Source organism: Pseudorasbora parva, chromosome 21 (assembly GCF_024679245.1).
Source record: "Pseudorasbora parva isolate DD20220531a chromosome 21, ASM2467924v1, whole genome shotgun sequence".
Lineage (NCBI taxonomy): Eukaryota > Metazoa > Chordata > Actinopteri > Cypriniformes > Gobionidae > Pseudorasbora > Pseudorasbora parva.
In genome coordinates this window covers 20,699,281-20,843,073 of record NC_090192.1, presented here as the reverse complement: position 1 = coordinate 20,843,073, position 143,793 = coordinate 20,699,281, and the positions used below count along the sequence as shown (strand labels likewise).

The 143,793-nt window shown below is 37.9% G+C and overlaps 10 protein-coding genes and 2 non-coding genes across 17 annotated transcripts in view; 5 read left to right on the top strand and 7 right to left on the bottom strand.

Annotated features, from left to right (window-relative positions):
• Positions 1-801: 801 nt before the first annotated feature.
• trnaq-cug (transfer RNA glutamine (anticodon CUG)) lies at positions 802-873 on the bottom strand. The gene has a single exon. It is a non-coding gene; the product is annotated as a tRNA-Gln (tRNA).
• A 128-nt stretch (positions 874-1,001) lies between these two features.
• On the top strand, positions 1,002-15,872 carry l3mbtl2 (L3MBTL histone methyl-lysine binding protein 2). The gene is given in 16 exon segments (XM_067430562.1): positions 1,002-1,135; positions 1,357-1,789; positions 9,050-9,164; positions 9,265-9,344; positions 9,456-9,573; positions 10,842-10,976; positions 11,050-11,138; positions 11,243-11,492; positions 13,253-13,329; positions 13,444-13,548; positions 13,638-13,785; positions 13,906-13,988; positions 14,097-14,331; positions 14,420-14,485; positions 14,604-14,759; positions 14,860-15,872. Coding segments are annotated over 15 exon segments (2,148 nt in total). The 5' UTR covers positions 1,002-1,135; positions 1,357-1,420; the 3' UTR covers positions 14,982-15,872.
• An 8-nt stretch (positions 15,873-15,880) lies between these two features.
• chadlb (chondroadherin-like b) lies at positions 15,881-29,678 on the bottom strand. Its single transcript, XM_067430603.1, has 7 exons — positions 29,270-29,678; positions 28,986-29,178; positions 28,599-28,902; positions 23,112-23,613; positions 22,086-22,772; positions 21,846-22,012; positions 15,881-16,258 (listed from the first exon to the last, which is right to left on the bottom strand). The coding sequence occupies exons 1-7, from the start codon at positions 29,426-29,428 to the stop codon at positions 15,979-15,981; spliced, it is 2,292 nt and encodes a 763-aa protein (XP_067286704.1). The 5' UTR covers positions 29,429-29,678; the 3' UTR covers positions 15,881-15,978.
• A 2,658-nt stretch (positions 29,679-32,336) lies between these two features.
• rangap1b (Ran GTPase activating protein 1b) lies at positions 32,337-43,799 on the bottom strand. Its single transcript, XM_067430571.1, has 16 exons — positions 43,686-43,799; positions 43,098-43,231; positions 42,870-42,997; positions 42,715-42,774; positions 42,442-42,621; positions 42,144-42,278; positions 41,504-41,662; positions 41,293-41,406; positions 41,040-41,139; positions 35,208-35,292; positions 34,922-35,081; positions 34,710-34,811; positions 34,518-34,620; positions 34,181-34,269; positions 33,958-34,082; positions 32,337-33,119 (listed from the first exon to the last, which is right to left on the bottom strand). The coding sequence occupies exons 2-16, from the start codon at positions 43,207-43,209 to the stop codon at positions 33,041-33,043; spliced, it is 1,731 nt and encodes a 576-aa protein (XP_067286672.1). The 5' UTR covers positions 43,210-43,231; positions 43,686-43,799; the 3' UTR covers positions 32,337-33,040.
• A 393-nt stretch (positions 43,800-44,192) lies between these two features.
• trnar-ccu (transfer RNA arginine (anticodon CCU)) lies at positions 44,193-44,265 on the top strand. Its single transcript has one exon. It is a non-coding gene; the product is annotated as a tRNA-Arg (tRNA).
• plbd1b (phospholipase B domain containing 1b) lies at positions 44,209-52,874 on the top strand. Its single transcript, XM_067430565.1, has 11 exons — positions 44,209-44,563; positions 44,794-45,016; positions 45,410-45,493; positions 46,777-46,918; positions 47,087-47,227; positions 47,454-47,598; positions 47,693-47,893; positions 51,703-51,843; positions 51,967-52,152; positions 52,261-52,367; positions 52,452-52,874. The coding sequence occupies exons 1-11, from the start codon at positions 44,500-44,502 to the stop codon at positions 52,761-52,763; spliced, it is 1,746 nt and encodes a 581-aa protein (XP_067286666.1). The 5' UTR covers positions 44,209-44,499; the 3' UTR covers positions 52,764-52,874.
• Positions 52,875-53,228: 354 nt separating this feature from the next.
• On the top strand, positions 53,229-71,939 carry kctd17 (potassium channel tetramerization domain containing 17). 4 transcript variants are annotated; one of them, XM_067430588.1, is made up of 7 exons: positions 53,229-53,762; positions 62,344-62,452; positions 63,090-63,181; positions 63,463-63,609; positions 65,644-65,769; positions 66,061-66,192; positions 70,683-71,939. In XM_067430588.1, exons 1-6 carry the CDS (start codon positions 53,403-53,405, stop codon positions 66,166-66,168), a joined length of 942 nt encoding a protein of 313 aa, XP_067286689.1. In that variant the 5' UTR covers positions 53,229-53,402; the 3' UTR covers positions 66,169-66,192; positions 70,683-71,939. The 4 variants fall into 4 exon arrangements, with proteins under 4 accessions (XP_067286689.1, XP_067286690.1, XP_067286692.1 ...); XM_067430589.1 differs by having other exon boundaries at positions 53,233-53,762; positions 63,463-63,561; XM_067430591.1 differs by lacking the exon at positions 66,061-66,192 and having other exon boundaries at positions 53,233-53,762.
• Positions 71,940-75,667: 3,728 nt separating this feature from the next.
• On the bottom strand, positions 75,668-107,109 carry gucy2cb (guanylate cyclase 2Cb). Its single transcript, XM_067429434.1, has 27 exons — positions 106,917-107,109; positions 106,569-106,675; positions 106,412-106,479; positions 101,987-102,202; positions 101,767-101,888; positions 101,539-101,638; positions 101,249-101,354; positions 98,812-98,953; positions 98,623-98,708; positions 98,403-98,514; positions 96,553-96,634; positions 96,329-96,431; positions 96,145-96,207; positions 95,994-96,065; positions 95,765-95,869; positions 95,590-95,676; positions 95,305-95,437; positions 95,031-95,168; positions 88,930-89,018; positions 88,616-88,707; positions 88,323-88,478; positions 86,087-86,279; positions 85,824-85,998; positions 84,702-84,800; positions 76,840-76,934; positions 76,312-76,388; positions 75,668-76,189 (listed from the first exon to the last, which is right to left on the bottom strand). The coding sequence occupies exons 1-27, from the start codon at positions 107,107-107,109 to the stop codon at positions 75,991-75,993; spliced, it is 3,210 nt and encodes a 1,069-aa protein (XP_067285535.1). The 3' UTR covers positions 75,668-75,990.
• A 5,584-nt stretch (positions 107,110-112,693) lies between these two features.
• csdc2a (cold shock domain containing C2, RNA binding a) lies at positions 112,694-116,634 on the bottom strand. 2 transcript variants are annotated; one of them, XM_067429340.1, is made up of 4 exons: positions 116,420-116,634; positions 115,620-115,827; positions 113,394-113,516; positions 112,694-113,280 (listed from the first exon to the last, which is right to left on the bottom strand). In XM_067429340.1, exons 2-4 carry the CDS (start codon positions 115,790-115,792, stop codon positions 113,118-113,120), a joined length of 459 nt encoding a protein of 152 aa, XP_067285441.1. In that variant the 5' UTR covers positions 115,793-115,827; positions 116,420-116,634; the 3' UTR covers positions 112,694-113,117. The 2 variants fall into 2 exon arrangements, with proteins under 2 accessions (XP_067285441.1, XP_067285440.1); XM_067429339.1 differs by having other exon boundaries at positions 116,410-116,628.
• A 699-nt stretch (positions 116,635-117,333) lies between these two features.
• On the bottom strand, positions 117,334-129,438 carry aco2 (aconitase 2, mitochondrial). Its single transcript, XM_067429082.1, has 17 exons — positions 129,366-129,438; positions 128,107-128,249; positions 127,658-127,916; positions 125,786-125,878; positions 125,400-125,558; positions 125,152-125,302; positions 124,340-124,444; positions 124,175-124,266; positions 123,965-124,070; positions 123,718-123,875; positions 123,561-123,634; positions 121,221-121,332; positions 120,818-121,096; positions 120,553-120,744; positions 120,322-120,454; positions 120,111-120,232; positions 117,334-118,550 (listed from the first exon to the last, which is right to left on the bottom strand). Exons 1-17 carry the CDS (start codon positions 129,399-129,401, stop codon positions 118,419-118,421), a joined length of 2,346 nt encoding a protein of 781 aa, XP_067285183.1. The 5' UTR covers positions 129,402-129,438; the 3' UTR covers positions 117,334-118,418.
• Positions 129,439-130,661: 1,223 nt separating this feature from the next.
• Positions 130,662-135,938, top strand: phf5a (PHD finger protein 5A). The gene is made up of 4 exons (XM_067429474.1): positions 130,662-130,811; positions 131,268-131,291; positions 134,837-135,003; positions 135,782-135,938. Exons 1-4 carry the CDS (start codon positions 130,760-130,762, stop codon positions 135,869-135,871), a joined length of 333 nt encoding a protein of 110 aa, XP_067285575.1. The 5' UTR covers positions 130,662-130,759; the 3' UTR covers positions 135,872-135,938.
• Positions 135,939-140,437: 4,499 nt separating this feature from the next.
• tefa (TEF transcription factor, PAR bZIP family member a) overlaps positions 140,438-143,793 on the bottom strand; it is a 6,202-nt gene continuing 2,846 nt past the window's right edge. For both annotated transcript variants that reach the window (XM_067429390.1, XM_067429389.1), the window contains exons 2-5: positions 143,511-143,793; positions 143,119-143,327; positions 142,599-142,810; positions 140,438-142,492 (exon numbers count right to left, since the gene is read on the bottom strand). The exon at positions 143,511-143,793 is cut by the window's right edge and continues 80 nt beyond it. In XM_067429390.1, coding sequence (XP_067285491.1) covers positions 142,471-142,492; positions 142,599-142,810; positions 143,119-143,327; positions 143,511-143,793 — 726 coding nt within the window. In that variant the 3' untranslated portion in view covers positions 140,438-142,470. The remainder of the gene's footprint in view (positions 142,493-142,598; positions 142,811-143,118; positions 143,328-143,510) is intronic.

Here is a 143,793-nt window from a genome sequence, read left to right as displayed (position 1 = left end):
TGTTTTTATTCACAATTTGTACAGTATCCCAACTTTTGTGGTTTTGTGTGGGTTTGTAGTAATGTACTGTACAGATTTAATGTGATGTTGATGCAGCCTAAAATAAAATTAATGACCAAACTATGAACTAAGTTGAATAAAAAAATCAAAGAGAAAACCAAGATCTCTTAACATTTAAAGCTGCTGTCCGTAACTTTTTTGTGTTCAAGATTTACAAAAATTATATAATGAGAATGCACAACATGAATCCATTTTCCAAACTGCATTTTTGTCTTACCCTGAATCATTATGGTACACTTACAGTATAATAAGTGTTTATATTGGGACTAATTCCGATCGGTCTGGTAGGAACCCTTGAGGAGGAGCACAGTACCTGGGTGACTCGCTATAGACACAAACAGAGAAAATGGCTGCAATGTTCTTTGGCACAAGAGGCATGCAGTTCTGCTTGTATCACCTCAGTAACAGTATTATTTAATATGTGCACTACTGAACTGGACTATTAGTCAGGGACACTTACTTAAGATGGACAAGGACACAATGACACTATTTTCTTCTAGAACTGCTGTACAGGCAATTTAAATCTGCATTGAAACAATCTGTAGACTTTTGTAAAAAGTACTAGGCCTATAAATAAAGGTTGCTTGACTGGAGTTTATAGCAAGTTTTGCTGGTTAAGTTATTTGACTATGTATCTTAAAACAGAAAACAAAAGAAAAACTTACTTGATTCCTGAATGGAATCATCAGTGGAACCTGATGAATAAAATTCAGGTTCCACTTTCAAAAAAAAATTAAATTCAGGTTCCACCGAGATTTGAACTCGGATCGCTGGATTCAGAGTCCAGAGTGCTAACCATTACACCATGGAACCGCGTAATATCATCGTGTGCAGAAGAGTATTTCAAGATTATAAATATAGGTACAATATATAATTACAGTATAGATTGTTTGCTATATAGTTAAGGGTTTTATTAATTGCATCGCATAACAAACAACCAGTTTATAAAATCAGACGTATAATAAAGCCATTTTGGACAAAAATATGTGGTTCTCCAGTCCGGATGACGGCGCTACTGCGCTATTCACGTTGAGCAAACCATTGCATACTGGATTTTCTAAGAGGGTTAAAGCAGGTAAGAAATGTTTACTTATACACATAATAATAATGTGTATATCGGTTCTTTAAATCTTCGTCTGTGTTTCTCATAGTTTGCCATTAATACAGAACTCTCTAATGTTCTTCGAAGCTTGGTATATGCTTGCAACATTCAATGAGTGCATGTAACAACCAATGTGGTATAATTATATCTGGTGTAAATGTTTAAGGTTTTTATTGTTTCTTAAATGTAATTAGCACATTTGGAGCCAGCTGCAGACTACATTCTCCGAAGACCTCTCTATAATCACCTAAAATCCAAATGCCTAATAAATGCGTTGCTTATGGCTGTGGGAAGATCAGCGGGCAGAATGTCTCAATGTTCAGATTTCCCAAAGACCCCCTGGAGTTCCGCAAATGGGAAAAACAGGTCCAGAAGACCCGCAAAACCTGGGTCGCCAAGACGTACTCCCATTTATGCTCTGAGCACTTCAGCAGGGACTGCTTTGATCCGAAGTCTTATGCCATTGCAAAGACAATGGGATTCAAAGGGCTGAAACTGAAGGAGGGAGCTGTCCCGACTGTTTTTATCCGACCAACGTGCAGTAAATGCGGAGGTAAAGATGTCTCCTGTGCCTTATGTACGAGACGGAAATCCGGAGCGACCAGTGAACCTCAACAGTTTGCATCAGTGAGTATGTTTCTGATAACTTTCATTGTAAAGCTGAATATGGGAGACATAAATACTACAGGTCAAATAGTTTACACACACACACACACACACACACACACACACACACACACACACACACTATATATATATATATATATATATATATATATATATATATATATATATATATATATATATATATATATATATATATATATATATATATAAAACACACAATTAATGTAACTAGTTTAAAGAAAATGGGGATTTTGTTATAGCTTCTGGAGCAAGGGCGCCGCCATCTTGCAATACTGACGGGGTGCGTCTCAATTAGATCCCTAGTTCAGTAGTCAGGGCACAGATCAGGGAGTCAGTCCATTGACCAATGGCCCTAAATGGCACACTTCATATCATGTGCACTTTTGGTCTTGTGGTCTTAAAATTGGCATTGCGTGAACTGTCCATTAAGTCCACAAGACCGTAGAGTGTCCCATTCGTCATTTAAGCTTAAAGAAGGGTGCTCGTGAGCACCCCCTTTGCTGCGGCATTACGTTGTGAGTGCAGACGGTCTATGGTGCAGACTCAGAGGAAGACTTTGAGGGTGCCATTTGGGACAGGGCCTATGTCCTGATCAGTGCCCTGACCACTAAACCAGGGAGCTGATTGAGATCCACCCAGAGTGTGACATTACAGGGTTTGTTTCGTTGCCTGAGGTAAATAATAGGTAGAGCAGGGGTCCTCAAACTGCCCTGGAGGGCAGCTATCTTGCAGAGTTTAGCTCAATTAAACACACCTTAACTCGCTAACCTAGCCTGTACCATGATGGTAGTTTAACAAACTCAGGGTTACAGGATTAGTTTTGAGTTGACAAAACCAAACCATTGTATTAAGGCTTTGTTGGTCCAATGATGCTGATCATCAGCTTTCTCTGTCAACTCAGGCTTTGATCCTGAGTTCAGGAGTTTAGCTGTGACAACAGCAGTGAACAGCCAATCACACGCTGTGGAACTGAGATTCACTTCTCGCGAGACAAGCAGTGAGATTAATTTCTCTGTTCTGCAGAATATTTCCTGATTGAAGTTATGAAGTTAGTTTAGTTGATTAGAGAAAATTGAACATTTAAGCCCAGTAAGCTTTTTTTTTAATAGTTTTATTTATTGATTTTAAAGCTTGTTTATATGACTTTATGTAGGCTATTTATATTAATTTTAACAAAGTGCCTATTAATGATTGATTTAACTAAAATAATAAATGTGTAATTGATTAAGGGTATAATAATTATATAAATTATATCTAAATCATTAAAAATGATTATTTTTTATAAATAAGCATTGTTAAAAGCCAGACACTTTAGTCTTTTAAAACTATTATAGTGAACTTTAATTTGGAGCAGAAACAGGGGGAGTGATTTTATTGAATCAGAGATGTGTCACTTTACTCACAGCTGATTGGCCCGATTTCATTTTGAGATCTCTTATCCAGAACATAACCTGCTCCAGAGCAGGTTAGCTGTGGAGCGTAAGTTACTATGGCAATGAAGCTAAAAGCCAAACCACTTTAATGGTACCTAATACCCAGGAATTGGCACAAACTAAGCTTAAACAAATCTGGCTAGCCAGCTAAACCAGCTTCATGGTATAGGCTCCTAGTAAGATACGGATTAGCTAGTTCAGGTTTGTTTAACTAAGATTGGAGCTAAACTCGGTAGGACACTAGCCCTCCAGCACCAAGTTTGGGGGCCCCTGTAGTAGAGGATTGAAAGGGACAGTTAAAGATGGAAACTGGAAATTCACATACCATAAGCTAGCCTGACAAGCCAGAACCACATCAAGATATTTGGTCTGAAAACTCACCATTGACAGGGCGTAATCCGATGGGCGGGATAAACGGATGTGTTTCAAACTCCCTCTGCACGCGATAGGATAGCGCTACAACCAACCAGAGCAACGAAGGTGAAACAGAGCTTGTTGACAGATTAAACTTTCGCCGTATCTGGTCGGCAAAATTCCGAACACATCTTCCCTTTTTAAGAATTACTTCAGTGCTGTTCTTTTCTCAGAGAAAAGCTTAACTCCAAGTCTTCCAGAGTCACGGTCAAAACTGATTCAAAAGACCGCCGTTCGCCAGTTTCTGTGTTTACAAGTAGCACGCAAACGCAACTCTGCTGTCATCATGTTAATCCCGGCTCACTGACTCTATACACGATGTGATTGGCCTGACCAGAGTTTGGTTTTTACAGCTTTACAACACAGAAGGTATTGAGAGTTGCTCATACCAGAGTTTTCAGTGAATATTTTTTTGGAGGAAGATTACATTGAGGAGAAGGCCTTTGAGTCTGGCAATTTAATCACTCGCCGCACCAACAAATTTAAGCCTGGCGTTGCTCCGTCTGTTTTTTTTTTTTAATTTTTATTTAATGCATGCTCTATTGACCGCACAACATTCTGTGACAACAGTAACACATAAGCATCAGCCCACCGTAGGGAAACGGCTCGAAAACGTACATTAGTGCAAGTTAGGTAGATATTGCTAATGTTGTAAAAGTGTATGATTATTTATGGATTTTATATTGTAGATAACTGTACACTGGATAAATATAGTGGCAAGCAGCAATTATCGGGGCCAAGGAAAACAGAAGCAAATGAGGAAGCTAGCAGCAGACCAACTGCAAAAATGAGTAAAGACATTTGGAGACAATTTTAAGCAAAAAGGTTGAAACCCCATAAATACATTGAGTTGTATAGAGCTGTTTTCAAGTACAGTCCCACCACTATTTGTGTCATCAGAGTGTACATAAGCGCAACCATACATAAGCGCATCAAATTTGGTGAAAATATAAACTTTTGTTTGAGTTATTGACATTTGTGTATACAAGCATACCAAAAATAACCCACACCTGAGTTTGCCACTTACTATTAAAATTTTAGCTTGATGCATGTTGTCAATCTGCCAAGATTCTGATTTTCCTACAGTGGTTTGATCTTGATCGGACTAACAGTTTCAAAGATATTTGTGAAAGTCACAACATTGAACAAACCATAAGGCGAAAGGTAGCACGTTTGGTAGCGTTGGATTCGGGAAGAATTCAGAAATGTAAGGCTGTGGCTCCCATAAAAATAAGTCAACCAAATCCAAAGTTATTATAAGCATGTGAATATTTTATTCTACAACAAGGGTGTGCTGGCTCGAAACTTCTCAGGCTCATTCAGGTCATCGTAACAATGACCTGTAACGATACACTAATGCATTGATGAAATCCAGCATTTATGGCTGATATGGAAAATAGACTATGGAAAAATTGGATATCATTTGACTCGGCATGCTGTCTCGAATCTTAACAAGAAAAAATTGGTGAGAAAATTGGCAATACAGAAAATGACATCATAGAGTGCAATGAGCCAAGGGATCAGAGGATAAAAAAATATAATTTTTAGCCCTTGCAGTTTAAAAGTTATTAGCACAAATGTAAGTCAAACTTTGGACAGCTGGAGGGATTGAGTTAAATATTTCAAATTTGCTATGGTGATAGTTCAGACTGTCATCTATGAGTGTGCCAAAACTTTTTTACCATACGGTTCTTTGGGCTGCCATAGACATGCAGAGCGGAAGAAAAAGAAGAACAACATCAACGATTACGCACCTTCTGTGCTTGGCCCCTAATAATTGACTTCTTCCACCTGTAATAGTAGTACTGCTCGGTCCCCTTACTGTATCGGCTCAAATGCATTAGCAATTGGACTTATTATGGGCTCAACAATCTTTTCAATTTAGTCTTTCTCCATTTCAAGTCAAGCGTGTGTATAAGTATAGAAATGCTTATATTACTTCACTGACCCATGGAGCAAACAAACCCCATTTGTGACGTTGCAGGTTGTGGTATTGCAAGATCGCAGTGGCCTTGCTCCAAAAGCTATAACAAAACATCCTTCCTTCTTTAAAATGGTTACAATAATCCTGTTTTTAATTATTATTATTAAAGTTTATTTAAACAAAATTACTAAATAATGTAAACGTATTCAAGGCTGAATTTATTTGACCAGCAATACAGTAAAAACAGCAATACTGTGAAATATTCTTACAATATTAAATAGCTGTTTTATATTTAATATATTTCAAAATGTACACTCATTTGTAACTCAATGTAACATTTGAACATTTTAACCAAAAATCACTGGTCAGGAAATTGGCAAGAATTGCACATACTGTAGATAAAGTAATTTAGTATGGGATAGCCTTTCCCTTTGTTTTCTTTAAATGTTTAGGCTGTGTGGATAAACTTGTAGAGAGCCTTTACTGGAAGAAGAGTCAATGGCTGCATCCTTCGAAGGATGGGTATCTAAAGGCTGCGAACGTCGGACTGAGAGTTGTTAAATGGGATAGTCAAGCCTACGGAGGACTGTTCTTTTCGCCTAGCAATGGTGACAGCTGCAGTTGACGTGACCGTAACGTTTATACTGGAATGTTTTGAATTATATCAAACTGTCTTAAAACAAAATGAGGTTCACAAACTGTCTAAATTTACCATGGTCCATTTCTGTATATAATAAAGTGTATAAGCTACACTATATTGTCAAAAGTAGTGGGACACCCCTCCAAATCATTGAATTTAAGTTTTCCAATCACTTCCATGGCCACAGGTGTATAAAATCAAGCACCTAGCCATGCATATGCTTCTACAAACATTTGTGAAAGAATGGGTCACTCTCAGGAGCTTAGTGAAATCAAGTGTGGTACTGTGATTGGTTGCCACCTGTGCATTAAGTCTATTCGTGAAATCTCCTCACTACTAAATAATCAATGGTCAACTGTTAGTGGTATTATAACAAAGAGGAAGCATTTGAGAACAACTGCTACTCAGCCATGAAGTGCAAGGGGTCAGTGCATGCTGAGGCGCACAATGCGCAGAAGTCGCCAACTATAGCCACAGCTATAGTTGTGAGTCAATAGCTACAGACCTTCAAACTTTGTGTGGCCTTCAGATTAGCTCAAGAACAGTGTGTAGAGAGCTTCATGGAATGGGTTTCCATGGCCGAGCAGCTGCATCCAAGCCTTACATCAACAATACTATGCAATGCAAAGAGCAGTGGAGATGTGTTCTCTGTCTGGAGTAATGAATCACGCTTCTCTGTCTTGCAATCTGATGGATTAATCTTGGTTTTGCGATGTCCAGGAGAATGGAACTTGCCTGACTACATTGTGCCAAGTGTAAAGTTTGTTGGAGGGGGATAATGGTGTGGGTTTGTGTTTAAGGGGGTGAACTTAGCCCCTTAGTTCCAATGAAAGAAACTGTTAATGCTTCAGCATACCAAGACATTTTGGATAATTAATGCTCCCAAATTTGTGGGAACAGTTTGGGGGATGTCCCATTCCATTCCTGTTCCAACATGATTGTGACCAGTGCACAAAGCAAGGTCCATAAAAACATTGATGAGCGAGTTTGGTGTGGAGGAACTTGACTAACCTGTACAGAGTCCTGAACTCGACCCGATAGAACACCTTTGGGATGAATTAGAGTGGAGACTGTGAGCCAGACCTTCTCGTCCAACGTTGTCAAAAATTCCCATAAACACACTCCTAAACCTTGTAGAATGCCTTGTGGAAAAGTTGAAGCTGTTATAGCTGCAAAGGCTGGGCCAACTCCATATTAAACCCGGATTAAGAATGGGAGGTCATTAAAGTTCATGTACATGTAAACGTAAAGGTGCATGTCCCAAAACATTTGGCAATATAGTTACATAATCACATAGAAGTATGTTACAGTGGTCCAGGATATGTATGAGAGCAGTAGGACAGTGGTAAGGTGTGCCGTAGGTGAGACAGAGGACTTCACGGTGAAGGTGAGACTGCATCAAGGATCGGCTCTGAGCCCCTTCTTGTTTGCGGTGGTGATGGACAGACCGAAAAATGAGGTCAGACAGGAATCTGAATGGACTATGATGTTTGCGGATGACATTGTGATTCGTAGTGAGAGCAGGGAGCAGGTAATTCTAGAGAGGTGGAGGTTTGCTCTGGAGAGAAGAGGAATGAAGGTTAGTCGCAGCAAGACAGAATACATGTGTGTGAATGAGAGAGAACCAAGTAAAAGAGGTGAAGAGGAGAAGAGATAAAGAAGGTGCAGGATTTTAAGTACTTAGGGTCAACAGTCCAGAGCAATGGGGAATGTGGATAAGAGGTGAAGAAGCATGTCAAGGCAGGTTGGAATGGGTGGAGAAAAGTGTCAGGTCTGTTGTGTGATAAAAGAGTACCAGCAAGAATGAAAGGAAAGGTATACAGGACAGTAGTGAGATCAGCGATGTTGTATGGTTTGGAGACAGTTGCACTGAGAAAAAGACAGGAGGAAGAGCTATAGGTAGCAGAGCTGAAGATGTTGAGGTTTTAAAACGTAGGGCACATTTGGAGACCGGATTTAAAAAAGCCTTCGGATTGGGACCGCCTTTTAATGGTTAATACATTATTGCCCATTTCACAGGTACTAGTCTGTGCTCAGTGGGAAGATGTCTATGTGGGGTTAAAAGTGCGTCACTTTGCAACCTCCAATCTACCTTCGAATGCTGCCAACTTAATTCTGCCTGTCTTTCAAAGACAGCAATGGCTTTTTAAGGAGTGCATTTGCTCAAGTAATTTGCATCTTCAGCAATTTGTGGTTAAGACCAATAGTGTTTAGCCATTTTGGACTTAGCCCATTTTTATGCCCAAGAGTGTTAAATGTTTTTTAAATCTTACTTACCTCAAACTTTTAATAAAACATTATGCAGCAAAAACTGTTTTCAATATACTTATTAACTCAAACTTATTTGATTGAGAAATAAATAACTTTGCTCTTTCAAAAGGATGAACAGGAAGACACATTTATGAATGACTATCAGAACGATGGAGAAGAACAAATATTTGATGGAGCAGACCACAATCAGCAGAATTCCAATGATGATGGTGCAAATAATCCAGAGACACGTAATTCCTGGGCAGAAAATGATGGAAGGGGTGAATTCAGGAACTCTTATATCAATGAACTTACAGAAGAACATGGAGAAGTATATGTGTAAACCACTCAATTTCATGTCTCTGCAGTTACATGTGAAATGTGTGGAGCCAGTGGCACAACAGACACCTTCTTCTCCAGGTCTAAGCGCTTCTGCAGTGTGTCTTGCTCACGTTCATACTCATCCAACTCCAAAAAATCCTCAATTCTTGCACGGCTCCAGGTGGGATTGTCTGGCATAGAATTATATACATGTTTATTCTAACAGTGATTTAATTTTTGTGTGTCTTTGTATTCAGGGAAGGCCGCCCATAAGGAAATCATCACAAAAATTGTACCCAAAATCACAGACTGAGGCTCCAAGGTCAAAGGCCAATGAGCAGCATCAGGAGAGCAGAGCATTTGGACAAGATGGTAAGAAAACACACACATCTCTCCCTTTTCACTACGGTGAGCTTTACAAATGTAATTGTGGCTGGTTTTGAAAGATCAAATTGCCCTGTCTTCTCCCAAGCTACTTTGGCTGGATTTGACTGGGGTAGTTACCTTGAGAAAAGTGGCTTCCTCGCTGCCCCTGTGTCCTGCTTCCGACATGTGAGTGATTTCTACCCATAGAGCTTCTCTTTGCGGAAATGTACCTGTACATTTGTACATTTTCTTCACGTTACTCTTGCTATTGCATTTTAATGGTTGCTCATTTCACAGGCACCACTTTGCGCTCAGTAGGAAGATGTCTATGAGGGGTTAAAAGTGGAGGTTCTGAACACCCATACAGCCTTGCCTAGTAAGGTATACTGGATCGCCACAGTTGTAAAGCTTACAGGTACTCTTGTGTTTTCTCTATCACTGCTGAATGTTGTTACATAAAAACATGTATTTTTTGTATTTTTTTTATATTAAAATATTAAAATATTCATATTATATATTGTTTAATTACACTAACACTACCGTTCAAAAGTTTGGGGTTAAGATTTGTTGGAAATACACTCCCGAACAAAATCTTAAGACCAGGGGAGGCATTGCAAGTTTTACACATTTCGCACTTGTGGATCATAACCGGGTTGTAAGCGCTGCTTCAAAATGCCAAAAGAAGAAACAGGAGCAAGAGACAAAAAATAGAGAGTAGGCAATTTATTGAAAGCTGCATTTAAACTCAAACAGGTCATTCATCAGCTGATCAAAAGTTTAAGAAGGGCTTCACGAAGGGCATCCACGGTCTGGAACTGACGTCCATTTTTGTAAACTTCCCTTGCCATCCATCCCCAAATGTTCTCAATGAGATTTAGATCAGGGGAACACGCAGGATGGTCCAAAAGAGCAACGTTATTCTCCTGGAAGAAGTCCTTCGTCAGGCAGGCTTTATGAATTGCAGTGTTGTCCTGTTGAAAGACCCAGTCATTACCGCACAGACGGGGGCCCTCGGTCAAGAGGGATGCCCGCTGCAACAGATCCACATAGCCAGTGCCGCTTGACGCCCCTGCACAACCTGAAGCTCCATTTTCCCATTGAAGGAAAAAGCACCCCAGATCATGATGGAGCCTCCTCCACTGTGCCACGTAGAAAACATCTCAGGTGGGATCTCCTTGTCATGCCAGTAATGTTGGAAGCCATCAGGACCATCCAGGTTAAATTTTTTCTTGTCAGAGAATAAAACTTTCTTCCACTTTTCAATGTCCCATGTTTGGTGCTCCCTTGCAAATTCTAAACGGGCAAGTTTGTGTCGTGGGAGGAGACGTGGCCTTTGAAGACGTTTTTTGTTCTTGAAGCCCTTCTCTAGCAGATGACGACTTATGGTTATTGGGTCACAGTCAGCATCAGTAAGGGCCTTAATTTGGGTTGAGGATCGACCTGTGTCTTCACGGAAAACCCGTCGGATCCTGCGGCTCAGTGCAGGTGGAATCTTTTTGGGTCTACCACTTGACTTTTTTGTCCCATAACTCTCAGGATTTTTTAAGAACCAATCTTAAAAAATCCTGAGAGTCGATCAATGATTCGGATTGCCAATGTCACGTGATTTCAGCAGTTTGACACGCGATCCAAACTGCTGAAATCAATGTTTGTCATATGTATTGTGTGATGTGTTTCTTTCAGGCTATAAGGCTCTTCTGCGCTATGATGGTTTTGAGGATGATGACAGCCATGACCTGTGGTGTAACTTGGGCACGGCTGATGTTCATCCTATTGGCTGGTGTGCAGTGAATAGCAAGCTCCTGGTCCCTCCCCAAGGTGAATGTTTACACCGTAGGTCTTCAGGTATAAATTACATAAAAATGCTAAATCTTGAGCTTTTTTTCTACAGAGGTCCACCAGCATATTAAAGACTGGAAATCCTACCTGATGGAGAGACTAGTTGGAACACACACAATTCCTGTTGACTTTCATGTTAAGGTGACAGCAATGGCAAATTAGTAATCCATTGATGCCCTCTGATTTTTTTTATTTTTATTTCTGCATAACTGTCGTCCCGTGTTTCCTGTCTGTATGTGTTTCAGATGGCAGACAGTTTGAGGTGTTCATTCAGACAAGGGGTTCGTGTGGAGGTGGTTGATCGCTCACAGGTGAGCCGTACCCGTTTGGCAGTAGTGGATACTGTCATAGGAGGGCGGCTCAGACTTCTGTATGAAGATGGTGGACTGGGACCCTCAGGCGAGGTGCTCTCAGATTTCTGGTGTCACATGCAGAGTCCTCTAGTACACCATGTAGGCTGGTCTGAAATAGTGGGGCACTCAATCAAAGAAACAGGTGAGAAGAAACTGTGCTATCTTGTGTAAATAGAAGACATCTCATGTAAAAAATATGGAGCTTCGCAAGTGACGTAGGAAAAAAAATTGTGTTTTCACTGTATTCAATTTGTGGAGGCTGGGAGAGGGTTGTGAGGGGAGGATGAGAAGGAAGTCAATATCTAAGTGCACATAAAATTAAATGACATCCCATTCTTAATTCATAGGGTTTAATATGGAGTTGATCCAATCTTTGCAGTTTTAAAGGCTTTCCAGAAGGTTTACTAGTGTGTTTTATTGGAATTTTTGACCATTCTTCTAGAAGCGCATTTGTGAGGTCAGGCACTGATGTTGGACGAGAAGGCCTGGCTCGGACTCTCCGCTCTAATTCATCCCAAAGGTGTTCTATCGGGTTGAGGTCAGGACTCTGTGCAGGACAGTCATGTTCCTTCACACCAAAATCGCTCATCCATGTCTTTATGGGCCTTGCTTTGTGCACTGGTGTGCAGTCATGTGGTAACAGAAATTGTCCAAAATGAGTTCCTTTTACTGGAACTAAGGGGCCAAGGCCAACCCCTGAAAAACAACCCCACTTCATAATCCCCCCTCCATCAAACTTTACACTTGGCAGAATGCAGTCAGGCAAGCACCGATCTCCTGGAAACCGCCAAACCCAGACTTGTCCATCGGCTTGCCAGACAGAAGCGCGATTCGTCACTCCAGAGAACACGTCTCCACTGCTCTAGAGTCCAGTGGCGGCATGCTTTTACTGCATTCAACGCTTTGCATTGCACTTGGTGATGTAAGGCAAACTTTGTGATTAGCTCAAGAACAGTGCGTAGAGAGCTTGGGTTTCCATGGCCGAGTAGCTACTCGGCCATGGAAATGGTAAGAACAGTGAACAGTAGAACAGTAGCTACTGAACAGTAGCTACTCGGCCATGGAAACCCAAGCTCTCTACGCACTGTTCTTGAGCTAATCACAAAGTTTGTAGCTATTGACTCTGCAGAAAGTTGGCGACATCTGCGCACTGTGCGCCTCAGCATGCACTGACCACCCTCTGTGATTTAACGTGGCCTACCATTTCGTGGTTGGGTTGCTGTTGTTCCCAATTGCTTTCACCATGTTATAATACTACTAACAGTTGACCATGAAATATTAGTTGTGAGGAAACTTCGCAAATGGACTTCTTACAACCTAACCACGCTTTAATTCACTGAGCTCCTGAGAGCGACCCATTCTTTCACAAATGTTTGTAGAAGTGTCTGCATGCCTTGGTGCTTGTGGCCATGGAAGTGATTGGAACACCTGAATTCAATTATTTGGAGGGGTGTCCAAATAGTTTTATCAATATAGTGTTTGTAAATTAATTTTCATATATTTCTGATAAAGATATGTTTAAAAGAAAATAATTTGTTTCCATGACCTTCTTTTGCCCCCTTGTTTTAGTTAAATGGTTGTTAGTAGCGGGAACAGTGAAGTGAAGAAAGTGGTCACAAATTAATTCCTAGGAACAAATTCTTGATTTGTGGTCACAATATTTCTTCCATGTTACATGCGGGGCTCCATTAAAAAATATAGATATATACATTTTTGTATGGAGGTTAATTTCTGCTTCAGATACTGCTTAAAAAAGAAAAAAATGTGGAACAAAAATAAATAACTGTGAGATAAAAGCAATTAAGAGAAATAAATGAACTCTTTTCCTATTATTTTCTTTACTCTCCATTTTTGTCATTAGTTTATTTGTAATGAATATCATGCATGATTTTTCTGACACAGATGTGAATGTTGACATGGGTAGCCACCCAACATTTCGCAAAGTCCTTCAAAACAGTATGCCAGATCAGTTTAAGAAGGTTAGTGCAAATATATATTAACATGACTTTGTTTAACTTTTTGTGTTAATGTTAGTTTAAAAACCTTGTCATGTAATCATTTAGTATGTATAATTTCTTACAATATGTAAACAGTTAAGGACCGTTTACATGGGAAATACGTTTTTTGAGGAAGGCATGAAACTTGAAGCAGTTGATCCTCTGAACCTTGGGAACATCTGTGTTGCATCAGTCCGTAAGGTACAATACAGCCACTATTTATGACTTTAAATTGTGCATATTTTGCACTTGTTGAACGTAATTGCACTGACCAGGCTTTTAACACTCAGGTGTTGCTGGATGGATACATCATGGTAGGCATTGATGGTGTCGAGATCGGTGATGGTTCTGACTGGTTTTGCTACCATGCCAGCTCACATGCCATTTTACCTGTTGGATATTGCGAGACTAATGACATACCTCTTACTCTACCTCCTGGTAATTTGCTCAACTGATAATTCCAGTTGTCGTCTTGCTACAAAAATCAATATTTAAGCTAAAGAGCCTTTATTTGCAATTTAATAAGGTGTTTGTTGACATTGTCTCATTTCTCACCAGGTTACGATCATGCCACTTTCACATGGACAAAATATTTAGCAGAAACAGGAACTTTAGCTGCTCCACGAAGACTTTTCAACACGGTAAACTTTTTATTTTGACAATTGAGCCACATACATGTGTTACTGCACCTGTGGGTTTAATGTGTTTTAAGCTGGTCCCGTGGTCCCTCCCTCATACATCTTTTTCAGGATGATGTAGGCCATGGCTTTAAACCAGGAATGAAGCTAGAGGCAGTGGACCTCATGGAGCCCCGGCTGGTGTGTGTGGCCACTGTTAGGCGCTGTGTAGGCCGGCTTCTCCTTCTCCACTTTGATGGCTGGGAGCCTGAGTTTGATCAGTGGGTAGACTGTCAGTCCCCTGAAATTTATCCCGTGGGCTGGTGTGAAATCACTGGCTACCAGCTGCAGCCACCTATAGGCCCGGGTAGATTTTCATATTATTTTCATTTTCATAGTATTTGTACATTTACTGCAAAATTTGGTTCTCATGTTATATTATGCCCTTTGTGTAGAACCACCCCAGGGTCAGGAACGCTCAAACACAAGCAAAAAGGCAAAACCTTTTATGGGGAAAAGGAGTATGTTTTATTTCATTTTATTATTAGTTTCTTCTTTAATTGCTTGTCCAAATATCTGATAGATCGTTGTCATTCTCTTTCCTTCATTCTACTTATTATTCTGTATTTTTCACTTAAGGAAAAAGATTTGTAAAGAAAAACACAAGTAAATGCACATCTAAAACCCAGCCCACTCAGCATAATGAGACTCCAAAGACGAATCAACCACAAGAGGCACCAAACACTTCCGTCACAGCCCCCATCTTAAAAATAAAGACTGAACCTGAGGATGAAAGTATGTAGCATGTCTTTCAAATATAATACAATTTATTTAAAAAAAAATAAGTCCTGATATGGCTTCCCTGTCTGTCTCTCTCTCTCTCTCACTAACACAGTTATTGCAGTACAAGTGAAGGTGGAGGAAATGGAAACTCCCATATTGTCCAGTGTACAAAGCAAAGAAATCACCAACCCAGAGGCCTTAACAATCTTCAAACAGGAAGACATCTCTATTTAACCCCCACCGCCTGTACTGATAAAACTGTACTGTTATTACTACATTTTATTAAATAACACTGGTAGTTAACTCTTAGTGTAAAACTTCAGGTATAGTCGAGATAGTTTATTTTTATACAGTGCACATTTAAATTCAGTTTTTTTTTCCACATAACTTACAATCTTGTGTTAAACTTTTGTTGAGTATTTTTGTGATTTTAATTTTTTCACAACAGAAATTAAGCTTAGAGTAATGTGCTTTCAATATAGAATCATTGCATATGGTAGATACTGATACATTTTATTTTCATACCTGCTCATAAAACATTAAACAGATCTGGCAGATGTTTCATAAAAGTTAGTAAATGTACATTTATTAACAAAACACGCACACACATTAGATCTGTTTGTTTTTTTTAAATCGTTTTTATTAACTACTGAAGTAGCATTGTACATCCCTTGTTAACTAAAACTGCAATAAAGGAAGTTTATGTAAGATTGTGGCCAAACTTGTACTGCAATCACTATCCCCTCGCCGCCTCCCGCCTTGACTCGAGTTTGCCAGATAGGCTGCAGGTTCAGCAGGAACGTTTGTAGCTGAAGCTGTGGTAACTAGAGCAGAGCTGCCAACCTGGATGCCTAAACACTACTGACTTTGTTATTGGTAGATAGGTGGAGGGCGGAGCTTCAGGCCAAAAGACAACATGTCAACATTAACATCAGTTGAGGGCTGCAACAACAACTTTTAAATGACAATATCCTGGCCGGACTATTGTTGTCAGTGATATAAGTATTTGAAATTAACATGATTTCTTAATGTCTAATGACATATCAGGGCCATTTTATGATTAACTGAAATATATTTCTTCCATACAGTTCCTTTAAAGCAAGTTAATTCTACACTCTAAACAGCCGCTAAACAGCCGCCAAGAAAGCTAGCACCTTTACTGATGTTAACTTTGTTTTAAATTGTGTTTGGTTTTATCTAAATCAGTAACCACAAAGTAAATACAGCAGGATCACACAGACTTCTTTTTCTTCATGGTCCTTTTCTGCACTGTTTTAAGTTTTGCACTTTTGTGTGGTTTGCCTTTAGCTCTAACTATTTTACGAACTTTTAGAGGACTGATTAGAGCAGATTCAGTCTTTGTGGCCTTAGTTGGTTTGGGGTGCTGAGTAGAAGGCGGCTTTTCCCCTGGGCAACTCTTAAAAACGTGGACGTCTTTGACCCTTTGACCTCTCAGTTCTGGAGGGTGGCCACAGGTGGCTCTGACTTTCAGATTCACCTGCTCAATCCACCTAGAATCAGAAGGAACAATAGAAGGGCAATATGTATCACATTGAAGTAAAATAATGAAGTGGTGTGACATTTCATACTAAATCAGGCTAAAACGAAATTTGTTTGGAGTTTGTTTCAAGTTTGAAGTTACAACTTGCCAAAGCAAACCGCTCAGCCTGGTAAAAACCTTTAAAGTCCTTGTAAAGGCAATTCTATAAAAAAATTCTTAACACATTATAAATGTTAGAAATGTATTGCTAAAACATTGCAAAGACTGAACTGTGAAGTACTAAATTGTGGAGTTAGACCGTTAAACAGTTTTTCACCATTGCTGTGCTCTGGATTTTCTAGGCGGGGCTAAAACGGTGGCTTGATGATGCACTGGAGTTTCTTATCCTGGCCCCGCCCCTACTGTTGATAACGCACTGGAGCCACTGAGGCTCATAACTAGAGCACATTTGCATCAGTTTGCCGCTCAATCGCGAGTACTATTAGTTACTATAGCCTACAGTTTGATAGCTAGCTATGCCTTTGTCGCAGAAATGCATTACCTGGATGTAGTCACTTACAAAACAGATTTTTAAACTTATTTAAATATCTGAAAAAAACGATCATATCAAGAAGAGGTGGATTCATTTTATGAAGAGCCACTTTGATGGAGAGCTGAGGATCACCACCAACAACTGCCTCTATAGGGATCATTTTACACAGGATAGTTTTATAAACTTTCGTCGGAGACAAATGGGATTCACTGATAATCCGCTTACTGGTGAATGGGGCTGAACCGACTATCTCCCGCCTTCATCCTCCCGTCCCGCCGACAGCCGGTGCCGACATCATCCGCATTAACGTTACGTGCCAACCAATGAGTGTAAGTTTCCTTGTGTGCTTATGTTATAATTACAGCAGGTAACGTTATATTAGTCGACAGTAACTAAATCCTGCAACCCTTAAACGTGATTTTGTTTTGTTTATATAAGTTACATCAATATGATTCCTTAGACAAGTGATTTCAACTATTATATCTGTATTATATCTTTTAGTTTGATATGTGACTATAAAGTGGCAAAATACACTTTATTCTATGTTATTTATTGCTAGCCTAACTTTATTTGGGTACGTTTATGCTAGTTACATAACTAGCTAAATTGCATAAAACGGAGAGGAAAAAAGCACGGACCATTCTGTTGCAGATCGAGGGGGATGATGTTGGTTATCGAATATGTCAATGTCCTCTAACGCTGGTTTTACACTGCACCATTGGTTCATGGCAATCACATTATAGGTAGGTGTGCTCTGGGTCTCTGCCTTCAGTCTGTTGACGTCATATGTAAGTAAATACATGAACATAGTGGAGAGCTTCTTTATAGCAGAAATGTTAGTTTTAATTTAAAGCAACTCTGACAGGTTTTTTTCATGATTAATACTGTAAAGCTGGCTTTAACGCAATATTGTATAAAGTGAAAGCAAGTGGGAACAACAACTTTCTGCAGTCAATAGCTACAGACCTCCAAACTTTGTGTGTCCTTCAGATTAGCTCAAGAACGGTGTGTAGAGAGCTTAATGGAATGGGTTTCCATGGCTGAGCAGCTGCATCCAAGCCTTCCATCACCAAGTGCAATGCAAAGCGTCTGATGCAGTGGAGTAAAGCATGCCGCCGGATTCTAGAGCAGTGGAGACGTGTTCTCTGGAGTGACAAATCGGGCTTCTCTATCTGGCAATCCGATGGATAAGTCTGGGTTTGGCGGTTGCCAGGAGAACGGTATTTCTGTCAGGACCACTATCGTCAAAGATGATTGCTATTAGCATATAGTTTGGATGGGCGGTATGGATCTGTGGCGGTAAGCCTAGCATGGATAAAAGCTAGGCTTACCGCCACAGAGGTAAGCCTAGCTTTTTCTAGAGAGAGCAGCAATAACGTGCAATAACCTTATGGTAAACAGAACTGAACCAACATAATGTATTGCAGATATCATTAATGTGAAAATTAAATGTACAAAATAATTTGGGAATTTAGTCTGATTTAAGGGGAATCAGAACACCAAATACTAACTGGACGAGAGGAGGAGCTACGGGTGGAGGAGGGTAAATGAGCTCTGGAGAAACCCAATAGCTGCTGATAAGGAGCTTATACACTCACCAAAAGGATTATAGGAACACCTGTTCAATTTCTCATTAATGCAATTATCTAATCAACCAATCACATGGCAGTTGCTTCAATGAATTTAGGGGTGTGGTCCTGGGATGGAAATTAACTTTTTTGTCCACCGGCCACTGTGGCTGGTGGATTTCAAAATCTACCAGCCACTCAATGTTTTTACCAGCCACTTTCTTGTTTTTAACTGACAATGTGTAACTGCATGTGAAAATTAATATTACAAGCTCTTCAATACTTAAGCATTTTATTTAATCTCAAGTCTCAATTAAATACTGACATTTTCTCTTTCTCTCTTATACACACACAAACCATGAAGTAAAAGACCTCGACTCATCCAAATGCCACATCCAGATTTAAAAAAAAGAGCGCACAGAGCCCTACTCATTTAATGAAATGTACTCATGTGGTCTTTTATGGCTTCCAGTTTTAGGTTTTTAGTCCCAACAATGAAACTATTTGTTTTGGCATCTTCTGAAGCGTGATGACGACATACCGAGCAGAACATTGTCAGTAGGGATGCACCGAAATCAAAATTCTTGGCCGAAACCCAAAACATTTAAAAGAAATTATGCTAATTATTAGTACCATTGCATTTATGGCTAATGCTATGACTATGTAAATGTACTAAAAATAATAAATCAATTACATTTTTTTGCAAATATTTATTAAGCACATTGCAACAATGCACAGTATAAAATAAAATAATTCAAACTAAAATGTTTAACTTGACCTCACTCGTGTACATTAAATAATAATGTACTGGCCTGCAGAAAGGTACAGAAATTGAATAAAGTAATACAATGTAAAATAACGGCATATTTAACTGTTTAAATGAAAGATTGATCCTTATTAAACCTACGAAAGCTATTCAATCAAGAGCAGTGAGTGATGTCCTTATCTTTTGTTTGAAATTAAAAAGACAGCAGTAAAGGCTACTGCCCCTTTAAGAGCTAATGGAAGGATATGCGTCGTCTTTCTCGACTGTATACAGTTCACTCATCAAGATGGACATGCTGACATACTTTTTGTGTGAGTTTGTCCGTTTAAGCACAAGACTTGAAAGATAACTCGATATTTGCGTTCAGATGTGTGCGCGCTTTCGGATGACAAAGACAGATCTTCTCACAGTGCACGCGAGTTCTCATTCACGTCTTCTGGCTCTATATCCGGATGATGACGGCGAAAATGACTGGTCATATTCGGACATAGGGCCGCACTCGCATGCATTGAACAAAGTTTACAAAGAGGTGAAACAGTATGCTATTTTTATTTACCCGCCTCAGTGGCCGGTAGGTGAAGCAAGTTTACCCGCCACAACTCAAAATCACCCGCATTTGGCTGGTGGCGGGTGCTAATTTCCATTCCTGGTGTGGTTCTGGTCAAGACAATCTCTTGAACCCCAAACTGAATGTCAGAATGGGAAAGAAAGGTGATTTAAGCAATTTTGAGCTTGGCAAAGTTGTTGGTGCCAGAAGGGCCAGTCTGAGTATTTCACAATCTGCTCAGTTACTGGGATTTTCATGCACAACCATTTCTAGGGTTTACAAAGAATGGTGTGAAAAGGGAAAAACATCCAGTATGTGGCAGTCCTGTGGGCGAAAATGCCTTGTTGATGCTAGAGGTCAGAGGAGAATGGGCCGACTGATTCAAGCTAACAGAAGACCAACTTTGACTGAAATAACCACTCGTTACAACCGAGGTATGCAGCAAAGCATTTGTGAAGCCACAACACGCACAACCTTGAGGCAGATGGGCTACAACAGCAGAAGACCCAAACGGGTACCACTCATCTCCACTACAAATAGGAAAAAGAGGCTACAATTTGCACAAGTTCACCAAAATTGGACAGTTGAAGACTGGAAAAATTTTGCCTGGTCTGATGAGTCTTGATTTCTGTTGAGACATTCAGATGGTAGAGTCAGAATTTGGCATAAACAGAATAAGAACATGGATCCATCATGCCTTGTTACCACTGTGCAGGCTGGTGGTGGTGGTGTAATGGTGTGGGGGATATTTTCTTGGCACATTTTAGGCCTCTCAGTGCCAATTGGGCATCATTTAAATGCCACGGGCTATCTGAGCATTGTTTCTGACCATGTCCATCCCTTTATGACCACCACTTTCAGTAGGATAATGCACCATGTTACAAAGCTCAAATAATTTCAAATTGGTATCTTGAACATGACAATGAGTTCATTGTACTAAAATGCCCCCCACAATCACCAGATCTCAACCCAATAAAGCATCTTTGGGATGTGGTGGAACGGGAGCTTCGTGCCCTGGATGTGCATCTCACAAATCTCCATCAACTGCAAGATGCTATCCTATCAATATGGGCCAACATTTCTAAAGAATGCTTTCAGCACCTTGTTGAATCAATGCCACGTAGAATTAAGGCAGTTCTTAAGGCGAAAGGGATTCAAACACAGTATTAGTATGTTCCTAATAATCCTTTAGGTGAGTGTAAATGCATGCTGTGATAGAAGTCGTATTCCTGTAGACATGATCAGTTGAGACCAGCTTGATTAACGTGACCTGCCAGAACTGACACTATGCTGAATTTTCCTGATTGCATTGAAACAAGTGTAAAGTTTGGTTTGGGATTATGGTGTGTTGTTGTTTTTCAGGGGTTGGGCTCGGTCCCTTTATTGTAGTAAAAGGAACTCTGAATGCGTCAGCATACCAACACATTTTGGACAATTTCATGCTCTCTTAACTTTGTGGGAAGAGTTTGGGGATGGCCCCTTCGTGTTCAAAAATGACCAGTATACAAAACAAGGTCCATAAATACTTGTGAGAGCGAGTTTGGTGTGGAGGAACTTGACTGGCCTGCACAGAGTCCTGAACTCAATAGAACATCTTTGGGATGAATTAGAGCGGAGACTGTGAGCCAGGCTTTCTCGTCCAACATGACCTCACAAATGCTTTTTTAGAAAAATGGTCAAAAATTTCCATAAACACACTCCTAAATCTTGTGGAAAGCCTTCCCAGAAGAGTTGAAGCTGTTATAGCTTCAAATGGTGGGCCAAATCCATATTAAACCCTATGAATTAAGAATGGGATTCCCAAAACGTTTGTCAATATAGTGTATTTACATATTCCTTAAGATGCTGTTCTCAGCAGCGTGGACGGGATGTTTACCAACAGTATACTGCCAAAAAGTCATTGCAAACTTGTGAAGAATGAAAAAAGTACTTTTCTCTTGAGTATTCCTGGGCCTTAAATCACATGACTGGCAAGGTGACAGGAACTTTTAGAAACCATGATACATTTTTTAAGGATGAAAGAAGTTTTTTTAGTTCAAAAGTATTATATAAATGTATTTAATGCCACTTTTAATCGCTAAAATGCATCTTCGATAATTAAAGGTCTTAATATCTTTTATGTTTATTTGTGATTGTGACCCCTCAATTTTGAATGGTAGTGTTAATTTTCCAAGCAAAACTCACTTGCGAAGAGGCAGCAGTGGACAATCACAGAGCAATGGATTCTCTGCCAAGTTTATGACCTCAAGTCCTGTGAGTGGACTCAAATCCGGCAAGTTCTCAAGCTGGTTCCCTTCAAGAAACAGACTCCGCAGACCAGACCCCAGTCCTGCTAGAGAATCTTTAGATGCCTTTAAAATGAAAGGGAGATTTAAACTGAGTTTGGCACTCTTGTTTTAGCATTAGACATGACTTTGTCCTTACCTTTTCTAAACCCATATGATTAAGGTAGAGATGTTTAAGTGTGGCAGCGATTGATTGAAAAGCCCCTGCTCCAATCCAGCGAATAGGGTTATGGGAGAGATTAAGCTCTGCTAGGCTGCTGGCTTTAGAAAAGGCCTCACTTGGAACCTCCTTCAGTTTGTTGCTTCCTAGATGAAGAGTATCCAAGTCAGGTGCAGGATCAAAGGCCCTAGGAGCAACTGCTGTGATGGCGTTGGAAGTGAGATAGAGGCCCCTCAGTTTCTCAGCTCCTGTCAGGAGTCCTGCTTCCAGTTTAGCAATAGCATTGTCCTCCATGTGCAGAGCCAGCAGACCAGGCAACAGCTTGAATGCTCCTTTTGGGAACTGTGTGAAACGATTATTTTCCAGGTGGAGGTAAGTGAGACGGGGCAACCCCTTAAACGCCTCGGGACTCAATGACGCAAGCTCATTTTCTGAGAGGTAGAGGTAGACCAGACTCTTCATACCATTGAAAGCCCCATCTTCTACCTCATGGATCTTGCAGCGCTGCAAATGAAGGGAAACCGCTTCTGCAATGCCTGGGAAACTGTTCGCAGGGATGTAGTGGAAATGGTTGCCCCGCAAGTCCAGCAAGCTTGTGTCCGGTGAAAAACCACGAGGGATCTTGGTGTGGCCTTTGTTTTCACATGACGAATGGTGGTTCACAGCCTGCAAAATGTATGTGGGGCAATGGCAGTGTTATTTTTAGTATTATTGATATACTATTATAGTTGCTTTTAATATTTTGAATTATAATTTTTTGTATATTTAGATTTTAGTTTGCCTTTTTTATGTCTATATAGGTTTAGCTCATTTATTTAGTTTTGGTCATTTTAGTACTTTAACCTAAACTAAACAGAAATGAGAACTGTTGCCTTGCCAACTAGCTGAAGGTTGTTGTATTTTTTTTTTTTTTTTTTTTCAGTTCATGTTTAATTTATTACAAGTAATTACAAGTATTTCCAGACTTTTTTTTTTTTGCATCAAGCCGAGTAAGTTTCCACTCACCTCACATTCACAGTTGGCTGGGCATTTGACTTTATCTGGGGGTGGGGTTGTGGGCAGCGTAGGCAGTCTGCTCTGCTCCTCCAGCTCAGCCTTTAACATAGCCTCCTGGCTCTGACAGCGCAAATCAACAGGCTTTACAGCATCCAACTTTTCATCAGACAGATGTGCAGGACCTCCACATGTACCACCCAGGCGAACATGCTCCCGTATCGCCCATTCGCGCAGAGGCTGCATATAGCAGCTACAGTAGATGGGGTTGCCTGCCAGATTGATGCTTGTCAGTTTGGGAGAGCCAGGGGCCATTGGCTGCAGGACGCGCAGCTGGTTATGGCTTAGGTCCAGATGAGCGAGATGGGGAGAGAGCAGGATAGCTGCATGTGAAAAATCCTGCAGGGAGTTGTGATCCAGGAGGAGGCGAGTGAGCTTGGGCATAGATACAGACTCCTCTCCAAAGTAGGTCATGGGGTTGTAGCTTAGCTTTAAGTGAGTTACTTCTGGAAGTCTGGAGAGAAATAAATAAAAACATGAGAAATGAGAGCAAGAAATATAAATGTGTGTGTGTGTGCGAACTGCAAAGTATTAAGGCAGTTCTGAAGGCAAAAGAGGCTCCAACCCAGTACTTAATGGCATAGATTCAATGGCTGGAAACATTCCTCTGAGATATTGGTCCATAATGACATATCATACAGTTGCTGCAGATTTAGCGGCTGCACATCCATGATGCAAATCTCCCGTCCCACCACTTCCCAAAGGCTTTCTAGAGGATTGAGATCTGGTGAAGGCCAGTATAGTGAACTCATTGTCATGTTCAAGAAACCAGCTTCATGTTTTGAGCTTTGTGACCTGTCACATTATCCTGCTGAAAGTAGCCATCAGGGGATGGGATTGGTCATAAAGGTATGGACATGGTCAGCAACAATACTCAGGTAGGCTGTAGCATTTAAACAAACGTCAATTGGTACTAAAAGGCCCAAAGTGTGCCAAGAAAACATCCCTCACACAATTACACCACCAGCCTGAACCGCTGATACAAGGCAGGATGCATCCATGCTTTCATTTTGTTTACATCAGATTCTGACCCTACCATCTTAATTCTAAAGCAGAAATTGAGACTCCTCAGACCAAGCAGTGTTTTTCCAATCTTCTATTGTCTAATTTTGTTTAGCCAGTGCGAATAATAGCCTCAGTTCGGTCTTCTGCTGCTGTAGCCAATCTGCTCCAAGGTTTGATGTGATGCTCTACTGCAGACCTCAGTTGTAACAAGTGGTTATTTCAGTTACTGTTGTCTTTCTATCAGCCTTCTATGACATCAACAATTTTCACTCATTGGATATTTTCTCTTTTTCAGTTCTTTGTACATTCTCTGTAAACTCTAGAGATGGCCGTGCATGAAAATTCCAGTAGGTCAACAGTTTCTGTAATACTCAGATGAGCCAGTCTGGCACCAACAACCATGTCACAAGTCACATATAATTTGAATCTGGAATCAAATGTATCCTATTTATTTTTCTTAATATACACTCAAGAGCGTATTGTGCCCTATTTTTGGGAAAAGAAATATAAATAAAAAACTATTACATTTAAATATGACAAAAACAATAGACATCCAGACAACTGCCAACAAATCTGTACAATTTGTAACACTTAAAGGGATAGTTCACTTTAAAATGAAAATTGTCATCCTTTACTCACCCTCAAGTTGTTTCAAACCTGTATGAATTTCTTTCTTCAGCTGAACACAAGGGAAGATATTTTGAAGAATGTCAGTAACCAAACAGGTAACTGGAGCCATTGACTTATAGTAGGAAGTAGGAAGTGCCATAGTAGGAAAAAAAAAATACTATGGAAGTCAATGGCTCCAGTTAACTGCTTGGTTACTGACATTCTTCAAAATATCTTCCCATTTGTTCAGCTGAAGAAAGAAATTCATACAGGTTTGAAACAACTTGAGGGTGAGTAAAGGATGACAGAATTTACATTTTAAAGTGAATTATCCCTTTAAGTGGTTAACACTTTATAATAAGGTACAATTTGTGTTGTAACGTATACCCGAAATAATAATGAACAGTGAAAGTTTTTACATAATTTATTAATCTAGGTCAGTGGTTCTCAACATTTTGACTCCAGGGTCCCCCATTGTCCACAACACCACAACACAAGGCCTCAGAGCACTAACTCATGCACTAACCAGTGCTGGGACAAACTCAGACACACACTCACTCCTATGGCCCATTTACTGTATGCAATCAACTTGAAATGCATAGAGTCATGTGAAAAAGAAATTACACCCTTTTGAATTCTGGTTTTACATATTAGGGCGACTTTATAAAAAAATCATCTGCTCCTTGGCAGATTTTAAAATGGTAAAGGTAAATACAACCTCAGATGAACAACCACACATGACATATTATACAGTGTCATGGTTTATTCAACATAAATTAGGCCAAAATGGAGAAAGTGTGACAAACTGCACACCCTTACTGCTTGCATAGGAATTAAGAGGGTAAGTAGCAGCCAGGCAATGCTAATCAAATGTATTTCATTAATTGATCATCAGCAAGTGTGATCACCTTTATAAAAGCAGATGTTTAGTTTGCTGGTCTGGAGCATTCAGGTGTGTGTTAACACAATTCCAAAGAGGGAAAGACATCAGCAAGGATTTTTGAGAAGCAATTGTTGCTGCCCATCAATCTGAGAAGTAAGAAATTACAAAGTAATTTCCAAACAATCTCAAGTCCATCATCCTTCTACAGTGAAGAACATTTACAAGTGGAAAACATTCAAGACAATCTTCCCAAGAGTGGACATCCCAGCAAATTCACCTATAAGGTCAGACCGTGCAATGCTCAGAGAAACCCAAGAGTTACACCTCCGACTCTACAGGCCTCAGTTAGCATGTTAGATGTTTAAGTTCATGACCATACAATTAGAAAAATACTGAACAAGTGTGGCTTGTTTGATAGGGTTGCCAGGAGAAAACTTCTTCTCTATAAAAATAACATGACAGCAGCCTTAGGTTTGCAAAGTTGAATCTGAATAAACTGAATAAAGTATTCTGGAACAATGTCCTTTGGACAGACAAGACCAAAGTGGAGCTGTTTGGCCATAATGCACAACGCCACCTTTGGCAAAAACCAAATACTGCATATCAGCACAAACACCTCATACCAACTGTCCTTAATGCTAATAGAGGGGTGATGCTTTTTGCCTTGTTTTGCAGCCATAGGACCTGGGGGGTATCCCAGAAAGCAAGGTTAACTTACAATCACATATACCCTGAACTCCCGGTTGATTAACACAAACCTTGCTTACTCAAGGTATGCTGGTTTCAAAAACGCATCTAGGAGTAAGTTTAGACAACCCAGAGTATGTTCCCGGTTAACACACAAGACATTCTCAACAGAACAAAGAATTGATGATTCAACATGGAAACAGACGCTAAGAAAAATAGTGCTGTTCTACATAACCTACTTAATGCAAATCACCATATTTGGTGGTTATGCAATCATTTTTTTCAATTTCTAAATTTAATAAGTAATATTTATTCACTGAGAATGAGGATTATATTGTTTGTTTGATGCTTATTAAATGCAGATCCATGTGCAAGATGACAAAATAAATTATATCTGAATTGAATTTAGATTTAAACATTACCTTGTTATAATATTTTTATTCTCATTTTTTTGAGTTAATCTATATTGTATAATAAACAAATTAGTTATATTAATTATATAAAACACATCTGAATATCTCTTAAGCAAACTTACCCTGAAACATAACCTGCTCTGAAGCAGAGTGAGTTGCTATGGCTAATTACATACCCTGAAAGTTACCTCCGTTTTTTAGAAACGAACCGAAAGTTGAGGTTATCCGCTTACTTAATCTTAAACATACAAACATGTCACTCACAAAACCTGCTTTCTAGAATACCCCTCTGGGCACCTTGCAGTCATTGAGTCGACAATGAACTCCTCTGTATAAAAGTATTCTAGAGTCAAATGTAAGTCCATCTGTCTGAAAGCTAGAGCTTGGCTGATATTGGACCATGAAGGACAATAATCCCAAGCACACCAGCAAATTTACAACAGAATGGCTAAAAAGAAAAGAGTCAAGGTGTTGCAGTGGTCCACTCAAAGTCCAGACCTCAACCCGACTGAAATACTGTGGTGGGACCTTAAGAGAGTGGTGCATAAACAGGTGCCCATAAACCTTGATGAACTAATGCAACATTATAAAAAAAGAGCAGGCCACAATATTCCTCCACAATGATATGAGAGACTGATAAAGTCATTTTGAAAATGATTTCTTTCAGTTATTTCTGCTAAAGCTGGTTTTACAAGCAATTAAATCATAGTGTGTACTTAGTTTGTCACAAGACTAACAACTTCTCTGTTTTATCTTTATGTGTATTAAATAATTAATTACACTGTGTAATATATCATGTGTTGTTCATCTGAGGTTTTATTTACCTAAATTTAAGACCTGCTAAAGACCAGGGCCCGTATTTATCAAGCTTAAGTGCTGAGAATTCATGACATTTACTCCTACTTTCAAACTTAAGTATAAAAGCAAGTTATCAATTTTCTTAAAGCTAAGAATCACTCTTACTCTCCCAGTTATTTAAGACAGTTAGAGAGGTCTCTCAAGTGGTTAGGAGTTGCCAGTAGGGGCTTGTGATGGCGCTGAGGAGACAGAGACGTGCGCAAATCTTGCAATAGAGGGAGAATGTTTTCGAAATGTTTGACGACAAATAGTTCATCAAACAGTATTGTTTGGACAGAGCAGACTTCATCTATTTCAGCGCTGGTTAATGTTGGGTTTTATTTTAAAAAAAATTTAAAAACACTGTTCGGGAAATTCAGCAAGCAGTAGCGATCGCTTCTTCCTCCTGCCATGTCGGTTTTCTTTTGGAATCCATGGTGGCTGATTATATATTTTAAAAAATCTAGGCTATATATAGGCAGGTCATTTAACAGCACACCGGTTAAAAAAAATTTATTAAATGGATGAAAACATGTTTATCTTTCATTTAAAATGTGTATATTATAATGTATTCTCTTGAAAACTCTTTATTGTCAAATCTGATGTGATATTGATGTAAACTCCTCTTAGGAATTTCACTATTCAATGTGAATTTATCTGGGGATATTCGTAAATAAGGACATCTATTCAGTGATTGGTTCATGCCTATGACATCATCCAAAATTCCATTTGTGGCACAGCAAAGTGTCGTAAATCCACTCTAAGACTAGCACTTAAGATTTAGTCCTACACTTTACTTAAAGTATGATTGGGACGCTTGATAACTCACTTTTAAGCGCAGCTTTGAGCCAAGAATGTTTTTACTCTTAAGTCAATTCTTAGCAGTGTTCTTGTGAGTAATTCTAAGATGTTTGATAAATACGGGCCCAGATGATTGCATTTCATTGTTAGTGTATGACACCTAATTCGATAACTATTAAACCCAGAATGTTTCTTGAAGCTCACCGTGTCATTGTCTCAGTGGGAAAGAACTGCAGTTCATTGTTATCCAGGTACAAATGAGTAAGAGTGAAGAGGCCAGCAAACGCCTCTGTGTCCAGATAATTGAGGGAATTGTGACTGAGATGTAGCCATTTGATGTTCTGCAAACCCTGGAACGCCATGTTAGGAATGTACACCAATTGGTTGTTTGTAAGGGAGAGGCTGTTGAGAAGGCCAAGCTGTGAAAAAGCTCCAGGCTGGATCTCCTCCACTCTATTTCGGTCAATAATCAGCTGCTTCAGTGAAGAAAGCCCATCAAATGACTCCTAGATTGTAAGGAGAGAAAATGAGGAGATGAATGCAAAGACTCTACAGGTTACAGCTACAAAAAACAATCCATAAGTCTTTCCTGGTACAGGATCTCAATCTTGTTGTTGGCCAGGTTGAGTGAGACCAGCTGGCCGAGTCTGCGGAAGGCTCCTTCCCGAACTCTTTGGATGTTGCTGTTCTGCAGGGACAGGTGGGTGAGGTAAGGTGTGTGTGTGAACGCCCCTGTAGGAAGCTCCTGCAGGTCATTTCCTCTCAGGTCCAGTTTCACTGTTATCTTGGAGATATACAGAGCAGAGGATAAAAACAATACAAATCGTTTTAAAGGAATACAGCAAAAATAAGGCACTAGAGACTGCACAGATTACCTCATCAATGGTAGGTGGAACCTCAGTGAGATTCTTGTTGACGCAAGCCACCGTGAGCTGGATGTTGTCACATATACAGAACTTTGGGCATTTGCCTGACTGCACTGTTTGGATCTTCAGGGCAAACAACATTAGAACCAGCAAGGGAAGGCTCCACATCTTTCTGTGTAAAACAAGAAATTTGCAACACCTGAAAGAACCAGTTTTCAGATTACTTGCAATAATAACCAACAGATACTTTTTTTGTTTTGTTTTTAGTTTGGATTTAGATTCAGATTAGTTTGCAAATGCTGATTTGAGGATTTTGGTTTGCTTTGCTGGTATGTTTATGTTGGCTGGATTGAAGGCATTCACAATTTATGGTTGAATGCAGATCCTTCACCGCCTCACAACTGAATGTCAAAACAAGCACTTCAGGAGCAAACTACGATGTAAAATGAAAGTAGACTCTGCCATAATAGCTCAGAATATGATTTTGAGTCAAAGGTAGGCTACAGGTCCTTCTCAAAAAAATAGCATATTGGGATAAAGTTCATTATTTTCCATAATGTAATGATAAAAATTAAACTTTCATATATTTTAGATTCATTGCACACCAACTGAAATATTTCAGGTCTTTTATTGTTTTAATACTGATGATTTTGGCATACAGCTCATGAAAACCCAAAATTCCTCTCAAAAAATTAGCATATTTCATCCGACCAATAAAAGAAAAGTGTTTTTAGTACAAAAAAAAGTCATCCTTCAAATAATAATGTTCAGTTATGCACTCAATACTTGGTCAGTAAATCCTTTTGCAGAAATGACTGCTTCAATGCGGCGTGGCATGGAGGCGATCAGCCTGTGGCACTGCTGAGGTGTTACGGAGGCCCAGGATGCTTCGATAGCGGCCTTAAGCTCATCCAGAGTGTTGGGTCTTGCGTCTCTCAACTTTCTCTTCACAATATCCCACAGATTCTCTATGGGGTTCAGGTCAGGAGAGTTGGCAGGCCAATTAAGCACAGTAATACCATGGTCAGTAAACCATTTACCAGTGGTTTTGGCACTGTGAGCAGGTGCCAGGTCGTGCTGAAAAACAAAATCTTGATCTCCATAAAGCTTTTCAGCAGATGTAAGCATGAAGTGCTCCAAAATCTCCTGATAGCTAGCTGCATTGACCCTGCCGTTGATAAAACACAGTGGACCAACACCAGCAGCTGATATGGCACCCCAGACCATCACTGACTGTGAGTACTTGACACTGGACTTCAGGTATTTTGGCATTTCCTTCTCCTCAGTCTTCCTCCAGGCTCTGGCACCTTGATTTCTTAATGAGATGCAAAATTAGCTTTCACCCGAAAAAAAGTACTTTGGACCACTGAGCAACAGTCCAGTGCTGCTTCTCTGTAGCCCAAAAGTGTCTTGACCTGGGAAATGCGGCACCTGTAGCCCATTTCCTGCACACGCCTTTGCACGGTGGCTCTGGATGTTTCTACTCCAGACTCAGTTCACTGCTTCTGCAGGTCCCCCAAGGTCTGGAATCGGTCCTTCTCCACAATCTTCCTCAGGGTCCGGTCACCTCTTCTTGTTGTGCAGTGTTTTTTTGCCATACTTTTTCCTTCCCACAGACTTCCCACTGAGGTGCCTTGATAAACACTTTAGGAACAGCCTATTCATTCAGAAATTTCTTTCTGTCTTACCCTCTCGCTGAGGGTGTCAATGATGGCCTTCCAACATCTTACCCATGTTTGCGGTTTTGAGTAATGAACCAGGCTGGGAGTTTTTAAAAGATATGATATGCTAATTTTTTGAGATAGGAATTTTGGGTTTTCATGAGCTGCATGCCAAAATCATCAGTATTAAAACAATGAAAGACCTGAAATATTTCAGTTGGTGTGCAATGAATCTAAAATATATGAAAGTTTAATTTTTATCATTACATTATGGAAAATAATTAACTTTATCACACTATGCTAATTTTTTGAGAAGGACCTGTATATGCAAAATTTCTAGCAGAAACATATTTGAAAACCTTCTTAAATTAATCTTTTATTTTTACAATAGTGTCAACAAGTGAACACAAAGACACACGGGGATAAAACGAGTCTATATCTATAGATCTAACCAAATTTATGTATCTATACCAAAACGTTGAACTGTACAATTGAAAATGCTACTTATTTTATTAAAATAAATTTCTAGATCAGTTGTCCAAAACAATCTTACATAGGCCTAGTCTAAGCATCGCATTTTTGCTTCTTCGTCATTTATGTTTAATAATTGTTTTAGGCGGTGTTTACACTACAAAAGTTTTCCGTGAGTCAACTTCCCGGCTGTGTGAATCTGCCTTGCCATCAGATCAATTCATTCATTAGACAGTTTAAAAAGAAATGTTTTTGCCGTCTCAGTAAATTGAAGTCACTTAGAATTATAATTTTAAATGCACAATAATATACTTTACAAGAATAAAACATTCAACAACTTACTCTTAGAAAGCGACAAAGTCTTGAAATATCCGAAACCTTAGCCTAATGAATTTCTCTCGCGGCCCATCAAATAAAATGCAATATCCATCAAATTAAAGTTTCTGATAAAGCCTCAGGAAACGCTCCGTCATAGCCTCCTTATAAAATAATAACAATAAATGCGGAAAATAATTATTAAAACCCGTTTCGTTTCTTTTAGAAAAGGATCCGCACGAGCAAAGCAGCCGAGAAACGGATTTTTCCAAACGCGAAATATGCTCGCTGAGTCTCAAGAGAAAGACCGCTGCTCTGCTGCACACAAAGACGCGCTCTGTTCTCAAGTCTCACAAATAAACCGCTGGAGTAGAGAATTCGTTTCCCTGCAAGGGGTTCAACGCCTATATTTTCCTTTCAGAACCAAGATACTGAAGACAGACAGGTTTGCCTAAGTCCTCAAGGCTCAGTGAACTTGGGGCATTTGTATTACACACGCGTTGCGTAAAAGGGCAATGGAGTGAGAGCTGACCTAGGACTTTCATACAAGACGATCTGTAACTGCATGAAAAACGGGGTTAAATTTGAAAATGGTGAACAGAACATTACACATACACAGACGACACGACTTTCCTCCCAAGAAAAAAAGTTTAATATCAACAAATTGGAATGTTGCAAATATAATATTCAGTGCATACCAGTTGTAGGCTAGTATTAAATATACTAAATGTCCAACAATGTTTTGTTACTTCACTTTCACTGCTTTCTTCACTTTTAACCAAAGCCGATCTTAGGTGTTTATACTTGAATTTGGTTTTAAACAAATCCCACCACCAATATTTTCACATTATACACATCTAATCAAAGACATGAGTGTGAGCATGCTCTCGGCTCCATGCCAATGTGTATTCTTTAATGACAATTGTTCCGAAATGTCATAGCTATAACATATAATCATTTTAAGTTTATACAATAATTATGCCCTAATTTTAATCCAGTGCCTTTTTTTACTATTTTCCCTTTAATGTATAAAAAATAGACAGTATTTCTAAAAAGAGACAAAAGAACAACACTTATTTCAAAGCTACTCCAACTGTATACAGTTTTTCTGTAAGGAAATTCAAGTTGGGTTAGACATGAGGCACTAGTCATAACTATACTTTGCAGTTGTCTGAGATCTGCATGCCAAACTTGATCCAGAAAGGACTAACCAAAGATAAACTAGAGCATTAATATAGAAATTTAATCTATCATATCCAGTTTCTTTTTTTAAAATTATTTGACCCGTATAAATTTCAGTGGCTCTGTATTTGGGGGGGTGGGGGGTTAAGATTTAAGCAGTGGTCCTTTTCACCAATGTGGTCTTGAGAGCATCTCTGGCACTGGAGCAGGATTCTAAGACTTTGCCATTTCTGGAAAAAAGAAAAGAAAAGAAAAAAAAAACATTTAAATGCATCAAAATTATTAAAAAGTACAGGGGTCAGTTAAATCCCTTTAAGCAAGTACTTCTTACCTCACTTAAAGGGATAGTTCAATTAAAAATTTAAATTAGCCCATGATTTTACTCACCCTCAAGTCATTCTTGTTGTATGACATTCTTCTTTCAGACAAATAAAAGCTATAATAAAAAACGTCTTGGCTAATCCAAGCATTATAATGGCAGTGACTGTTGTTCCGTTTTAAAACTTTATAAAGTAAAGTTCTAAACGATCGCCTTTTGTATTAAACTAATAAAAAAAAAAATGTTGAAAGTGCCTCTTGCAGTTCAAAATGCTTAAGCCAAGTCTGATGAATGTTACTGGTAGCATAACAAAATAAACAAATGCTTGGAAGAAATTTCAAACACTTTATCAGAACTTAAAATAGTTTATCCCACAGACTTTATTCTAATGGGAGGTAACTGGAATATGACACCTGATGAATGGAAAGATAGATGGTCCACTAAATTTGACAGCTACCATTTAAACCCTACAATAGGGGAATTTATAATTAAAAATCACCTGATAGATAATTGAAGAAGTCTAAATGCAGGTGTAAAACTATATTCCTGGTTTAAACCTAATAACCAATAACTGGCTTGTGGATTACTCATTTAGAGAATTTGCCTTAGATATCTTGATTTCTAAAGCCCCACTAACAGATCATTGTATTGCAGAAATTAAATTAAATCCAGTTGATAGAATAGAATGGACCCCAGGTGGTCAAAAAAATGCAACAAAACTAGACATAATATTTTGAACACAAACTAACCGTGACACAAACGCTTCTAGAACGCCAGCCTGATCCGCTGGGAAAAACTCCTGTGCAGCTGCGTGCTCCAAAGTGAGCAAGTGTCCAGGCAGTACAGCCACCTTCTTTATCTTTTTATCCTCACTCTGGAAAAAAAAAAAAATCAGCAGTAATTAACAACACTGACAAAATAGGGAGAAATGCAAGAAAACTGAAATGAACATCACGTCAGAGCGTGTGGTACCTTCAAAAGTCCCAGGTTCACTATCAGCGAAGAGATAAGACTATAAGCTCGAGAGTGGGAGTTGGAAAAGGCTTTCCTCAACAGGGCATCTGAGCAACAAGACAAACGGCTGATTTTAATAACACCATTTTCAGTAACAAGTGCTCAACCTTATGTTGTTCCAAACCTGTTCTCTACAATTTATGTCAACGGACACCAAAACTGTTCAACATTCTTCAAAATATCTTGTTTTGTGCACCGCAAAAGAAAGCAACTGGAATTACATGAGGATGAGTAAATTACAGAATTTTTATTTTCAGGTAAACTACCCTATTAAATGCAATTCCGGCGCTCATACCAGTGCTCTCGAAAACAGCTTGCTTTACTTCCGGTTCATCTTCATATACTGAGGAGATCTTGAGAAAAACTTCTGACACCTTACTAGCATTTGAAACATCAACCTAAAAAAAAAGAGAAAAGATGTCAGGGGGTTGGAGAACAAGTTAAAACGTCCTAAAGTACAGCTGGACCTTACAATTCAACACTATACCTGCTCAACAAGCTGGATCCTTTTGGCTCCAAGCGACATTAGTTTTTCAGCCGATGGGGAGATGAGGAAGGATGTGAGTTCAGAAGTGCAATGAGACTCCTCCTGTGGAAAAGTAAAAAATGGTTGTTTGCCCATGTAAAATAGAGAAGCAGCTTTTGGCACACATCAGGTTTAGCAGTTAATTCAGGCATGCAGATGTTTGCTAGGATCACCTTTTCTTCAATGATATCTTTTGTTCCATTGACACCATTGAATCCATTTTCCTCTGCTTCACTTTCCTTTTCCTCATCATCATCCTTCTCCTCCTCCTCCTCCTCCTCCTCATCATCATCCTCCTCCCCATCTTCTTCATCAGGCTCTCCTTCATCATCACTGCATTACATCACATCTTTCATTACTCTCAGTGTGAATATATTTTAAAAAATAACATGGATTTGCCTTCAATTTATTTGCACATGAAAAACAAGATATGTTTTTAACAAAGACCCAGGAAAATACCTGAGCGAGCCCAGCAGCTCTTCCATGTTCATGCGTTCCATCGCTTCCCTGAGAGCCTCACAGCCATCCTCTCCCAAGCAGTTTCCTAAATAAGCACCCAGACCAGATCAAATTACCACAGAATAACTGACTTTGACACCAAAATGTATTTAACAGAACAGTTTAACTAGGTAAAAATCACATTATTAGGGGGCTCTTACACTGGCAGTTTAGCTCGAAACAGCACGTTCGCAAAAAAAACTGGTTATCTGAAAGCAGTCGTGCGCACCACAATACCGAACCAGAGACTACCCACCTTTTTAGCAGAGCTTTTAATTGACCTGTTACTTCTTTATTTTTCTGTTTTATTTATTTTATTTTATTAATTTACTTATTTATTTATTGTTGTTGATTGTTTTTAAATTCTGTAGCACTTTGAGATTTTGTTAAATATAAAGTGCATTTTAAATAAAATGTATTATTATTATTATTTACTACCTGTAGGAGGCAGTCTGAGTTTATTTATGGTTGATTTAAATAGGGACGGATACAACATGCAAAGAAAAAAATTAAAACAATTTATTTTTTGAACGTGTCAACGGCAGGGTTCGTACACCTTTTCAAAGGTCAAATTCAAGCACTTTTCAAGCACTTTCAAGGTCAATTTTAATGATTTTTCCAGCACCTAACACGGCTGTAAATTACATACCAATACATTGTCAAAATTATTATTTAGTGTTATCATCACATTAAAAAGATAATAACACTATAAACAGCCAAAATCGTGTTTCGTAAAGCAGAAGGATCAGATATTTAAACAAATCACAAGTTTTATTTCTTTTAAATGTATCACTGTCTAAGTAGATTTTGCTTACTATCTAACCTGCCTTTGGGGTAACTGTAAAAACAATTAGCCTAAACAAAATCACTCGACGGGTTCACCTAACTTTCAATTCATTTATTGAACATTTTAAAAATGCAAACATTCGTCTTTGAGGTAGACAGTCAATCACATGTACCTCATTGACCTTTTCTATTTATAATTAATTTCTTTTTTGTGTGTGTATGTCTATTAAAAGTCTAGGCAATCAAGTATTTCTTCTGAAGAGATCACTTTATATGATAAAGCTTAAGCTTTTTTTTCATAATCATTGATCAATTACCATTACAATTATCTCACAAATATGCTTACAGTGCGTGGTCTACAATGGGGTAATTGTGTTGCAGTAGCTTACATACAGCACAAGAAAGCTTGACTTCAAATGGTAAAAAGAAGAGAAAACAGTAATAAAATAAGAACAAATAAGCAAAAACAATAGCACAAATAAATCAGGTAGGCCTAGGTCTAACTGTATTCAGGTGAGACATTGAATTAAAAAAAAAAAAACAAGTTATCAAATTTACAATAACATTGGATTTTTATTGTAAAAATTAAATACATATTAATCTGTTAAAGTTACACAAGATAATCAGTAAAGAGCAGCAGGTGATCTTTTGTCTTTTGTAGTTTGAATAACTGCTGCCCCTTTAAGACCTGACGCGAGTGTGGAATCAAAACACTGTTCCTGTTACTCATTCTTCTGAACTGTTTACGACTGTATTTACGTTAATACACACCCAGATGAACAGTGTAACATTTTTTGTGTGTATTTGACCATTAATAAGCTGGGAAAATGAGCTATTTTTTATTTTATTTACTTGTATTTCAGAGGTCGGCTTTATAACGGTATGTGCCCACTTCAGATATGAGCGCAAAATCTGCAGGAATTTGTAGAATTATGTGTCTAATCCCGTGCGAAATTCAGACCGATCGAAAAATATATCAATATTTTTGACAGCACTAAGTCACTTGCAGGGGCGTAGCCATCTTTTCAGAAGTGAGGGGGACAGAAATTATTGTTTTTTTTTTTGGACCAATATAATTTATCGCATCTCTTGCTTTTAATTGGGCAAGATATCAAATACACTGCTGAACAATAACCACTAATTAATATCTATAATATTATTCTCCTTTTTTTGTGCCAATTTTATAATTGGTTTATATACTAGCCTACAAACACTTGTGCATTAACACTCCATAGATTTTATGCAATGTAAAAATATATATATATTCTAAACCATGCTGTTCTGTGTGAATATATAGTAAAGTGTGATTTATTCCTGTGATCAAAGCTGAATTTATCATCATTACTCCAGTCTTCAGTGTCACATGATCCTTCGCTAATCATTCTCAGATGAGGATCTGATGATCAACACACATTTATGATTATTATCAGTTGTGCTGCTCATGGTGATGCTTAATTTTTGTGGAAACCATCTAAACATTTGTGGTAAAATTAAAAAAAAAAGAAATTAATACTTTTGTTGATCAGACATGCATTAAATTGATCACAAGTGATATTTTTAATATTACAAAAGATGATAATTTATTTAATGAATGCAAATAAATGCTTTCATTTGAACTTTCTATTCATTTAAGAATCCTGAAAAATAACATGTAGGCTATCATGGTTTCCACAACATTTTTAAGCAGCACATCTGTTTTCAACACAGATAATAATCATAAATGTTTCTTGATTATGAAATCCTCATATGAGAATAATTAGTGAAGGATCATGTCACACTGAAGACTGGAGGAATGATAAATTCAGCTTTGATCGCAGGAATAAATTACTATATATTCACATAGGAAAAAAACTGTTTTAATTTGTAATAATATTTCAAAATATTACTGTTTGAACTATTTTTGATTACATAAATGCAGCCTTGGTGAGCAGAAGGTACTAAACATTAAAAGCTGAATTATTCATATGATAGCCTATACTTTATTGTCAATCAATAGCCTACATTGAGATGGCTTGAAAAACACACATAAAGCTTATATTGTCGCAATCGTCTGATTGTCGTCGTCACATTTAATCTCTCATAACCATTGTTTTCCTTCAGCTGCAGCTCCAGCGTGACTGGATATTACGAATCCACTTTTGGACTTTCCGTGAGAGAGCGCCTCCTCATATTTAGATGCGAATAAAATGACAGGTCATGCATGCATAGATTATTTTTTGTCTCTGAATTTAAATCTTGATGTATTCACATTGGTTTCTATGTAAATACATTTGACCGTGACCTCAAGAAGCGCGCAATCAACCGAGATTAGAGAGAGCTGTTTTTAGCGTCCCTGTTAACTTGCCCGCCCCCGCGCAGGTAACGCCGGTTCGGATCCCGCTCGGAGCGGGTCGACTAGCATCGGTGAGACCCAGTAAAAGTGCGGGGGACGAAAATACATTTTATTAAAAGTGAGGGGGACACGTCCCCCGCGTAATCTACGCCCATGGTTACTTGTATGATCATCTGACACTATTTTTATGCACTGAGCTAATGTTTGTAGGTTTTAATTTGTGGCTACGTTCACTGCCTATTCCACAAATGAACATGCCATAACGGACATGCTAACCTTACATTATCACATTATACATATACTCTGTCACTAATGCGAATTCCTAGCTAGCAGTTAATAGCGCAAGTTAAACAAATAGGCGCTAATGTGTAGGCTAACTTACAGTAAACTACTTTAGTTAGCTTACTTGAAAGTCTATGACTTAGCCTACCTTTCATGTGACTCGAAAGAGCAGACTCGCCCATATAGTGAAAAGCTGCATGTATTTTTGCAAACTTTACAGGAGGCACTTCGTGGGGTTTGTGTCCGTTTGATCCAAAATTCGTATTTCGCATCTTTCAGCCAACGTTCATTGAAACGACAACATGGGGGCGGAGTCACACGGAAATAGACAGGCAGATCGCGAGCACAGCAGGTTTCATTTTAGGCTCTCCAACATTTTATTTCTACATTTAATAAACAAACTATTTATTCAGATAGGTATTTGTTGTAAAAGAAATAGTTACAATTTCAAGCATTTTTAAGCACTTTATCCAAAATTCAAGCACTTTTCAAACCTTGAAAACACAACATCAAAATTCAAGCACTTTCAAGGATTTCAAGCACCCGTACGAACCCTGCAACGGGCAAGCCTTCAAGGCTTTGAAAAAAGGTTTGTTAAAATGGGGCAGTAATAGTGGTAGTCATAGTCAATTTTAAGGGGTTAAAATCACTGTTGATGTCTCAAACGTAAATTATTTTATTATAAATGAGTTAAATATGATATACAGGGTTCCCACAACTTGGTTAACTTTAAATTCAAGGAACTTTAAAGGACTTTCCAGGTCCGGTAACTTTAAATTCAAGGGACACATTTCAAATGAAAGCAAGGTTACATTGTGTTACCCTGTAAGATACATTGTTACAGTTTTCATGTATCAAACACAACTATGCAAAAAAGCTTTTTTTGCATTTTTTTTTTGGCTATATGACGGCTCTGATATTCTGTTGGTTATATTTCTGCTTTACATAAAACTGAAGAATATCCTACACTGTACTCTGTACACTGTAATAACTTTTGCATGGACTTTTTTGAAAAGAGCTTAGGCTCATGTAACCAGAAGGTTTAAGATGTTTTTTTGCCTCATTGATTTATAACTGATTATCACAAATGTTTATGTTTATTGACCACAATAAACAGTCCTTGACTGAACATATTTGGGTTAGCACTGAAAATGTTGAGGTGCCATCGCAGTAGTTTTGTGCGCGCGTGAATGTCATTGCAATGAACAACACAAAGTACCTCACACGGAAAACACTTAATGTAACGCGTTAATGCGTGTAACTAATGTAAATCAAGCAAGCTAGTACGCAGATGCCACAAACTGTTGGCGAAATGACACATTAGCGGACCGGAGGGATGTTTTTTCCCAGACAACTGGACCTGCACTTTCAAGGACCTGTATGATTATTTTCAAAAACTTCCCAGCGCTTCGAAAAAAGTAATTCAGATTCACAAACTTTCAAGGATTTCAAGGACCCATGGGAACCCTGGATATATAATATCAAGTTATATAATTAATAGGGCTGTACTAGAATAATCGAATATTCGAATATTCGTTCGGTGAGGTGGCATTCGATTTTCAGTTTTGAGATTCGAATATTCTTTTTTTTTTTTTTTCAACTCGTGACTTCGCGTCGCGGACTCATTCTCACTCATGCTTTAAATAATAATAATAAATTTTAAAAAACACTGCAACATGCTTTCAATAAAAGCATTGCACATTTTAAAGATTTAAATGAACAAAAAGTCAGAATAAGACAAAATAAATCCCTTATATAGAATAAAACTAATTGTAATAGATATTACATTTTGTGTCATTTTAAAAACAATTCATTTATTCTTATTCAACTGTTTATAAGCATGCTACCGTGTTCTTACATTTATAAATCACTGTGCGTTACTAATTTAATTTCTGTTTTGGGATTAATTTGTTTTAAAGAAAGGTTCGTTATTAATACCTTATTAAAGTTCTTGCTCTCAACAGACTTTGTGTTTTGTATCACTGTCCGTTTTCGGAGCATAAACCTGCCCGTGTAATGCGTACCGGAAACTGTTCTATTTAAAAGATTATTAAATGTTTATTAATATTTAAAGAATGTGTGCCACCTGATCATATTGCACCAAATGCAACACTGCACTCCACTGGGTCTACTGCAACACATTTACGATGCCGAAGAGTGAAACGTGAAGTCGTGAAAGATGATACAAATGCAAACCGACACTATTATTATATATTTAGCCCCACCCACCGAAGCTTCGAATATTCGATATTGATTGCCACCTAAGCTTCGAAGCTCAAAAAAACGGCATTCGAAACAGCCCTAATAATTAACATATAAAAAAAATACAAATACTTTGAGTGAAGCCTTTTTATGTAATAATAAAATACTATGACAGCAAAAAAGTACTTTACCATTGAGGTCCAGTTTCTCCAGATCAGCTTTGCCCTGAACAGCTTTTGCAACTACCAAAGACGCAGCTTCGCAAATCTCTCCAAATGACAAATTCAGCTCCTACACAAGAGATTTTTTAGAATGTCTCTATTATCAAAACACTAATATGGTGAGTCACTGAAAGGAAGTGTGTGTGTGTGTGTGTGTGTGTGTGTGTGTGTGTGTGTGTGTGTATGTTTTAGCCAGATCAGATTTAATCGTGTATAAACTAACCCTGAGAAATGGCAGTCCCTCTCTAAGGGCCCCAGCTATAGCAATTGCACCTTCAGAGCGTACCAGACAGTCCCCAAAATTGATCACCTTAAGACACTGGAGGTGACTGATGGTCTGAAAATGGAAGAAATCACACACAGCAAATAATGAACACCCGTTCTATCCATATAAACATTTTTGTGACATGATGCAGTCAGATTGCACAACACACCTCCGCCATGGCTATCGATCCTCTCTTTGTAAAAGTGTTGTCATTGAGGTTGAGGACCTGGAGGTTTGGGTTGTGCTTCATGGCAGCGGCTAAAGCCGTGATACCAAGATGGTTGATTCCATTTTGTGGCATATAGACCTCCTCAAGACTTCCTAATAACTGTGAAAAACAGAACAAATGTGGGTCAAACAAATGAGAAACATAAAATATTTATATTTTATTACACTGGGCAATGTTTTAAAAAAGAAGACTTGTATGCTTACACAGTTAAAAAAACTAATATTGTGAATTTTTTTCAATATTATTCTATCAATAAATGGACAAAAAAAGAGAAAAGAAATAAAATGAAAAATATCTATTTCACAGTATCTGCAGCGTTTTCCCCCGTGGTATTGAAAATCAATACTTTCCAGTATCATGACAAAACAATGTACTACACTAGAATGCAACCTAGACAGTGTAAACAAATAAATTATAAACAAAAGATAATTTTAACATTTATTTTTCACTGTGAGACTACTCAATATTATTAACCCCTATAACAATGGGTGTTCACATTATTTTGTCCAACCCCTGTATGTGTGTGTGTGTGTGTGTATACGTGCATAAATATATATAAAAACAAACATTGTCTCAATACCTTAAATGCTTTGGCAAGTGCAGTGGCACCCTTATTCTCCAGTCGATTACGTCCAGCTATAAAGACTTTTAACTTCAGGGGGGGGCCAGCTGCACTAGATTGCTTATAACATTCAGTCAATGCAGAAGCAAGCACCTTTTAAAAAAACAATCAAATAAAACAGACAATCAAATAAAATCACAGTCCCTCTGTCCCATGAGCTTAAAAAAGGATTAGGTTAAAAACATCTCACTAACATAAACAAAAGATGACAAGTTTGTCTTTAAAGAGTTGCATCAGAGTTGATGCCTAAACTTACCATACCCCCTCCAATGCCCATGCCACAATTATTAAGCCTGAGCTCACGTAAGGTGTAGCACACGGTGCTCTTCAGAAGACTTTCAATTCCCTCTACACCATCAGGGCCGAAGGCATTGTCGCTCAAGTCCAGCTGAGTCAGTCTGGCCCCTGATGTCATCAAAGCATTGCCCAATGATTTCTAGAGAATGTGAATCAAATGTTGGAAATAAAACATCTTTTTACTCACAGCAAATACATATAACTGAACTTTTTGATATGAATATCTTCTTACCAGAGCAGGTGGAATTTCAGAGCGAAGGCGACCTGTGAACATATCACTCCAATGACATTGCTTAAAAAAAAGAAGGGAGGAAAAAGAAAACAACAACAAAGTTTATATTGAGAAAATAGCACATTAGCATGAAAATTATATAAAGTGAAAAGTACCTCCAATTCCCTTTTAGCTTCAAGAGCCTTGGAAATGGCTTGTGCTGCTTCAACCCCCAATGTGTTTCCCTCTAATCTGAGGGACTGCAGACCCTGGCACTGTTCGATCTCCTGCACCATCTCTTTCACTGCAACATCACAGAAAAGGAGGGAAAATGATGAGTGATTTCCATTGATGCACTGAGACATGACAAATGTAAACATTTGGTAACAAAGAGGTTAACTCACCCGACTCAGCATTGTCCAACTTGAGCCCTCGTCCCTTATAACTTAATTCTACTTCTCCAACATGAGTCTTGGCCAGAGCCTCTGTAATCTGAGCAATATCTCCAGAGGCCATTTTGTTCCCTTTGCTTTATGTACTAGTAAGGTTATAAAAACATGAACAGGTATCACAAACATAGCACCAACAGACAGTAAACTTCAAACAACTGCATTATCTCGCAAGCATATGAATTTAGTCCTGCATATATAATTACTACCACACTTTTTAACTCATTAACAGGACTTTGACATTAGCTCAATATGCTAGCCTGTCAATATATATCATTAGAAAAGGTTCCATTTTAAATGGGCTGCTGCACCTTTAATCTCGATAAACACAAGAAGATGATGCTAAGTTTACGTTGTCCCACCCAGTTAACTAGCTAATATCATTGCATCATTGGTACAACCTATACACACCGCTCAGGCTAGCTCAGAGAATTAGCAACCTAGCACCCATTACCACAAACTAGACATTCACGCGCAGAAAACATTAGTTAAATCTAAAAATACATCTAATCATATTGCATATTTATAACTAAGAATATTTACCGTACACCTGGTCTTAGTTATTAATGAAGGAGAACAGATAACTAGCCTGAATAGAGAAAAACAATCACAACAGGAGGCACATGGAGGCGGCAGTTCTTTGAAAGTGCCGGTGTCACGTTCTTTCATAATAAAAGCACCAACCGTTTGTTATGACTGCTCACACTGATTAAAACATTATTTATTTAATAAAAAATATGATTTTTGTATGATTTATGAATTATGATAAAATAGTGAATGTAACACAAACACTGATTAATACGTATGTGTATCTGAATAGCAAGTAATAATAATTATTAATTATCTGTTAATTATATGCATCAGATGCTATGCAGATGATATTTTTTAGATGCTATATATATATATATATATATATATATATATATATATATATATATATATATATATATATATATATATATATATATATACACACACACACACACACACACACACACACACATTTCCGGTGCATATTTTTAGTCAACCAGTTACAACCCAATGACGCAAGCCCCAGTGGCCTAATGGATAAGGCACTGGCCTCCTAAGCCAGGGATTGTGGGTTCGAGTCCCATCTGGGGTGGAACATGTTTTTAGCGATCCAACAGGTGATCAACACCTAAGCATAAGAAAAACAAGCGAACCATTATTCAGACTTTAATCGGATGGAAATTGGCTTGCTTAAAGCCTACCTGTCATACTGCTGAACACTAGCTTCTGGTATGTTATATTGGACTAAGCTTTGGTTATAGAGTACATAGTATTAGCAAATTTAGCCTAGTAGTCAGATCCTGAAAGTAAACTTCTGGCGTGAAACATGAGTCGATTTACACGGGGATTTATTTTGTGCGTCCTAACGGCGACCTTCATAAAGGCTCAGCGTAAGTGTCTTGAATGTATTTCGATATTTTAATATTATGTTTTGGTAATACTGGTGTTTTTTTTTTCTTTTTTTGCAAGTTTGCATAACTTCAGAAAACAGTATGAAGGGAAAAAAAGTTAAATAAGGCGGATATCGGAGATACAACAAACCCCAGCTCGTTAATCCTATTTTGCATGTAGCCTACTAAACGACGATACAAAAAACACATAAACTTCTTCTGTTTATCAGATGTACAGAGAGCCACCGTATATTGGGATGCTCTTCAGATGTCTGTGGTGCTGAAAGAGGGTGTAATGGAAGAGGACGGTGATGCATTTGGTTATTTCAATGATAGTCTATCCGTTTCTGGATGGGGAGTGCTGGAAGTGCAGGCTGGTTATGGAGAATCCCATGAGAACGATGAAATTACATACTTTTTGGCCGGATACCTTGAAGGATACCTTACAGCCTCGTAAGTTTTTAAGCAGTGTGAAAAATTTAGACTATTAGCCTGACAAGCCAGACAAGAAAAGATGTTTGATACTCCATGATAATCGCGGCAGATTAGATTTGCTGCCGCTAGGGTGCGTCTAGATTTCTAGGCATTATAAATAGTAGGCCTTAGGCTGTAACTGCGAAATGCTTTTGGGTGTTTTTGTTATTTACAATTATTTACGTTATATTTACAATTGAATGCAACTACAATAGTTCAAATCTATATCAAAAGCAATAAGTTGTAGGCTAGGCCTACTTATGGTGCTTTTTACCCGCATATACTTTTGACATGTGTTCTGCAATTAAAATATTACCTTTAAATGTAATAACAACAAATTAAAATTATAATCAATTTCTTTTTCATTCACAGACAGATGATAACCCATTACTTTAATATGTATCCTCAGATGATAAAGGATCGTAGTGTTATAAAACATCTGAAATGCTTCATGAGGTATAAGTTTACTTTTATTTTCTAAACCGATTGCACTATTCCAAAAGTACAATAATAATGTTGGATATGATGAAATGCACCTGCTTACAGTGTATTTACAAATCACAGCCAATATGCCACATTACACAGGCGGCCTTGCCCAACGGGCAAGAGCCTGATTAAAATGCCAATAACAAAAATAACTAGCGAATCACCAAAATGCAAGAATGATTGTGCATTAATTTAGTGGCGATCGATAGTGGATAATAATATGATAGCAAGGTCGCGCTGTGCGGTAAACATTCAAAAAAATTATATTTATAACGTATATACAGTTAAACATCATCACAAAACCAAGAGTGCTGTTTTCCTGAATACCATCACGACTGAAAATGGCACTGATTTCATATGAAAGATCCATAAACAATTAATTAACATTCACTTACAACATTCACTTAAAGTCACTTACATTTTAGATGAAATATTGAGTGTTTTGTTCTATTTCTGCAGCGAAAATCGTTCACAGCAGAACCGCAACGAGTCTCATAGACCGTAAAAAAATATTCTCTCACAGCAACAAATTTGTTTCTGAACAAATCAGCGTTTGAATGAATCGTTTGAATGAACGACTCCATGACTCACTCATTAAGATGGTCACCTGCTGCCACCTACTGGAGGTTTTTCCAACATTTCTTGTCTATTCAAAACTACAACTCTCCAAACAGTATTTAATGCAGTTGTAATTTTTCAGTGTAAATGATTTAATTTGATTGGTAACAGCCCTTTATAGTGTCTTATTTTAATTTAACGTAACCTATTGATCAAATGTAACAATATAAAATGAAACCTAAAGCATAGCCTATTTATAAGATACCAGTAAGGATCAAATGCCCTTTAAAAAAGGTAAAAATATCACAAGTGTGCATATTTTAAATATGTCAAAGCTGATTGAACACTGGTGAGAATATTGCTTCAGAATAAATTATATTTACACACACACACACACAAAATGATCAAACTTTTTTCCGGACAAGCACATTTTTAACTCGGACAAGTGAATGAAAGATTTACTTGTCCGAAGGACAAGCACATGAACATGCTTAATGTCAAGCCCTGTAATTACACATATTAAACATACAATTTGTATATATCACTGTAGTATGCATTCATAACATATTTTGCAACGAAAGGTTTTAAAGACTTTGAGTTGTTTGTGGTTTCCAAGATTATTTTATGCAATTATGTGTTGCATAAACACATGTATTCTACTGAATTATTTATTAAACTTCCATTCTTTGAAATAGTGAGCAGGGCTCATGGACAAGAACGCAAGTAAAATTAAATGGGAAAAGTGATCCCTTGTGGCATCATGTGGGTCTTCTAGTGGCTCAGATGGATGGATTGTATGCCGGAGCAGCATATTGGGCCAAAAGTAGACAGGAAGAGGTCAGATACATAATTTCTGCATTCATCTTTTTATTTATACTGTACATCATTCTTCAAGTTTGATAACACTCCTGGACATGAAATTGCTTTAAATCATGCTTTAAATGTTTTTCATTTTGTGTTAATGTGTTAATGAGTGAAAATACATGCTTGCATTTCAACTCCCAGCCTCTGCCCATGTTTGCGGTTCAATTCCTCAATGGGATTGGGGATTTGTTAGACTTAATCCCTGCACTCAAAAGGCGTTCCAACTCTTCTTCTGACTCCTTCAGGATGCCAGGCATGAGTCACTGCTCTGCTCTCATCAAGGTTAGGGGTAAAATGATGCCTTCACCTTATGACATTGACCACTTATTCTGGATTGGGTTGAACCAAATGTAAGAGTGTAGGAATCTGCCATTGTCAGACCACATATCTGAATATTCAGGGCTGCCTATTCCATTTAGGGCTTTGCTGCACTCTACCCCAACAACAATTGTCAATGTGAACCTTCTGTTTTCCAACTTAAATTGTTTTGTTCCTCTTCTATCTGCAGTTGTTACCTGGCTATGAGAATCTGTTGCTTGGTCACTCCAGCTGGTACACCTATGCAGCCAGCATGAGAATCTACAAGCACTGGGACTTTAGACTGAAAAATAAACAAAATGGCGCAAGCAGACTGTCCTTTAGCAGCTATCCTGGTATTTAAAGGCAGATGTTTGCCTTTTATCATTCAGATTTAATCATTCATAATGTAATTCAGAGCTATAAACCTATTTCTTGCATCCTTTCCAGGGACCTTGTCATCTCTGGATGACTTTTATTTGCAGGGAACAGGGTTGTTTGTAACTCAGACAACAAACAACGTGTTTAACTCCTCTCTGTTCTCCCTGGTGACCCCAGAGGCTTTGCTTGCCTGGCAGAGGGTGCGTGTAGCAAATGCGCTGGCCTGCACAGGGAAGCAATGGGCCCAAATATTTTCCAAGCACAACTCAGGTGAGACAGAGACGCACAAGACAAAGGTGGATTATTATATGTAAATATTGTGGTGCATATATGCAGTGTTCTGTGGTGGTGTCGTCTTTCTGAACTGCAGCAAAGTTGTAAACACACAATTCTCAAGATTTTGATTGTATGGTGTAGCATTAATGGGATAGTTCACCCCAAAATGAAATTTCTGTCATTTACCCACCCTCATGTCATATAGAATGCATTTTCTTCTTCTTTTGAATACAAAAACAAGATATCTGAAGTAATAATTTGAAGGGAAAAATTTGGTCGTCAAGAATTGAAAATGTTCAACTTTGGGTAAAAAGCAGAGCTCATCAATATCACTATTTACCCAGCCGTCCTATCACAGAGGAAGAAGGGCAGGACAAATGCTAACAGATGGAACAAAATCATGCTAAACAAGAACTAGAGCCAGTACATTGTGGTCAGAATTATTGGCACCCTGTAACATAACTGCTCCGAGACTCAAAAGGTAGAAGATCCAAATGCAGCTTTATTGAAAAGTAATCCCCAATCGTAGTCAAAAAAGGCAAAAGATCATACGATATCTACGTCTGACATCGACACTCCGAAGCTTGCTTCAAACTTGAACGGTCCTTGCAATGAACCACTGCTTCAGAGCTTGTATCATTACGTCACTAGTCACGTGAAAATGACTTCTGAAGCAAGCGCCAATGGATCTCGAACAAGTACTAGTGAACTCCTGTACTAGTGAACCACCTGAGTGCTTTGACAGCCCAATCCAGTGTTGACATGTTTGAAACCTGGCGGTTGTATTTCTTATAAAAGTAAAGCCAAACCATGGCAACAATGTGAACTGTAGTAGTCTGTGTTTGGATTATAATCGCAGACGATATTGCACACCCCTATCTCACAAACTCACACTCAGTCTCTCAATTATTGGTGTGTATGTATTTGGTAATGTTGAGAAGAGTGGACTGAGTTTATTTCAGTGTTGTGATGGTTTCCAACTTTTTTTTTAAGCTGGTCTGATCTTCCGTCCTTGTCTAAAGAAATAAATACACACACAAATCATAATTAATGTTTTATTATCAAGGTGAACACATGAAATTCATCAGTAGGCCTATCTGTAAAATTCACCTTTCAGTTTCAGAATCAGTTTCACAGCACTAACACTGTTTCAGCTTTGATCGCCTTAGCAAACGTAATAAACAGGGCGTTAACATATAAGCCTTTTTTCATTTTACGGTTGTCAGCTATGTTGCATTACATTTACTTCACCAGGAGATGATGCTGCAATTACTATCTGAATGAAGCTTTGAGTAGGCTATTGAACCATTTTCGACACAATTGTTTCAAAAAGCTAGCCTGAAAAGCCAGACCCACATCAACATGTTTGGTCTGGAAACTCACCATTGACAGGGCTCAATCCAAGTGGTGGGATAAACGGTTGTCTTTCAAACTCCCTCTGCACGCGCTAGGATAGCGCTAAAACCAACAAGAGCAACGAAGGTGAAACGGAGCTTGTTGATAGATTAAACATTCGCCGTATCCGGTCGGCAAAACTCCGAACACCTTCCATTTTTAAGAATGACTTCAGTGCTGTTCTTTGTTCTTTTCTCAGAGAAAAGCTTAACTCCAAGTCTTCTAGAGTCGCGGTCAAAGCTGATTCGATAGACTGATAGCTGATCGAAGAGCTGATATGTTAAGCCCCGCCTACCGACTCTATACACGATGTGATTGGCCCGACCAGAGTTTGTCGTTTACAGCTCAGAAGAGTATTGAGAGTTGCTAGACGACACTCGCGGGCAGATTAGATTTGCTGCCGCTAGGGTGCGTCTAGATTTCTAGGCTATCAGAAAGCAATAATGCGTTAAAACGCTTCATTTGGCCCTCACTATACAAAGCCTTATACACAGGCAAGCAGTCCAAACAGGCAAACAAGACAGACAAAAGGGTAATTTACAGAACAGACAAGTAATCCAAACAACCAAGAGAAAAGAAACCAGGGAAACCACTCAGAAATGCAGTGATATGACTAACAAGACTGCACAATAAATGACTGAGATAACCAGGCTTATATAGGGTGAGGTAAACAGGGTAATGAGAGACAGGTGGATGTAATCAGGGATACCGGTATGTGTCCAGGCAGTAAGTATTGTGGGTAATGTAGTCTGTGGTGATATGGCAATAGTCTTGAGGTTGCGTGCCCTCTGGTGGACCACACGGACACTCTCAATGGTGATCGGGTAAATATCCCGACACCCCTGGTAAATATGATCAAAGATGGCTGTAAAAATAAATCTCCATTGTTTATCCTTTTGATCATTCATTTAAAAAAAAAATCACAAAAATCAAACCTTTCATTGAAGTAAAATAATTGAAATTGGGGAGAAAATCACATTATTAAATAAATGTTTTTACTCCAAAAGACGGCCATAATTATTGGCACCCTTTTATTAAATACTTTCATTAAACAACTTTATTTTCCCAAGATAACAGCTCTGAGTCTTCTTCTATATTGCCGGATGAGTTTAGAGAACACCTGAAAAGAGACCATTTATCCATTCAGAATCTCTCCAGACCCTTCAGATTCCCAGCTCCATGTTGATGCTTCTTCACCCCCCTCATTTTCTATAGGGCTCAGGTCAGGGGACAGGGATGGTCATGGCAGAAGCTTCATTTTGCACTCAGTGACACATTTTGGTGTTCATTTTGATGTTTGTTTTGGATCACTGTCCTGATGGAATATCCTACCATGGTCAATTATAAGATTTCTTACAGATTTTATCAGGTTTTGATTTTTCATCTGTTGGCATTTTCTAGAATCTATGATAACTGAACAAGATGTATAGGACCTCCAGCAAAAAATACACCCACAATAAAGATCCAGCTGTATTTTTAATCATGGACATGGGGTACTTTTTATCCCATTTGAAATGGTACTTTTTATACATCTGGTGGGTTTGCTGCCAAACTTTTTAAGTTTCATCTGACCATAAAACCAGTCCAATTGTATCTGACAACTGATAGAGCTTAATTTTAGCGATGAGCGAGAAGGATTTTTAAAAAATCCTTCCAAACAACTTGTGATGGTTTGTGATTGATGGTTTGTTTTTGTTTTGTTGGTTTCCTAACCCAAAGATTCATTATTCTGCAATTATGTGATCTTTGGAGAGTCTTTGCATGGCTTATCAAACTCTCCTCCTCACTGTGATTTATATAGACCTCTTTAGTCTGATTTCTAACATCTTTAGTTAATTGGAACTTCTTTATTGCCCTGATGGTTGAAATAGGGATTTTCACTGCCTTAGCTTTTCTTATACAACCAATTTCACTTTTGTTAAGCTCATCAGAAGAACAGGAACAGGAAGTCATGTTCAGATAATTTCATGTTCATGGCCACACTGGTGTGCTAAAAAAATTAAATATTAATAGGAATATTCAGAGATATTTTACACTAGGGATATAAAAATTCTAGGGGTGCCAATCGTGGCCAAAGTGTTTTAAATAAATATATAATGCAGATTTATTTACCAATAATTCTGACCACAACTGTACTTCACATTGTGTTGACATTTTATTTGGTGTTTTCAGCTGGCTAAACATGCTTTGGTGGACACATAGAAACACATTTTTTTTACGACATAATGTTGAGTAAATTATGAAACATTTTATTTTTTGGAGTGCACTGTCCCTTAAAGATTTGATCTTACAAAAAATAGATATAGGCCTACTGGAAATTTACTAGAACAGCCAAACCTATCAATGAGAGGTCCACATACTTTTGATCTTGAAATTTGTTTCAATTATTTTTGGATTCATTTGATCAGGGACATACAATAACCAGTATATGGTGGTGGACCTGAAAAGAGTTTCACTTGGAAAGCAGATTGAAGAATGGAGTCTGACTGTTGTAGAGCAGATTCCTGGTTTGGTGGTGTACTCAGATCAGTCACAAGCACTGCGCCATGGTGAGGAGTATTTTCATAATAAGGAAAGCAGAAATCAGTCAAGTGAAAATTAATTTCAGAGGATGCAAGGTTGAAAACACTGAAAAGGTTAAACTTTTAATGCTTTACAAATCGTCTCAATAGGTTATTGGGCATCTTACAACATACCTTTCCACTCAGACATTTACCGAATGAGTGGTTATGGTACGATGTGGAAAAAGCATGGAGAAGACTTCTCATATGACCTCTGTCCACGTGCTAAGATTTTCCGCAGGGACCAGGGAAAAGTAACTAATCTGGACACCTTGAAATACATTATGAGGCACAATGGTGAGTTTAGGAGCTCTCTTTGGAAATTATTCAAAAAGTTTCTTCCAACTAATCTGCCCTCTTTTTAATCTCATTTATTTGATGAACAGTAGCACTTTGTCATATTAGATTACAGAAAAGACCCATATTCAAAGAAGCACCCTTGTAAATCCATCTGCTGCCGTAATGACCTGACTCTACGACGACCTCATCCAGGGGGATGTTACGATACCAAGGTACAGAAATAGGTCATGTTGGTCTATGTTATTATTACATGAATGCCAGAATAAATGTGAGATTCTTATGGATACTGCATCCAGGTTACAGATTACCACATGGCCCAGATGTTTACGGCAGAAGCTGTGAATGGACCCACAACTCAAAATGGTCTTCCACCTTTCTCTTGGAGCCGTTTCAATCGGACAGCCCACCAGGGGCTCCCTGAGACCTACAACTTCTCATTCATCACCATTCAGCCCCTTCTTTTTGGTTTCAGAGATCAAGACAAGACCGATGGTAGTCTGCTACAGTGTATAAACAGTGTAGAGGATACAGATGCAAGACTTGAAAATTATTTAATAGATATTTACATGCAGCTTTACAAAGTCATTGGCTATATTTTTGCCTCATAATACTTTTTGTAAGATTAAATGCATAATACTAATTAATAATTGATTGTTTATGTACTAATTAATAAACAATAATAGGCTAATTATTTATGCAATAAAAGACTATAATAAACATTTGCCCTAACTTCTCAATTTTGATATCTGTGTTAATGACAAGGTTCATTGTAATGAGTGATACATATCAACAAATTTGAATGTAAATCAAACAATCAGAATCAAACATTTAACAGCCTGTTGTATACAATTGCATGGTTGTGTGTGTGTAAAACCTAAACTTGTTATCAAAATAATGAAAATGTAGCGAGGAGCAAGTACCACAATGTCCTAGAATCTTAAATATTTTTTAAGAATGCAGAATATTAAATATTAATAGCTGCTAATGCATAAATACATACCGCTTCCCAGAATCTGCACTGGTTTCTGCGTCAAAAAAAGAGCATCAACTGACAAGTGGGCGGGGCGAACACGTCGCAGGATACAAGCCAATCAACTACCTCGCTTTTTCTACTTCTATGACACGAAAAAAACAGTACTAGCACGCCGCTTCACCGTGCCGTGGGAGACAGAACGGCATCCGAACAGCATCCGACTCCGACCCACTGACAGTCCGCATACCAGCCTCAGTGTATTAACGTTACCCTAATGGCAACGGAGGACAAAGGAAAAACGGCGGCGCCCCAGGCTTTACCGGAAACGGGATCCCTTTCAGCAACAACAACACACAGCAATCTAAACAATAATAACAACAACAATAATAACAACAAAGACAACGAAGGAAGCGAAGGTGCCACGACAGCCACATCTACTGCTGTTGAATCCAGTGTGGCTGAAAATATTATAGGAAACGGTTCAGCTGTTAATACCACCGGAGGCAATAACGGCAAATGGGTCCGTCTCAACGTCGGTGGGACGGTGTTTCTAACGACACGACAGACACTACTAAAGGAACAAACTTCATTTCTGTACCGACTGTGCCAGCAGCAAGACTTGCATTCTGACACGGTAAGACAGCAGTGAGTGATGTTAATGTATGACTAAAGTGATCCAGGGCGCTGGGGTGTTAATGATGCGACGGGGGTCTTCAGTCAGATGGATGGACGCGTGCTGCGATTATTTAAACGCGGACCCCCCGTGTGTGCATCATCGCAGTTATTGGCCAGTAAAATTCACATTTTACCTCACACAGCCTTTTTCACACAACGTGATCCAACTGAAGCTGATTTTGTGTAGAGGAAAGTCCTCTTGATGGGGTATCATCAGTAGCCTACATCCTAAATTTATAGGAGTGAAAAGAAAAAAAAATCATATATTGAATGTAGATGTAAGCTTTTTTATTAGCATTATTATTTATTACTTTTTATTTTACAAAATATTTTTTGAGTTGGTGGAAAAGCATGAATTAAAATCTGCCACATGTGCATACCTTAAAAAGAAAAAAACAAGACAGCCATATAAGCACGTACGTTAAGTCCGAAAAAAATCCTTAATAAATCGAGTGTTATGGTTAGGATGCTCCTTGTTAAATTACCTAAATGAAACGATGCCTAAGGTTATCCAAATAAAGCATCCATATCTTATAGAACTGATCTGTTAGAATGTAAAGCACATGCCAGTATTTCTAGTGGGCCCAGAGCAAATATCACCTTATGCCAACTCTTACACAAATCGGGCCCCTTATCACTGATCCACTGCAATAAAATGTTTTCTTCTAGCAGTAGAGGTTAATATCACATAATTTCCTGTTGGCAGGTGTCTGCTTGGAAGGCCCAAATCTAATAAAACTGGATGTAATTCTAGTTGGATGACAAATATATATGTTTCTAGTGTTTCCAATAACACTTGGAACATGACCATGTACAATATCGCCCCTAAAATAATACCTACAACCCGCAATATGGTATCAACTTATGTTTTACATTTTAAACGCATGAAAAATCAGAAATTAGAAATGCCAATGAATGGGGAATATGTTAAATATTTGGATGTTTTGAATTGTATTGACTTTTTGGATTTGGATTTATTTTGACATGGCTCAATGTCTTCTCATGTGTCATCATCAATGGTTGGTTGAAGGATCATCTAATTGCATACAGAGTAATTTTTTTTAATAATGCCAGTTGATCACCCCTCTTGTGCAGTAGAAAATACAGAGCAGACTCCCCAGACCAATGATCAATTTTAAATTGAGCTTGATCTGGTGATAGCCAAACAAAAATAGGGCCCTAATCAACCAGAATTCACCCTATATATTGCATTACAGTAATAAGTGTTGTTTTTAAATGTATAGACCTAGTAGTAATCATTAGTTTGTTATCATATCAAATGTATTTTTAGCTATGAGAATAATGCAAAAATGTGAATGATAATAATTGATCCTAAAATAATTTTCTTTAAAGGGTAGTTAGTTTACCCAAAAATGAAAATTATTTCATTAATTACGCACCATCATGGCGTTGGACACCCGTAACACCTTCGTTCATCTTCGGAACACAAATGAAGATATTTTTGTTGAAAGCTGATGGCTGAGAAAGGCTCCAGAAAGGCCTCTATTGGCACTTGGTATATTTCCACTCACAAGACCCATAAAGGCACTAAAAACATTGATACAAAGTCCATCTCACTACAGTGGGTGTTCAATAATTTTACAATGCGACGAAAATACTTATCATGCGCACAAAACTCAAAATAACGACTTTATCCCCAAGTTATTGACGTGAACTCAACGCATGCGTGAGAATATGACGCAGATCCGCCGTTCAATACATGACCCAGAAGAGGATGAGCGCCGCTATCACGTGAGTTCACGTCCGAGACCTACACAGAAGACAATAACTTGGCGTATAAAGTCATTATTTTGATTTATTTCTCGTCGCTTAGTAAAATTATTGTACAGCCACTGTAGTGAGATGGACTTTGTATCGATGTTTTTAGTGCCTTTTATGGGTCTTGTGAGTGGGAATGTACTGAATGCCAATGGGGGCCTATCTGAATCCTTTCTGAGGCCATCAGCTTTCAACAAGAATATCTTCATTTGTGTTCCGAAGGTGAACGAAGGTGTTACGGGTGTCCAACGACATGAGGGTAAGTAATTATTGAAATCACTTTCATTTTGGGTGAACTAACCCTTTAAGTCAAGTCGGCTTTATTTATATAGCGCTTTTTTTACAATTCAGATTGTTTCAAAGATGCTTCACAATGGTAAATAAGGAAAATAATGCAACATAATTTAATAGAAAGTTATATTAAGTGCTTCATTGTCTTTAAGAAATCTTTAATTTCTTTCTTTTGGTTATGTTTTGAAATATTGTGAGATTTACCAATATGAATCAGTGTGTTATAAATGTGTCTTTTATCTTATAGCACTAAGGCATACAAAAAGTATTTGACTTAACAGATGGTCCTCTGCCTTCACAGTTTCCACCCCCTCCCTAGCTATCCTCTTATATTGCCTCTTATTCCACACTCAAAGCACCTCCATCCCCACAGTGAGTGATGAGGCACATACGATCACTCATCACAGCTCAGTTATTACTGGCCGCTGTGGTGTTGTGTGCTCTCTCACTGCTCATGTCACTCTTCTAATGAGATTAGAGTCATGGCACCTTGACGACTCCCAGCCCTCTGTACAAAAATATCTATGGGAGGTTTCTCTGTTCTATTCCTGGACTAGTTTGTGTTTCATTGCTAGTTTACATGCATTTTTCCTTTCAAAGAGTTTGGGTTTATAGAGCTAAATTATTTTATAACCATTCTGTTGAGCCAGAAAAATTTTATAATTTAGAAAAAGATGAGTTTACTCTGACTTTAAGGTACATCATTTATTGGTTAGTTGAGCCAAAAATAGAAATTCAGTCGTCATCATCAGCTGCTCACCCTTGTGTTGTTCTGAAACCTGTATGATTCGTTTTTTTCTGTGGACCATAAAAGAAAATATTTCGAAGAATGTTGATAGCTAAACAGTTCTGGTTCCCATTGACTGCCATTGTTTTTTTGTCCATACAATAGACATCAATGGGAACCAAAACTGTTTGGTTACCAACATTCTTAAGATTTAAAGATGCATCTTATCTTTTATGTAATCTTTTTTGTTTATTTCAAAAATAAAATATCTGTTATTAATAACTCGCTCTCTGACCCCACATAGACAGTACCATTATTACCTAGCCTAGAAATCTAGACGCACCCTAGCGGCAGCAAATTTAATTTGCCCGCAAGTGTGGTCTAGCAACTCTCAATTCTTATCTGAGCTGTATTCCTCAGAATCTGGACGGCCCAATCACATCGTGTAGGTAGGCTATAGAGTCGGCGGGCGGGGGCCATAATGACGACGGCCGAGTTGCGTTTGCGTGCTTCTAGTAACAGTCTTCTAGTAAATACAGAAACTGGCGAACGGGGACGGTCTTTCGAATCAGCTCTGCCCGCGCCTCCGGAAGACTTGGAGTTAAGCTTTCCTCTGAGAAAAGAACAAAGAGCGGCACTGAAGTCATTCTTAAAAAGGGAAGATGTGTTCGGAGTTTAGCCGACCGGATACGGCGAATGTTTAATCAGTCAGCGAGCTCCCCTTCACCGTCGTTGCTCCGGTTGGCAGGGGCGTAGCACCAAATTTTGGGCCCTGGGTACAAATCATCTTGCTGGGCCCCCGTACCATGTATGTGTATGTATAGAAAACTGACTTCTAAGGCCCCCCCCTGCCTCGGGCCCTGGTTACTCAGTACCCTTTATCCCCCCAGTCCCACGCCCCTGCCGGTTGGTGTACCGCTATCCTATCGCGTGCAGAGGGAGTTTGAAAGACAACCATTTATCCCGCCCCTTGGACTGAGCCCTGTCTATGGTGAGTTTCCAGACCAAACATCTTGATGTGGGTCTGGCTTGTCAGGCTAATTATTACCACTTTTGAGGCCCAAAAAGATAGTAAAGACAACGTTAAAATAATCCATGTGACTACAGTAGTTCAACCTTAAAGGTACTGTTCTTCGCGATTCCATCTTTCAAACTTTAGTTAGTGTGTAAAGTGCGCTAAGCTGCTGTCCAATCACAACACGGCAAGCGCTGGCCCAATCAGAACTCGTTACGTGTTTCTGAAGGAGGGACTTCATAGAACAAGGAAATTATCAAGCCGTTTTTAGGACAGAGAAAACAGCGATGTACAGATAAGTCAATTGTGTGAAAAATACTGTGTTTTTTTTACACTGTGTTTTTTGAAATATGAACTCATGTTATATTGCACACTGTAAACATAATCAAAGCTTCGAAAACACGCAAAGAACGGGACCTTTAATGTTATGAAGCATCGAGAATACTTTTCTGTGCAAAAAAACACAACAAAAATAACTATTCAACAATTTCTTCTCTTCCATGTCAGTCTCTGACACTGTTCACTTGAGCATTATATCTTTACTACCTTTCTGGGCCTTGACAGAGGTAATAACATTGCAGTCTGTGGGGTCATAAAGCTCTTGGATTTCATTAAAATATCTTAATTTGTGACCTGAAGATGAACAAAGGTCTCACAGGTTTGGACAACATGAGGTTGAGTCATTTAAGAAAGAATTTTAATTTTAGTTTGAACTAACCCTTTAACATGAGCCAGAACTGGTTCTGTTCAAATTGTTAATTTGGCTTTTATATTGCATGCTGTGATGCTTTATGTGGTACAGGTTATTATGCAGTTCTGTTTTGAAATTAATAAGCTCTTTGTTTGCCTACTAGGTATTTCCCATGGGATGCAGCTAGTTCCCTATTGGGACTTGGTTCTTATACTTCCTTGTGCAACTGCAGAGTTAAACATTAAGGCAAGATGAGTGTGGACAGATAGCAAACTTGTCCGATTTGAATTCTGTGTTTAAGGCATAAACAGTAGTATTATGTGTAAAATCCCCTGTGCGTTCCCGTGTTCTTGTGAAATCCCGAGCGGGATGACAGCTTGTCTCTTCTGACTCACTGCAGAAGTCATGCGCAGGTGTTGTCATGCCTGCTGCTTTCAAGTCTAGTCATGTGTACTGTGGCGCTGTCTGCTGCACTTGCTGTTTTTCAAAAATGGGATTTGTGCATGTGTGCGTTTGCTCATCATGTGTAAATTAAGTTCCCTCCTATTATCTGTGAGATTTTGTGCTGCTAATGAAAATATTTTAAAATGCTCTTTTCAAGTCCGTATGTGATAATTAGCTTGTTGTCTATGTATGTTGTGAATCTGGAGTTTGTCCCAAAATGATTGTAAATTGTATTAAAGGCACACTTTTTAGATTAATATATATATATATATATATATATATATATATATATATAATTTTTTTTTTTTTTTTTAATCTTTTAATTTAATTTGATAGTAGTCCTTTTTCCCCTGAACATAGCAAATACCGAACTGTAGCCTACTAAAACATGAACCTAAAACCATGATACAAAGCGAACTGTGAGTAGTCTGTACTGTTACACCTCTAGCGTAATTTATGCGAGGGGGTGCCACAGAATTTTTAAAAATTTCAAAGGGTAAAAAAATCGTTAGATTAGTCGACTAATCGAAAAAATAATGGTTAGATTAGTCGACAGAAAAAATAATCGTTAGTTGCAGCTCTATCACCTACAATGACGTCAGATCCGCGCTACCCTCAATTTCAAGTTTTACTTTTGTAGTAACCATAGAAACAACAAATATGCTTTAATATATTATGTGTTCTATGAGACAGGTGAGCAACTGGTTGTATACATTTATCAACAGAAAACAAATTAGTATTGTTATTGCTGTAGTTATAGTTATTTAATTAACTTGTTATAGTTATTGTTTGAATCGCTTGTTTCCTTAATTTACTGTGTCGTTTAAAAAAAAAAAAAAAAAAAATAGTTTTTATTTTTGACCATGCCTCAGAGACAACACTATTTTCTCAAGTGGCTAACAGCATAATCAGAGAGAGCTTTCTCCATCACACAATACATATTTTTAAATAATTGCATGTCATTTACCAACAGTCATTTTGTCATTCAGTTTTTATTAATGTTTTTCTATATTAATCTAGATTACTGCAAAGTGCAACAAGTGTCTCATACCAGCCACCGAGCGAGCGCACAGAGTAATACTATAACAACTTTAAACACACTCAAATATATTTAGTATGATTGTTTTAACTAGGGGTCTAAATCGGATGGTCATCACGATTCGATTCGATACAATATCGATTCTCATAGTCAGCAATACAATATTTTTCAATATATACCTCAGAAAGTTCTGTGATACAATTACATTGGAGGTTATATCAATCAATATTTCTATATTATGTGGCTATTTTACACAACCAGTTACATTTTATATAAAATGAAAATTTATTTTAAATGTATATTGCAGATTTTTAATGAAGCAACAATATATTATAGGTAGGACAGAACAAGATAGGCTATTAATATTCGGTCATTGTGCAAAAGTATTACAGTATATGAAAGACTCAGTAAAGAGCGGCACAAAGCACTTATGCGCATCCTGTGTGCAGAATGATGCACTTGAAGCAACACTGAGTCGCAGTGCACCTATGTGCGCCTCAATTCTCCCTCACCAACCTACATCACAAGTGGAAATATTTGCATATTGTCACCCAAATACATACGCAAAGAAAGAAGGCGTGACTTCAGGTATATTATAGTAGTTATAGTATTATAGTAGTGTTGTCGCCGTCATGTTGTGGGGATGTTTTGTTTCTATGCAAAAGCAACTTTATTTGGCCTTCTCGAAAGTGTAAAGAAAAGAGAGTGTAAACATACAAAAATGTATTTACAACCAAATGTCTGTGTGTGTACAACGCATTTTCAGAGTACAAGGTCAGCTGTGCACAAAGGCAATTTCTAAAAAAGGGGCATTTCCAGCTTTGCTAGGGCAATCTTGTGCTTCTGAATCAGAGCCTGTAAGAATGACTTGTTATTTGTTAAAGTATTTGTTAGTGACTGTTATTACACTGCGCTTTTAGAAAGGAGAGGCTTTGTAGAAATCGATGCTTTTTAGAAAGACTGGGCATAGAGGAGCTACAATAATGTACAGTATTTGAAAAAGAATGTGTTTTTGGAGCTTTAAAACATGTTAACATTTTAATACACCAATACTCAAAAAACAGATCTTTGAAAAACTCCTTTAAAATTTTGATTACATTTATCGATGTCTGTGTGCATTTTAATGTAATTTCAAACTATTTTCCGGCACAAGAAGACAATAAAGATCTTAAAGTGACAGCAGCCCAATAAACCTGCTGCTGTTAATTTAAAAACAAAAAAAGATAATCACTCACTGATTTTGACTGAATAACTGTTGTAATTCTTTATATTTTAATGAATATGCTATTCTATTTATAAAAAGGAAACAGTGCAGTGTTATTTTGCATTTGATTTCGATTTTTGAACTTTGTTCAGTTTTATTAATTTGTGCTATTGCTGATTGGTTTATTTGGTCTTATTTTATTACTGTTTACTTGTCTTTATTAATGCAAAAATGTATATTAGTTAGTCCAGTTGTTTTTGCTGTGGTATTCATCTTATCGGAAAATGTTCTTTAGGCTGCTGATTTTCTTTGAAGGGTGTTGATTTTTGTTCTTTGAAATCAGCTGCAACAAAACATTTTGCCAAAGAACACAATATATATGTTTGATATTTTTTTTACTTTACTGGAATCAGGATTTTTGACAGGGGACCACTATTAACTGCATACCCTTCTTACTAATGGTTATAACTTTATAACACAACAATAAACAACTATCTCTCTTTAACATAACACCATGTAGAGCCCTATGATTTCTGCGATGCAGAAAACGCAGATGGAATCCAGTCACGAATGGAACTTGCTGTATAAAGCATAATATTACCCAAATTTTGGAACAAATAAACCAAGGGCTGTACAAATTCTAGCTTGTTGTGTAGGTGTGTTGTTCATGTCCATGTTGTGAATCTGCAGTGAGTTATCTAATTTATGCTCTTTTGCTCTCTGCTTTCTCTATTATAGTGCATTTATAACCTTGCAGCGCTGCTATTCAGTCTTGAGCCTTCTGTAACGCCAACATCTTCCTCTTTCTTTTTACTTCTTTCACCATAGTGTGTTTTTATGCACTCCCTTTTTTGTGCCTTTTGAGTGCTCTTGCCCTGGGCTCAGTTGTGTAATGTTTTCTGTAGGGGATGTTGTTCTAGGGTATGATGTAGCCTACATTATGTCCTCTTCTCTAGGTCCTGTCTCGCAGAGAAGACACTCAGCCATTATGGGACAATGACTGTGGCCATGCTAATGTGACCTCTGCTCACTGCCACTTTCCACATGCCCTTTCCTTTAATGTTTTTTCTCTCGTGTGCCAAGTCACATTTTTATTCCCTGAGGTGATGTACTGTTCAGTACATCCTGTACATCAGTTGAACAGTTTCAGCACAGAGTCAGTTACATTTAAATAGGGAGTTACCACATTATTAAATATTTGCAAGTTAAGATCTAATATTGATCAACTGTAGACATCATTAATAAATATTGTTTGTAATGTAATTGTAGTAATACAAGTAAATATCACATTATTAAACCTCTTATTTCATTTGATTATTAAACTGAGAGACCTGTGGTGTGTTTGTGTAGGATGAAACTGGTGCTTATGTGATTGACCGAGATCCCACCTATTTTGGTCCCATACTCAACTACCTGCGACATGGGAAACTGGTTTATAACAAGGAGCTGGCAGAAGAAGGTCTGTTCATTTATTTTCAGAACTGTTGTCAGTTGTCAAATGCATGGCCATATTTTAATATTATAATAATAAATGATATTTTAATATCAACCCAACATAACTATTGATGCATTGGTACCATATGATCATCACCAAATATTAAAGATCTTCTTATTTATCGGTATTATTCAACGGTGCTATTTTAGTATTATTAATGTAATATTATAGTATGTATTTTATTTATATATTTTCATTTTAATTAATGTTTTTATTTGATGAAATAGTTTTTTAGTTTTTAATTTTTTTTTAGTTTTAGTTAACAATATAAGTTGATTTTGGATAGTTGTATATGGCAATTCCCCTAAGTTTGCGTTTAGATTATTTTTTTATCTTTCATTTGTCATCTAACTCTCACTTTAAGTTAAAATCTTTAAAAAACACTAATATGATAGCACTGTTAAATGTAATCTTTTGCAAATCTCTAAATGAAAATCCATTTGTACATTTATAATTCACTTGCAGCATTAACAGCCATTCATTTTGGAATGGCTGTTAATGCTGCAAGTTTTATTTTTAATTTATTTAGAATTTCAATATCTAGTCAAAACAGCACATATCTGTAAGAAAATGAAAAAATGAAGTGTGTCTGTGCCGCCAGGTGTCTTGGAGGAGGCAGAATTTTACAACATCACACCGCTGATTAAATTAATCAAAGAGAGGATTCTTGAGCGAGACTCCAAGGCCACACAGGTAATGAGCAGGGTGCTTCATAACTCCCATTTAGCTTTTTTCCCATTAGTATATCCAGTTTTCGGCTTCATCACTTTCTCAGCACTATATTTCTGTCCATCTCAGTTTCTACTGTACATTTGCGACTATATTTGCTTGCTTATGCAACAGACGTCAGTTTCCCGCCCACTCTCGCTCATCTTTCCATACTTGCCTTTTGGCATTCTCCTCTACTACCCACTACATTTCTTTTTTACACTTCACCAGTCTTCACCCACCCTCTCTCTCTGTCTGTCATACAGCAGGTACCACCAAAGCACGTTTATCGGGTGTTGCAGTGTCAGGAAGAGGAGCTGACCCAGATGGTGTCCACCATGTCAGATGGCTGGAAGTTTGAGCAGGTCAGCGTGCGCGCCTGCCGAAAACCCCGCCCCGGACTGCTCTGGACTGTGGGTTGGACTGACACTGAGTTGATTTCCCTCCCCCTGATCCTAATGCTCCCAGTGTCCAATTCTCCCCTCAGATTCAGAGTCCAGTAGCTTAAAGTGTGAAATTAAACTTTTGCCATTTGTATCCACCTGGATGTATTACCATGGTCAGTTGCACCAAACCCTGTTAATCATTATGCATTTTTGAAAATTGACAAACTATATGATATTATTCCAGCTTTGTCAGTATGTAGTTTTGCACATCCCTAATGATATTTTGAACATTCGAAATATGGAAAACTATATATTTTAACAAAATAAGTCAATAAGATATGTAAAGGGATGGTTCACCCAAAAATTATAATTTGATATTTATCTTCTTACCCCCAGCGCATCCAAGATGTAGGTGTGTTTGTTTCTTCAGTTGAACACAAATGAAGATTTTTAACTCCAACTGTTGCCAACTTAATGCATGTCAATGGGGTGTTATTCTATCAGAGCCTCTATGAAAATAAAAAACACATAGACATACGAATCTATATTAAACCCTGTGGCCCGTAAGACACATTGATGTCTTAAGACACGAAACTATCGGTTTCTGCGAGAAATCGAACAGTATTTTTTTTGTTTTTACCTCATAACAGACGAATCTCATCTAGTATTTCCAACGCCATTACTTCCGTAAAGTAAGGTCAAACCCGGTGCGATCATAGATATGTAATTACATAGATTCCTCATTCGACTGATTCGCACAGGCACTAATGAGAAATCTATATATACATCTATGATCACACCGGGTTTTTGACCTTACTTTAAGGAAGTAATGGCATTGGGAATACTAAATGAGATTCGTCTGATATGAGGTAAAAAAAATAACACATATTGTTGGATTTCTCACAGAAACCGATCGTTTTGTGTCTTAAGACATTAATGCATCGGCATGATTAGGGATGGCGAAAACTAAACATTTTCTTGACCGACCATCGAGCCTCATTAGCCAGTTGAAACCGGTTAACCGATTAGTTACAAATATGCTGCGCTATTTGAAATAACAGCTGCGAGCCGCGCCTGCAATTTCGCAACTCTGTCGCATCTCTCTGCCGCTCTGCCTCCCGCTCTCACACACACTGTCCCAGTGCCGCCGCCTCCCTTCCACTCACATCACTTTTTTAAAATCCCCTACAGCACGAAACATGAGTCCCGCAAACGCGGCACTGAAGAGCTTGTTTGTAATCGGAGGACAAATGGCTCCTTAGTTTTTAAATGGTTTGGGTACATGGTGATCGCGTTAAAAATAAAGGCATTTGTCTAGCGTTAGATGCTTTTTTGAAACATTGCCGCGGTTCATTTAAGAAAATGACAGCTTGGAAGAGACGCCGCTTTTGTTCGAGGTAGTGCTAACAATAATAAAGGAAGATGATGATCAATATATTTTTCTAAATGTAAGCCCATCTTATGCGGAATGCACGCTTCATACTGTCGTCTGCCCCTGCTCTAACCTCAAGTGTTTTAGCCTGTTTACTTTTTGCAAACCTTGTGAACGTGCAAACTTAACTGCTGTGACCTTGCGCCAAATGTTTTTATTGGTTTATTAAGTACAAACAGGCAAGTTGTGAAAAATTTAGTTTGAGGGATTTGTTCACTTCACACAAAAAGACTTTAGAATGAGATGGCTAACTGTAGTAACGTTTAGTCCACTGTCTATAATAGACTAATTTAGAGATTTTAATAAAATTTAAATCGGTTAACGTTGATACGGTCAACCATCGGTCAAACGGTCATCGGTTAACATCCCTAGTCACGATATGGATTCGTATGTCTGTGTTTTTTACTCTCATAGAAAACACCCCATTAACATTGGGTTAACCTCACCAATAGACTAGCCAACTATCTCTAATGAATGCAATGAGGTTTTTGGTACAGCTGACTAGGTATTTGATCCATCTTGATGTTTTCCTTCGTGGTCCTTTCCCCTTTCCTTAAATCTCAAGTGCCTTTCAGGATGAAAGACCTTCTCTCTATCTCTTTCTTTTTTTTTGTTCTTTGCTTTTTAAGATGGTGAACATTGGCTCATCTTACAGCTATGGAACTGAGGACCAGGCTGAATTTCTGTGTGTGGTGTCAAAAGAGCTGCACACCTCAGGTGGAAGTTTGGGGACGGAGCAGAGCCACAAAACTAAGGTTGGAGAACCTACAGACACATGCAAACATGTCCATTTTTGATCGTGCCAACTCATGAACACCGTAGAACACAGTTCCATTGACACATTCCTCAAAAACATGCTTATGACCTACAAAATCTGCATCTTTTCATCTCATTTCACATCAGTAGCCTTGAAATCCACTTCGCACACACTCACTTTTCACAAATTCATAAATCTTTTTCATTTTTTTTTTTTGTATGCCATCATCTGTCGTGCTGCGATCCCTCCGGTTTCTGTTCACCCTGTTGTCCACTCATAACACTACTAGACCTCGGACACACAGGAGGAGGATGGAGCGAGGAAGGAAGAGGAGGAGGAGGAGGAGGAGGAAGAGGGAGAGATAAATGCCACCCCCAATGAGTGGATTAGAGATTAGCAGAAACTTGTGTCAAAGGAATTGGTGAGGAATTGCTGTCATGTTGGTTGTATTAGTGGTAGATGATCAAAATTCTAGTAGTCAAAGGGTTTTGGTAAATTGCATTTCAGTGCACCAAAGAAGATGAATATTACTTTGTTTGGCTGTGAAAATAGTCCTCTGATATAAGGTTGTACGAGGAGGATTTATCCAACTAGTTTTACTTGCCTTTTATGAGCACACTGCAATGAAATGCAATAGCCTTCACCTCCTTGCAACTCCCAAGCATGATTTTCCCTCGTAAATAACTATTCTCTTTGTAAAAACAATTCACAAGTGTGCAAACAAACTATTGCGTTACACTAAACCTTGAATATATATACATACTAAATTGCCAAAAGTTTTGGGATATCTGCCTTTGTATGCACATGAGCTTTAATGACATCCCATTCTGAATTCATAGGGTTTAATATGGAGTTGGTACATCCTTTGCAGCTATAACATCTTCAACTCTTTTGGGGAGGCTTTTCAAAGGGTTTAGGAGTGTGTTTATGGGAATATTTGACCATTCTTCTAGAAGCGCATTTGTGAGGTCAGGCACTGATGTTGGACGAGAAAGCCTGGCTCACAGTCTCCGCTCTAATTCATCCCAAAGGTGTTCTATCGTTTTGAGTCGGGGGCTCTGTGCAGGCCAGTCAAGTTCCTCCACACCAAACTCACTCTCGCGTGTATTTATGGACCTTTCTTTGTGCACTGGTGGTAAGTTATATTGGAACAGGATGGGGTCATCCCCCAACTCTACACAAAGTTGGAAGCAAGAAATTGTCCAAAATGTCTTGGAATGCTGAAGCATTAACAGTTTCTTACACTGGAACTAAGGGGCCAAGCCCAACCCCTGAAAAACAACCCCACACCATAACCACGTTTGGTGGTCTGAAGCAATTGACTCTGCAGAAAGTTTGTGACTTCTGCGCACTGTGTGCCTCGGCATGCACTTTGTGGCTGAGTTTCTGTTGTTCCCAATTGCTTCTATTTTGTTATAATACCACTAACATTTGACCATGGAATATTTAGTAGTGAGGAAATTTCACGACTGGATTTATTGCACAGGTGGCAACCTATCATGGTACCACGATTTAATACTCTGAGCTCCTGAGAGCGACCCTGCTTTCAAAAATTTTAAAGTTCAGGAACTTTCGGGAGTGGGACTTGGGCGCTGAACATGGTGATTGGTTGAGCTCTCCCAGCATTTTATTCCAACCTAAAATTCAGTTGCAGTGCTTACAGTAAGAGTTGTTTGCTATTCGAAGTTTAAAGGGATCCCCTGGTGTTGAGACTTGTATGGCTTAATATAACATAAATGATGTCTCTTACTGAATTATGTAGTAGAAAACCCATGAAAGATCTACGTTATTTAAAAAATCGATTTTATATTTGGACCATGGGCGGCGCCATTTTGTTTGCGTTCTAGGTTGATGACGTAGAATGGTTGAACTCCTCAATCAGCTGGCATTACCCGTAGCTATTTTTACCACAACGCAACTCGAAAATTGTTTCAGAGTTAAACAAAACCAATGAATTGCTTTGTAATTGTACTTAAAACACACTCAAACATACATGTGCAAACAAACTCACCTACACAAGTCACAAACAGATCGGCGGGCGGGCACACACACCTGACAGACTGCGCTGTCTCAATCGAGATGTTGGGCTGCTCAGTCTCCACGACAGGGGCTGAATCCGAAATCTACCCCCTTTACCTTGAAATAGGGCATTATTTGAAGGGACGGCCATTTGTAGTGTTGTCCGACACCATAGGGACATGTTCAAGTGGAGTCATTCAGTCTCACGTTCACCGCAATAACGAGTGTACAGCCGATTTACAAACAGCTGTCCGACTTCACGCACTCGATCGTCTTCATTAACTCCTTCAAGTTGTATTAGTGAACAAAAGTAGCGAAAGTAATTTGTGTCTTAAAAGTGAAAGTTTAAAGATTGAGGTTAATTCACTGAGCTTGTGCTCAAACTTTAATGCACAAACAATCCCATGCATCATCACCAAAACATCCTGCCTCTCTTCCTCCTCACGTTAACTTATCCCATCATCCTACCTAGATATTTCCCTCTGCTGGATACATTAGGCATTACAGGTAATCTACTGCATATCAACAGTCTAGATATCAACACAGGGAATAGTGATTGAGGGTTATGTATGCGCGCACGCCGTGCGTGTGTGTTCGCGCCGATCTGTTGGGGTGTGTGTGTGTGTTCGCGCCGATCTGTTGGGGTGTGTGTGAGTCTGTGTGAGCGAGAGAGTTTGTGTGCACATGTATGTTTGGGTGCGTGAAGTCGGAGAGCTGTTTGTAAATCGGCTGTACACTCATTATTGCGGTGAACGTGAGACTGAATGACTGCACTCGAACATGTCCATGATGTCGGACAACACTACTAATGGCCGTCCCTTCAAATAATGCCCTATTTCAGGGTATAGGGGGTCGATTTCGGATTCAGCCCCTGTCGTGGAGACTGAGCAGCCCAACATCTCGATTGAGACAACGCAGTCTGTCAGGTGTGTGTGCCCGGCCGCCGATCTGTTTGTGACTTGTGTACGTGAGTTTGTGTGCACATGTATGTTTGAGTGTGTTTTAAGTATAATTACAAAGGAATTCATTGGTTTTGTTTAACTCTGAAACAATTTTCGAGTTGCGTTGTGGTAAAAATAGCTACGGGTAATGCCAGCTGATTGAGGAGTTCAACCATTCTACGTCATCAACCTAGAACGCAAACAAAATGGCGCCGCCCATGGTCCAAATATAAAATCGATTTTTTAAATAATGTAGATCTTTCATGGGTTTTCTAATACATAATTCAGTAAGAGACATCATTTATGTTATATTAAGCCATACAAGTCTCAACACCAGGGGATCCCTTTAAAAAATATGACCAATGGATTGACGACAAGGTTCAGGCTTTATTAAGTGTATTTACAGAAGACGAAATTGACATGCCAATGCCCCTATTGACAGAAATGAGAGCGGGAGGGGGAGATGTGAGGGAGGATTTTCAGGCGTGACTTTTTACTCCGCCGAGTCGAAGTACTCTCAGAAGTACTATTCTGCCATACATTATAGTTCTCCTTTTTAATCCGCTTAGAAAAGCGCCACGTTTTATTTTATGTCATCATACTTGATCGTTTAACTATTCGTGTAACTGTATTTAAATAGGGGAAACGTGGAGGTGTTTGGTCGCTTCTAACTTGATCTCTGTTTGGTACCATAGAAAATGAACTGGGCTTAGTGGGCTAAGCTAAATGCTATCAGATCGTCACCGTGCGTCAGAGAGAGTAAGTGCACCCACTCAGACTAGAGAGGTATGTATCAACTTGTTTTAGTTAAGGGAATAGGGAACAGTTTAATATGAAAAAGCAGTGAAGTATCCCTTTAAGACTGCGATGGAACGCAGACAGCAGCAAGACTGGGGAAAAAAGTTCCTGGGACAAATTATTCTGGGTAATTTCGGTGGAATCGAGGCTTTTGTAGAAGCAGTCTGCATGCCTAGGTGCTTGATTTTATACTCCTGTAGCCATGAAAGTGATTGGATAACCTGAATTAAATTTTTTGAAGGGTGTCCCAATACTTTTGGCAATAAAGTGTATATCTTTAAAATAGGACTTTTTTTAGCTCACTTCTTTTTTTAAGTCACTAGACCAGAAATGGTGAACAAATGACTCAACCGAATGACTTCAATATTTAGCACGGCGTCTGTTCCATAAACTGCCATTGAGTCACTTTCATCTCCACCCATATCCATATCAGCAAAAAAGTATATTTGTATTTGTCATAATTACATGAAACATATTCAAGGCATATTTCTCAAGCTACACTATCCATATCCAAAGTTATAAGTAATTGTATATTTCTCCAGATATACCGGTACAATACTTTTCAGAAGTTCTGGGTCTGTAATATTTATGTTTTTGAAAAGGAAAAACTCTTCTACTCCTACTCTTCTAGCTTACTCAGGCTAAATGTATTTGATCAGAAATACAATGAAAACAGTAATATTGCAAAATATTATTGTAATCTGAAGTATTTTTTCTATTTGAATATATTTTAAAATGTATTTTCTTCTTGTGATGGCAAAGCTAAATTTTCAGCATCATTACTCCAGTCTTCAGTATCACACGTTCCTTCAGAAATCATTCTAGTATGCTGATTTGCTGCTCAAGAAACATTTCTTATTATACATTTTAAAAATCGTGGTGCTGCTTAATATTTTTGTGGAAAGTGTGATACATTTTTTTATAAGGATACTTTGAGAAATAGACATTTCGAAAAAGTACAGCATTAATTTGAAGAAGAAGAACAAATCTTATGTAATATTATAAATGTTGTCACCTTAACTTTTGATCAGTTTAATGCATCCTTGCTAAAAAAAAAAAAAAAGATAATTTCTTCCGAAGAAATCATACTGACCCAAAACTTTTGAATGGTAGTATTTCTTTGACCATAATATATTTTCCAACTCTGTTGCAGCTGTTCCAGATCCATGGGTCCCGGATGTAGGATACAAAGAATTTTATTTTTCTAGATATCCATTTTGTTTCATTCTCATGTGCTCATGATGCTGTTTTTATAGCCATACTTTTTTAGATTTGTGGACTAAAACAACGGGTATTAGCGGGAGACTTCACAACCAGCAGCAAAAAAAATGTAATTGAAATGTTCCTAGAAGCATAAGGCACCTGAGGTATTAAGAAAAGATCACGATTACTTAATCTTAGTACATGGCCTGTTACCAAAGAGTGCAAACTAGTCATGGGATACTATAGTAAATGTAAGCAACCAGTTAATAAAAGGCATTTAAACAATAACTAAAAGACTTAGTCTGGCTTAGTCAGGATAGACCCTGTCATCAAGTATAGAAAGACTGTGGATATTACACTGTAATCAGTTATTTAGTGTTTAGATTTTGCACATTTGCTATAGCAGAAGAAGGGTGGATCCAGACATGGGCATGTCTTGTTCCATCTGGCATCAGCTGGGGGTAAAGTGCCAGCAGTGTCACCCTGGCAGACCACCAGCAGCGCACTTTACCCCCATTTACAGTCTGGAAGTTCATTTTGATAGTCGTTGGCGCCGACTAGAAGGTCAGGGTGTCATTAGAAGTCACTGGGACATTACAGGGCTCGGGAGGGTTCTGGTTGTGTTTGTATGCTGTATGTGGATTTTGAATAGGTCCGGGCACAGTTTATTACACTGAAGTTAGCATTATGATACTGTGTCACTTGTTAATATGCGTTTTGTGTGAGGGATAGATTTCTTTCAAGGGAACTAACCTGGCAATCAAAATCGTCCCAATCAACATGCCTCAATTCAACAAATGATCAAGCACCTTTTGTTTTCTTTCGCTTAGAGCCGTGCAAATTAGCTTTCTTTGGAATTTGTATGTACTGTGGGCTGATTTGCATGCCTAAGCTCTGAGCTTGTTTATTAAATATGATGTAGTTTTGTACAAAATTTGCATAGATACGATGCCCCTAAACATATTTTGGACACTTAAGCTATGTTAAAAATGCATGAATGTCATCAAGTTATATATTAGAATAGCAAACCAAGTGGCTTTTATTTTAAAGACGGATAGCACAAGCAGACTTTAAGCAAACGTTTCACGGGAAAATGTTTGATAGGTTTTCGGGGTCCTTCTGATAGGACACCTGTGTAAACCATGGGAAACGGGCTTCATACATCCACTAAAAATAGCATTGGGACCAGTCGATTAAAAGTAATAGACTCTATGCACGAACTTTGCTTACGTATTTCCGGTAGAATCTCAGACCGCGTCTTTACTTCCGCATAGCACATTCTACAGCGAAGTGTACTACCGGCAAAACTCATTCATAAAATTAGTTTGACAGCGATTTATAATTTAAGTATTATGTTATATTACACACACACACACACACATATATTATAGTATAGTATAGTATAGTATATAGTATAGTATAGTATAGAATAGTACAGTACAGTATAGTATAGAATAGAATAGAATAGTACAGTATAGTATAGTATAGTTAAGCATTAACGTCATTCACGGTAATCGCGGGAAGCTCTTGTAAACAGCGAGTGTAATTTGCCATCATCTCCACCGAATTCTTCACACAGGCGCAGCACCGGAAGTAGATGGGCGGGCTGAGACAAAACGCGGAAGTGATCGTGCATAGAGTCTATTGAAAAAGAAAATGCGAAGAAAAGTGAAGTTAATTCCAAGCTTCCTTTGTTTGATGCCACATATTCTCTATTTAATGCTGTGAAACAATCAATTTAAACTCGGACATACAGTAAGTGTGCAAAATTGTTCAGATACTTTTTTGAGGCCACTGTATATTTAGATGGGTGAAATATTGTTTCGTTGTTATGTTTGATGACAGCATTATCGGTCATTTTGTAAACATACTGTATGTTCACATGACCTATTAATGTCACTACTACATTTATACAGAGAAAAGAGGCATTTGTAAACACAGTTTTGTAGCTTTGTGTGTTACTGGGTCGATCAATTCTTAATCTGTCCCCATTAGCTGCTGCTATGTTCTAGAACAGTCCTTGTGTCTAGACAGAGAATAGTGAATTATATGAAACAGGAGATATCATAAATTCCATCAACGTGTGTAGATGCAACTGAGGTAGAAGCAGCAGAAGTTTTGATACGACATATCATAGCATGTCAGTGCAGTATAATAATCTCTTTAAATTCGTACTGGTGTATTGAACAAATCTTCTCACTGCATTGTTTTCAGAGGTATGGTTTAGTTGGATCTTTTATGTATTAATTGCAACATTTTTATGGCCTTGTATTTTTTTATAATCATTCTGTGCCATCCATCTGTATTTATTTTATTCTAATAAATGTCAGATTATGTTACTTGTTAGGGCACAGGCAATGTTTTGGTTTATATTGAATTTTAGTCTGTACACACACAATGTCCCAATTTCTTTAGCATCAAAAGAGCCTGTGTCATGAAAATGACCCAATTTTGATGACACAGACCATGTTTTTGATACTAGAGTAATGTTAATGTTTTTGTTTTGTTTCTGTTATGTTTTCTTGGAAAATTTCTTAAATTTATATGTTCAGTATAATTTGTATACCATACTTCCAGTCTGAGCACTTATCATTTATTTATAAAATAAGGGATGTTTTGTGGCTTTTTAATATATTTTTTTCATGGCATGAAAGGTAAAATTGAATTTTGTTGTTATTTATTTAGTTTTTATGTACTTTATGTGTGTAATTATGTACTTTAAATATTAATTTTGATTAGCATTACAATCACTGCAGCCTGTTGAAATAAACTCCTCAAGTTAAGAAGATGTTTAGTAATAATTACTGATGGTTTTCTTAACTTAAAGGGTTTTGTTGAAACTGGGCATTGACCCTTAGTAGTGTATGTATGCCAAAGAAAATTGGATTAATGTCTCTTCAACCAAGAGAATCTTTCAGCACAAAAAACAATCATGAATTACTATAGATGTCACAGCAGCATTGTTGTGTAAATAGTTATTAAAACAATTGAAATAAAGTTTTGTTTCTTTTTCAGAAGTGTGTGAAGCATTTATCATGTTTATTATTTAGCTGAAAATTAAATATCTTTGCTGTGAAACATTCTGTTACACTTTCATACTTCTTAAACAGTAACTGACTAACAGCGGATGCTGCAGTTTATTGTAGAGTGTATGATATCATTGTATGGTTAAACATATTAAAGGGGTGGTTCCGTGTTTTTTTTTCAGGCTTGGTTATAACATGTCTTAATACTTCCTTTAAAAAAAAAAAAAAAGCTGTATTTTTCTTATATTTGACCTTTATTCCACACCGCTGTCTCCTCTGTCCTTTGAACGGCTTGTTTGCTTCCTGCTTCGGTGAAGCCCATCCATACGAAAAATGCAATGGTCTTAGATTGGTTAGATGGCCAAATGTAGTTTCATGTATTTTTATTGGCTGAAGTGAAACTTGGCACAGGAAACGCCACGCCCCTTACAATTACGGGCAGAAGTCACATGTGCGGTGACTAGCAAGGGTTTATGATGTCACCAACCCGGGGAGAAGCTCGTTGTAGTCCAAACCAGCCGTTTTTGTAGGCAATAAACTGCCATAACTTTAAAAGACAATATCTCGGTTTGCATTGAACTTTCCGCGCTGTAACTTTGCAGACACTGTTTATACTCAAGCAGCAACATTACACACTAACTAAAGTTAAAAAAGGGAAATCGCATGCAACCACCCCTTTAATGCAACAGCATTTACAGCTTGATGTCTGTTTTTTTGTTTTTTAGAAAGAAGTTTTAGAACACTTGTTAAATAATGTTAGTTAATATAACACTTAGTATAAATGTTTTTATACATCCCAATATACAGTATTTACATTTTGCAGAGATTTCAATTCAAATCCAGTTCTGTCATCAACAAAGGGCTTTTGGAAAAGATACTGATGAGACCTTGGCTGTGTCTGAAATCGCATACTCTCTTGAGTATGTACTGATTTTGAATAAGTATTACTTCAGGACTGCTAAAAAAGTATGTTCTATAAAGTATGAATGTAATCCGGACGTATACAGTACAGGCCAAAAGTTTGGACACATTACTATTTGTAATGTTTTGAAAGAAGTTTCTTCTGCTCATCAACCCTGCATTTATTTGATCAAAAATACAGAAAAAAATTAATATTGTGATATATTATTATAATTTAAAATAATTGGTTTTCAATTTATTATACTTTAAATGATAATTTATTTCTGTGATGCAAAGCTGAATTTTCAGGATCGTTACTCCAGTCTTCAGTTTCACATGATCCTTCAGAAATCATTCCAATATGATGATTCAGTTTCAAAGTTGGAAACAGTTCTGCTGATTAATATTTTTTCATAACCTGTGATTCTTTTTATAATACATTGATGAATAAAAAGTGGAAAAAAAAAATAGAAAAAAAAGAAGCACATTTTTAAAAATAAAAATATTTTGTAACAACAATATACACTACTGCTCAGTAATTTGGGGTCAGTCTTTTTTTTTTTTTTATATATATATATATATATAAATCAATAATTTTATTCAGCAAGGATGTTAATAAATTGATAAAAATTAATAGTAAAGGAGATTTATATTATTTGAAAATATATTTTTATTTCGAATAAATGCAGTTCTTTTGAACCTTTTATTCATCAAATATATTAGGCAGCAGAACTGTTTCCAACACTCATAATAAATCAGAATGTGAGAATGATTTCTGAAGGATCATGTGACACTGAAGACTGGAGTAACGATCCTGAAAATTCAGCTTTGCATCACAGAAATAAATGATCATTTAAAGTATAATAAATTAAAAAACAAATATTTTAAATTGTAATAATATATCACAATATATTAAAAAAAAATCTGTATTTTTGATCAAATAAATGCAGTCTTGCTGAGCAGAAGAAACTTCTTTCAAAAACATTACAAATAGTGATGTGTCCAAACGTTTGGCCTGTACTGTATATCCGCTCAATACCCCCATGTTGTCATTATCATTTGACCTACCAGCATCAATTACGTCATTTCACTGTCATTCACAAATCCTCTCCCGTGGCTTCATGGGATGGTTAAGTGTCCATCGTATACACACTTCAAAATCTCGCTGGAAGTAGTAGATCAATCCGGGTGTTTTTTGCTTCCTCTTTTATAAGTACTCAAATCAATTCAGACATACTTCTTTTGTCACATACTGTTTTTCGCCTACTATAGAGTAGGAAGTATGAGATTTTGGATGCAGCCAGTGTGATAGTGTCATGTTTGGGGCTGGGGTTACAGGTATGTGCTTAGACTGTCACCGGTGGCCAAGTGGAGATACTCTGGCAGTTCTGTGCACTCCATTTCCACTTCCATTATGGGCTTCCTGTGGCGTGCTGACAGGGTCTGTCTCTTCCACAAGCTGGAGGGACGCTTCTCCAGGCACATCTTTATCATTTGAGACAGGTCCTGCTGCAGATTCTGGCAGTTTTCCCTGTCAGGAGAAGAGTAATGAAATCATTTTAAATTAATCAGGAGTAACGAGTAATGATCAGAAGTAATGAGCTCACAGACTAGTTATGAGGAATAATACGAGTCATAAAATGTTAAACTCACGCTGTTGGAGGCATTGGCAAATTATAATTTTGTCCTGTTACTCCTGTCAACCAGTATGTCGTCTCTTTTCCTTTACCCTGCAGAGTACATGAGGACCAATGCTGTTATTGTAACAAAATATTACAAATTTTATCATTTTAATTAAGTGAAATCAACCTGAATTAAAAGATATATAAATATTAGATTAAATTGAAATACTTAAATTAAAATCAAATCAAATACTAGGCAAGACAAGTTTAACATATGCATAACAATACCATGTGTAGGATTAAAAAATAAAAACAAGAATACTTAAAAGAGTTATAAAGACATTTTTAAAATAAAAAAAATGGTGATAAATAGCCATTATAAACTATCTGCCTGATTCTCTAAATTTGGGTACCCCTATCTGAGATGAAGCAGGTTCGTAATGTCTCCAGGACCTTACAAGTCGGTCCAAATACTACTAATTGATATAATAGTATATAAATAATACAAAAATAACACTGGTGAGGACAATCATCAACACACTGATAGTGAAATCACTACCTTTAAGTAAGTTTCTCCTCTCTTTTCATACTCAAACTTGCAGTCCGTGCGCTGGAGAATGTTGATAGTTGATTGACTCACATGGATTCGTAGTGCTGGGGTGAGAAGAGGAATGTAGAATAAAATATAGAATACACATATATGGATTACTCGCAATACTTTGGTTGGGGAAACTAGTGAACTGATTTACAGTAGCCTAGCCTACTGTTACAAAATTTGCTAAAAATAGTTTTTTAAAACCAAAAAAGTCTCTTGTGCTCACCAAAGCTACATATATTTGACTGAAAATACAGTAAGACAGTAGTATTGTTAAATGTTATTACAATTTCAAAATGTCTATTTAATGTCTATATAATGCATAATTTATTCCTTTGATCTTCAGTGTCACATAATTCATCAGAAATCATTCTGCTAAAGAAACATTTATTATTAGTATCAATGTTGAAAACAGTTGTGCTGCTTAATATTTCTGTGAAAATATCTAGGTTAGGCTACGTATATGTTCCCTGAAGGATGGAACGGACACATACGTCGGAACTGACCGACGAATTGCGGATTACTTTCAGAGACCTATTTACTTGGAGTGTAAACTAAACGAGCCTAACATTGGTTTGCGGTTCACACATTCCATACTCCTCCCCGTTGTGTGGGTATAAATCGGTATAAATAAGGAAGTGAATGCACCGCGTCTGTGCTTTTCGGCTGAGAAGCCGAACTTAGTGACTCGGCCGTTTAGCGGAGGTACAGCAACTGTAGCGATGGGACTTACATCTCCGTTCCCTCCTTCAGTGAACGAGGGTTACAAACGTAACGGAGACATTCCCATTCAGTCGGTCATACCAACGATGTGCAGGCTGATCCAAAATGAGCTAGTGTCTGCGGTCATCCAAAAATATGTTTAATGATATTCAGATCGTGGTCGGTCGGTCGGTCGTTTGAAATAAAGACAACGCGGGACAAAATGCCCGATTTCCCAACATGTTGAACTGAGCAATGCAATACCATTTTAATAGGGTATAGGCCTACTTTCAGACACATATAGCTCAGTAATGTCAGTTTTATGTTTTTTCTGAGAGAGGGCGGGATTTTTGTTGGGAAAGTTGGGAGAGAGTCACTTTGATTAGACTAGATAAACACATGCTGCATCAAAATTGTTAAGAAAACGAAACAAAATAAATGAATAAATCAAGCCTTTATTGCATAACACTATAGGCAACAGCATTCAGAAAAAGAACAGATTGCGCTCCTAATGCCTGGCTCCCACTACAGGAGTTTTAAAATCCTATCCGATTGTAAAATCTGGTTGCAGCACACACTTCAGGAGAATCTTCGCAGATTTTCTTCCCTCAAATCTTAAACATGCTCACACTACACAATTTGAAAATCGAGGAGCATCACACACTACAAAATATTAGTAAGATTATCTTGCCAGAGGAAGTGCTTCACACGATCTACGCAGCAGATCGTAAGCGGGAAAACAAAATGGATAGGCCTACTGTAGCATGAAAAGTTGCTGTATCAATAATGATCATTGTTGTGAGAAAAACCAAAAGCGTAAGAATAAACCAGTGGATTAGACAATGGTTGGGGAGATGGGCTCAACATGGATTGTCAGTTCTTCAGCAAGAAATGGTAATTTTATTGACCTTATTTGATACTGTCGTTCTGGCGCTCGTTGTGTATACGTTAGCTGTGTGTGTATGTGCAATGTATTTTTCCCCTCGGGGCTTGCCGTATAAAGGTGGTGCATGCACACTTTTTGTACTGGAGTGTAGCGTTTTTTTTTTCTTTTCAGGCTGGTTATTTTGTGTGACCGAGAATACAGTGAAGAAACATTCAGACGACTGTCATTTATTGTTTTCTTATTTCTAAGTATTTTAGGCGAACCCTGCATGAGCGCTGTCACACTATAGTGTGCTAGAATGTTTACCGCTGCCTAGTTCAAAAGCGATCGTCACGTCACCTGTTAGAGTGTAATAGATTTGTGCTGTCAAATGAAAAGCAAGAAATGCTGATATTCATTCATTCATTCATTCATTCATTCTCTCTCTCTCTCTCTCTCTCTCTCTCTCTCTCTCTCACTCTCTCTCTTTTTCTGAGAGCTAGAGCAAACTACGGCAACTCAACTCGCGTCGCCATTTCGACATGTCCGTCTCGTCGTAGACTTGTTTCCTATTGGCTATTGTGACAGTACTGACTGTAGTGTGAGCCGGCAATAAGGGCTTTCACACTTTTCCAAAAGTGGGCTTTCTCTCAGTTGACCTGCTGATGAATTCTCCAAGCAGGTTCGAAACATAAACATCGCATTCATCAATAATTTGCAACTATGCTGAAATGGACAATGATGGGCTGCCTCAGGAACACTCTCGCTGCTGCACCTCTAAGCACACATCAGGGCCTAAAACATTTCTCTCCTCCACAGGCTGGATTAATGGATAATATAGGCCAGGGAGCATTTACTACTTTTAAAAAATGTGGGTCGTGTACAATATTTTCTTTTCCGCGGTCTGAGTTGCGGGTGGGTTAGTTGAAAACGTTGGTCGGGTGCGGGTTGTTTATACATTGACCCACGTATCACTAATACGTACGTCAGAACTGACCGACGAATTGGGGATCTACCAACACGCCATTGCTGCTGTCCCTTCCAGCGTTCTGCCTGAGCTCCCTGGTCCACCCCCATCTGTTGGTGCAGGAAATCATGGCTCTAAGTAGAGAAGGTTAGTCATTGTTCTTCCGCAAGACACACTCAGTGGGACTATCGTATCCCTCTAGGAGAAAGGAACGCTGTGGCAGCCACATCCTTCCCGTAGGAAGGTGAAATGTGGAAGTTACACATATTGACTAGCCAAACAGGGTAATACAACATAGGTTGGTAACACTGCAGAGAGCAGATGGGACAGAGAAAAGCCAGGGTTGGGTCTGCCTCCTCAGAGGCCAGCACTTGCAGGTTCACTATACCTGCTCCCTGAAGGGAGTGGTAGGAAGGAACCTTGGGCACGTATCTAGGCCAGGTTCTCAGGACAATATGAGAGTTGGCGGGCCCGAATTCTTGGCACGATTCGTCAACCTGAAAATGCTTGCAGGTCCCCTACCCTCCAATGCAGTCGGGGGTACTTTCTAAATAATCTTATTACTGTTTGGGACAGAAGCAAAAAACACGATTTCAATCGGAAACAAGATAATTTTTCCTATTGGCAGATCTTGTTTTAGTCAAAAACTTTTTTTAAAAAGTAATTTTACTTATCCATTAAATGCATCATGATTTATGATGGTTTTGGTGATATTTAGACTAGAAACAAGACAAAATACTAAGTAAGAACTTTTTTTCTCAAAGGGAGGTCTCTGCAGTGCTGTGATTACCAGAGACAGGCCCCAAGAGGTTAACAAGGTAGGAACCTGTAAGGAACCTGATGATCTGGTTGTGCTTCCCTATTATATAGACTCGCCTTTGACTGCATCGTGATCTGCCGCGGCTGCTGCAACATAAACTTTAAGGTTGAACGGAGACAGCCATCACTCCAACCCATCTTGCAGGAAGGAAAGCATGACCCCAACTGAACATCTTTGGGGGTCTTCCTGGAGGGAAGAGCACTATTCAACGAACAGGTTCCACTTCAATGCCTCGCCCACCAGAGAGTCTAAGATCTAATAACTTCCTCATGCACTTTCGTGAAGAAAGACAGAGAACCAGCACGGGCCGCCCCTAGATAACAGTCGCAACCTTGAGGGTTCAGAACACGGTGGTGCATTCTAATCAGACCCGACGGTCGTGGCGGCCCGGGAAAGCATAGCCGTCAGCTCTGGGGCGATTCAGGCAATGCTACCACACCCAAAGAGGGCAGCGCAGCCGAATCCTCTTCCCCGGAGGACATCACCCTTTAAATGCAGCGATTGACATCCTGTCTTCTGCAGGAGCCCTCAAAAAAATTACTGGCCGCCCATGGGAAGGACCAGATTGCTCTCTTGGAAGCACCACAGCTTGCATTGTGGATGAGTGAGGGGCCCGAGGAGGTTGACTCTGCGGGAAAGCTGTCACTGTGATCTTCCCCAAGCACGAGAGACAGCGATCGGGACCGTCAGCCGGGAACAGATAGTGACCACATTACTGGTGCCAAAGTGCAGAAAAGTTCTGAATTGCAAGCCTGTTGTAAACACCAACACTCTTTGAAGACGCAACCTCCAGTCATCTGACCTAACAGCGCTCACGCTGCAGGCGCACGCTTTTCAAGAGCTGTGTAAAAGCTGTTTTTGTCACTCTCTTGTGACTGCGACCAACACTGCTTGAGCTGTCCCACCCACACCACACTGAACATCTTTGGGGGTCTTCCTGGAGGGAAGAGCACTATTCAACGTCCTTCCAAAGAGCAGGCTTTTTCAAGAAACACCTGTTTGTAGAAACGATCACAACAAAGGGAAAAGCAATCGTTCAGCTCCAAAGTAGAAAGCAAAGATGCGGTGCATTCACTTCCTTGAACCGCATCCCAATGTTCATTGGCTAGTTTAGTTTACACTTGAAGAAGATAGGTCTCTGAAAGTGATCCCCAATTCGTTGGTATGTCAAACATGACCAACTGATAGGGAACCATGGTAGACTATTCTTTGATCAAAAGAAAGTTCAAAAGAACATAATTTATTTGAAATATGTAATTATATAAATATACATTGAATACTGTGTTGGTCCACATTTTTCTGCCAAAACAGCCCTGACCCGTCGAGGCATGCACTCCACTAGACCCCCAAAGGTGTGCTGTGGTATCTGGCACCAAGATGTTAGCAGCAGATCCTTTAAGTCCTGTACGTTGCAACATGGCCTTCATGGATCGAACTTGTTTGTTCAGCTCATCCCACAGATGCTCAATTGGGTTGAGATCTGGAGAATTTGGAGGCCAGATCAACACCTTAAACTCATTGTTGAGCTCCTCAAACCATTGCTGAACCATTTTTGCTTTGTGTCAGGGCACATTATCCTGCTGAATGAGGCCACAGCCACCAGGGAATACTATTTTCATTAAAGGGTTTACATGGTAACATCCACATGGATGGCAGGACCCAAGGTTTCCCAGCAGAACATTGTCCAAAGCATCCCACTGCCTCCGCTTGTCACGGTTTATAGATTCACCGTCTCTCTTATCTGTGTCTTGTGAGGTTGTGTTGGAGGCGTGGTCACTGATTATGGGACTCATCACCTTCACCTGCTGCACTCATCAGCCACACTATTTAACCTGGTCTCTCACTGGCACCTATTGTCAGATCGTTTCAAGCGCTCCTGGTGTGGCTTGCCTCGGCTTCTGTTCCCCTGGGGGATTTCTCTGTTCCGCGTCCAGGATTTCAGCCTCTGGCTTTCCGCTGCTTCCCTGCTTCACTGGCTTGCATGCCTGGCCGCCTGCACCTGACCTTTGCTGTGGTTCGCCTGCCTGTGCCCTGGAGCTTGTCTCTTTTGCAACTTTTCTGCCTGTTATTGAGTCTTGTTTATTGTTGCTCACCGTCCTGTTTAACAATAAACTTATCTTTTTTCACTATTGGATCCTCCTGTCTCTCATTACAGCTGTGACACTGCTGGCTTGCCTTCTTCCCATAGTGCATCCTGGTGCCATGTGTTCTTCAGGTAAGCAACGCACCTGGCCATCCACGTGGTGTAAAAATAAAGCGTGATTCATCAGCCCACTGCTTTCTGGTCCAGTTCACATGCCCAGTATTTGTGCTTTTGGCGGAGGACAGGGGTCAGCATGGACACCCTTACTGGTCTGAAAGATAGATACTGACCACTGCAGACCGGGAACACCCCACAAGAGCTGCAGTTTCGGAGATACTCTGACCCTCGTCTAGCCATCACAAATTGGCCCTTGTCAAACTTGCTCAAATCCTTACGCTTACCCACTTTTTAACACATCAACTTTGAGGCCAAAATGTTCACTTACTGCCTAATATATCCCACCGACTAACAGGTACCATGATAAAGAGATAATCAGTGTTATTCACTTCACCTGTCAGTGGTAATAATGTTATGCCTGATCGGTGTGTGTGTGTGTATATATATATATAATTAATCTGAAGTTAAATCTGCCTCCTGGTAGGTTTATTTTAAGCCTCAGTTTAGTCCTGGTGTCGTGTATATATAGTTTTCCTCCAGGAACTCAGCTTATTAAACTATGGACTAGACCAAGTCTAAAAGCTATTTAAAATAATAAGAGCTCATCTTTAATATAATCAGTGTTAGTTACTTCACCAGTCATAATGTTATACCTGATCGGTGGGTGTATATATATTAAGGATGCACCAATCCGATACTGAGCATCGGTATCGGCTCTGATCTGCCATTATTTGCCAGATCGAGTATCGGTCAGACAGGACCGATCCAAATTCGATACTGTTTGTATAATATTCGGTGTAATGGTTAAGTGCCCCCAGTGCCCCACAAACCTAGTGCCCCACAATATAAAGCACCATCAATGATTTGTGCACTATATTATAAGTGTTCTAAAGCCATTCCATAGTTTAATGTGAGGTACAGATGAATATTTAAGTCATTTAATTCAAGTTCACGTTAATGCACGCTTCCCTCCGCTGACCGCTACAGATCAGTCACTTTCCATTCAGCTTTCAAACTGTGTGTCGCAGTCAACATGATGAAATCTCCAAGAAGATTCATTGTTTCTGTTATTATGCTGTAGATAACGGTCTACGGTTTCTCATAAAATTACTTTATCTTGCTGGCGTTATTGCTGTAAATCGTGTTAACGTTACTTTCTCCCGGGTATCTGTTAGATCGCAACACTGGACAAAGAGATTGTATTGTTCTTCACACACAGTAACTGAAATGTTAAACAGTTAAAAGACACACATAGATACACTATGCATCGATATATCTTCCCTTTGTGTTCTGAACTTGTCACTGCAGACGGAGCGTTGCACACTGACTCCGTGTTGCTTCAAGTGCATCATCCTGCACACGGGATGCGCATACGCGCTTTGTGCCGCACTATATTATAATACTTTTGCGCTATCTTGTTCTGCCCTATCCATAATATGTTGCTGCCTCATTAAAAAGATGCGCTATACTGTACATTCAAAATACATGTACATATACATGTTCTTAGTATATAAGCCCTATTTTTATAAATATATTTACTTGTTTTTCATGAATGTATTTTGTGTAACATTTTACCAGATTTAGAGCTTCACTTATTCATTTTTATGGTTTTCTGTATATTTTCCCCACTAAATGTTTAGGTTTTATACAATTATTGTGCACTCTTGATTTTGTAACTTTTGTAAGTAGGAACGTTTGTAGCTGCAGCTGTGGTAACTAGAGCAGAGAACACTTCTGACTCCGTGATTGGTAGATAGGTGAAGGGCGGAGCTTCAGGCCAAAACACAACATGTCAACATTAACATCAGCTGAGGGCTGCAACAACAACTTTAAAATGACAATATCCTGGCTGGATTTGAAATTAACATGATTTCTTAATGTCTAGTGACATATCAGGGCCATTTTATGATTAATTGAAATACATTTCTTACATACAGTTCCTGTAACTCACAAAAGAGTAATTATCAGTTCAACACACTATAGATATATTTTTAAACAAAACTGCATTGGTATTGGATTGGTATCGATTTAGTTTCAGTATCGACCGATACTCAGAATTTTTAATATCGGATCGGTTCTGAAAAAATTGTATCGGTGCATCCCTATATAATATTTATAAATATTATATTATAAATGTCATCACCTTAGCTTTAAATCAATTTAATGCATCCTTGCTGAAAAAAGTATTAATTTCTAAAAAAAATAATAATAGTTTGTACTGACCCCAAACTCTTGAACGGTAGTGTATGTTTTGAAAGGCAGCACTACTCACGTAGACCTGTGGACTCCATGCGAGATGCCGTGTTCACAGTGTCTCCAAACAGGCAGTATCTGGGCATCTTAATTCCCACTACACCAGCAGCACAGGGCCCTGTGCACATGCAACATAAAAATGACAAACTAAGGGGTGTATAGTATATTATTTGTAGTATTTCAAATATTTTTCAGAATCTGATTAAAACAATCAGATTGAGTACAATAGTATGTGTTTTTGGTGAGCTCTGTATTTTTTTTCAGTGTATGATTTTGACCCAGAGTAGTCCCCCTGTATCTCTGGCTAGGATAGGAACCAGCCAAGAGTGAGGATTCCCGGTGAAGGAGGGATGCAGAAAACTGTCAAGGAACAGAGGTGAGTCGACTACATACATATATATATATATATATATATATATATATATATATATATATATATATATATATATATATATATATATATATATATATATATATATATATATACCTCCTCTTGTGCTGATTGATTAGATCATTTTAACATGTTCCTCTTTAACTTCTCAAAACATCATTTAAATGATCCTTTACCTTTCATGTAGTGCATTATATTGCTGTTTGTGAATGCAAAGTCTTAAAGGTCAAAATGCTCAATAAAAAATATAGAAGCAAATCTGAACTGCCTGAAACAAGTTAGTAAATCTTGCTTCCTGCACAACCCACTTTGCACGCACTTCAAATAATGATTACTCAGGTTCAATTGACACCATCATTACTGCTCTTATCACTCTGTATACAAGTACTGAGGAAGCCTCAGAGCTGAAATTCAGATATGGTAATGGATATTTTGTTTCCGACATGCAGAAGACCAATCACAACAGATTGGGCCATCTGACTAATCAGAAGAGTAGGCTCGCAGATTTGGAAAGACTCCTTTATTGAACGATTTCAGATTTTGTGAGAAAAGAGGTGATGCTGAGAAAGGGTTTTTAACCCTTGATACACATGTAAACCTACTATAGGATATAATAGGGGCACTTTAAACATTTTTTTTTTTTTGCTGCTGTGCCATTAAGAAATGTTGTTTGCAACAATTGAAATCTTTAACCTAACAGAATACAAGGCCTCACTGTTGAGCAGAGTACAATGAATGACTGGCCGTTACCTGAATGCACACCAATGCGAATCCACACAGGCATCCCAGGTAGATGGCGTAACTGGAATGTGCCCATGAAGGCCAAGATGTCCAGTGCCATGAAGCAAATATCCATTGCATGCCTGTTCCCATTACGTCGAGGAAGACCAGACACCACCATGTATGCATCACCAATCGTCTCTACCTGGAATAGACATACAGACACATCCCCTTGAATTACTGAGGCATTGTAAAAACCTTCTCTGATTCTCATTCAGTTATAATTGAAATACCTTATAGACATCATGACTGTCAAGTATGCGGTCAAAGTTTTTGTAGATGTCATTGAGCATGTCCACCACCTCCATGGGTGTGCTGAAGTGGCACAGTGTGGTGAATCCCACAATGTCACTGAAGTAGATGGTGACCTCATCAAAGAGCTCAGGCTCCACTTTTCCTGTTTCCTTCAGAGAGCGCACAACTGGTCTGCAACAAAAACAAAATGGCATAGGTTAATGATGAAGGGAAAAGGGAAAAGGGAAAAGGGAAGGGAAAAGGGAAGGGAAAAGGGAAGGGAAAAGGGAAGGGAAAAGGGAAGGGAAGGGAAAAGGGAAGGGAAAAGGGAAGGGAAAAGGGAAGGGAAGGGAAAAGGGAAGGGAAGGGAAAAGGGAAGGGAAGGGAAAAGGGAAGGGAAGGGAAAAGGGAAGGGAAGGGAAAAGGGAAGGGAAGGGAAAAGGGAAGGGAAAAGGGAAGGGAAGGGAAAAGGGAAGGGAAGGGAAAAGGGAAGGGAAGGGAAAAGGGAAGGGAAGGGAAGGGAAGGGAAAAGGGAAGGGAAGGGAAAAGGGAAGGGAAGGGAAGGGAAGGGAAAAGGGAAGGGAAGGGAAGGGAAAAGGGAAGGGAAGGAAAGGGAAAAGGGAAAAGGGAAGGGAAGGGAAAAGGGAAGGGAAGGGAAGGGAAAAGGGAAGGGAAGGGAAAAGGGAAGGGAAGGGAAGGGAAAAGGGAAGGGAAGGGAAGGGAAAAGGGAAGGGAAGGGAAAAGGGAAGGGAAGGGAAGAGGGAAGGGAAGGGAAAAGGGAAGGGAAGGGAAAAGGGAAGGGAAGGGAAGGGAAGGGAAAAGGGAAGGGAAGGGAAAAGGGAAAAGGGAAGGGAAGGGAAGGGAAGGGAAAAGGGAAGGGAAGGGAAAAGGGAAAAGGGAAAAGGGAAAAGGGAAAAGGGAAAAGGGAAGGGAAGGGAAGGGAAGGGAAGGGAAGGGAAGGGAAGGGAAGGGAAGGGAAGGGAAGGGAAGGGAAGGGAAGGGAAGGGAAGGGAAGGGAAGGGAAGGGAAGGGAAGGGAAGGGAAGGGAAGGGAAGGGAAGGGAAAAGGGAAGGGAAGGGAAGGGAAAAGGGAAGGGAAGGGAAGGGAAGGGAAAAGGGAAGGGAAGGGAAAAGGGAAAAGGGAAGGGAAGGGAAGGGAAGGGAAGGGAAGGGAAGGGAAGGGAAGGGAAGGGAAGGGAAGGGAAGGGAAGGGAAGGGAAGGGAAGGGAAGGGAAGGGAAGGGAAGGGAAGGGAAGGGAAGGGAAGGGAAGGAAAGGGAAGGAAAGGGAAGGGAAGGGAGAAGGGAAAAGGGAAGGAAAGGGAAAAGGGAAAAGGGAAAAGGGAAAAGGGAAAAGGGAAGGGAAAAGGGAAAAGGGAAAAGGGGGAAGGGAAGGGAAGGGAAGGGAAGGGAAGGGAAGGGAAGGGAAGGGAAGGGAAGGGAAGGGAAGGGAAGGGAAGGGAAGGGAAGGGAAGGGATTTTGATTAGAATAGGCACATGAATTGAAAAATACTTTACAATAAATATTGCAATATTGCATAAGAAAATAAGAATAGTCCATTTTGATTTCATTGTGACTTAAAATATGAACTTTAATTGAGCATTCGATGACAGCAAGGACCATCTAAAGCTGTGTTTCCACCACAGGAATCTTCCTCAGGAACTAAGGATTTTGGGGTGGGTACTCTGCGTTTCGACTGCAGGTACAGGGGTCTAAATGAAGTTCCAGGTAAAAATTTTCCCCTCAAAATGGCCCTGTTCGCGAGGTAGTACTTTTTCAATGTTCAGGAACTTTCGGGGGTGGGACTTGGGCGCTGAACATGCTGATTGGTTGAGCTCACCCAGCATTTTATTTCAACCTAAAAGTCAGTTGTGGTGTGTGCAGTAAGAGTTGTTTGCTATTGGAATCAACAAAAATACAACCGATGGACCGGCAACAAGGTTCAGGCTTTTTTAAGTGTATTTGCGGAAGACGAAATCTAATCTTCACAGTACTTTAGACCGCGATAGAAATGCAGACAGCAACAGGTCTGGAGGAAAAAGGTTCCTCAGACAAATTGTTCTGCAAAATTTTGGTGGAAAGGGGGCTTAAATGTAAAAATAGGGAAAGTGAGCAAGTGTACAATTAAAAAAATCACTAATACTGGCCAATAATCAGTGTGTTGCAGATATATCATACATATCAAATAATAATCACAACAAGATTATGTAGTGTTCTTCTGTTAGTTGAGTTCAGACCCAGGCAGAAGCATGAAGTTTAGGCAGTCCGCTCTGTCTCTCTCAGCCTTGTATAGAGCTGTGCGTTCCTCAACCAGCCGCTCCAGGTTACGGGAATACATCTGCAGCCGGCGGATCAGATTCTCCATGTAGCTCTCATGTTCCTGGTTGTCCAGACTATTCATTATCAAATCAGGAAATCATGTATTAGAGAGATTTCTACATCATACTTGGTTTGATTTGTATTTCTTTCTTCTTTGTCTACCAGTTCTCTAAGATTTCTCAGTGTCGAACAAAAGCATTTAAAAAGTTACCTGACAATCCTCCATAGAGTGATTTCTATCTTTTTGAAGTCTGGTCTTCTGTCTGGGTCCTCGTCCCAACAATTTTTGATCAGCATGCAAACCTGGAGAAACGGATTAAATGGGTAAAGAGCCAAATAACAGGGCACCAATTAGGACTGTAGTTAAAAAATATATAATTTTTTTATTTACATGAATGTACATTACTTCTCAATTTTGTATATTTTTGAAAGAAGTCATACTCATCAAGGCTGCATTTATTTAATCAATTAATACTGTTTGTACAAATAACGATTTGTGTACGAGTAAAACAAATGCATACATACCTCTTGCTCTCTTTCACTGGTGTTCTCAAAGTTTAGATCAGGTCTGAAGAAAGATGTCGTACTAGGGTATTGCACTCTGGCTAGTTTCTCTGGTAAAGGAAAGTGGATAAGTTAAAGAATTAGGAATCAATCACCAAAATATAAAAACAATTTGTTCCAAATCTGTCTGAATTTCTTCTGTGAAACACAAAAGGTGAACTTTTCACAAATATCCTGGTGGCTCAATCTAATTGTCATAAGTGAATGAGGTCTGCATCAAGCTCCAAAATGACAAAACAAGCACCATAAAAGTATGAAAAAAATATTCCCAGTGCACCATATTCTAAGCCTTTTAAAGCCTGTCATTGAAATTTAAGCCATTTTTGATTTTCTTCTCACTTTGGAACGTTCATGAATGAATTAGTCTTTCAATGAGTCAATGATCATAGCTCCCTGGAGGGAAAGATTATTAGTGAATAACAACTGGCTATTCTAACTGAAGCATGTGTGAACACTCCAATTTCATTGGCTGGCAATAGTCCTTGACGCCATTAGCATTGGCCCTAGAAGTATAAAAGGGTGCCTGTGATACATGTCATCAGATTTTTTTGTCTTTAGGAGCCGTTTGTTTAGCTAGCATGTAGTGAAGGCAAATCTATAATGGATCCGAGCAAGTGTGAGAAGTTTACAATGCAGAAGCTCTGTTCATTTCTGTCCTTATTCACGGCTCAGGGCCTGCTGTTGCTGAGGCATAGAAGAGGCTTAAGTTGTGGGGAGTGAAGGTTAAACTGACTGAGGATTTTGAGAGAAGTGTGGCTCTTTAGAGATCCACAGTTATGGGCTCTAACAGTCTTCTGGATCATTATATGCTGTCTTTAGTGTCATCTGACCCAGCAGATAGTATTTTGTTGGAACCATCAAGCCATGGGGAGATGGGGTTGAAGAGGCCGAAGATAGTATATGTGCTGAGTCTTCTCAGCAAGTCACTTGTGGCAGGCTGGACAAGTGCTTACTGTCAGGCCATATTTTGCCCTTCACCCATGAGCCTTCCATTCCTTTCTGACATCCCCGCAGAACTGGAGAAGTTGTAGAAAAAACATTATTCACCTTGCATTCATTCATTTCAACTTTCAATCTACTTGAATGTGGAAGGATTGAGTGAGCATGTGATGATGGGCCCCTGTTGAAGAGATGCTTGCAAGCTATTTCTCACAGGGTGAATTATCCTCTTTGAAGGCAACGATTGTCCCCAAAAGCAGTTGCCGAGCTGCGCTGTACCACAGACCTAAATAAACAGCCACTGCTATAGTTTGCTCAATGACAGCAATGGTGGTTATGGAAAGGCATCTGTGGCTGAACCTGGCGGACATCGGGGAGAAAGAGAAGAATTTTCACCTTAATGGCCAGGTCTCGCACTCTCAACTTTTCAACACATATGTAGAGTGGATAGTTGGGACAGTAGTTGGTGGGAACAATCAAAGGCATTCAAGAAGTATACCGGTGGTGCCGATCTAGATCCCTGCCTAAAGCCCCTGGGGATCCTGGCCCATCACAGTCTGAGGAATGAGGACTGCAGGGCCAGAGGGAGAGTGTAGCCACTCATGCTCCTCCTACTTCGAGAAGAAGAGCAAAGAAGAGACGGGACAATAGAAGTATGCAGAAAGATCTGAGGGAGGGAGGTAATTAATAAAAAAGGGATTTGGTTAAACACAAGACCGAACTTCTGAGGAGAATAACATCTCTCCTCCTCCGTCCTACCCTACACATTCTATAGCGTAGAGCAGAATAATAAGAAGTATCGTGTATGACGGTCATGGAGTAGGAATGCTCAAATCTGGTGGCATATTATTTCCCCTTAGAGTTGATTGAACTGAACTAAAATACTCGGCAATTGCATACCCCGTTTAGTTATCCCTCTCTAATGATAGTTTGGGTAAATTTGATATGGCACTGTACTCCAATGCTGCATTCCACTCCACTTTAAGACACGCACTTGCAAACTTCCCTAAGCACTCCCCCTTGGGGGAATCCCCACTGCCATTTTGAAGTGCGGACAAGGGAAGTTTATATGGACAGACCCTTGCTCCCTCGATTTTGACCGAGGGAGCGAGTCTACTTCATATGTACACTTCAGGCAGTTTTATATACCACAATGCAACGCGATTGTGACGTCACCACATATCGCGTTTAATTTACCCCACCACAAACAACCCTATGATATTTTTAAAAACATTTAAAACAACCCAAACACATCCATATACATATAGAATGCTGCATTTAACAATTTCTTAAAGGAAAAAATAAATAAATAAATCAACTCCAAAGTGGATTCCAAGTGATCAAGGGCTTAGGGCGTTCCAGTTCAGTCCATTGCAAAGTTTTCGCCAGTAGTGGGCACTCATGCACTGTAAGCAATGACGCACATCCGAGTGAACGAGACGGAGGGTAGTTTGCGAGTGAAGGGCATGATAAAAAAACGAACTGGAACGCAGCTACTGTTGGGTTTTTAAGTAGGGGTATGCATTTACCCCGGAGCAGGGAGTCATCAGATACCTGTTTAACTATTACATGGGTTGCAAATGCTGTGAGTCAAGGATGTTCTACTAGTCCCTCTGTCACATACAACAGCAAGTTATCTGTCACTTACTACGGCAAGTGGGGAAAAAAGATATCAGAATGCAAGCAGAGTGTGAGCTCTTTCCTCTTATTGACATAGGCTAATTAAGCAGAGCTGCAGTTCCCCTGTGGTTTCCCAGTGATAGTGGTAATGGCCAAGAACGACAGTGATATAATTTTTCTCCCTGTGGCAATTATTCCGTAAGAGCTGTGTCAAGCCTAAGAGGCTGTCACAGCTAAGACCTTTTTTGTCCTCAGAGTTTTGCTTTCAGAGCTAGAATAGCCTGCAGGGGAGAGATGAAGGTTGTATAGGCCAGGACATCCCTTGCTAAAAAGGCATAGAAGCTGGAATATCTTCTACATTTATGGGAAATAATGACATAGTAATGAAATAATGATAGGGAAAACTCCTGCCAGACAGACCATGTACATATTTTTATGGCCACGTCCTGGAATGACCCTCTGGCTCCAGCTGAAATAATCTGATGAGTCAATGTACATTATGCCCAGTGTGCCCCGGTAATTCACCTCTCTAGAAAGTAACGAAGAAGAGACTGTGCACTGCAACGACCACGCGCCACCACAGAAGAAGAGCACCCCCCCATAGAGCACTGATATTCGATAGTGAAATTTGTTCGTAATTGTCAATCCATTGTGATCTATTGTGATACATTGTGAAAATGACATAACTAAACAAAATTCTTGGTCACTTAAGCTTCCTCTTGCCAAGACACTTGTCAAGAAAGTAAGTGACACCTATAATCTAGCAGAAGATACAAGTGTGGAGGGAGAGGCTATGAGGACTCTCTTCTTAAGATGGACATTTTTCCATCTTAAGAAGCCAGATTTCTACAATGTGGCAGAACTATTAATGGTTCAGTTTGAGGAATCTGATGAGGCGAAAAAATTGCCACATTCCTCCACTAAAATGGCAGAACCACTGATGGATCAAGTGGCACCTTGGCATCTCACTCCACCTGTTAAGGAGGACATACTGCCATCTCTTTCCACTGTGGCACAACAACTGATGGTTCAGATGACACCTGCTGAGGCGGAGCAAGAGCGTCCACCTAAAAGGCGATTGAGCAGAGGACAAAGAAGTAGAGAAAGACAGACTCTTCAATTATAAAACGACCAGATGCAACTTCATCACCAGCAAAAACTTGCATGGATGGACAATCCTGCTCAAAATACCAAGGCTGGGGAAGAGACAATGTAGAAGAAGAGAGAGCTTGAAGATGGAAGCTTGTAGAAATAATAGTAGAGGTCGATCTAAGACAAGAAAGGAGAATGAAAAGAAGGAGAGAGCAATTGAATATGAGATTGCTTGGATGGACAGTACAACAGTCACACATATGAAAAAAGAGAGGATGTAAAGAGAAGGCCTGAAAGACAAGCCAACAAGACAGAAGACACAAAGACAGAGCAGGCAGCAAATATTACTCCACCACCTGCAAAGTGAAAACAGCATGCTGGACTCAGACTCATGTATGGGCCAGGGCTCGCAAAGCCCAACGTCCCGGGCAGCCAGATGAATGTCATTATATTCCTTTCTGTTGTTCACTCTCTCTGGACTTTACATTTGAAGGGCGCACATGTATGTGTATGTGTGTGCCCGTGGTTCTAACCACACAAACGTCATTAGTTGACCTCAGACAACATTATAAAAAAATTAAAAAGACAGTTCATGACACCTTTAAAACAGTAATCATAAACAACTGAAAATATGTAAACAACTGAAAAGTCTGTGCAGCATAGGTCACTGCACATGATGAAAGCATATACATTTATTTCTAAATTACATTTAGACATACATACAAATAAAGCTATTATATGGCTTCAGTAGACACTGTATAAAGCACACATACACTATATTGTCAAAAGGTTTGGGACGCCTGCCTTTACATGCACAACATGAACTGTAGTAACATCCCATTCTTAATCTGTATGGTTTAATATGGAGTTGGCATACCTTTTGCAGCTATAACAGCTTAAACTATTCTGGGAAGGCTTTCCACAAGGTTTAGGAATGTGTTGATGGGGATTTTTGACCATTCTTCTAGAAGCGCATTTGTGAGGTCAGGCACTGATGTTGGACAAGAAGAACTGACTCGCAGTTTCCGCTCTTATTTTATCCCAAAGGTGTTCTATCAAGTCGAGTTCAGGACTCGCTCATCCATGTCTTTATGGATCTTGCTTTGTGCACTGGTGCGCAGTCATGTTGTACCAGGAATTGTCCAAAATGTCTTGGTATGTTGAAGGATTAAGAATTCCTTTCACTGGAACTAAAGGACCAAGCCCAACCCCTGTAAAACAACCACACTCCATAATACCGCTCCGTAATGGAGGCCAGCTAGTAGCTGCTGTGCAAGTAAACCTCACTCCTCTAACCCCAAGAAATGTGGACAACTGACGCTAGAGGTTACAGCCTTTAGCCTCCTTGTTAGAGAGTCCAACTCTCATGCCAGCGGAACTGGGTTTGAGTCAGGAGAGGTAACATGGTTCGAACAGGAGGCGGTTCGAACAGGAGGGGTAACACCTTCACCAAACTTTACAATTGGCACAATGAAGTCAGGCAAATACCATTCTCCTGGCAACCTCCAAACCCAGACACATCCAACGGATTGCCAGACAGAGAAGCCCGATTGGTCACTCCAGAGAACACGTCTCCACTGCTCTAGAATCCAGTGGCGGCGTGCTTTACACCACTGCATCAGATTGGTGATGTAAGGCTTGGATGCAGCTGCTCAGCCATGGAAACCCATTCCATTAAGCTCTCTACACACTTTTCTTGAGCTAAACTGAAGGCCAAACACAGTTTGGAGGCGTCTCTCCACTCTGTGATTTTACGTGGCCTTACACTTCGTGGCTAACTATATGTTGTTTCCAATTGCTTCCACAAATTTCACAAATTGATTTATTGCACAGGTGCAACCTACCATGCTTGGCCAACCTACCATGCATCACGGTACCATGCTTGAATACACTGAGCTCCTTAGAGCGACCCGTTCGTTCACAAATGTTTGTAGAAGCAGTCTGCATGCCTAGGTGCTTGATTTTATACACCTGTGGCCATGGAAGTGATTGGAAGACCTGAATTAAATTTTTTGGAGAGGTGTCCCAATACTGTTGTATATATATATATATATATATATATATATATATATATATATATATATATATATATATATATATATATATATATATATATATATATATATATATATATAGTGTAAATGTTAAGCTTCAGTCATAATTTATTGTAATTGCAATAACCTGCATGGAAAACAGCTATTAGCACTATAAGTCTAAAAATTCCCTTTTGTGTGGGTAAAATAAATGAAGATACATAATTTTTGGCTGAACTATTCTTTTAAAGTTAAACATGGCATGTAGCATACATAAATAATCTCGACTTTGCATGCATGATGAAAGAAATCACCAGTAGGTGTCACTGGTGATGATTGTGTGTATTGTTTGTGCAGCTGTCTAGCTCTTTCTCTCACCAGCACGATTAGAGCAGGAGCTCGTGTAGAACGTGCACTTCCTCATCATGATCTCCTGAGAAATAATAGCAAAACTGTACACATCTCCTTTCTGAGAGATCCTCTGTTTCCTGAGGTGTTCAGGGGCCGTCCACAGATCTGAGAGAAGCGGAAACACAAATAGGTAAACATTAACATAAGCAAATTATTAACCAAATAGCTAATTCTTAATATAACCTAAATGTAGAAATAACTGAAAGACTTGTCAGGATAATAATAATAAACCATCCTTCACCTTTACTGGGAGTGAGAATTGTATTGAAGCCAAAGTCTGCAATCTTTACTACCATACGGTTGTCAACCACACAGTTAGTGGATTTAAGACGCCCATGGACTGCGATATTGCTTGCGTGGAGATAAGACATGCCCTAAAGGTGGTCAAAATTTAATACGATAAACCTATTAATGAAAGATGCATTATAGCACCATCTAGGATCCATTCAGACAATGTTATATGCAAAGAATTAAATAATACAACCTGAATTTGAGGAAAAAAACTCTTTAAGAAAAAAAACATTACCTTTGCAATATCATACATGACAGAGATCTTAAACTGCCAATCCATGAAGGTTTCTTCTGGGTATGAAATCTTATCATTAAGCACATACTAAAAGAATAAAAATCCATATTTTAGAATTAATTTACTATTTTAGATTTGTTTTATTACATCATACAAAGCTTGTAATAATACTCACTCTAAGAGATCCTCTTTCTCCATATTCAAAAACGCCAAAATACTCATTGTCAAATTTGACTGTCCCATAGAATTTGGTAAGATTGTAATAATCAATTTTCAAGAGCTGAAATGAAAGTGGTATCTATTATTATTTATATTGTGAACAACACAAAGTAACTCAGGTTTTATTTTAAAATGATTCAATGTTAGTGTTTTGTTATCCAGTGAAGAGAATGAAATCCTGCTACCGCGTTCAGCTCTATCCTCTGTTTTTCAGTGAAGTTTCCATCTGTGAGCCTTAACTCCTTAAGGATAACAATCTATAAAGAAAAAAATCTACTTATTAAAAAAACTCAGAGTAATGGAATTGTTTTGGATGAAAGTGAGTATTTACATTACCTTTTTATCATAGCGTGCACGGCGTAGGATGTAGCTACTTTTTTGTGTCGAGTCTTCCTCAATCTAATCAGAACAGACAATGAAATATTCATGCAGTAAAAAATAATAAGCATAAACATTTTAGAACGCATTATTATAAAAGTAAATGAAAGACTTTGGTGCCATTACCATTACCATGCATTACCTTCAGACAGATCATATTCCACTCATTCAACTCCAAAGGGGTAATGAGCTCTGAGGAAATGTGAGACCATCTTTTCTGCAAGTTACGGTAGTATCTATTTTGCCTTTAAAATATATGCAGAAACAACTGTAAATATCTTGATATTGATATGTACTGGTAAAACCAGTCCAGTGGCATTACAAGAGCACAAAGAATAAAAGGGGAAAAAAAATTATTGCTCTAACCAGTAAAAGATGAAGGCAAGTGTACCCATGACCCCCACAACAGCAGTACACAATATGACAATGATGGTGCTGACGTCCAGGCCTAAATAAATATTGAGTTTATTTAAGAAAAAATATAAATATACATAATACATTAAACCATATACAATAAAATAAGCTTGAACATCTGTTAAAACAAAAAACAAAACAAAAAAACAACTGTGTTGTTGTTGCAATATTTTATGTTTAACACACTAAACTTAAATTTACAGTAAAAACCAATCATTTAAATTATTGTTACATGCCAAGTTACTAAAATCAGTTTTCTACCTTTATAATAGTACTAACAACCACCTTAAAATCACAGGTGGTAAAAAGACAAGCTGTGGTAAATACTATAGAAAGTGAACACATAAACAAAAGTAATTTTTTTTAAAGTAATATTGTGTTACACTTGCGCAAGTAACTTATTGTGTTACTTAGTTGCTTTTAATTAATGCATACTTTTGCATTACGTTTTCTCACGTGGGGTCCGTTCTTTGTACGTCACTAACTCAGTTAGATGGATACTAAGGCTTATTTCATGTAAACAGGACGTGTAAGCGGCGTTGATCCTTAAAATTTGTCCTAACCACTGTATACTTTATTGCAAGAGTTCCTTACTGAACCATGGGCAATAATAATTTTAAATAATAACAATAATACTATAAAAATGTATTTGAAAATAATATTATAATGTTGGGTATAAATACTATAGCCACTTGATTAAGATATATTTTTGATAAAATAATTACTTTATAATTTTATTATAATTTTACAACCCGGATGCCCAAACACTACTGACTTTGTGATTAGTCGATAGGTGGAGGGCGGAGCTTCAGGCCAAAACACAACATGTCAACATCAACATCAGTTGAGGGCTACAACAACAACTTTAAATGACAATATCCTGGCTGGACTATACTGTTGTCAGTGATATAAGTATTTGAAATTAACATGATTTCTTAATGTCTAGTGACATATCAGGGCCATTTTATGATTAATTGAAATACATTTCTTACATACAGTTCCTTTAAATAAAAAATTGTCATGTTTAAAAAAACATTTAATTAGTCTATTATAACTTTTATGTTGGTTTGGTCGTTTGGCTGTTTCCAGAAATGTGTTTGTTTTTTGTTTTTTATTTGTCAAGTTTTTCACCATGATGTCATTACGTTGCAGTCTTGCCGCCAGCCAATCGCTGCATTGCTAATCGTAGTTCTGAGTATCGATACATCTGCCCTCTTTGGGAAAACAGTAATCTAAAACAACTTAATCTAGATATTTTAATTCAATCCGCTAATTAGTTTGAAGAACCAAATTAGCCAAAGATCAGTTATCACGATTAGAAGATCTGGGATTGGTCAAATCATCTCAGATGTGATAAGTGAGGTATGAAGAAAAGTCCCCTGGGGTCTTTCAAAAATGCGTTACTTATTTTAATTTTTTATTTATTTAAGTAAAGTAATCAGTTACTTGCAAAAAGTAATCTGATTATGCAACTCGTGTTACTTGTAATGCGTTATCAAACACTGACACAATTATGTTATACAAATACATTAACAACATAAGTTGTAATATAGAAGCCTAATGTACATACCGAATAAGAAAAAAGATAAGAAACATAGTTACGGCTTTTCACTGTCAATTATAAGACGACTTGTTCTTTTTCACTTAAAAAAGTTTTTATTTGACAGTATTTTATTGTAAAATTACATGAAATGTCCCATTAGATCTATTACAGTTTTTCACTGTTCAGAGTAAGGGCACTTCTGTTAACCAAATAAGAGGATTTTACCCTTAAAATTATTATCATTTGATTTTGACTTTACCTTTTAATGGACGGTCTGTAGGTAGACGGAACCGAGGCCAAATGAAGGAAGGATTGTCATCTATTAGCTTTGTTTGGTTGTTGGAAGTGTTGAACTCATAAAGAATGTTGTACTAAAGTACAGAAGAGGTAAGTTTTAATGTCCGATCATCACTCCATAGTTTGCTAAAAGAAAGAAAATCCATTATGTAAATCGAATATGTCTGAAATCTGTGTCATACCTTGCCATCGTCATTGTTAGTGTAGATCAAAGAAAATATCACATCCCTGTCACCATATTCATCCAGCTGATAATCTCCTGCTATGCCTGTGGTTTGGAATATTCAAATCTTAATTATCCTGTGGATCACTAAAGCAACTCCAACATACGAAGCAAAAGCAAAATCCAAAATATGACTGATGTTTTTCACCATTAAAAGACACGTTTCTGAAGTAGTTCATGCTAACAGACTCCATATCCTCAATTTCTGAGAAGCCCATGTTCCAGATGTTCTTCATCACCTGTCTGAACAGCAGCACCGCATCATGATATGCTGCAATATAATCGTTCATCTGCACACAGAACAGCAAGAAGATGAGAGCTGGTACGTCTATAGTAGATGCATAACAGGAAAGCATCAGCATGTGAACATTTTTTACACAATACAAAATGCTTTCCTTTTTGTTATATAAAAATAACATTTAAACAGTCTTGGAAAGTTTTACTTAGCCTACATTATTTATTATAATTTGTCTTTTATATTATAACATTATATCAAATGTTAAATTTCATCATAAAATAGAAATTATTGCAAAGTGCAACTATGACAACCTAAAGAAAAAATTTAATAAATAATAAATGTCTATTTTGTGAAAATTATCTATCTAAAAAGGGATGCCTGTTTTACAGTTGTGGCAAACTTATGCAAAAAGTGTTCAAATACACTTGGGATTGGTAAAATGGTGTACTTTCTTTTTTAAAGTCTTTTATTCTCAACCAATGCTGCATTTATATTGTCAAAAATACAGCAAAAACTGTCAAATATTATTACAGTTAAAAAACTGCTTTCTATTTTAAAGAAAGTGTATGTAAGATTGTGGCCAAAACTGGTACTGCAATCACTTTCAAATGACTGTAGAGTGGGGTGTATCCCATCCCCCCTCCCCCTGACTCGATGTTGCCAGATAGGCAGCTATATCCTCTAGCAGGAATGTTTGTAGCTGCAGCTGTGGTAACTAGAGCAGATTGATTCAATTGAGTAATGGAGTCTCCCAAAACTTGTATATCTAAGTTCACTTAACTTGGTGCTCACGTTCACTGTACTCAAACTGGGTACACCAGAAGTTCAGTACACCATGCTGAGTACAACCAATCAAAACTTCAACATGCATTGTGGCATGGATAAATATGCATCTGATTTGTGACTAATTTCCTTTGAATCTTACTATTTGCTTTTACTTTTGCTGTTTTGTTCTGATATTTTTGTAGCTTGTTTTATGGTCAGAGTTAATCTGTTTATCTGAATTTTTTTTTTTTTTTTGATTGTCACCATTGTAGAGATTCATACACAGATTCTTGATGTCTGTGTATGTCTAACTAAGGCTGTAGATTTAAACATTTTGTGCACAATTTTTTTTTTTTTAATTATCACAACAGTGAATCAGAAATCAGATCTTATGGCTATTATAATTAATATTTCAAAACTACCATAACTGCTTCGACAACCAGAACATTAGACTCTGCACGAGTTAAGGGATTCTGCCATTACATGATAACGTTATCATCATCAGTGAATTAACAACATCACTTGATGATATTTTCTCTTGACTCTTTGTTCCTTCACAAATCTCACAAACACAAAGCAGCCATAGAACTATTAATATTACACAGTCAAGGGTCAAGAACCCAACTAAAGCAAGCACTTATCTCCATATGGTGACTTCCAACGAAACTATTATTTTCATTAAAACAGAAGAACTAAAGTCAGTCTGGTTAGTTCACATATTATTGTTAGGTTTGGTAATTAACTAATTTTTACTTTTACCGATTTTAAGATTGCACACAATGAAAAAGTATCCATCTTTATTTGAATCAGCAACAGACAAGGCAAAAAGGACCACCTTTTGTAAATGTCCTCCAATCAGTGAATTAATTCTCTTGTTGCAAGACAGAACTCCTTGCATGGCCAATCACATCCAAGCAAGACCAGAGTGAGTTATTTTAATTAATTATGATTTTGAGTTCATTGAACTTGAAATCTTAAGTTTATGTATTTTGTAGGCTAATAAGTTATACTAACTTATGTTTCTGAGTTTCTGGACTAAACTAGTAATATTAAGTCAGGATTACTTGATTTGTTTAAGTAAAGACAACATTACACTGTAAAAAAAATGTGTTGGTTTTTGTTGGTTTAACTTAAAAAGTACCTGGTTGCCTTAAAATTTTAAGTTTATTGAAATAAAAAAATTGAGTTGATACAATGAAGGAAATTTGTTTAATAAATAGGAAATCAAAATATTTTTGTATCTGAACCACATTAAAAAAAATGTGATAAATCATGAAAATGGCACTATTTGGCATGTTTCACTGCATCATCAGAAATAAAACACACACAATTACCCAATATGCTTATAAAATATTTTAATAATATTTTACTAAAGGTTGTCGAATCTCAAAAAATGTTCATTGTATTAACTCAAAATTTTAATTTCAATGAACTCAAAATTTTAAGGCAACCAGGTAACTTATTTTCTAAATAATTTTTTACAGTGTAGGGTTTACAGTGTATCAGTAAAAATGTAATTTACAGAATGGTTACAATACAGTGGTTACAATAGGTTTTAACTAAATAAAAACACGGTACCTACCGTGTTGTTACCAGAAGTGTCAATGGTGTATTGTCTTGTGTCAGGCATTGTCAGCACCAGGACGTTTTTCATAGCAGCGTTAGATGACCCATTATAATATCTGTCGCTGTGAGAGAAAGTTAGTATTGTTTCTCAATTGCAATTCGCAGTCTTTCTAGATTTTCTAAATGAGGCTTTTTGAGATAAGTACAATTATATAACTCGGTTAGCTGGACATTAATTTAAGTGAAGACCAGTAGATCATATAGCTCTAGATTAAAGAAAGCAGGAGTTGAAGGTTAATGACTGACTTGTAAAGGTCAATCAGAAAAAAAGCAGTTTCAGCATCAAACTCCCTAGAGCCATTCTTCAGATCCACAATGTCATCAGGTGTCCCACATACAATGAACACTGTAAAATAGAAATAAAGTAACAAAACACACTTTAACGTTTGACTTTTTTAAAATGTTGAACATTTTGACCAGTGATACCAAACTAAAGTAAATTTTCTCTAATATTCAAATAAAATAAGGTCTCACAGTTGCTATCCCGGTTAGTGTTGTTCAGAGCCTCAATGAGATCGCCTTCTTTTCGTATAACCACACTTTTCTTCAAATTAGTGGAAAAGTTGCCTAAAGCAACCTCAAGAGCATTTATGTACCTACAGACAAGACCCAAAATCAGAAAGCCACAAGGGAATATTCCTATTTCCTTCACGAAACTCTTCTGTTGTTCCAAACTACAAGATCACATACTCACCAGAAACAGTCCTCTGTGTTATTCGCTTTCTTGTATATATACGCTGTTTTCCATACAGGCTTGATACGATCTTTGTAATTCCAAAAGTAAGAGAAGAAGCTGGAGATTTTTCTCGCTGGAGGCAGAAGGCGGGTCAGATCTCTCTTGAAGTCACAAGACAATCCAAAGCTTCCTGCTGATATGATGGGCATGTTGAGGTTCAGACCAATCTCCAAACTACAAAAGTGGTCAAAAGAACACATTAGATGTTGAGTAAACTCAGTTTAAAATAGCAAGGAATTTGCCCCAAAAACAACACCCTCTGGAATAGGTTCATTATCTCTCCACTGTAAAAATATTTTTCCTATTGTTATTCCTGTAACTTTGGACAACAGTATCTGCCTGATAAATAAACATAAACATACACTATCCAAATAAGTACACTCATACTGTAGCCTATTATATTGCAAAATATATTATAGCTAGCATATGAAAAATATCCTGGCTCTTCCAAGCATTATAATGGCTTTGACTTGATGGGTCATTTTTTAAGTCCATTAAAGTGCATGCATCTATATCCATCATATAACTGCTCCACACGGCTCTGGGGAGTTAAAGGGTTACTTCAGCGATTTAGCATATGGCTTTGTATCAGTAGAAACCCAGGAGTAAATTCAAATGATCGTGCTTCCCCCCCTCATAACCCCCTGAGACAAAAGATTTATGTATTTCTGGAAAAAGATCCTCCAATGACTCAATATCGTCATTTTGCGTCATCAGAAGATTTTTTTGGCCAGAGGCTAAAGACTACAGCCAATAGAAGGAGCTATTTCCGCATGTTTTCAACCCGTCCATGGGGAGTGGGACTCAGCGCTCGGCTGGGGCAGCTGCGGGGATTCGTGTCAATGGAGCGGTGCGGAGCAAAGTACATAGAAATCTAGCCACACCCTAGCGGCAGCAAATCTAATCTGTTGTGAGTGTCTTCTAGCAACTCTCAATACACTTCTGAGCTGTAAAAGCCAAACTCTGGTCAGGCCAATCACATCGTGTCTAGAGTCGGTGGGCGGGGCTTAACATAATGACGGCCGAGTTGCGTTTGTGTGCTTCTAGTAAACACAGAAACTGGCGAACGGCGGTCTTTCGAAATCAGCTTTGACCGCGACTCTGGAAGACTTTCAAAGAACAGCATTCTGAAGTAATTTTTAAGAAGGGAAGATGTGTTCTGAGTTTTGCCGACCGGATACGACTTAAGTTTAATCTGTCAACTAGCTTCGTTGCTCTGGTTGGTTGTAGCGATATCCAATTGCGTGCACGCCGTGCAGAGGGAGTTTGAAAGACAATCGTTTATCCCGCCCCTCGGATTGAGCCCTGTGAATGGTGGGTTTCCAGACCCAAAATCTTGATGTGGGTCTGGCTTGTCAGGCTAGCTTACAAAGGCATGAACTGAATGAATGTAATCTGACTCCTGCTGCGTTTGTGCCGTGACACTCAATCACCTCACTCACATTATATTGAACAGACACGTTCAGTTTTTAATTGTAGTGTCTGTTCTCTAACTGAACTGATTTTATGAAAATGAACGTGGTGGGCAAGTGATCCAGTAATCCAGTAGCAGTGGCTTTGGGAATGGCCTCGTAGGGCAGCAAAGCAAGTGCATTGTGGGAGTTGTTGTCTTTCATTCCCATGAGACCAAAATACATTTTCTGTCTTTTCTAAGTCTAGAAGGCACCAAATTCAGTTTCTACTACATTAATGACTCAGTTTAAATTAAAAGCTTGCTAAATGCTAAATCATAGCCTGGATGCCAGCCGGACTCAGCCCCGCCCACAACATTTGAGCTCGGGCAGTTTGGTCTGGGCTTGATCCATAGAGGAGTAATTATACCCGGACAGAAACTGTTCAGACCAATGAAATCACCAGGACGGCCTTTGACGATAATGTGCAGATGATAAACAGTAACGTAATCATCCATGTCATCAAAGGCGCTTGGCTGGGGTTGAATTTGTTCTAATCCTAAACTGAGAATTTGTTTGTATATTCATTCACCTTCACTATTTCTCTCTGAAATGATGATCATGTTGGTAACTAACTGTGTTTCCGGTAACACTTTACAATACAGGTGCACTAATATGCATTAATTCATGCTTAACTAATGCACTGATAATAATGAGTTAATGTATTACTAATGGTGAACTAACCCATTTATTAATGATTACTGCATAAGCAACTAATGAAGATTCTACATGATTAATAGATTAAGTAATCATTAAATTGTTATTAGTTAAATGTGTCATAATGTATTAATTCCTAAATAACATATTATATTAACTAATAATTTAAATTAACATGTTTATTACCACAACCGGGCAAAGCCATGCATTTCAACTTCCAGTTGTCTGCTTTAATTAATCATTAGCTAATGATTTACAAAGGTATCATTATGTTATGACTTTACTTGTTGGGGCACATGACTATTAACTAATTGATTAAGTATTATGTAATTGTGGTTATGGGTTTTGAATTAGTTAATAGTCATGTGCCCCAAGATATTCTGACTAGAATTGAATATGACCACGTCAGGCTAGCTATTTAATATCCTTTAATAAAGGCCTTTTGAAGTGAAGTGACGCGTTTGTGTAAGAAAAATTTCCATATTTAAAATTTTATAGACTAAAATAACTATCTTCCGGCAGTCAGTGGTATGCAAGACAACTTGCGCTAAAAAATTAACCCCTGACACAATTTACAGGAGCATCGCAAACATTGACGCTGTGGATAGTTCTGGGCAACAAACTCAAGCCCCTCTTCTCTTATATCAAAATTCTCCACCATTTTTCTGAAAAAATTTCTCATTTTTTAAACTTCTAATTAATGACCTGTGTTTTGTTTTGCTCTATCCTCTATACATTTTAAATATGGATATTTTTCTTACACAAACATGCCACTTTGCTTCAGAAGGCCTTTATTAGGACCCCCCCCCCCCCCCCCCCCTCAAAAACGTCTGATCAAGACTTCAGGGTGAGTAAATCATGAGTGAACTGTCCCTTTAAGCAAAATAATGGGAGACTTCATTTGTGCACCCATTTGCTGAAATAGCAAAAGAAAACAACACAATTTTTTTACAACTTTCCAAAAAGAGCAAAAAATATATAGAAAGATTGATAACAGCAGACAGAAGAGAGAAAACATTACATTTACCATCACTTGAGTTGAAAGTAGTTCAAGTAAACTAGTGAAAGTATTTTTTGAGTGAACTAAATAGAGAGAAATTTAGGCAGAAGTACAATGAAAGTATCTAAAGTAATTTCAGGATGTTTCCTATAATTTAAATGATCAGAATGACAAAGGTTCTAAAAATATTTTCTTATAAAAAATGTTTATGTGGCTGGGGTAAGTTGCACCATCTAGGTATAAACTGACCATATCATCTAGGCCTAACTGAATCAAACCTATGAGAAATTTTAAAAATAATTTCCCTCTGTTAAAAACTAATTTAATAATAAAATTTCCTTCTATAAATAGTCATATTTCTGGGGGTTGATGAATTGAGAAATCAACCTTGAAACATTGAGCTTTTGATATATAAAAGGTCATGTTAATATAAGAATATCCTGTAAGTTTCAGAGCTGAAAACTTCCTTGTTAGTTAAAGAAAAGCTTTTCCAGACACCAGGCTCAGCAAACAATCGTGTTCGTACTTTGACGTAATCGACTGATGAAACACCGCCTCTACAGAATAATAAGCACGTGTAATTCAGTAACTCCGCCCACTGACTCATCGGATCATGCTAGCCAGCAGCAATTTTTAACAGTTTTAGACGCTGTGTGAAGCTTGATATTGTCCCAGGTCAGAAAAACTGTCCACAGTGAAATGGGGCGAGCAAACGAACAATTTTGAATTACATTGTTGTGCTATCCGATTATAATAAACATCAACCATGACTGTTGCCATTTTTATCTGTGGGAAGGGTATGAAAATTCCTCACATCCCCTGCACAGCCTGGAACATGATATTTGTCTCCATGATCTGCCATTTTCACTATCCTCACGTGACGCTTGTTTATCTGCCACTCTCGATGATTCGGTTGCGCAGTTCGGCCTGACTATGAACATGGGTTGGCATATGCAAATGTTGGGGGCGTACATATTCATGATCCCAGCGATTGCGTCACAGTTGGTGTTATGTTGAGAATCACTTATTTTTCTGTGATGTTTTTCATACACGAGATTTACATAAGAAGGAGGAGACAATGGTGTTTGAGACTCACAGTTTGTGATGTCCATGTACTGAACTCTTATTATTTCACTATGGCAAGGTTAATTCATTTTTTCATTCTAGGGCACCTTTAAAGTGGCTTCTTAAGGAGGCATATAGCATGATCTAAAACAAGAAAACAAGTAAATGTACAATACAGACAAAGATCTGTAAAAGCAAAATCTAACATACTCAACCATTTGGAAAGTGGCATAAGTGCAGGTTGGTCCCAGTAGAGCACATCCCTCCTCCCCTGCATTCTACGAAAGAAATCACAATGATAAGTGTGTATACAGTATATATCAGTGTAAATCAGTATATCAGAATAAATAAAATACACAAAACTGACCGCAAGATCGTTTAAAATTTCAACTCCTTCGCAAGCACTACTGGTGCAGCCTTTTTTTAAGTAGTAAATGGTTTGAAACCCCCGGAATTTAACCGTTAAATTCACACCTTGAAAAAGAAGAACAAGAAAAACACTTATCCTTAAACAATTCGAATACCATTCAAACCATAATATTGATTGAAATTTTAAATCTACATGATATAATGTAGATTTTATAACTACATTTTATATTTAAAATTTTTTTTTTTTTTTTTGGTTTACATAACTTTAATTATAGCTTCCCAAGACTGTAATTTCTGTTGATTAGAGGCTCATATTATATAAAATGTTGTTAGAATCATACTTTACCCTCTTTGATATCAGAATCAATAGCCTTCATCACCTCAGGCTTCACAAAATTGATACTCCAGGGCGACACGGCGTCATCCAGTAAAATCACATTCATCAGAAGAGTTCCATTAAAACAAGACTCTTTCATGAAGTGACTTTGCTTTAGAAATGCCCACGATAGACATGCAAATAACCAGATGTGGTAATCCATATTCTATTGTTAAGAAGAAAGATAAAGACGCAGACCAATGTTTAGTTAGAAACGATTTTCATTATGTTCCAGTTCATAGTAGTTTGTGGTTGTCCAGTTTTTTCCCCCCTGAGTTATATCCTGCAGCCTTCATCCTATTTATGAGAATATCCCAAGAATGGAAAATGCAGAGGAACAACTAATAAGGTTGTTTTATCCAAGCTGGTCTTTTGTCCCAGACGGGTGCACTTTCACACTGATCACTTTGCTGTCATCTGAGTGTGTTAATGAACAACATAGTCAGTGGCCGCATCCCAATACCTAGTGAGCTGCCTACAAAGACAGCGTTTATGGGCATTATAGGCAGCATCTTTTTTTCTGTCTAGATAGCCAGTTCACAAGGCTAGCTCACAGTAAATGTCAGAGTGAGAGTTCATGCCTAATATTCTCATAGAGGTGCACTTAAAATACAGTATGTGGGTAAGTAATGACATTGTTATTAAAGCATCTGAAGTAGAAGCTCTAATGTTCTATTAAACACTAGTGTACAGAGAAGATGACTGTGAGAAGAGGAGTGTGAAGGACAAAGGTTGAGCCATAAATCCATCGTCCCGTGATAAATGGATCCGTCATAAAAGCAATCAGAATGAATCACCTGTCCTGTTTGTTTTCCCAAGTGAGAGGAGGATAATACATAAATTAATCCTGATGATGCATGGTATGATTTGTTGTGCGTAAGTTTATTATTTGTATGTCTATATTTTTATTTTAGGTCTATTGACCTATTGAACAAATAAAAAAATGTTTGTTCAGTTTTATTTCATTTTAAAAGTTTAATTTATGCCCAGGACTGTGTACTTACTTGTTGTTGTCCAGATATACAAAAAAAAAAAAAAAATTGTGTTGGTTGTCTTTCTAGGCAGCTCAAACGTAAATAAATACAAACTTTATCATCTTTTTTCTTGTTAAATGTAGGCCTACACTGTAAGAAATTGCTGTTAATTTACAGCTGAAATTCAACAGTATAATCCTGTTAAGTTCAAAAGCAGTACATTAATGTTTTTTTTTGTTTTTGTCAAATGACGTAGACAAAATATAACGGCATTTTACCGTATTTATTAGTTGAAGGAAAAAAAACATTACTATCCAGTATTTTTGAAAACTGCTGAGCACGCATGGACTTTCATCCGCCATCATACTGTTAATAGGTGAGTTTTGCACGATATCGTAGACAAAATACATTACATTTGCTACAGCAACTAACCTGTATTGTGGATATTGGAAGTGAAATTATCTTTTATTTGTTCTTTTCAGAGACTCGCCAGAGTTTCGAGTCTCTCGAAACTCTTTTCAGAGATGCAACATCTTGGATAGGATTTCTGACTCGGATTATATTATTCCCAGTTACAGGGTGAGTTACATGAGATAATAATTCTTCTGCATCTATTTTATTTTATTTAATCCAAACACTGTTGCATTGAAATCATATTGATGAATCTGTAGCGCGCTGAAAAGAAAGGTTGTTTACTAACTGGCTAGCTTGCTTTTCTGTAATCTGCGAAACCTCTAGAGTTAGAAAAAAAACTTAATTTCGATGTCATTGTGATTGCAAACTTGGGTAAGCATGTTCTAATATGCACATCTTTATTCTTAGGTGCATTTATTGTAGTACTGTTGTGCTTTTATTCCGGTTATATTTTTTTCATCAATCCAAGTTGGTTTTGAAGTTAAATGATATAGTACTTATTAAAAGTAATTCTTATTCGTAGTTTTGGTATTGCTTTGTACAGTAATGCTGCTTTGGCCAGCATAGTATTCTTAAGGCCATTTTATTTTGTTGGATATATTTTTGGCTGATATTTTTTTCCAGACTTGTCAGCATGTTTTCATGTCAGTTCTGTGGACATCAATGTAGTACTACAGCATATTAATATTAATAAATCAAATTTAAGCAACATAATTTCACAATACAAAATCTATAGGCCTACACATTTACACTTAAAGGTCTGTACTTACCAGTCTATGTTGAAATGCATTTATGTTAGAAGGACAGGACTCTGTGACTGTTTTAATTTATAGCTTTCCATGCATTAATTTGCAATTGGCAATGTCAAATTAATGTTATGTCAGTGCTGAAATTGTTTTTACTTTTTTAAGGTACAGGTAAAACACCAGGAAGCAGTATCCAGCAGTGGATGATCAGCCTTGAGGAGCACATCATTTGCGAGGGCATCCAACCGTCTTTCCTGTCTGGGCTTGCAGCTCTTTTCTCTACTTACTACAATCTCAATCTTCAGTACCAAGCTGAAGCCGCATGCACACTGGAATTCATTCAAAGGTCAGATATTTGGATGCATACATTAAATTTACTTCAGATTTTATTTGTATATCTCTTATTAAAATACATATAGATTTAAAGCCGCTTTACAGAAAATGTGTTTATTTAAACACTTGGCCCTAATAAACAGAGAATATAGCATCAAATAGATATATTTCCTATCAAATATTTGAGCCCTATTACGTAAACATAAGTGACTGTCAAGGAAATAAAATGTCCATCGGTGGTGAGGTTGAAACCTTGCAAGGAAGCAGACTCATCCAGTACCCATCTTTTGTTGCCATTAAAATGCTGACCATGTGCATTTGTTACAATTTTTTCAGTCAAGATGTTATGTCAGTGTTTGAACAAAGAGATATCTTTAATCTAGACTGAAACACATCATTCAGCCCAAAAGAGTGCTGGAGCTTGTTAAGAGAATTTTCTTTCCTGACAATGTAAAGCAAAGTGTTCTTAATACAAGAATAGACTTACTATATTTATATATGCTATATTCATATGTTCCCCATGAGTAATTTTTTCCCCCTCCACACTAATTCTAAACACACACATTTGTTTTGCAGGCGGGTCATTGGGATAAATCCGGAAAAGGGCACCAAGGCCGGAGGATTCATTTCAAAACGGACGGGGAAGGTCACTCAGAAAAAGAAAACCGTGAACCCTCGTGTCTCCAGTCTGCTTAAAAAATTGATGGATTTTGAGTGGGACTTTATCTAAGTATTACACACCACAGACCCCACACACATCTCACACATGCATCACACATATGCGCATCTCATGCACACTCACATCGCACACATCGGACACGCATCACGCACACACACACACACACACGCACGCACGCACGCACATGTCGCACGCACGCACACACACACACACACACTCTGTTTTCTCAGGTATTCAGTAATTCTTATTCACTTACAAACATTTACTCAGTTGTTTTATAATTTGTTCACTTAATCTCTGTGTCCTGAGTTCATTTTTTGGACAGCCTGTATGACTTGAACAGCCAGAATAATTTGTTAAAAACTTGTTAAAGCAGTTGATTTTACATTAACAAATGTAATAATTTTGTTTAACCTTTTGCTTTCATTTTGTACAAATGTCAGAATTCGATTAGGGGAATATTTTAAGTTTATTTCTGTATAACCAATTCTTCCCCATACATTTTCATTTCTTTTCCTAAGAAAGTTATTCAAAAGTTTAATAAAACAAGACATGTTTTCAAACAATACTTTAAAGCTGCTTTCCTTCTGTTACATTTTTAAGTCACTGTTTCAAAAAGTACACACTGTACACTTATACTTACATATACACACTGTAGTAAAACATGGTATTTTGTAGTAAGACTGTTAGGGGCAATTTGCTAAATCACACTGTTTAGAAAATAAATAATATGTATATATATATATATATATATATATATATATATATATATATATATATATATATATATATATATATATATATATATATATATATATATATATATATATATAATATACTTTGAATGTAGAAACAGCATTATGCTGTATTTGCAAAAACAGTCTCCAACTGTAAATTTCACCAACAGTAAGATACAGTTAATTTTACAGTGCCTTGCTGGCAACCGTGCTGCCAGTTCTTTACTGTTTTTTTATAAACAGTAGGTCACTGTAATTTTAATTAACAGTTAAACACTGTTAATTTTACAGTGCCTAGCTGGCAACCGTGCTGCCAGTTCTTTACTGTTTTTTAACGGGAAAATTTTTTACAGTGTAGTTGACAGGTGCTTTCCCTCAGTAATGATTTATCATATCAAACAATAGTCTGCGCTTCATATATTTATGGTTCAGTTTCATTTATGACTTTTGAGAAAACTCTGAGAAGTAAATCTTATTTTAATCTCGATCAAAAGACGTAAGCCGTCATCATACAGTAGATCATAAGTCATCTGTAGTTTTTCCCCCTCAGCTGTTATCTCTTCTGTAGCTAACTTTAATTCACTGCACATAAATACATGTATGATTATTATATACAGTGAGTGAGTAGTTATTTCTTGTAAAATTGCTCCATACCTAGCTGCTGGTTTATGAGCTGATGGTGCAATATAACATAAGTATGATGTAATAAATGTATGATGATGTCAAATGGGTAAATAAAAGTGTGCTATCCTTTTATAGGTTTCTTTTGTATTGCATTCCGTTTATTGTTTTCCTCACTGCAGTCCTCATGTTTTACGTGTAGCACAGTTCACATAATGTTTTTATAACGAGATTTCCTGCTAAATTTCTTCCTTATCAGTTCAAAGATTTTCACATTAATGCAATCTCTAGTTTTCATGATGCACTGCTCCCTCTAATGGACATCTGTACACATATCACCTAGTAAAAAACAGCTCTTTTATCTCTTCTTCCAATAGATGGCCCTACATCACATCTCAACACATTTATTGAATTTCTATATTTTGACATTTGTTAAAGGGATAGTTCACTTTAAAATGTAAATTCTGTCATCCTTTACTCACCCTCAAGTTGTTTCAAACCTGTATGAGTTTCTTTCTTCAGCTGAACACAAGGGAAGATATTTTGAAGAATGTCAGTAACCAAACAGTTAACTGGAGCCATTGAGTATTTTTTTTTCCTACTATGGAAGTCAATGGCTCCAGTTAACTGTTTGATTACTGACATTCTTCAAAATATCTCTCTGAAGAAAGAAATTCATACAGGTTTGAAACAACTTGAGGGTGAGTAAAGGATGACAGAAATTTTATTTTAAAGTGAACTATCCCTTTAAGTCTTAAATGCAAACGGTTTTGACACTGGATGATAGTGTAATGTGCATTTCATTTTTCATAGGCCAGTATTTATGTATATTTGATACACAGTAAACATTTTATTTTCAATTATTTATTCAATACATAATATTGTATTTAATTCCTAGTTATGCATATACTTTTGTATTTGAGATAAATTATACATCTACATAATCTGAGTGCAATTTAAAAATCTTTCCTGGAAAAACTAGAAGTAAAAGAATAATCTCAAAATGTACACTTTGTGATAATAACACAGCATTGAATGATTGTTATTTCAATTTTATTACAATTATCATAAGAAGCATTATTTGTGAAAATAACACTGCATTGAATGATCATGTTATTTCAATTTTATTACAATTATCATAAGAAGCATTGTTCTTAAAATGAACTACTGTAAATTTTGTGATTTTTAGCTTTCTTACAGAAAACTAATACCAGTTTTATTAATTACAATTAAAGAAATTAAATTTCCTTTGATATGCATTAATTTATTTTAAGAAATCAGTTTTACATAAATGACTTGAACATACACAGCACGATGAAATCAAATGCCTCTGTACATAAAATGAAAATAAATACATAATTAAGTACATGTAAATGACAAATATTCAAAACAAGGGCAACACTGCTGCTCACAGTTATGTTATGTTCTGCCAATGCTATATCAAAGCTCAGCTGACTTGCATCCCAAACCATTTTCCAAACAGACCTCTGACTTATTCCAAACTTCCTGTTGCTTATTTGCCAGGCTGGAGAAAACAACAGTTGCATAACCCTAATTACTATTCCATCCCTATCCTACTTACACACAACACCATTTTACACCAGCATGAGCACATTGAGTTAAATCCATTCCTCTCTTTATTCTTCTGTTGGGCTTGAATGTGTGAGCTAGGAGCTGATAACTTGCCCAGACCAGGTCTCGTGCTTCCTTCCGGAAGAAAGGTTGGTGATGACCACCTCAACAGCTTGGAACTTTAAGTTCTTGGGAGGAACAGGACACACTTTGTAGGTCACCTCATCCCCCTCCATTGGCACATATTCACCCTCAATACTAGATAAAAAAGAGAATTTTGGTTTAAAAAAATAAGCTTTAAAAATATATTCTAAAACTACTAGATTATTTATATTGTGTATTTCTAAAATTATATTTATATATTCACTTACTCTGAGATGTGAACAAATATGTCTTCTCCTCCATGGGAGGGGCGAATGAATCCATGACCTTGTGACCTCGAGAAGTTCTTGCAAATGCCCTTGAAGACAGGTCCAGATTTGGCTCTCACCGATCTGACAAAACACCAGAGTAAAGAGGCTCTATAATCAGCTAACATGATAAGAAAAGAAAAGCAAAGCATCTCTTTATGTTTTGTTGAAATGAACACAACAATATATGGTGCACCTTTATTATTTCTTTCAATACATCCACATATTATTTATACAAACTAAATACAATAACAATTATTTTGATACATTTCATTGTCTGTGTCAGGTTTATGTTTAGTCATTATCATGTGTATTTAAGCCCCAAGTTTAATTCTGTCCAATGTCTTGTATTGTCCAAAGCAGTTATGTTTTTGTACTCCTGCAATTCCTGTTTTTTGGATTCTTTGCTTTGTTTATTAATAGAGTTAAATGGCTGATATTAACATCTACCTCACTCTGCACCTTTATCTTCATCTGCCTAGCCCAACGTGACAGAATATAGGACCTGAAAAAGGATTATGGATCTTACAGCTATTCACCTCCTCCTCCTTACCAAGGATGACCGTTGCCTCGAGGACCACACCAGTGAGTTGCTAGACAAGGCTTTGGACTGGATTACATGATCAAATAACTTGTTACCCTGCCTGTTGATGGTCCTCAAGGGAAATGGATAGACTTTGTTGAATTATTTTATTTGAAGAGTTCCTCTTTTACGTTCCTTGTGAACGTTTATCCTGGTTCACCATGGGTCAGGGGGAGGAGGAATTTGCCAGCCACTTGACCATCCTGCTCACCTCGGACCCAGAGCTCACCCAGCTTGCCATGCCTGCCACAAACAGTGAGCCAGAGCCCGTTGCAGAAAGAAATCCTGAGCCCGTGCCCACCACGAGGTCTGAGCAAGAGTATGTCCCAAAAGCCGTGCCAGTAACCAAGTCCGTCTAGGTGCAAGAGCCGCCACCAACTTCCATTCCTGTGCTGTCTCCGTCACTACTGGTTCCACCTAGTCTCCTGTCTCTTTCGTTGCCCACTCAGCGTCCCTCCCCCTTATCCTCCAGCTCATCACCTTTATTTCTGCTGGCTCCCTTCAGCTCCTCTGCTCTGCTATGGTGGCTCCACCCACGTTCTGCCTCAGCCAGCTCCCTCAACTCCGCCATGCTTCTATGCTCTGCCTTGTATTTCCCGGTTTCTAGCCCCACCATGGTGTAAGGATCCCCCAGCTACACTTCAGGCATCTGAGGACATAACTCCATCTAGGCTTGTTGACCCATAGGCTCCATCTTGGCTCCATGCTCTCTTGTCTCCCCCATGGACCATCTTCCCACTTGCTTCACCAGGCTCCTTCATCCCTCCACCTCCACCTTAGTCAGTCGTCACAATGGCTTCTCCACAGGCTTCCAGCTGCACCCAGCCTTTCACCCCTTCACCTCCATCTGTCTCTGCCTTCCCTCTGGCTCCATTGTTGTCCTCTTATCTTCCAAGCCCCTGTCCCTGCCTCAATCCCACAAGCTGTCAGCTCCGCATTTGCCCTCCAGACTACCTGGATGTTACCCAAATGTCACCCGGTGACTTCGGCAGCACCCTATACTCCACCTCTCCTGGCTCTAACTCAGTCATTTGGAATCCTAGCTCCACCTTGGGTCCCCCCTACTTTGGTTCCAATGCCTCGTCATGGCTCTGGTCTGGATCACTACATGGCTTCTCCCTCCACCGACTCCCCCAACATGGCAGACTTTTAGCCAATGCAAAAAATGTTTAACTAATGTATTTCTTCTGCTTTGGACAATAATAATTCACTATATTACAACAATAAAAACCAAAAATGCATTAAATTTTATGATATAATAATCATGTCATTAAATATGAAATATTTAAAAATATAATAATGTGAATATTTAGATTTATAAATATTAATTGCATTGATTAAGTCTTAAAGGTCACAAAATGTATTTTAATTATTTCATTTTATTTATTTATTTAGCTTTGAGATCTATATATTGATTAAAATATGTTCCTTCACTCTTTTTTCACTAGACCTAATAATGATGAACAAAGTAGAAAAGTGCCAACACTGGTAAATACATAAACAACATTAAAAAGACAAAATTAAAAAATCTTTCCAAATTGTTTTTTCACTACCTTTACACAAAATATATGAAAAATCTTTACTCTGTTAGCATAGGTACTCACGCTGAATAGGTGCGTGTGCGTTTGGTTGGCAGTGGACTAAGAGGTTCCCCTGTCTGAGGCGGTTTTCTCTCGACATTACTGCCTTCCCTCAGGAAAGGTAATGAAAGTGAAACAGGTGTATGTGGGCAGTGCAGTTTTCGATCAGATGTAGATGTGCTATCTGAATCAGCCATTGGTGTGAAGTTCACTGGTGATGAAGATGAGGCCTCTATGGTTTGAAAACAAGGGTTAAATCAGCGAGAAAAATAAATAAATATATCCACACACACACACACACACACACATATATATATATATATATATATATATATATATATATATATATATATATATATATATATATATATATATATATACGAAGTTATTTGATCTGCTTTTACTGTACGTGTTGTGTTGTGTGCACTCAAATCTGGGTGCAGCAGCTGCATCAGGACCACAGATCTTATTACTTGGGGAGACAGCTTTCCTTCATCAAACTGTTTGCTTTTCATTGTTTTTCAATGCACCACTGGTTTCTGCCAGTCTAAGAAAGGCCAAGCATCAGTGTACCGCAGAATCCATATCAGACTAATCGACATTGACTGTGATTAAACTGCGAGTACGTGTTTTACGCATAGGTTTTACTACCACATTATGAACCTGCGCACAACAATGCAGGTTGTTGACAAACGTCGAGAAATTATTTTCAGCCTCTAAAGTGCACAGCATACGACAACATAACAGTAGGCGTATTCAATCAAAGGCAATATACGGATAGGAGAATACAATAGGATAATGATGAAATTCTTACCGTACTGTACGTTATAGTGGATATCAATCTGTCGGTTGATATCTCGAGCGCTGCAGAAACAAATATATCTACATAGCTACACCAGAGTCCACTATTAAATGCTATCATTCGTGATCCACATATTCGACTCAATGGACCCCTGCGTAACACACAATAAACGAGGTTACGGGTGGAGACATCCCATCCAAATTGAACGCAAGACGCGACGCGACAAAACAAAAACGCTCCAATTATAATCAACGACACTACAACTGCAAGCGGCAGAATCCTGACGTCAGCCTTCAGTCGTCCAATCAGAGGGCTCGCATTGCGCGTCCTAGTTTTGACGCGTCGCGTTGTAGATGTGATGCTTTATATAGATCGTTATTCATGTTTCTTCATTGTATTGCGATAATTAGTCAATCAAAGGGCTTTAAAGACCAATACTTTAAAAGATTGAGGGACTAAGAAGAATTGTATCACTTATAATCAGTACAAAAATGTGATATATCTATTTTTTTTAACGTTCTGTTATATACCAATGGACTGAGGTTCATGGGCCAGCAAGGATAGTGGGTCCAAGGAAAAGTTTAGAGAAAAACAGTATAAAGGGGAAAAGAAAAAAAATATTATAATTAAACTGGAGGGGGGGGGGATACACTATTATGTATAATAAAAACATAGCAATTAGACAATATAATACTAGCTTAAATATTTTACAAATAGCATTTTACAAATTTATAATATTTTTCCTCCCAGTATAAATCGAGTCTTTATACATACAAATACAAATATGCAAGTTCCCTCACACAAAGATGATAACATTTGGGGCTCCATAGCATCTAAAATACTGAAACCTATATAGCTATATTATATCAATATTGTGTGTAATATCATGGGGGGAAAAAGCATACATGTCTAATGCATACATTAACAAGGACTGAATTATTTGAAATGACTTTTATTTTATAACCCACTGTGACTGATCAGCATTCATTTCCTCAAGAACAAGAAGAAAAAAAGGAAAATAATGGAGTTATAACCAAGAGGCTGTGTTTGTTACGAGTAGCAGTAAAAGTTCATCTGATGAGCACAAACATGTTGAGTCAGACAAAGCTAGTAATTTACTACTTGGTATCTTAGTAGTTGCTATAGTCTGCTGGTCAGAGTGACTGATGTCACTGCTTTGACATGGGTACATCTCTGTATGAAAGAAAAGAAAAACAACCCTACAAAAAAGGGCACTCAAATATACAGAAAAGGTGCTCAAGAGGTTGGAGATCTGGTTACTGATCCTTTACTCAATAACTGTCATCCAAAACACTTAAGATAAAGCACATCTGAGATTCTTTGCAAATGTTTATAAATAAGCATTATGTTTAAAACATTAATAGATTTGACCTGTTGTGCATTCAGTACAGACATATTAGATAGATTTTGGTGTTGTGTATGACAAGATCTGCCAAGGTTTGAAGAATAGGCATAGACAAGTCACTCTGACTCACAGTAAGAATAGCTACACAAACAATAACTGGTCAAATTTCAAGCTTGCGTGGAGAAGAAAAGGTTGAAAAGCAGTTGTTAGAATCGTGTGAAATAACAGTACGGAAAATTCACAAGCAGCTCTCATTACAGTTCAGTGTAATATTTCAAATAGCAGAAATTAATAATCAACAGTTGCTTGAACACCTGCACAGATATTTGGATGATTTTATGAATTAAACTCTGGCGTCTCCCACTAACACATATGTGCTTAGCATTTTCTTTAGGTTATATTTTATTTTTACTCTCCATTCTGTAATAAACACAAAATCAGCTTTAAAAGTATTACAGTTGCTATCTGCCCTACAATGGATTATATATAACTTTGAGAAGTTGTGTGTTGATACGACTTGTCTATGCAGCACAGTTTTGAAAATGCATTGTATAATTCAGTTCATAATTACATGAGCATTTAAACCTTTCATACACATACCAATCCTCCTATTTGATGCATAACCCCTCCCCCTTCCATATATGTATATTTATAATCACTGCAGCTCTTTCATTCTGTTGAGGGCAGAGCCTGCCTTGAACCATTCAATCTGGGTTTCGTTGAAGGTGTGGTTCAACTCAATAGTTTCCGAGCTTCCATCAATGTGCTTGATGATGGCATTCAGGGGCTATAAGAAACAATAAATGGGAAATATCATAGAATTTGTGAGATGATGAAAAGCCTTGACTTCATGAAATTATACAAGAGTAAAATAAATAAAGACACTTAAAACAAAAAAAGTACATAAGAAATGTGTTTCATATGACCTTTAACCGATAGGGTCTAATGTCCATGAACATGTGAACATGTTTTAAAAATTCTTGAAATATTAACCTAAAGGTCAAAGGGGTTCGGCTGACAAAAAAGCGAATTTACAGAACAGGCTACATCCTGAGAGTAAAGGCACCCAAGATAATCGAGGTGATTTGGGGCCCAGTTCTCCCCTTCTGACAATCCTTGGGAAAGTCTGGATTATCTTGATGGTTCTACAGATCATTTTATCAGATTTTCCTGTGGTGTGATGTGTGTTTAGGATGATTAAATCTGCGCCAGGGCCGCACTGTTCTCAAATCTGAAGTATCCAAAATGTTGATTATTTATGATCAGAAATCCTGTTGTGTGGGGCGAACCCCAAGGACAAACACGAAGTAGATTGCCAAGTGGAACGAAATGATGCCAAATCAGAAAGCTAACAGAAGCATAACATGACTTTATCCAAACCTTTTCCTTTTTTTCCAGGCAAATTTTCTGTAAAAAGCAGTCCAAACATCATTGCAATTTCTTTTTGCTCATCGTCTGCCATGTGTGTTTACATTTGACCACGAGAGATTTTGCAAGATTTCTCGTATTCACAGTTGGGAATCTGGTTGTTTGTGAATGGAATCTGTTAGTGTATGGTGTGCTGTCTTGGTCATATTGCGGCACTTCACACTCTATAGGAACAAAACTGTTAAATCTATAGGCCTGTTTACACCTGGTATAAAGATGCATTTTGGTCAACCGGATTTCAAGTGGACAACACTAACTATTCTTTTGACAACTTTCAGAGGTAGTCAAAAACGCATTTGAACGGATTGCTTTTGTAGCGCAAACACTCATGTGTTCAAACGGGCACAAAAGACCGCACACTCTCCGCCTACTGACCTAATGCGCAAAACATTATGGGACGTGCGCTAGCCAGACGGGATTACACTTTGTCTACTGAAGACCAAAGTTTGGTTTGAAGATGAAAAACGTTCTCTAACCATTCCTGATTTCTAACACGCACTCAAGTGTTCGCTGTGGTCTTTGTACTCTCTGTATTTTTTTCCGTCATCTCTGGGCGCATTCATATGCAAATTATGTACGCTATTTTCTCCATTAGATCTGAAAAAAACACATTCAAATACCCACCCATAGACCCTCCCCCTGAAGAAATCAGGACTGAAGTTGTTGAAAGTTGACAAAAGAGATCAGGTGTAAACGGGAATGTGTCTCCCTCATCTACTTGTGATCTGATCACAAAACACATCTTAATACCCGGTGTAAACAGGGCCTACGTTTTGTTTTTTTTAGCATCATGTTTATGGTCTCTCACATTTTGAAAATCTGATAAGATTTTTAAAAATCTTTTAGTGTGGCCCGGCCTTAATACAAACCAGGAAATATGCAAATAAACTAGATACTGTTAGGATAGAATAGGACTTACCTTTCCAGGGGCAAAGGTCTGAAGCCCTACAATGGAGATTTTATCATCTGGGCGGATTTTGTCATAATCAGCAGGATTGGAGAAGGTGAGAGGCAGCAGGCCCTGTTTCTTCAAGTTCGTTTCTGTTGACAGTCAGGAGATTCATTAAAATCAATTGCGAAATGAAACGCTTGGCTTCAAACAGGGAAAAAAGGTACTTCCATTCACTCACCATGGATTCTAGCAAAGCTTTTCACAATAATGGCCCTCCCTCCTAGATGTCTGGGTTCCAGAGCCGCGTGCTCTCTGCTGGAACCCTCACCGTAGTTCTCATCTCCCACAACTACCCATGAAACATTGTGCTTCTGGGAGTGGGAAATAACAGAACATCCAGAAATCCTTATGAATACAAATGCTTTCAATAGGCAGAAAGCATGAAAGATGAACAAAGAGACGCTCTTACTTTGTAATGGCGGGCAACATCAGGGACGCCACCAAACTCTCCAGTCAGAAGGTTGCGAATTTTATTGATGCCATCGTTCTCAATATTAACAGCACCGATGAGAAGGTTATTGGAAATGTTATCGAGGTGTCCACGGAACTTAAGCCAGGGTCCGGCAGCGCTGATGTGGTCGGTGGTGCACTTTCCTTTCACCTGACAAAAAGAGTTACATAGTTCAGAGTGATTTTGAAATTCAGAACTTCTAACATCCATGACTAAAACTTACCTTGATGAGCACTTGGAGGTCTTCAAGGTCCTTTCCACTCCATTTGTCGAAGGGCTCGAGCAGCTGCAGGCGGTTGCTCTGAGGGTTAACGTCTACCTTCAGACCAGACCCATCAGGTGGTGGGTGCTGGTAGGTGTCCTGACCTGGGTCGAAGTCACGAGCGGGAAGCTCATCTCCTGTGGGCGGCTCCAGTTTAAACTTCTCTCCGTTGGAGGCTGTGAGATAGTCAGTCTCAGGGTTGAACTTCAGTGTGCCTGCAATAGCAAGTGCTGTGACAATCTGCAAGACAAATGAAAAAGTGAAATAATAAATACATTGGCAAAACTGCATACAAATGGCTTTGGGGAGAGAAAAAACATTCAGAGATTGTGGCACATTTGTAAGCAAATTAACTGCAAAATACCTCTGGTGAGGTGACAAAAGCATGGGTGGCGGGGTTAGCATCATTTCTGGCCGTGAAGTTTCTGTTGAATGACGTAACAATGGTGTTCTTTTCTCCCTTCTTAACGTCACGTCTGCAAGAAAGATTTTATGAGTTTATGATGTGGCTTTATTACACAGTTCTTTGAATTACATGATTCTGATTGGTCAATCATTGAATTAAGGTCAGATATTTTTGTATTATGATGCTTAACCATGAACGTTGTCCCAGGCACATGATTTTGCTAGTTTCATATCTCTCATATGACTCAGAGCTCTCTCTTCTCACAACTGAAATCAATTTCATACACAATATTTTAGCAAGTAACCCTGTATTAACTGGAAAAATGTGTAGTCATTGACCATTTTTGCTAAATAGATAAAAGACCCCTATCATGATTTATTTTGTGATGATAATAGCTGGCTGTGACTAATGGTACGTTTCCTTACATATTACTTTGTTAGTCATTTTATATACACAAAAAACCTTTTGGGTCAAACTTTATTACCTAGGTTATTTTTGTTTTTATTCAGCAAGGATCCTTTACGTTGATCAAAAGTTACAGTAAAATAATTATAATGTTAAAAAATGTTTCAAAAGAGTATTTTAAATAAATGTGGTTCTTTTGAATTTTCTATTCAAAGCAACTGGGAAAGTATCATGATTTCCAAGAAAATATTAATATAAGTATTAATATCTTAAAATAAAAAATATTAACAGTGCCACAACTGTTTTTTAACATTACTTATAAGAAATGTTAGCCTAGAAATCTAGACGCACCCTAGAGGCAGCAAATGTAATTTGTAGTCAGGGTGGTCTAGCAACTCTCCACGAGCATGAAAAACCAAACTCTAGTCAGGCCAATCAGATCGTGTATAGAGTCGGTGGGCGGGCTTAAAGGCAGGGTAGGTAAGAATGATCTAAAATATAAAAATATATATAAATAAAAAAATATCTATATATATATAAAAAAAGTGTATATATTGCAAAAATCAATTGACTCTAGACTTTTTAATCTACAATAAACACTGCTCCTTATTTTCATCCGGGATGAAACAAGTGATTGGCTTGGGCGACTGTCACTCTCTCTCGCTACCATGGCGACCACCGCTTTTGCTACAGGATCTGCCCACATGCACACAGAGTAAAATATTGGCAGAGAAAGAGCATTCAAAATTCACAGTGCCGGGTTTTGCAGTCAGCGAAGGCAAACAATGCAAAAAAAGGAAGACAGTACAAGAAAAGGCAATGCACAAAAAGTCTTTGGATAAACAAAGAAATCAAATGTGAGTAAATATCGGTGTGGCTTTCCAATGCTTCCAATGCTGCCTAATATAGCTAACATAACATTACTTGGCATAAAGTTACAATGGTATACACTTAGAGCCATTAGTAGAGATGATAAATACTCAATTTGCTTAGCTCAAGTTGATCGCTGTCATGCTGAATCTGGCAAAATTTTACTTTAGATAACAAAATGCATGTGTAAAAGCTAGTACACCGCATCCAGGAACTTTTTTTAGAACTAAGTTAGCTTTAGCTACTACCCTCTGTCTGAACTCTTGCACCATGTTCACCGGGAACTTTACCTGCTTGTTTATTTCTGCCTTTGGTTTGTTTTTATATTCTCTACCTATGTTTACTGATGTTTTTATCAATGCTACCGGTTTTTAGCTTTGCCTTATGAATATAACTAGCTCGTTACCGACTCAAACTAAAATATATTTTAAACTTGACCAGTATCGGTATTCTAGCTTGATAGTGAGTACTAAAGACATCTTATTTGTTTATATTCATACTAATAAAGTTAGATTTTTTACTACATGTGATTCTGACATGATGTCACTACATGCACTCCGCTCCTCCATCTCTGCTCGTCTCAGGTAAATAATGTGGAAACCTCAAATAAAGATTCAAACGATCATGAATCAATTCACTGATTCATGACCGTTTTAATCTTTATTTGAGGTTTGAAAACAAACGCGGAAAAGAAGATAATGCTGAATGAAGTCGTAGTTTTTGCTATTTTTGGACCAAAATGTATTTTCGATGCTTCAAGTGATTCTAATTAACCAACTGATGTCACAGATGGACTACTTTGATGATGTTTTTATTCCCTTCCCTGGACATGGAAGGTATAGTGTGCATATACTTAGATACGCTGTCAGACTAAATATAAAATATCGTAAACTGTGTTCCGAAGATGAACGGAGGTCTTACGGGTGTGGAACGACATTAGGGTGAGTCATTATGACATAAATTTCATTTTTGGGTGAACTAACCCTTTAAAATAAACTCCCATGTTGAAGACAAAAACTTTACCTGTCCCACTGGCCAATGCAGGGTCCACAGGCATTAGCTAGGACAACTCCACCAACATCCCTCAACACTTTGGCCTGCAGGCAAAGAAACACATTCTATTGTTAGACTAAATGCAGAACAATCAAGTCATTTGAATTTGAATTTGACTCAGACTTACATAGCCATCTCTCTCAATCGTGGCACGAATCTGCTCGGACCCAGGGGTGACCGTGAACTGGGCTTTACATTTGAGTCCTTTGTCGAGTGCTTGTTTGGCCAAGGAGGCAGCTCTGCCCATGTCCTCATAACTGGAGTTGGTGCAGCTTCCAATCAGACCTATATAAGTTCATAACAGGGAGCCATTTTAGTGCATAATTAAAGTCTATTAATGACCATTAAAATGGGGTGGTCTCTAAATCACTGACCAACTTTAACATCCAGGGGCCAGCCATTCTTCTCAGCAACAGACCCGATTTCTGAAACAGGATGGGCCAGGTCAGGAGTAAATGGGCCATTGATGTGAGGCTTCAGCTGTAAAGGAGTTATATTAAAACATGGAGTGCATTAATTATTAACACTTTACTACAGCTCTAAGATACATTTAACTTATTTACCTTAACTGACCTTGCTCTTACCTCACTTAGATTAATCTCGACCACCTGGTCGTAATGGCAACCTGAGTCAGGTACCAGCAGATCTTGATTCTCATTTGCTAGAGCAGCGATTTCTGAGAGGAAAAAAAGTGGAATGAGAGGCCAAGCAGTTGAATTATCCATTAAAGAGAGACTACGGCTGCTTACCTTCACGACCAGTCTTCTCCAAATATGTCCTCATACGGTGGTTGTAAGGGAACACAGATGTGGTGGCTCCAATTTCAGCACCCATATTACAGATGGTGGCCATTCCTGATTAGAAAACCCCAAAGCATATTCAGTTTCTACAATGACTGATATAACACAGCCATGTTACGACTGCACAAAAAGTGCCACCTACGCCACAGTACACAAAGTTAGGCCGGATTTTGAGCTCGCTGGCAGTTCATAAAGAGATCTGCGACAAAAATATTGCACTCACAACAATTTTTGCATTCCCCTGAAAAAAAATGTTTTGTGATCGCCTGAGAAATATTGTGTTTTCTCCTAAAATGTTTTGCAATTTAGCACAAATTCTCTCCGGAGGACACACAACTTTTGTGATCGAATGCAAAAGCATTGAAATCCTCCCCAAGTACCTTTAGGGGCTTTGTAGTATTCAAAATGCCTATTTTTCCTTCACTCAAACTATAAAAATGAACAAAGCAAATGACATACTGCTTTGACAGCTAATTGCCATGCTCTGAGAAATCTAATTCCATCTGGACAATAATGTCTTAAGGCGTCTCATTCATTATGACCTCCGTTGATGCTAAATTTATCACTGCAAACTCTGGTGCACTATAATTATGTATTTAGACCTTCCATTACGGATCCAGACTTTCAGCTCAAAGTAACAGTTGACCAAATTAAGAAAGGGAAGTTAAATCCACAAATTGCTTAGAATGGTCATTCATCACTAATCTCAAACATTTTTTTAAACTGAATCCAGTCCAAATATTGCTCAAGCAAGTTTTCACCTGTGCAGGAGATAGAGTCCACACCAGGGCCATGGTACTCCACAATGGCACCAGTGCCACCCTTCACAGTCAAAATACCAGCAACTTTAAGGATGACATCTTTTGGTGAGGTCCAGCCAGATAATGAGCCTGTTAGTTTCACACCAATGACCTGAAAAAGCAGATACACTCTGTAAATAAACACTAACAATTGCCCAATTTTAGATAGCAATTGTTAAGTTAGATGGAAATAGGCAATAGTAGCTTACGTTTGGGCACTTTAGCTCCCAGGGGATGCCTGCCATCACATCAACAGCATCAGCTCCACCAACTCCAATGCAGATGCAGCCCAGACCGCCACCATTAGGGGTGTGAGAGTCTGTACCAATCAACATGACTCCAGGGTATGCATAGTTCTCCAAGATAATCTTTAAAAAGAAAAAAATATATAAATAAAGATTAACAAAACTAAGCTAAACTCATCTAAGTTGCTTTATAAGGACACCGTTCAAACTATATAAAGGTATTATTGGCCGATAACAATCAGCGCCTGATCAATCGGAGCACCCTTAAAGCAATTATGTGTACATCTTATGTAGTTTATTAGAATACATACTGGCTAACAACTAGTCAGAAGTTGGTTTTTTTCCAGTACCTGATGGATGATCCCAGAGCCAGGTTTCCAAAAGCCAACACCATATTTAGCCCCAGCACTAGCGAGGAAATTGTAAACCTCTTGATTCATTTCCTGGTTTACAGCAGGGAAAAGGAATGAAATAATGCAATAATAAAATAAAGGAATAAAATCAGTGAAGAATAAAAGGGAATGTGGGTTCATACAGTACAAGCAACATCTTTAAGCTAACGATCTTTACTGACCCTCAAGTTGTTTCAAGCCTGTATGAATTTCTTTCTTCTGCTGGGCTCAAAAGAAGACTGATGGACCCCATTGACTTCCATAGTCAATGGGTTCCATTAAAGGGTTAGTTCAAACAAAAATTAAAATTGTCATTAATTACTTACCCTCATGATGTTTTGTAGTTTTTGTGCGGAAAAAAACAACAACTAAATAATGACATATAGGGATGGCCGATTTCAAAACACTGCTTCGTAAAGCTTCGGAGTGCTATGAATCAGTGTATCGAATCACCAAAGTCACAGGATTTCAGCAGTTTGCCAGTTTGAGACGCAATCCGAATCTTGCGTCGATGCGCTGATTCATAATACTCCGAAGCTACACGAAGCAGTATTTTGAAATCGGCCATCACAAAGTTATTATTTAGTTGTTGTTTTTTATGCACAAAAACTATTCTAGTCGCTTCATAAAATTATTGTAGACCCACTGTAGTGAGATTGGCTTTATAACAACACCTTTAGTACCTTTTTATGGGTCTTGAGAGAGGAAATGTCATTGTGGCCAATGGAGGTCTTTCTGAGCCAACGGATTTCAACAAAAAATACCTTAATTTGTGTTCCGAAGATGAACGGAGGTCTTACGGGTCTGGAACGGCATGAGGGTGAATAATTAAAGAGGTACTTCAGAGCTGGGAAGATGAATCTGTATATAAACTGGGTCATCAATGCAGTAGAAATGTGAAATTATTTTTGAATTTGGTGTCTTCTAGACTGAGAAAAGACAGAAAATGTATTTTTGTCCCATGGGGATGAAAGACTACAATTCCCAGAATGCTTCGCTGCCCTGTGAGGCCATTCCCAACACCACCAACTTCATTACTGTGACTGAGTTAGAGAAGACACTACAATTAAAAACTGAACGTGTCTGTTCAATATAATGAGTGAGTCACCGCGCGAGTGTCACAGCCCTGAGCACTAACTGCACGAGTGATGAGAGCTGAGGTAATCGCGACTCGCGGCATACATTCACAACGCGAGTTCAGTCTGGCACGCGTTTCAGTTCATGCATTTGCAAGCTTAACTTTCATAGAAATGAATTTGAGAAGTTAAAAGACTTACATTGCTCACCATAGCTCCGTTTAAATGATCCTGTCTGCAAGCTGAGCTCTCCCTGCCAGCTGAGTGTAATCGCCCATCCCCCATGCGCAGATTCAAAACATGCGGAAATGGCTCCCTCTGCTGGCTGTAGTCTTTAGCCTCTGGGCAAACATTCCTCCTATGATGCAAAAATCGTCATTTTGCATCATAGGAGGAATTTTTCCAGAAATAAAATGCATAAATCTCTTGTCTCAGGGAGATATGAGGGGGGAAAGCACAATAATTTGAATATTCTCGAGGGTTTCTACTGATACAAAGCCATATGCTAATCGCTGAAGTAACCCTTTAATGACAGAATTTTCATTTTTGGGTGAACTAACCCTTTAACTGTTTGGTTACCCATATTCTTCAAAATATCTTCTTTTGTGTTCAGCAGAAGAAAGAAACTTTCTTCGGTGAGAAAATGATGACAGAATTTTAATTTCTGGGTGAACTCTCTCTTTAACCAGGCATATCCAGAACAATAATATGTATGGTACTCTTTCAAACAGCATCCCTATCCGGCATCGTTTACCTTTGCCCTCTGTAGATCTTGGACTCCTCCGGTCTGGGCCTCGATGAGATGGTCACAATGGATGGTGGATGGCACTGCCACTCTTGGGAGCCCACTGCTGATAAACTGCAGCATGGCCATCTGCGCTGTTGCATCTTGCATAGCAACTCGATCCGGCCGCAGACGCAAGTATGTGCGTCCTCGAGCAATTTCCTGTCCAGCCGGGTCATCCAAATGGCCATAGACAATCTTCTCTGACAGGGTGAGTGGCCGATTGAGTCTGAAAATGTGATTTCGCATGTAAAACTTTTTTTAAACTTAAGACAACAGTTTTGTTTTTTTAATAACCACGTGTCGGAAAAAAATTATATTTATTCTGTAAAAGTAAGAAATAGCCACGAGTCACCCTATTAAAGATAAGATGGGCAGAAGCAAATAGAATTGTGTAAAACACTGTGATGCTTTCTGACCTTTTGCGCACAATGTCAATATTTGATCGAAGCTGGTCATAGTTGACGCAAGAACCTGGCTCAAAGCGGCTCATGGCCACTTTGGCCTTTGCGTTGAGGGCTGCCGCCACATGAAAGCGCCGGGCACCCTGTCCCAGAACAAGCTAAAATAAACAAACAGGGAATCATTCAGTACACAAAGAGCTTGAACACAAACTCAGAAATCACATAATAAACTATATTATAAACATCTTTCCAACATTTTTGACCAATGAATTGCAGATATAGAGGCATTTTTTTAAGTATTTAAGAAGATCATAAATAATAATAATCTATATTTTACAGAGAAAAGTCTATAACTTTTTGATATTTTGTGAACTTCCATGGCTTCTTTAGGCCTTGAAATAAGTTCAAATTCATTAATATTGTAATGACAGTGTATGAAAAGTATTCTTTTTAAAAAAATACATTTAAGTTGACATACGCAACAAATACATTTGTCGTATATCTAGTAGTTAATATATGCACTCAATCTTGACAACAACATTGCCATATGATGCCTATGATAAAACCATGACACCATCAAGGTTATCTGGGGATTTTTTTATTTATTTTTTATGTGGACATTAACATTTACTAGATTGTTCAGACTGCCCACATATATGTTTTAGGCTCGTATTATAAATTATAACATCAGTATTAGTATTTTTTTAAATCACAGCTGCTCACTTCACTCAATGTGTTCAAACCTCAGGTCGAAGCTATGTCAGTTTAAAAATAAATATAATAATGCTAGATAGATCAAATGCAATCATTTGGTTTCGAGGGTTGTATCGCGTTAAGGTTATGTAAGTAACGGTGTTACTAACGTTAGTTAATCTACATCGACAGCGCCGTTATTCTTACTGCGCTGTTTTAACCTTGTGTTCACCTTGCGATTAAAACCAAACAGTCGGACGTGAAAAATACACAGTGTGCAAATCAATAAAACAACTGTGAGCATTTCTGTTTTTTTGCTTTGGCTGTCTTGTATCAAAAAGCTGGAAATCACGATTATACGCCATCAGCGAGCCGCAGCAGCAGCGCAAACGCGTCTGCTATGACATCCTTGGCCACAATGACCTGTGAGCACTTCATGAGCAGATTTCAGAACGAAAACAATCAGATCACACATTGGGAGCACCTCAAAAAATCAAGCACATATCTGGATGGCATTAATAAACGATTTAACAAAATCAAACCATGCGTGTTGACAATATAAAATATAGATTTCAATGTACCTGGAGCCGGGCGACGGTTAAGCAGTAGGTTGCCATTTTGTTCACTGACAAAGATGTGACGCTAGAATATGACGTGCGGGGGTTTAAGAACTTATTGTCTTGGAAGGATGTTGAAATGTTTAGATTAAATTGTGTCTTGTTTAAAAATACCGTAACTTAGGATACTCATTTTTTTTCCCTCATTAATTTTTAACTAAAAAAAATATGCCAACAAACAGGGAGAATGGAAATAATGTTAATTCTAGTAATGTTTTGTCCAGGTGTTCATCTTTTGCTTTTAGGACCTTGTCTACAATGACACAAACATTTGTAACATATTTCCTAAACTTGTGATCTATCTACAAACATTAATATAACACACATTTATTTAAAAAGATTAAAATATATAAAGCCAAACTATAAAAATTATTATTATTACTATTATTATTATTATTATTTTATTTTATTTTTTTGTAACACTTTACAGTAAGATTTAACTTGTTAAAATGATAAACTAACAGTGAAAATAGTTATAAACATTTATTAGAAGTATTAACTATTCATTTCAATATTAAAAAAATATTTTTTTCCAAATAAATACTTGTAGGCCTATCTGTTATATTATTTAATGGACCATGAACTAACAACGAACAGTTGTATTTTTATTAACTAATTTAACAAAGATTAATAATAAATAAGGTAAGTTTGTGACAATAATGTTGTTGTTATTTAATGTTGTAACTAATGGGACCTTATTGTAACAATAGAATTAGGCATATTTTTCCCATTCTTTACTAATTTAAGAGATTTAAAAATACAAGTTTGTTAATTGAAAAATACCGTACACATGTTAACTTTTAATTTACAAAATTAACATTACACTTATTTTTCACAGACAAAAATGTGCACTCTGTCCAGAGATTTTATAGCTACCATTTGATAATCATAGAACAAATGCCACTTATAATTTTACAAAAAGAACATTATTTTTCAGCATCTGAAAACATAGAAATAGAAAAGACACAAAACCTGTGTTGGCTAGGTTTTGTAAAATCTTTGAAACACATAATTCATGTTTTTCCAGACCTTTTTTCAGATTGATTGAGAATGGAATTTCAACAAAAATGTCCCCTTGTTGTGATGTTTATTTTTACTATGAAGCAGGTGTCTAATATATTTATTGTTTAGTAAACATGTCGTCTAAAATGTGCTTGATTTGATGTTTTTTTCTTTCTTTTTTCATCTCTACACCATTACATGGCATATTGTCAACTATATATTCATGTTGTATTGTGTCCAGAAGGTGGCAGTAAGTTGCCTAGCCTTCAGTCCGAGAAATCAGAAGAAGAAAGTTCGGAGGTCATCGTTGCATTGCTGCAAGTATCTCGCTAGCTGGTTGCGTTCGGTGTTTTATAATGGCAAAACATCACCCAGATTTGATTTTTTGCAGGAAACAGGCTGGTGTTGGTAAGGCTGTATAATTTTTATATTTAGATTTTACTAAACGCGTTTAATTGAATCGTTAATGTATTTTTTTAACGAACAAATGTTTAGCTAACAAGGCAGTGGATGTTCGCATGCGCTAAAGTCAAATGAATGAATAGTGTAATTAAAGTGGAAGGTGATTAAATTATTTATGTGTAGACTACAGTTAATATATCTGCATAACCAAGTTATTTTATCAATAACCAGGTAATGAATTAACCAGATATAATAATTCTGATAAAAATCCGTTTAAGTATTGTAGCAACAAATGCGAAGGCAACGTTACGTTACTTGGTCGTTTGTTTAGTAGTCCGAGGGCAGTATTGTCTTTAAATCTTCTTCTTTTTTCACCTTCTGCTGTTTTGTTCATTTGAATGGTTTCAATTTGATCAAGTATAAAGTGCGTTGCATCTAATTTTATCTTTCCTTTCTTTGCAGCCATTGGAAGACTGTGTGAAAAATGTAAGTTTTGGACTTTATCGTATTAAGTTCGGTTGCTTACCAGTGTTACATTTTAAACCATATTTTCAAATAGTTCCTTCTCATTTAATATTTTTAATATTTAGTAACATGTTCACATTGGTTCGTTTTACATGTTTAGTTTATGGAAAAATAATTTTACTCTTTTATCTGAATATTAAATAAATACTATCCAGTAAATAATCCCGTAGAGAGATTGATCGATAATAACACAAACATTTCAAGACAGAGGTACCATGAGCTCCATGTGATGGATATACGCCACAATTGTAGGAGTAGGGCTGCTCAATTATGACAAATCATCAAAATCACACTTATGACTGGGCAGTGTGTCAAAAACCATATATATAATTCATAATTTTATTGCAATATCTAATCAAGTATTTTTTGCTGGAAATAATGTTACTATTGTATACAATTTTTAGATGCCTGCAAAAATTCACAATTCTTGATACCAGATGGGTAGATTACTAACAAATTGTAGTCTGTTACTGATTCAAATCGCATGTCAAAAATTGTAGTAACATAATGTTGTAATGTAAAATAATCGAGTACAGTGCACATTTAAAGTAATGTAATCTGTCTTTTTGAATTACTTTTGACCTAACTTGTTTATCAAATTTGAATAGGACATTTGTGTAATCTCAGAGAGTTAAAAAAAAAAATCCATTCTTTATCAACAACAAGAAATGCGTTAAATATTATTTAATGAACTCCAGGGGTTTTATGAAAAGCTATTAATTAAATAATAATTTAAAGTTAAAATAAATAATCAATAAATAACAAAATAAAACACTAACTAAAGATTTATAACAAATTATTTTTTTTACCTGCATGTAATGTAACATATTATTAATTAACTAATATCATTGTTGTTATTAATATTAGTAGTATTATTATTTACTTCATTTTATTATTGACTTAACTTATATATATATATATATATATATATATATATATATATATATATATATATATATATATATATATATATATATATATATATATATATATAAAATCTCAAAATCAAATATTAAGAGTACTTCAAGTTAAATTAAGTCAATGAGGTTCAGCTGTCCAAGTTGGGGAATCCCTGCATTGCATGTTAATATGAAATGATGTTGTACATTCCAATGTTTTTGAAAGCCCCATTTTTCTCATGACTTGTGGGTGATGTGTGAAGTTTCACTTTATCAACATATAAGCAGTACGCTTTTTTAAAAAGATGCAAAGTAGTAGGGAGAATCTATGAATAATATACTGCCAATAGTCCAAATAACTTGTAGCTAGTATTTTAAAACATTTCACAATTACAAGTACTTATTTTTGGAATCTGATTACGTAATTCAGATGACATGTAACCAGTTACTTCTCAACTCTGACAATCAGTAATACAGTAAAAACAAAGAAAATAACATTCAATAGAAATACGTTTTCTGTATGAATTAAACTTGTTTTGATTCTTATTAAAGCTATAAAAGCAGCAGGTATATTAAGCAGCTGTCACTTTAAGGTCTAATAGCTACGCATTCCTGTTTTCTCCCAACTATCTACATTCTCTTAAAGGTGCCCTAAAATGATTTAAAACAATATGTTAAATTGTTCTCTTATATCTACATAGAGGGTTTGTGGCTTACTTAAGGTCAAAATTTGTCCAGATACAGTTTTACAGGTCCATTTGCAACCCTTGTCTCTAGGATGTAATGCTCTGTTTTTGCCTTATTTGGAAGGGTCATGAATATTAATGCAGAGTTCTGCTCTGATTGGCTGTTTCACTGCACTGCTGCTCAATGACAGCTAACACATCTACCATCCGTCATGGCAATGATTTTCAATGATAGCTTCTGAAGGAGAAGGTGACGTTAGCTACAGGGATCGACTGAGCGATCTGTAAGCAACTAAACCGTAGTAGTAAACGTAGTTAGCTTCTGAGTTATGTGTTAATGATGAAATATAGGCTAATTTAGATTTCAATCCATCAAAAGGGATCGACATGCGTATCTACTGTTGTATTTTTTGACAACACTGGCAGGAAATAATATTAACCTTTGTCATTTGACAAACTGTTGTGTGTGCTACTTAGAGTTTCCAATACTACGCATATTTCGTTTAATCTAGACAACACGGGATATTATTGTAATGATGTCTTACTAAGAAAGTTTCAATTTAATCAGAAATGGGTTCGACAGTCAAGAAGTGGATAAAATTACTACTTACTGCTTGCAGGAATACTGTTGAAATCGGCCTTTTCTTCAGTATCAGATGCTGAGTGAATCCTGCTATATTGCCCCAGGTTAGAAAAACTCTCCGTGGTGAAATGGGCCGAGCAAACAAACAACTTAGAATTACTTAGTTGCGGTATCCGATTAAACATCAACCATGACTGTTGACGTTTTTTATGTGTGGGAAGGTACGAAAAGTCCTCTCGTCCCCTGCACAGTCTGAAACATGACATTTGTGTCCATAAGAGCTGCCATTTTCGCTATCCTCGCGTGACGCTTGTTTATGCGCTGAACTCCTGACGGCTGCGCACTGGCTGACAATAAACATTGGCTGACATGCAAATGTTAAGGGACGGTCATATTATGTTGAAAATAGCCTGTTTTTCTGTGGTGTTTTTCACAAACAAGATTAAGGCAATGGATTAATCAATGCATGTGATGTCCATGTATTGAACTCTGTTTATATAACTATGGCAAGGTTAATTATATTTTTCATTTTCACCTTTAAAGGTCCCATTCTTCGCGTGTTTTCGAAGCTTTGATTATGTTTACAGTGTGCGATATAACATGAGTTCATGTTTCGCGTGTAAAAAAAACAGTATTTTTCACACAATTGACATCTGTACAGCGGTTTCCTCTGTCCTAAAAACGGCCTGATGATTTCCTTGTTCTATGAAGTCCCTTTTTTTAGAAACACATAACGAGTTCTGATTGGGCCAGCGCTTCCCTTGTGATTGGACAGCAGCTTAGCGCACTTTGCCCGGTAAGGTCCCGCCTCTTACCATAACGGGGAGATGCAAGCGCTGAATGCGCGCTCTTCTCCACGCGGGAGAGCAACAAGACCACGCCCCCTATTTTGCGTGTTCTTGTGGGCGGAGGGTTAGTCAACAAACGGTTCTAGTGACGTCATTACATCCCTGCACTTCCTGCTGTACTCCAAACCGGCCGTTCGCTGTAGGCTTTGAAAGGGAACTTCTGTTAAATAAAATATCTCTCTTGGCATTGAACTTCGAGCTTTATAATTTTACAGGTATTATTTATGCTCTAACAGCAACATTTCACACTAACTAAAGTTTGAAAGATGGAATCGCGAAGAACGGGACCTTTAAGACATAACCTACTGTGTTTACGTGGATACTCGCTGTAGTTATTTAGTTTGTGCAGTTCAAAGTATATTTTACTTTTCTTGTCTGTTCTGCTTCATCTTGGGGTGCATGCACAGAAAACCAGTTCTATGTGATCGGCATGCTACTGCTACAATGTTATGCTCTTTAACTCAAATGTCTGTTTTTTTCTCTTCTTAAGGTGATGGCAAATGCGTTATCTGTGACTCTTATGTCAGGCCTTGCACACTAGTTCGTATTTGTGATGAATGCAACTATGGGTCTTATCAAGGGCGCTGTGTCATCTGTGGAGGTCCTGGAGTTTCTGATGCTTACTACTGCAAAGAGTGCACCATCCAGGAGAAAGATGTGAGTAAATCTGCTCTTCATTTGGAACTGTGTAAAGGGTACATAACACAGTTTTTGCCAATCTCATGTTAATCTTGAGTACCTATTGAGTAGTATTGCTTCATTCATATCTCCGAAGACTCTTTAGTTTGATCAAATTTATAAAAGACAGATTCTTTCTAAAAACAGCCAAACTTGTGCAGTGGGCGGAGATATGTGTGTCTGTGATAGTCACAGACACACACACACACTTATGACACACAGAAAATACATCATGCCATTATCCCTGGATAACTTTCAATTCAATATGCGTTTGTGTTTTTTACATTATGTGCACTTATGCGCTGGTTGCCAACAAAACAGAGAATCAAAACCGGGAATCAAATGAACACACTTGCAGAATTTGCATTGTTGCTTCAGAAAAACAAACTGCATTCATGATTTCCTTAAAGCTAGGTTATTTGGGAAGCTGAACAAGGTTATATTTCCCTCACAACCAAAAACACACTTCTTGAGTGGCATTGTTGATTTGAATTTGAAGAATTTGAATTTGATTTTGAGGTATGAATCTGGTCTAAAAACAAAATGACCGCGCTGCCGACGGCTCCCGTAACCCGAACAAAGCTCCTTGATGGGCATGCCCTGGTGTGTGTGTGTGTGTGTGTGTACACGCACTCATTTCCGCCCTTTATGATGTCATACTAGGCCATACTCTATAAAAAATTCTTAGAAAATTGTTTGAATCCTGAAGGAGTGTATACTGTCATACATCCAACTCTTGTGTTTCATTGTTTCTCAGAGGGATGGCTGCCCCAAAATTGTGAACCTCGGCAGTTCGAAGACTGACCTTTTTTATGAAAGGAAAAAATATGGTTTCAAGAAGAGGTGAAGAAATGGGTGGTTTTCCTGTGCAAGAGTTTTCCATTTTGTTGATACAATAAAAAGATCTTTTTTAACGCTGTGGTGTTGATTATTCTGTTCCTTTTGATTTGATGCCTAAAATACATATACACTCTTCTAATATTTTCCTAGCTATTAACACTTCACTTATTGATTAAATAAATAGAAAGTGACAAGTATTTTAGCTCCCTCATCTTGGAAGTAGTAAAGACATAGGGTGCTTCCCAATTCTTATTTGTGCATCCTCGTTTCCTTTCCTAGCTTCCTTTCCTCGCTCCTTAGCCCCGCCCCTTCAGGATGCGAGGAAAAGACAGAGGAATTGAATCAAGTGAAATTATATATCTTCGCTCTCTTTAACGTCACTTTAAAGCGGCATCAGTTAATGATGACTGCGCTGGATTTAGTCAGGATTCTTGAACATTAGAGATACCACATTTGTCCATATTTTAATTAATATTACCAGTTATTATTAACAACGAATATTTATTGTGTAGTATTGCTTTTTATTTGTTTCTTTCATTTTCTTGTGCTTTGATATAATTCTGCAACTGTCAGTTGTTATTTGACAAACATTTGTGTCTTGTACAAGTTAACATAATAATAATGATGAATAAACTGTGGCACGATATGAAGGGGGAGAAGTATTAAAATATTGTAAAATTATTGTACAGCCACTGTAGTGAGATGGGCTTTGTAACAAAGTCTTTAGTGCCTTTATGGGTCTTGTGAGTGGGTCAGTGGAAATATACTGAATGCCAATGGAGGCCTTTTTGAAGCCTTTCTCAGCCATCAGCTTTCAACAAAAATATCTTCATTTGTTTTCTGAAGATGAATGAAGGTGTTACAGGGGTCCAACGACATGAATGAAGGTGTTAAGGGTGTCCAACGACATGAGCGTGAGTAATTCATGAAATAATTTTCATTTTTGGATGAATTAACCCTTTAATAGAGAAGGGAAGGGAAAGATGTGTTAATAAATGTGTCCAAGCAATAGGGATTACCTGGCTCTGGAAAGGATTGTGAAACAAAATCCATTCAAAAATGTGGGAGAGATTCACAAAGAGTGGATTGCAGCTGGAGTCAGTGCTTCAAGAACCACTAAGCACAGATGTATGCAAGACGGGTTTCAGCTGTCCCATTCCTTGTGTCAAGCCACTTTTGAACAACAGACAGCGTCAGAAGCATCTCGCCTTGGATAAAGACAAAAAGGTTGCTGACAGGTCCTAAGTTATGTTCTCTGATGAAGGTCATTTTTGCATTTTCTTTGGAAATCAGGGTCCCAGAGTGTGGAGGAAGAGAGGCGAGGCACACAATCCACGTTGCTTGAGGTCCAGTGTAAAGTTTCCACAGTCAGTGATGGTTTGGGTTGCCATGTCATTTGAAGTGTTGTCCACTGTGTTTTTTGAGGTCCAAGGTCAACGCAGCCGTATACCAGGAAGTTTTAGAGCACTTCGTGCTTCCTGCTGCTGACAAACTTTATGGAGATTCAGATTTCATTTTCCAACAGGACTTGGCACCTAAACACAGTGCCAAAGCAACCAGTACCTGGTTGGACCATGGTATCCCTGTTCTTGGCCAGCAAACTCGCCTGACCATAACCCCATAGAAAATCTATGGGGTATTAAGAAAAGGAAGATGCGATATGCCAGACCCAACAATGCAAAAGAGCTATAGGCCACAACCTGGGCTCTCATAACACCTGAGCAGCGCTACAGACTGATTGACTCCATGCCATGCCGCATTGCTGCAGTAATTCAGGCAAAAGGATTGCTGTACATGCTCATACTTTTCATGGTCATACTCTTCAGTTGGCCAAGATTTCTAAAAATCATTTCTTTGTATTGGTCTTAAGGAAGCCAATCCGGAGTCAATCCGTATTCTAAAATACGGAATTTGAGATTTTCCATAGTTGTCAAGTATAATCATCGAAATAAAAATAAGCATTTTAAATATACCAGTCTGTGTGTAATGAATGAATATAATATAATAGTTTCACTTTTTTAAGGGATTTAGTGAAATAAATCAACTTTTGATGATATTCTAATTATATGACCAGCACCTGTATATGGTAGCACTTTACAAATAAGGTTCCCTAATACATTATTGATATGAGATTGGGAACTTTTAATAACGTATAGAGGGAATATCGAATAATCTGTTAATATTATTTAATGGACCTCAACTAACATGAACAACAAACAGTTAACAATGAATATTTATGATTATTAAATACTGTAACATATTTTGCTAATTTAAGTCAATGCAGTATCTAAAGTAGTGTTACATCGTCGTTTCGTCCTGCTATTTATTTGAAGTAGGTATGTCAGAAATATAGAACGATGGAACCTTTACATCACCGATTATAATGGGGTTTATTTATACTTTTGTCAAGTCCGTATTAGACATGGGTAACATCAAGCACAATAATAGTTAATGTCTGTTTTTAAACATTATCATAAAAAAATATTGTTCAACCATTAAAGTCGTATACAGGGAGTGCAGAATTATTAGGCAAGTTGTATTTTTGAGGATTAATTTTATTATTGAACAACAACCATGTTCTCAATGAGCACAAAAAACTCATTAATATCAAAGCTGAATATTTTTGGAGTTTTAGTTTAGTTTTAGCTATTTTAGGGGGATATCTCTGTGTGCAGGTGACTATTACTGTGCATAATTATTAGGCAACTTAACAAAAAACAAATTTATACCCATTTCAATTATTTATTTTTACCAGTGAAACCGATATAACATCTCAACATTCACAAATATACATTTCTGACATTCAAAAACAAATCAGTGACCAATATAGCCACCTTTCTTTGCAAGGACACTTAAAAGCCTGCCATCCATGGATTCTGTCAGTGTTTTGATCTGTTCACCATCAACATTGCGTGCAGCGGCAACCACAGCCTCCCAGACACTGTTCAGAGAGGTGTACTGTTTTCCCTCCTTGTAAATCGCACATTTGATGATGGACCACAGGTTCTCAATGGGGTTCAGATCAGGTGAACAAGGAGGCCATATCATTAGATTTTCTTCTTTTATACCCTTTCTTGCCAACCACGCTGTGGAGTACTTGGACGCGTGTGATGGAGCATTGTCCTGCATGAAAATCATGTTTTTCTTGAAGGATGCAGACTTCTTCCTGTACCACTGCTTGAAGAAGGTGTCTTCCAGAAACTGGCTGTAGGACTGGGAGTATAGCTTGACTCCATCCTCAACCCGAAAAGGCCCCACAAGCTCATCTTTGATGATACCAGCCCAAACCAGTACTCCACCTCCACCTTGCTGGCGTCTGAGTCGGACTGGAGCTCTCTGCCCTTTACCAATCCAGCCACGGGCCCATCCATCTGGCCCATCAAGACTCACTCTCATTTCATCAGTCCATAAAACCTTAGAAAAATCAGTCTTGAGATATTTCTTGGTCCAGTCTTGACGTTTCAGCTTGTGTGTCTTGTTCAGTGGTGGTCGACTTTCTGCCTTTCTTACCTTGGCCATGTCTCTGAGTATTGCACACCCTGTGCTATTGGGCACTCCAGTGATGTTGCAGCTCTGAAATATGGCCAAACTGGTGGCAAGTGGCATCTTGGCAGCTGCACGCTTGACTTTTCTCAGTTCACGGGCAGTTATTTTGCGCCTTGGTTTTTCCACACGCTTCTTGCGACCCTGTTGACTATTTTGAATGAAAGGTTTGATTATTCGATGATCACGCTTCAGAAGCTTGGCTATTTTAAGACTGCTGCATCCCTCTGCAATATATCTCACTATTTTTGACTTTTCTGAGCCTGTCAAGTCCTTCTTTTGACCCATTTTGCCAAAGGAAAGGAAGTTGCCTAATAATTATGCACACCTGATATAGGGTGTTGATGTCATTAGACCACACCCCTTCTCATTACAGAGATGCACATCACCTAATATGCTTAATTGGTAGTAGGCTTTCCAGCCTATACAGCTTGGAGTAAGACAACATGCATAACAAGGATGATGTGGTCAAAATACTCATTTGCCTAATAATTCTGCACTCCCTGTATATGTGTGTGTGTGTGTGTGTGTATATATATATATATATATATATATATATATATATATATATATATATATATATATATATATATATATATATATAGTTTGTATGGAGTATATCTGACTTCTGCTTGCTGAAAGTGTAATTAATTTTAATTGTGCATGTCTTAAGTCTTAATTTTATTGCAGCCTGTTGAGGGTTCCTTGTTAGGCATTGGCAGTACACTCTGGGAGTTGTAATGCAGTAAATGTTAGGTAATCTTGATTGAAATGTGATCACACATGATTGGGATTTTTTTTTTTTAAATGCACCATGAATGACAATATTCTTTTTCAGACTGCAGTTTGTGTGGCTCAACTCAGTATATCAGCATATCGCACTGCTTTTTTTTTAGCTCCTCCCCCTTTGTGTTATACAACTTTTTTTTTTTTTTTGCTTTCTGTTACACAACACATCTGAAATCTCTTAGGCATCAAAGAATTTTGTAATTTAAATGCACTGTTAAATAAATTACATGTAGGCAAGACACATTTTTGAGTTCTTTAATAATATGTACAGCATGAAACAGCCAAGACACTGAGAAAACATTTACGTTGTCAAAACATTTTAATAAGACTTAAAAAGAAAATTCTTTCATCAAAAAAGAACAATAAAATTAGAAAAACATTAAAATCTGACAAAAGATGTTTACTGCAACAAAGTTGGCATCTCATATGCAACCAAGTTCTCTTCTAGTTCAATAGAAGAAATTCTTCGCGCCAGAGACTATTCACTATTCATAACCAGTCACTATTCAAAACATTTTAATCTATTGTTGTTACTCATCTCACATTTCACACTCGTCACAAAGGAAGCTCAAGAGAATGACAAACTGTGAGTGCACCATTAAAGAGTGTCTACAGACCACAGATATGAAAAGTTTAAACACCTGATAAACACCTGATAAGCTACAGAAAATGATATCCTCGGAGTTTTGATCAAAGTTACCTTTGGTCAGGATGACATTACATACAAGTTCCCTTTCCACAAAACATGAAAAATGACAAATATGATCATATGTACTAAGAAATTAAACTTAGTAATAACGATGACCTACTATCCACTTCACGACAATAACCGGCGAGCACAAGACTGTTTGTGAAATTTGTGAATTAAACCTTGTATCTTTATTCCCCCTGATGATATTACGGGTGCTTCTTAATCAAAAGGCTGCAAGCTCTGTCAAAGGACTCTCAATTTAAATGCTCCTATAAAGGTGGCCTTCGTTTCGAGTCCTTAATTTGAAGGATGCATCAAGTATATCCTTCGTGTCCACAATCATTTGCACACATTGTTGAGTTGTTTGAACATGAACGTGTGACATGAATGTGCACTTACTGAACCGTCAGATTCTAGCATTTAATGAGGGCTAGCCTACAAGCCTCCGGATGACTAAAATAACACAGCCTCACTAGGATGCAGTCTTCCATTTGAGAAGCACCTCACGTTTCAAAATAACAGAGACAAGCTGCACAAAATATGTACCTGAAAAAGCAGGCCAATGGCGAGCAGGGGGCAGATGCCCTTAGAAGAGTTCGGTTTCTGATTTGTAACACATTAGTGCACTTTACAAAGAGGCACTCAGCTGAAGACACTTACGGATCCTTGTTGACTCTGAGTTATTAACGGTGTGGTTCACTGCAAAGCCATTTTTGTGAAATATTTGAAGTTATCTAAAAAATATATATATATATATCATATGATGCATATAAGAAAAAACCTGCTATATCAGCACTTCATTTGTTCTAAACAAATGCAAGGTCTGTCACATGTACAGTTCTTTCCCAGAAAGGGTGAACCACAACGGTAAAGTAAACAAGGTATGATTTTAGAAGATATACTGAGTTATTATGAAAGAGTCCATCTAAATCTATATTTGTTTAGTTTTGCAGATGTACAGTGCACATATTTTCAGTACATTTTCTACAAAATAATATCTAGCACTTGCTGACAGACAAAACATGTTTTTTTTTGCAGATAAAACTACCTTTCCTGCTTACAGTTTTTACAGTTACCTGTAATGACACACTTTTGAAATTATACATTCTCCCCATTTTTCAATAATAGCATTTTAACTGTAATGTTACAGAAAAAAATGCACCAATTAGTCGTACAGTGTACAAAGTTTGTTAAAGAAATTCTTAGAATTAATAGCATTTTTCAGGGTTAAACATGCTGACATATAAGGAAGTATATTGAAGTCAATGCCAGTCCTTCTTTATGAATAAAGACCAGTGACTTTCAACATACATTATTCCTTAAACATAGCGTTTAACAAGAAAAGGTAGGGGGAAGACCTTTTCTAACTTGATGCATTACAAAAAAGCACCTAAAAGCTCTATTGGAAATATTGTGTATGCGGTTGCACTGAAAGTATGAGGCCAGCAGGATTCATAATCATATGAATGTCACTTGGCTCTACAGTTTGAATCATTCATTCACTTATCTCCTGTCTTCTCCTCTTTGTTCCATACCATTATTAATTTATTGCCTTTCGACAACACAAATAAATCAATAATTGTTTAGAGGTCTTCAGCCGGAGCACTTGAAAAAGAAGAGAAAAGTTTGTAAATCACCACATTTGTAACAGTGTTCTACTTCACTTGTAAGAGTTTTATATGCAGATTCTCTGTGCACAATTGTCCCTTACAGTGGTCCGTATTTGGCTTCATAGCGTGCCACAACGTTCTTGCAGCGCCCAAAGTCCTTGCGTAACTCTGCCACTTCCTGCCTCAACACCGTGTTCTCTCGCTCCAGGAAGGCCGCTCGTACTGTGATCTGATTCTCTTTAAGCCGCCTGGCATCTCGAGAACGTTTGGCTGCAACATTATTCTTCTTCCTCCGATTCCAGTATTTGTCATCCTGAAATAGTAAGTGGACATAAAAAATGTTTAATATATATATTTACATAACACACTTATGCAATGATCATCACCAAATTCACATTTAGGGTGTAACTTATTATAATAAGGTTCTTGAATTCAGGCACAAATACTCGCTTGGCTTTTTTGATCAGAGTTCAAGTGTAATGTTATACAGAATTAAGGTAATATTTCGGGCAGTGTTATTTTAGTATGATTGGCATACTATTATAGGTTTTATTGATATTTTGAATTAGTATTTACTTTTATATTTTCTGTTTACATTTTAATTTTAGTGAGTGTATTTACCTTCTTCTCCTCGGGCACAAATACTTTCTTTGCTTTCTTGATCATAGGCTGAGGCTTCAGCTCCTCCTCGGAGAAGCGATGTTTGCGGGGATCAAACAGTTCCCCTCCGGGTATGCTGGAGAGCACAAGGTCTGTGGGATCTGGCTCAAAGTTGATCTCTACCTCAATATCCTCTGGATTAATGGGGTCTGGCGTGACACGGTCCTCATCTGTAGTGAAAAGCGAATTAGTAAATCCCAAAATTAAATTAAATCTAGTAGTGTTTTGTTACTTAGTGGTATTTTAATTGAATGTTTGAATATAGCTTGATTGCTTGCATTGTGAATCTCACAATCAGATATTCAGAAAGTAGAGACAGAAAGTACACTTTGGTCTGTTTTTGCTCAGCTGACCTGATTTGGTGTCTGTTGAGCTAGAGCTGGATGTCATGATTGTGACCACTTCCTCCTCACACTGATCCAGTTCCATGACTGGCATAAGAGAGATTGCTGGGGCTGTCTCGCTTGTAGAGGATATGGATGGTTTTTCAGTTGCCAGCTGTAAGTTTTCCTTCCCTAGGCTCTTTTGCTCATCCTCTGTGGTAGCAATGCCATTCTCCATGAGAAATTCCTCCAGATCCATGTATTCCAGGTGGAAGGTTTCGCCATCATAAGGAATGGTCTTTTCCCAGATGGC

Bases quoted from the DNA above. Each gene is read 5' to 3' on its own strand.
- chadlb (XM_067430603.1), bottom strand. From the start codon at position 29,428: ATGTGGAGCCTTCCCTTGCTGGTTCTAATGTTGTTTGCCCTGAAGATC. The intron at 28,903-28,985 runs AGGAAAGACTTA...TCCTTACAATCT, and splicing joins CAAGATTGAGATCCTGTACC to AGGAGTCATTTGATGGGCTT. The intron at 23,614-28,598 runs GTGAGCTTCAAG...ATTTCTCTCCAG, and splicing joins CCCACTGAGACAATGACACG to ACTTCCAGAAGTAACTCACT.
- rangap1b (XM_067430571.1), bottom strand. From the start codon at position 43,209: ATGGCCTCTGGAGATATTGCTCAGATTACAGAGGCTCTGGCCAAGACT. The intron at 42,998-43,097 runs GTGAGTTAACCT...GTGATGTTGCAG, and splicing joins GTTGGACAATGCTGAGTCGG to TGAAAGAGATGGTGCAGGAG. The intron at 42,279-42,441 runs GTAAGTTTAGGC...TTTTTTTAAAAG, and splicing joins TGGGCATTGGAGGGGGTATG to GTGCTTGCTTCTGCATTGAC.
- plbd1b (XM_067430565.1), top strand. From the start codon at position 44,500: ATGAGTCGATTTACACGGGGATTTATTTTGTGCGTCCTAACGGCGACC. The intron at 45,017-45,409 runs GTAAGTTTTTAA...TTTCATTCACAG, and splicing joins GAAGGATACCTTACAGCCTC to ACAGATGATAACCCATTACT. The intron at 51,844-51,966 runs GTGAGGAGTATT...TCGTCTCAATAG, and splicing joins GTCACAAGCACTGCGCCATG to GTTATTGGGCATCTTACAAC.
- kctd17 (XM_067430588.1), top strand. From the start codon at position 53,403: ATGGCAACGGAGGACAAAGGAAAAACGGCGGCGCCCCAGGCTTTACCG. The intron at 53,763-62,343 runs GTAAGACAGCAG...GTGTTTGTGTAG, and splicing joins AAGACTTGCATTCTGACACG to GATGAAACTGGTGCTTATGT. The intron at 65,770-66,060 runs GTTGGAGAACCT...TAACACTACTAG, and splicing joins AGCAGAGCCACAAAACTAAG to ACCTCGGACACACAGGAGGA.
- gucy2cb (XM_067429434.1), bottom strand. From the start codon at position 107,109: ATGGATTACCACATCTGGTTATTTGCATGTCTATCGTGGGCATTTCTA. The intron at 98,515-98,622 runs GTATGACACAGA...TCTGTACTTTAG, and splicing joins CTAACAATGACGATGGCAAG to TACAACATTCTTTATGAGTT. The intron at 95,438-95,589 runs GTAATGTTTTTT...GACCACCTTTAG, and splicing joins TCATGTATGATATTGCAAAG to GGCATGTCTTATCTCCACGC.
- csdc2a (XM_067429340.1), bottom strand. From the start codon at position 115,792: ATGGCTGATTCAGATAGCACATCTACATCTGATCGAAAACTGCACTGC. The intron at 113,517-115,619 runs GTGAGTACCTAT...GTGTTTTGTCAG, and splicing joins CGCACACGCACCTATTCAGC to ATCGGTGAGAGCCAAATCTG. The intron at 113,281-113,393 runs GTAAGTGAATAT...TTTTTTATCTAG, and splicing joins ATATTTGTTCACATCTCAGA to TATTGAGGGTGAATATGTGC.
- aco2 (XM_067429082.1), bottom strand. From the start codon at position 129,401: ATGGCAACCTACTGCTTAACCGTCGCCCGGCTCCAG. The intron at 120,455-120,552 runs GTAAGAGCGTCT...TCCCACTCCCAG, and splicing joins ATGTTGCCCGCCATTACAAA to AAGCACAATGTTTCATGGGT. The intron at 118,551-120,110 runs GTAAGTCCTATT...TGTTTCTTATAG, and splicing joins AGACCTTTGCCCCTGGAAAG to CCCCTGAATGCCATCATCAA.
- phf5a (XM_067429474.1), top strand. From the start codon at position 130,760: ATGGCAAAACATCACCCAGATTTGATTTTTTGCAGGAAACAGGCTGGT. The intron at 130,812-131,267 runs GTAAGGCTGTAT...CTTTCTTTGCAG, and splicing joins CAGGAAACAGGCTGGTGTTG to CCATTGGAAGACTGTGTGAA. The intron at 135,004-135,781 runs GTGAGTAAATCT...ATTGTTTCTCAG, and splicing joins GCACCATCCAGGAGAAAGAT to AGGGATGGCTGCCCCAAAAT.